General features: G+C 39.1%; 1 protein-coding gene across 1 annotated transcript; it reads left to right on the top strand.

Annotated features, from left to right (window-relative positions):
- The first annotated feature begins 28994 nt into the window (after positions 1-28994).
- On the top strand, positions 28995-121507 carry LOC131223798 (probable LRR receptor-like serine/threonine-protein kinase At1g06840). The gene is made up of 21 exons (XM_058219311.1): positions 28995-29541; positions 30352-30503; positions 58689-58839; positions 68607-68678; positions 68838-68909; positions 71917-72060; positions 72171-72242; positions 72499-72570; positions 78234-78308; positions 97832-97900; positions 98052-98120; positions 98347-98418; positions 98713-98799; positions 99041-99109; positions 101225-101736; positions 103601-103759; positions 114778-115061; positions 116498-116549; positions 118013-118263; positions 118790-118924; positions 120786-121507. The coding sequence occupies exons 2-21, from the start codon at positions 30404-30406 to the stop codon at positions 121128-121130; spliced, it is 2862 nt and encodes a 953-aa protein (XP_058075294.1). The 5' UTR covers positions 28995-29541; positions 30352-30403; the 3' UTR covers positions 121131-121507.
- The last annotated feature ends 22672 nt before the right edge of the window (positions 121508-144179 follow it).

Here is a 144179-nt window from a genome sequence, read left to right as displayed (position 1 = left end):
TATGTTCGAGAGCTTATAAGCTCTAGATGGATCCAAAACAGTAAAAGCCACCATCAGCCAGATACTAGTAGTGCAAGATTTTCCAGAGGTGTTCCAAGAAATATCAGGGTTGCCCCCTACACGAGCAGTAGATTTTTGCAATGACCTCAAGCCAAGGACCGCCCCCATATCACTGCCTCTGTTTCACATGCCTCCTTACGAGATGGAGGAGCCGAGGAGTCAGATTGATGAGTTACTAGCCCAAGGCTTCATCCGCCCCAGCGTTTCTCCCTAAGGAGCGCCAGTCCTCTTTGTGAAGAAGAAGGATGGGTCGATGCATCTCTGTATAGATTACAGAAGGTTGAATGAAGTGACGATCAAGAATGGATATCCCCTACCATGCATCGATGATCTATTCGATTAGCTTAAGGATGCCAAATATTTCTCTAAGATAGATCTGCGCTCGGGGTATCATCAGTTGAGAATCAGGGATGAGGATATCCCTAAGACGGCGTTCAAAACTCTTTATGGGCACTACTAGTTCTTGGTTATGTCATTCAGCCTCACCAATGCCCCAGCCGTATTTATAAACCTGATGAACTGGGTATTCATGCCATATCTGGACCGGTTCATGATTGGTTCATCGACGATATCCTGTTTTACTCAAAGAGTCGAAAGGAACACGAACAGCACCAGCGCACGGTCTTAAATACCCTGAAGGAGAATCAGTTGTACGCCAAGTTGAGCAAGTGCGAGTTCTGGGAAGAGGAAGTGAAATTTCTTGGACATGTAATGATAGCAGAAGGAATAGCGGTCGACCCAGCCAAAGTGGAAGCAATATTTATGTGCGAGCAGCCCACCACAGTCACTGAGGTTTGGAGTTCTGTTGAGGGTCAAATATTACATATTAGACCCCAATTATTACTTGATTTTACAGAGATGATACTATTTAATGCCCTATTTAAATCATGTTTGTGTTGCAAGTTGAATTTAGGAGCCTGGATTGAAAAAGGGTACTAAAAGCTTGGATTTAACGCTCCAAAGTTAAACTAACTTACTTTTTAAGTTTAGGTTTAGAACTTTCCTAATTATTTTTAAAAACTTTCTATTTTTTGTTCTAGAAATTTTTCCTTTTTAGAAACTAGTTTACTTTCTATTTCTATTTTAGGAACTTTCTAACTTTAGAATTTCTATTTTTAGAAACTAATTTCTTTTGTTTTCTTTTGTATGATCTTAACATAAGAACTTCTAATTTGGTAACTTCCCTCTAACTTCTTCTCCTCTTACTTTCCATACTACTGTAGGATCTTTTCTTTTATTTTCTTTTAGGATTAGATTTAGAGTTAAGGTTTCACCGTGGAAGAGTGGGTACGTCAATATGCTGCAATGGATAAGAGACATTAGAGAGGAATGTATAATGATTATAATGGAATTCAACCTCTCTCTCAAGATTTTTCTAAAACCATCATCGAGAACTAAGTAGAATATTATGCTCCATCGGTTAAGAAGTCCTTAAGCAATCATAATTATGAGAGTGCAGACTATTATCAACCATCATATTCTCCCACATATGATCCATATGACTATAACCAGTGGAAACATCAAAATTGGAAAAATGAATCAACAACATATTATAATGATTATTCTCTTGGATTCCCTACCTTTGAGATCCAACCAGAAACGATCCAAGAGGATTCATTTCAGCGTAACATGGACTATCTTGTGGAAATTAGAAAAGCATTAGAATTGCTTAATTTATGCATCGATAAGATAGTGGAGGCTCGTTCATCCCAACCACAACCCAATCCAGAAACACAATGCGAGGAAAGTGATCCTAACTAACTTATGGAGAACTCTGGAATTTGGAATAAGGAGTTGGAATCCATTAATAAGCATATGGCTCAATTTCCCTATGAGTCGATCTCGATAACGGTCTAAAGGAATAATCAAGAGACATTGTTGGTTTTCAAATATAATGATATCGACACACTTCACTCACATGACACACTTGATTTTAATGATGAGGAAAAGGTTAGTTTATTCAAACCTCAACCTAATCTAGGAACATAATGTGAGGAAAGCGATCCCATTCCAAGTGTGTACTACACTGAAGTGGAAGATGATGCGTATTGGGATTCAATCTCAAGTTTGGCCCATATCAATGATCAAGAGGTTCAGGAAGATGTCGACCATAGTGATCTACTCCACCTATCTGACATGGATAATTTAAATGTGGAGGATAAACCACTTTCACATAAACCTTCCAACCTTTGTGATGCATGTTTGGACCACTCCCCTGAATTGAATGATGATATAATTCAAAAGAGGGACGAGTTGCTCGATATGACTTTGAAATTTGAAACCACTTAGTTGAGGCCACCATCTAAGTGATACACTTTTGACGATTCAATGCCTCAACTGAGTAGCTTCAATGAATAAAGTGTTCACATCAATGCTTCCCCTACTAATTTTCAATCTGTCTGTGCAGGGCAAGAGCAGGATAGCATGTGTCCATTCACTTCCAGAGACGATGGATTCCTTGGGCAGATCATCCCAAGCTTCAATGTGAAAAATGAGTCACTCTCAACTGAATTTCTCAACTCTTTGGATGATTACTTGGCACACTTTACAGATTTAGACGATCCTATGATAAAAGAAATAGTGAATGCCTTGCAAATCAATACCTCGATAGTTATCACTGACCGAGAGAACCCTTATTCTGAAGTTCCTCCTTCCTCAGATATTGAATGTCTATCATTAAAGGAGGAGCTGAAAATTGAACCGAAGTTTGAAACTTCAGAGTGTGTTGAGACTAAATCATCTGCTGAGAATTCTTCTGAATTTTATTTACCTGTAGTCTCTGATTCACCATAGAGTACTAATGTTGAAACTTTTTTCGTCACAGGTGAATCACATATATACCTCAAGCGATTCAATGACAGTTTTTTGATGAGGTTCATAAATTTCTCTAGAAATTCATGCTCCAGGGCATCCAAGCCTTTTTCAAAAATGGCTTTTGGATGATCTTGTTGAGAAACCTACTGAGAAATTTATCAAGATATTGGCAAGAAGAGGAACCTTGTGGCATGACTAAGTAGCTTTTCCCCTACTTTTATAGGACTAGGGTAGTCTGCTTTTTATCGTTCTAAGATAGTCGACTTTATGCCATTACGATAGTTTGCTTTCTAGTCGTTCTAGGATAGTTTGCTTTTGTTAATTTCACTCTTGTGCTGACCCACTCTCATGCTAAGATCTCTTTGGAAAAAGCCTCTTAATTCCTTCATCAGGTACAATCTTTCCATCACTTCCCCTTCAATGTCGTTGCCTCATGTGCATGGCATGCTTATATCTTTTACATTGAGGATAATGTATATTTTAGGTTGGGGATGGAAGATTAGGTTACCTAATCAGTGTTTTCTTGGTCTTGCGCAAAAATTGTGAATTTTTTTAAAAAAAATTTCTAGATATTCTTATGAAGTCGAAGTGATTTTGAAGGTAATCTTTGATTTAGAAGTATAAAATATGTAATGTTGGTACTTTATGACTCTTGGAATCCAAAATCTATTAGATTTCACAGTCTAGTTCAAGTCATTAATCCATGATTAAAAGTTCTAAATATTGATTGAGTCATGATTTCACATGTCACATCTCACTTACACATTAAGGTTTCAATTTGATATTGAATTGTTAACTTGGTGATCATTAAGCATGGAAGGAACCAACGTGGGGAATTTGTCCATCTTGTTCAATAAGAAGAATTGAAGAGAGAGAGAGAGAGAGAGAGAGAGAGAGAAATAAAAGGAGAATACCCAGCTAAAAAAACAGTTGTCGTCGAAAAGGGCTACCTATTAAAGATCTTTAAAAAAAGATTGACATAGCGTGAAAGCCATCGATGGAAAAATTAAAAGCTGGAAGAATGAAAAGTTGAATTGTAAAGTAAGTTTTGGTTTAGGTTATGGTTATCCTAAATGCTTTTGTGATTATCAATATTATCATGAAAATAAAGAATTAAGCCTTCAAGTGTGATAAGTTTAGGTTTCACTATAAACCCATGGAACTCAATGTTTATAGTTGTTTTAATTGATGGATTAATACTTTGAACTTGACTATGAAGTTTACCATGCACTTGAGTTTAGGAGAAGGTAATGCCCAACATTGATTTATCTAATTCTATTGCTTTTCAAAAGCCACTCGAGTTTATAAAATTATCTTATGGTTCTCAACTTGTTTGTTCGCATACTTTGTTGGGACTAGCAAAATGTTGGTTGAGGATTGTGTTGAGGGTCAAATATTGCATATTAAACCCTAGTTATTACCTGATTTTATGAATATGATACTGTTTAATGCCCTATTTTAATCATGTTTGTGTTGCAAGGTGAATTTAGGAGCTTGGACTGAAAAAGGGTACTAAAAGCATGGATTTAACGCTTAGAAATCACCAAGGCAAGGGACGGATCCTAGGAGACGGAGATCGAAGAAATTACATACCAAAGATCTAAGAAAATTAAGTGATTGAAGTTAAAGGGGCCTGAAAGTCATCTTGAACAAGTTTTCTAAGCATGATAGGATACTATAGGCACTTTATCAAGGAACTCTCCAGGATCGCACGACCGCTCACTCAACTGATAAAGAAGAACAACCGATTTACGTGAGATGTGAACACGAAAGCGGCCTTTTAAGAGCTAAAGATGAGACTGACTTCTGCGTCAATACTCACTCTTCCACAAGAGAGAGAGAGACGTTCATGGTATACAACTATGCTTTGAAGTTGGGACTGGGATGTGTATTGTTGCAAAATGACAAAGTGATCGCTTATGCTTCGAGGCAGTTGAAGAAGCACGAAGAGAATTATCCAACGTACGATCTGGAATTGGCAGCAGTAGTCTTCGCCCTAAAGATATGGAGACACTATCTCCAGTTGTTCTGTGATCACAAGTGTTTGAAATACATATTTACACAGGACTTAAACATGCGCCAGCATCGGTAGATGGAGACGCTCAAAGACTTCCACTTCGACATATCTTACCATCCAGGTAAGGTGAACTCCGTGGCTGACACACTAAGCCGAAAGAAGAAGCACGAGTTGATAACTACCTTAATGATTAAGAAGTGGGAGATGATGGAATTCGTGCAGGACTTAGACATCCAGCTTGCCCTCGATGAGCCTGATGCTTATGTGGCTTTATTAACTATAGAGTCGACCCTGGTTCGACAGATAATCTATACCCAAGACCAGATGAGAGGCTTGTCAAGATGAAAGGAAGGTGTAGGAGCAAGGCAATGCTTGATTGGACGATTGGTGGTGACGGTGGTCTTCAGTATTAGGGGCGAGTATGCGTACCCAATAATGTTGACTTAAGGAAAGAATTTATGGTAGAAGCCCACCATTCCAAGTTAGCTATCCACCCGATGAGCACCAAGATGTATAATGATGTCAAGAGCCAATACTGGTGGGGCAACATGAAGAGAGATATAGCAGACTTCATGGAAAAGTGTATGATGTGTCAAAAGATTAAGGCCAAGCATTGCAAGCCCGCTGGTCTCCTTCAACCATTGCCGCTAGCGGAATGGAAGTGGGACAACATCTCTCATCGTTGATAGGTTGACAAAGGCTGCTCGATTCCTCCTGACTCGCACGACTGATTCTACCAATAGTTTGCAAGGTTATACATTCGGGAAGTCGTGCGATCTTACGGAGTTCTGTGGGAAATTATATCAGATCAAGCCTCCAGGTTTACTTCCGCCTTTTGGAAGAGGTTGCAGGAAGAGATGGGCATAGAGCTCAAGTTCAGCACAACATTCCATCCTCAGACAGACGGACAGACTGAGAGGGTGAATTAGATCTTGGAGGACATGTTGAGGGCATGCATTCTGGACTTTCAGGGCAACTGGGATGATCACTTGGTGCTGGAAGAATTTATGTACAACAATAGCTTCCAGTCTAGCTGTAACACCCCGGTTCCTGAAACCCAAGTACACTACTCGTGTTTCGAAAACCCGAGCGTTAACCTTTGAAAACACCCAAATTTCACGTACATTTTTTCCCCTTTTATCAGAGTTAACAATTTTATTGGAATAAGGGCAAATCGAGTATAAGAGGGAGTCCAAATATATAAAACTAAATATTTCAAGCGGCTACCCAAAAACTTATACAAACCAATGTCTTAACCTTTACAAACATAATAGTATAAATTAAATACAACTAAAATCAGGAATGGAGAGTCGCAAGATCATCTGGCTCCTCCCATTCCACATGAACACCAACATACGCATCCTCTGCGTCTCCTACACACTGAATACGGTTCGATAGAGTCAATGGCTATCCAGTGAGATATAACCCCTAAGATTTATTGTATCATCAAGATAATTAACCACAGTTATCAAAGAATATATAACAAATATTACATAATGATTATCATGGAAATCAGGTAAGGTTCATCCAATACACATTCATTAAATAAATTATAGAAGATTATCTTGTTTAAATGCATGGATGTATGCACGTGCTCACGGACCTAGGGATGCACATCCAACAAGTGAAAAAAATCATCCAAGGAGAGCTAGCCACCTGAAAAAATACTCAAAGGTACGCCCAAGGAGAACTAGCCACCCAGAAATGACTATACAACAGGTCAAAAAAATACTCAAAGGTACACCCAAGGAGAACTAGCTACCCGAAAAAAACCATATAATATAGATCGCCCAAAGATAATTAGTCACCCGAAAAAGTACACAAAGGCAAGGCCAAGAGAATAACCACCAGGAAAAGACCAAATAATATAGATCACCCAAGGAGAATTAGTCACCTGAAAAAGTACACAAAGGTACGCCCAAGGGAACTAACTACTCGAAAAAGATCAAATAATATAGATCACCTAAGGAGAATTAGTCACCTAGAAAAGTACACAAAGGTACGCCCAAGGAGAACTTTAAAATGCGGTAATGACTGCTTTAGTTGAAGTAGGAATATGCCAATATGTCCTAAAGGGGGGTGAATGGGACTTTTTGAAATGTTATGATTATTTAAAGTCGTATCAATCTAATCCTAAGAAAATATGCATGTATCAGGATATCTTCAGAGTAACTCTAATGGCTTCCAAGCCAAATAGAGGATCCAATCATGAAACTAATTGAAAGATAGACAAGATATAGATCATAGTTTATGATGAAGTGACTGTATGTGAGGTGTGATCTCAGATAATCAAATATGAAAGCATTTGGGGAAATCACACAAGTAATGGAAGACAATAGCTATCTCAAACACACTCATTTTTATAGTGGTTTGACTACTTGTCTAGTCCACTCCCGGCAGACGCACTCAACCCTTGAGTGTGCTGAATTTCACTAAGGAAGTTTCACAACAGGTTCACCTCAAACCGGAGGTTTTAAATCAGGTTCACCTCTAACCAGTGCAACCTACACCTAGGCTGATATACCATGTCCACATGACACAGTTTATGCTCCCACGAGCAAGGGTCAACACATAGCACCGAATTTTAGGCACACTGGCCAAGGATCCACTCAAGGAACCTCATAAGCTTATACTCCCATGAGCAAGGGTCAACACAGAGTACCCAACTTTTAGACCACTCTAGTTAAGGGCCTACTACAAGGACCTAAGAGTTTATGCTCTCCACAGAGCAAGAGTCAACACAAAGCACCCACCGCATACACTCCCGCTGGAGGCCTCCTACAAGGGCTTGCAAGGGGTGAGAAACACCTTAGACCCAATCCTACAGAAGGAATGATCATAAGGGTCCTCTAACCTCTAATGACTTATAGAAAAGTAGATGAGCCCTATTCAGCGCGTTGACGAAGATCTCCTCCTATGTTGATGAAGAATCTTCTGCTTCCTTAAACCACAATTCAGAAGATGTACCAATACATGGCAATGGGTTGGGTCAAGGTTATGATGGAATCCTACTCTTTTAAAAGTTTTCATATAAGTGATATAGAGTGATTCCAATCATCTATGCATTCAAGGCATCCCAGCTTAATGATTTTCCATTAAGATAGTAGCTGCAAGATCCTTAAATGCGGAAGTTCATTCCCCAATCCACTCTATTGAATGTTAATGATAAGGGTGGATTGGAGGATGAACTTCCATGAGAGAAAGGGCTTTGGGTATATGATCTAAGGTTAAACACTCAAAAGCACTCTCTTCTTTCTCTACCAGCAACTAAGGACAAGCTCTCTATAAATAGGCAAAAAGTTCCAACGAATATAAAACGGTCACATTTATTACAGAGTTCGATATCATCGAGCATATACTCTCGATAGCATCGACTGGCCGCTCGATGACACAAACTCAAATGTCAAACGCTTTTGAAATCTTTTGCCAGCTGGTCGAGGAAATCAAACATGCATCGATGTCATCAGATTTCGAACTCCGATTTCATCGACACGAGGTTTGATTCCTTAACATTTGAAAATGAGAGAGACTTACCTTTAAAATATTTCAGTTAAAAGAATGATCGAGGCACACTCGATATCATCGAAATTTGAATGTCAATGATATCGATAGACATGTCGATGCATCGATAAATCAAAAGGATTTTCCAGTTAAGCTTGCTGGACAGTTTATGTCCATTCTCGATGCAATCGACCCAGCCTCGATATATTTAAATATCGATTCTATCGAGTGACCCTCGATCCAAGATAAAATAACCTGAAATTATTGCTAGAAAATAGAGTGTCCAATCCAATATCATCGAAGGGCTTCCGAGGTTTGAATTCTGAGGATATCGAGGAGTAGTTTGATATATCAAAGATTTCATGATTTGCCTTAATAGAATATTGGAAACAACATATATGATGTCAATTTTATCGAGTCAACTTCGATAGCCTCGAGATTCAAATTTTAATGATATCGATATGGATATCGATACATCGATAATTCCGTCTAGAGGTATATGCAGTTGCTGGACATCTTATGTCCTCATTTCGATATTATCGAGTGAGTTCTGAGGACATCGACAGCATTGATCAATTACATTGATCAGTATATCGATAAATCGACAAAGGTAGAAAACTTAGAGATTTTTCTGAAGTTTGAAAAAGTTTTCTAACCCAAAAACCCTATGATATTCTAATCAATTTTAAGGGTTTTAATCACCTAGTGTTTTGAGACATGGGATGTGAGGCTAAGATTTACCTATGGTGAGTTTGGGCCTACATCCAGTTGAGGCAGACACTTGATCGATCTTCCTATGGAACTCCTCTGTCTAGCTGACTCAACAATCACGCTAATTGACAAACCAGGGCACTTTCAATCTCCCCCTTTGTTAATTACGTGACAAAATACCAAAACACCCTAGAACAACTTCTATACTGACACCCTAAATTGTGTGTACATGAACTTTTGTCACTACAAAATATAACAATACAGGGTGCTAGATCTACATGTAGCATTTACACTTCTGACTAGTCTCACCTATCTTCCCCCGCAGCAACTTAATCTCACTATGCACCTTCAGCATGCACGGGAAGAGCTGTCAAGATAAAGAAAAATTAGGTGAAGCTGAATGATCAAAAAGAAAGATGAACTACTTATGAAGATGTGCTTACCCCAAGGAGGCTCGTTATCCCAAATGCGAGGGTCGAGTCCGCGAAAGAATCGAACAACTTGAGAAATTCCACCTTCGGCATGTGTCGATCTGCCCAAGAAAGGATCTCCTCAATGGCTCAATGGAGGCCCCGACCTTCCTCCCCCTGAGCTCCTAAAGGACTAGCTGAAGGACGGTCGATCTCTTCCACTCCTATAAAACGAGCTTTCACAAGAAGCTCGAAAACTCCTCGCACCCCAGCAAAAGAAGCCCCTTCCCAAATGGTTGTCCCAACCGTTGCAGCAGCAACATCAAGGACGGGCTCCGCCTCCACTAACTCTCCTTTAACCTCCATCTCCATAAGGAAAGAAGGGCAGACCTTCCCCTTACTCGTGGAGGAATTCTTTTACCTCTTCCTTTTCGACACCGATGTCTCTTCTAGGGAAGGCGCATGAAGCTTATAAGCGGGCCTTAGTAGAGGATGAGCTTCAAGCATTTCTGCACCAAAACATAAAGGAACTCAGTTATAGAAATCCATGAAAATTTCTAAGTTCTAAAGCTCGGCCAAAATTCTTACCGAAGCTCTTATCGGTGAGAGTGAGGTCTAAGCCCAACTTGAGAAGTAGCTCAGGTTGGAGAAGTACCCTCCAAGATATTTCCTCCTCCTTTAGTGCTTTCGCCCCTCTGATCCAACCAAGAGATCCACTATCCAGCAGGGGAGAATGCTTGAGGATAACTATGACAAAAGACATGTGTGAATAAGTCAAGAAAATTTGAAAACCGACCAACCAAGAACGAGCCAGAGAATAACTACATCCGAAGTATACTGACCTAGGTCGAAGAATGCTGTGGGGACCAAGTGTTGATCCAAGACTAGGTCGGCCACTTCCCAACATCCAGAAGCCCAGAACCACTTATCCCTCGAATTCTTGTTGGATGATCGAGGGTCAGTAATGAGGCTCCCTCCAGCCCCCCGCCAAGCGGAGAGATAATACCAACCAGTGTGAAACTTGTTCAACTTTAACTGGTAAAGATGGAGGAACTCCTCAAAGGTAAGTTCGGGTTGCTCTAGCTTAGACCATAAGACCACACAACTGATCATAACCCTTCATCCATTGGGGATCATCTGTCCCGGAGTGAAGTTCAGGCAAGCAAGTACCCGCCTTACCAGACCTTGTAGAGGGAGCCTAAGCAGTATTGAAGGGCGACCTAGAAAATAGCAACTGCCCCCTCTGAAGGCCGATCAGGGAGATCGTTTAGCGAGAGAAGTCAGAGTATTACAGACTTAGGGACATGATACCCCAGTCTGATCTAAGCTAACTCTGCCTTAGTAAGGGTTGAGGGCATAGGGCCTCTCAGACCCTCCTCACGAAAGGACTCTTCCGGATCTTCTTCACTAGAATGACCATACTCTACCCTAACCAGCCTCTCTGCCGGGGACTCTTCCATTGCCCGCGATGCCTGGAAATTAGTATAGGCCATCGTTACCAACAGCGATGGTGGGTTCGACATCACCCGGAGGCTACTCGCCCCACTGTCGCCGCCGGAGGCCCCCTCCAATGAACTCAAAGAGTTTGACATGGCGGCTTTTTATAGATGTTGAGAGTTGCTCTTAAAAGGGAAAAAGAAAGGAGGGGACAAGTGAAATTTGAAGCTCACCGGAGAAGAAACAAGTACCTGAGTATTGGTGAAGACAGTCACCGAAAATCGCCTATGTGCACTAAGGAAGACGATTGAATGAGAAGAGGCGAAAATGCAGACGAAAATGACTAAGGGTTAAGGCTTCCCTTATATAGGGAAGCCACGTGGCAACGCTTGAGTACACCCATCAATACTGGGCATGTACGGCATCCCCTCGGCTACTCCCTCCTGACACATGGCGTAACCCCATGCGCTACTTGACCCTAATATCGAGAATTGGCCACATGTCACGCTCTCTTTGGTCTGTCACCGAAACGGTGGCCTGACAGATCACGAGACCTCGGACCATGAAACGCATGCCATGTTTGATTCCTGACATGCCTCGATTACCGTGCTGGCTACCATACCTGGCATTTATGACAACATAACTAGACCTAAGCTATATTTAGCTTACTTCCCGAGCCTCCGTAGATTGGCTCAAAAAGTAAAGGGGGCTTATTATTGGGAGAAAAATAGATGATTCGATAGGTCGACTTATGGAATGAACCAACTCTACAAACCAGCATGGACCCAATGGGATTTGAGCTTTAAGGGGCATCTACTGCCGAAGACAGGTCAACCCTCAAGGAGATTGATGCAACTCTAAGACCACTCAAAGAGGATACTACTGTAAGGACACTCAAAGATGATGCAACTGTAAGTCCACTCGAATGGCCAATTGCCGACCTAACCCATAGGTCAGCCACAGGACGGCTATAAGTTGGTCATAGCTTGACCATAGCTTGGCCATAACTCGACCATAGCTCAAACATAGATCGGCTATAGCTTGGCTATAGATAGGTATAACCTCCAACACAAGGTAAATACCGATCTGACGGAAAGCTCAATATTACTTGCGCCTACTATATCTGACACCTCTATCACCCAACCTTTTCCTGGACCAAGAGTCTAGGAATCTCTCCAATGGCCCGAAAATCTCTCCCAAGATCTTCAAGGGATCAAATTAGATCCCGAGAACCTCGGATGATGGTAATCTCGAGAGGATCTTGGACGAATCTGGATACCTATGCGGAAGGGTCTCCGACATATCAGGAGAAGACTCCTGACGGCGTGGTCTTCCTTCTATAAATAAAGGTATCCCCAACGAATGTAAGGTACACATACACATTCTAATACTCGACTAGTGATTCTTTTCCTTAAGATCCTATCCTACAAAAGACCCACGGTCCTGACTTAGGCATCGGAGGGTCCCCTGTACAAGTCAAGGTCTCCTTTGTCTATTACTTCCTCTGTGTAGGTCCTGAAGAGCTAACTAAGGAGCGTTTACTAAAAAACTGCATCAACACCTATATATATATGCCCCTCCTGCAAAGAAAGGTACGCACAATTCTAAACTTAAAATCCTATTCTCAACTAAACCCAAATTCCTTAACTTGACTTTGACAGCAGAGGGTCCCCTGCTCTAGTCAGGGTTTCCTTTGTCTGATCCTTATGCATGCATTCAAAGTCCAAGAAGGCTAACCAGTTTTTTGCATCAACATATATATAGAGGTGGGCATCAAGCCGAGTCGAGTCGAGGTGGGCCAAGCTCGGTTCGGCTTGTCCATGGTGTACTCGAGTTCAAGCTCGGCCTCGAGCTTAACATTGAAGCTTGGCTTGTTTGCCAAAGTTGTCGAGTCGAGTTCAAGTCGAGTCGAGTTTACCTCGAGTCGAGCTCGAGCTTGTTCACATCATCATATGTTATATTATTAAAATTTTGGCTAAAAAATACAAATTAAATATCTCAATGCTAATGCCACATTACTAACTACTAAGACATAAATGAAAAACCTCTAGATACTATCAATATCATACCATAAACCATATTTTGTCCTCAACAATCAACATCAATATCAATTCGAAAGAGTTAAAATATATCAAAAATTATAAAACCATTCATGAAAATTTTTAAAGTTTTCCTTCCTTCAAGCATTCTGACCAACGTTTTCAATTTCATTGTCCTCTTCATACTCTTCAGCATTGAAACTGTTACCGCCCCAAACTGGATGCAACCAATCTTGTGTACATATCAGTGCTTCAACTTTCTTTGAGGCAAGCGAGTTTCGATATTTGCTAACTACCCTGCTGCCAATGCTAAAAGCTGATTCTGCCACGGTCGAAATTCGAATTGATAAAATGTCTTGTGAAATCAACGAAAGTCTTGGTTATTCACAAGCTCGAGACTTCTACCATTGCAAAACATCGAAATCATTATCTTTTAGCCTTATGACCTGCTCATTTAGATACTTCTCCACTTCGGATTCAGTTTTCTATATATCTGTTTCTTCTTCATCTAAGAAAGACATAAAGTCATGAAGTCGCTCGCCCTCAGCATTAGTAGAAGAACTACCCTCAATTTGAGAAGTACCTATTGCACTTGATGTTTCGGCCGAATTATCAACATATGAAGCAAACAACTCTTCAATCGCAACATTAATAATGGCAATCTCCCTCGAAACTCTTTCAGAACTGGAATAAAGCAATCTAAAAATATTTTTGACCATTGTCATCTTTTATCGTGGATCCAGGACAACTACAATGGCCATTAACAAGTGGCATTCAGCCCAATACTTATCAAATTTTAACTACATTTCTATAGCCATCGCTTTTAAAAATTTCGGCCCATCACTAACACACTTTTTTAACCCGTTTATAATGAAAATAATTTCAGGAAGAAATTGATTTGTCGTGGGATACTTATTTCCTAAAAAAATCTTTGTGCAGTCGTAAAAAACTTTAAGAAACCGATGAATATCTTCAGCTTTCTTCCAGTCTTCATCACTTGACACATATGTGTACATTTTATCATGCGCCGCAAGTTCAGGGAATGCAACTTTAAATTATAAAGTCGTATCCAACATTTCATAAGTAGAATTTCAGCGAGTGCAGACATCTAACTTCAACTGCTATTTAGATTTCAAATCTAAACGTTGGACTATATCATTCCACGTACTCAGTCTTGAAAGTGACCCCCTTATGTATTTAACGATATCTCATATATTTGCAATCATTGAATTAATTGCTTTCAGCCCTTCTTGCACAATCAAGTTGAGTATGTGAGCACAACATCTAACTTGGAATATTTTACTTTCGAAGAAAAAAATTTCAGCAGCTTTGGAATAGATTAAGCCAAAACACAGATATGATTCAGGGATAATTGAATAAAGCAAGCGGAAGACTTATAGAAAAATATGTGTACAAGTGTAAATCCATGAAGTACCGGATCGTGTAAAAGTGTTATTTAACAAAATTATAAGTATCAAGTTACATCATTTCGATTCCCAAAAATAATCCCAGAGATCCGGCGCATCAGAACCAGGCTCGCTAGAACCCGTCTGCTGCATATAGGAGAAGGCGGCCTCAAGTCCGCTCTGCCTCGATCGCATCCACATAGAGCCTAAGACGAGGTGGGAGTGAGTTCATCGGTGGAACAATAAAACATGTAATTGATAAAGCGAGAACAATTAAATAAATCCTAAGTACTCTTGTTAATGAAAGGATGTATGCATGATGCGTGCCCTCACGCGTACACCCTGGCGTCTTCATCTTACGTTACGCATGACATCGCCTCAAAGTGCGCCACATCAACAAAGCCATGCATGGATATGATTACCAAATTGTTATTAGTCCATTTCACATAGCCGGATTGGGAAGCTAAGATACCTTCCTCATATCACCATCCAAACAGTGATCCATACTAGACACTCATACGATCATATAGTTTAGGTCGTAGCAAAGGGCTCGTCACCAATCAATGCACGCCTTTCATGCCTTTACTACCACAATTTGGCTCGTCACCTCCTTGCGGTATCGAGGTATGCTCGAGGGCCGACAACACAGTTATAGTGTCCCATACCACCATAATCGGCTCACGAGTTTGATTGCTTACTGGTCACTAGTGGCCCAGCGCAGGCCGACGGCTCGACCACGGTGTCCCATACCACCATGTCCGACTCATGAGTCAATCAAGTACCATAGTTAATAGGATTTCACGGGTTGGTAAGTTCGGTACCTAGATTCAAGCATGGCGTCAATACATGGTGAACCTACATCTGACAATCGGGTTACTTGACTAACTCGACTAGCACGGCGCACGTTGGGTTTGACGACATAGAGTGCGCAAACACTCCGCGTGGCCAAACCACTGTCGACAACTCTAATACGGCTCGGGTTTGTCTAATACGTCCTACGTGGTGAAAGCAATCTCAGCCACGAATATAGGGTCAATTACCGATTTCCTGGACTAAGGCATAGTCCCAAACACATTACACTACTACAGGTACTCATATGGATTGTAAAACAGTAATGGAACAACAACTCAAATCATGGTACATAAGCACTTGAGGAATATCAACTTAACATAAATGTAAGCATAGGAGATGCTTGAATTTAAATAACTTGGAATGTAACTTGCATAAAGGAAATCATGCACATCAAAAGGAGTATTGAGAATCACTTCTCAACGCCCGCAATTAGTGTAATAAGTTACAGTTTAAATCATTCATGCATTTCTACAAACACTTAGCATACATGGAACAACATACATGACGTATGTTGAAATGCATGCATTTAGACAATTCCTTTTTCCAAGGAGTTGTCATACATGCATCTAGCATACATACATGACAAATAATCATGGCAAACATAAGTGCATATTTTATACGTATACGGTACTTTATACATACACATAGAATACACAAATCTCAATATAACACATGCATAACAGGAAAGCAACGTAAACACAACATTTGGCATGCAGAATCTCATCCATAACAAGAATAAATCATTCACTGGCGTTGAAAGCCTTGAAAACCATAACCTATACACTTAAAGTCCGCACCTTAAGCAAGGAAAGAAACACCGAACTGATTTAGACGAATTGTCTTCGTCAACGGCGATAGGATACCCTAAAACAAGGATAGAAATGAGATACAACAACACCAAGACTAATCTAAGCTTTAACACAGGTTAGGGTTAAATTAACTTACCCCAAAATCGTCAGAAGAACGATTCAAAGTGAAGGTTCAAAGATGAAGAAGAACAAGGAAGAATCCAAGATGATTCACCAACTTATCTCTCTCACTTTCTCTCTCTTTTCCACTCTCTTTCCAAGCTAGGGTTAGAGAAAATTCGTATGGAAAAGAGAGCTAGGGTTTAAGGACTATAAATAGGCCTCAGAATGATGGAAATAACCCCAGGGACAAGGTATACTTAGGTTATAACCAAAGTAAGCCTCTCTCGATCCAACGAAGCACTTATAACCATGAAAGGTCGGACTTAAGCTCCTTGACCATGGATCTAGGTCAAGCGAGTTTTCATACCAACCAGATCAACTCGATCAAGTCCACAAGCACTCTTGTCATTTCCCCCTGCTAGGTTTAAGAAATCTCTGAATCCATCAATTTCATAAAAACCTATTAAATATCCAACCGTTCTCACACTCTTCACTCCGAGCTCAATCAAATCGAATCACATGGACTTGATTTTCGAGGTGATGGTCAAGCCCAACTTGGTGACATCGCCATCGGACTTTCGAGCGCGGTCTGAACAGCTGGATTTAGCGATGGATCCCGGTTCTGAGTAACGTAGCGCTAACTAATCTACAAGTTTAAAGCCATGCAGATACAATTTAAAGTGATTGATGCGAATTTCACAAGCAATCGAGTATAGCGCTAATTACCCCAAAAACAACTACTTAAGGAAATATTAGCACAAAATTTCCAAGGTCGTTACAACATCTAACTTGGAATATTTTACTTTCGAAGAAAAAAATTTCAGCAGCTTTGAGCTGAGTACGTAAGAAAGAAACCAAAGTATCGTTAGACGAGGTATTATCTAAAGTAATTGAAGAAATTTTATTTTCAATGCCTCGCTCAACAAGATAGATATAAATGCAATCGGACATGACCACACCGGTATGAGGAGGAGGAACGTGGAGAAAGTTTAAAATCATCTTTTGTAGTTTCCAATTCGCATCAACAAAGTGTGTGGTCAATGACATATATCCTTTCTCTAATTTGACGTCGTCCACATATCTGAAGTCAAACTTAATCTGGATATGGATGCCAGGAGAGCTTTCAAGTTAGCTTTCTCAACAGCATACATCTTCATGCACTCTCTTTTCACAGTACTACGACATCTTAGATTTAGAAATTTATAAAATTCTATGAAAATCTTGCTTTCTACCATTCTGAATGGCTTCTTATTGACTACCACTAATCTCGCAAACCACTTATTCAATTTATCTGGATCATACTTATATGTTGAAAGTGTAGCTTTAGGTCATCATCTTCAGAAACGGTAAATGAAAGCAGTTGCTAAACTCCACCCTTCAATTTTCTTGGTCTCTTCACACATTTATCAAGATGCCTCTGATAGTGAGTTGTAGAAGAACCAGAATGCTTGCCATAAAGAGTTTTACAATACTTGCATCTAATCTTGACTGAACCATCCGGTTGTGTGATCTCATCAAAAGATTCTCATATCGCCGATCTTTTTTTCCCTTTCACAATACCTGAAGCTGTTTCAACTTTATTATCTAATTTTTCTTCATCCACCACAGCTAAAGGAGAATTGATTGACGCACCAGGGCTAAGAGTACTTGGATTTCCTTCAGTAGTTATCTAAAAATCAAAAGATAACAAGGGTAGGGTAAGATTAGGGTTTTTATAGGTTGAAAGAATCAGTCAATGGCATTTATACGTATATTAAATATATAATACAATAATATTGGGTCCCTCCATAAACTGCAAGACACAAGTGTCTCAAATAGTCCCCTAATAAATAAATCTACCGAGATACATACATATACATAACTATAAATTGTCCATAATTGTTTCAATTTTTGTTTCCTAATTGTTTCTAAATATCTTATTCCTATTGGTCTCTATCTAAAGGTGCTAATTGTCTCTATCCCATTCGGTAACATACCATGTATTATCCCCATACAATTTACATGTGAGCCAAAATTTCAGTAGCGCCTCTCTATATTCTCCAAATATATGTAAAATTCAATATTAATTAGTTGTTACACCCACATATAATCCAATACACATGTAGTGGAAAACAACTAGTAAAGAACCACAAATTCAGAGAAAAGATAGGGAAACACTACTGAAATTCCAACCACATGTAAATTGAATGATGACAACCTAAGTACATGGTATGGTACCGAACTGTCCAAAATGAGACAATTTAGGAATCCATAAAGAACAAGTATTTTCAGTGGAATGATTGTACCTGTTCAATATAAATTCCTAAATGGGGAGTATATTGCTAAACCACTAGGTGGCCTAAATATTAATTAACAACATCAGATGACAAATAATCATAAGCATCAACATCAATATAACAATATGTAAAGAACAATTATCAAAATATATAAGAAACAGTTTATCCATACAATTACAACTCTACAAGAAATTTTTTTTTAAGAAGAAATAAGAAGATAATGCATATGATCATTAACATACAATATTTTAGCTAACTTACAACATTCTAGTAGGAAAGTTAACTCCATACAAGTACAACTACAACTCTACAAGTTTATAAGATTACAACTAAAAAACTTAATACATCAAAGTTAATTTTTCTACTCTAGATCAAATCCATAATTTTCGTCATCCAAGCTTGGGCCAGTGGTACTATCCTCTTCAATATGATCATTAACCTCCCCTGAATCAGAAGGTGGAGAGACTATTTCACCATGCTCTTGTATAGATTCAACTAATTTTTTCAAACTATGTTTATGAGCTGATCTATACGGAATACCTAAGTTCTTGTAGAATGAGGCGAGTTTGGAAATAAACTTTGATGGCTTCTTGCTTGTCAAGTTCGGTCCTGCTTCCATATCATGTTGTTGAGGAGTACATCGTTGATATCTTGATGCATCTGCATCTTCCTTACTCAACTTCAAGGCTAATTGTAATTGCTCTTCTTCCAGTCTTCTTAATCTAGTTACATTCTCTTCTTCCTTTTCCCTACTTATTCTCTTCACCCTCTCTATTTTAGAATCTTCATTGATTAGAACGGGTCTGTTATTGTACATCCTATATCTAGTTGTATTCGGTATGGGGGAGGGAGTAGAAGGCTTCTCGTTGGAGTGTACAAGAGCCTAGTATAAAAATCGTATCTCCTCTGATGCTTTGGGACATTGTTTTGCATCTCCCCCCCTTGCCCCCCGACCTGATAAGTATAGTCTAAGCCGATTTGTTTTATTAACAAATCTGGCCCACACAATTTACATTAGATTTTCATTTTTCCAGAAGTTGGGGGGTACACTTGGTGTCACGCCCCAAACTCGGAAACCGGGCTCACAAAATTCCCGATCGTTGAATCCGGCGCCGACAGCCTCCATAGAACCTCATTCTCGACTCCCGGCACGCATTTACCAAGTTCTGATCCTAGGATCTTATAAGGAAGATTTTCAACATGAGTTTGATTCATAATAAGCATAACCAAATGCATAACCAGCAAACAACATCCAAAAACTCCATCATATTTCTACTATGATCAAAAATTTGTAAGTATAGTGCGCATAAAGGGAAATACAATGATGATAGACAAAAGCTCAAAGATGATCTGTTATGCGCTCCTGCCTCAGTGCTGCTGCGATCCAACGTCAACTGCATGCAACGGTCGTGCATAAGCTTATAGAAAGCTTAGAGGGTGGTGAAAGTGTGTGCGCGAGGTAGTAATACAATTATACAATATCAGATAATGCGGAATATACTAGTGAATCCATGAATACTATCAGCTGTATCGAGGTTATGCGATGCAAGGTATAAATGATGTCGGCCATACTAAGGCCATGCGATGTGAGATGCAACTCAAGCACACCAATCCTCATTTAAGTCTACATATCAATACAACTCAACTCTAGAATATCACCGGGGTCTAGTACACTCTAAACCAGATTGCCACCCCATCGCGCTCAACGAGTGAAAGAGACCTCACTATCTACTTGCCAATATCGGACCTGGCTCGCCGATAGCGGACCAATTCCTCGAGCTGGTCAAACTCAGCCTAGCTTTGCCCCCTCCTCTCGGGCCGGTAAGGCCGCACCCCCTTCCAACCGACCACAACACAATGAAAAGCGCGGCCTCCTGGCATTCGGTACTCGGTGCTCATGCATCCACTCAGTTTAGATATTGGAGCAGTGTAATGTCTCGAAAAAATCCGTACAAAGACCCAAGTATCACCTCAGGCAGAAATCACTCAGGACCAAATCCTTTAGAAATTAGACGAGAATTAGCTAGTGCTACGCTAGAGTACTTGTAAAATTAGCACTACCCACTTTATATATGATCTGCAAGACTCAAGACGTGCAGAATCATTAGCGCTGCATTACCCTGAAATCTAGGATCAATCTCTAAACTCGGTTGCTCTCGGGAGCACCTTGAGACTCCGTATCAGACCTGGACCGCGCGTTGAAAGTCTGATTACTGCGAAATCATTCGGTTAGGACTGCATTCCTGGACTTGACAACCATCTCAGAAATCAAGTCCTAACAGCACTCAAAAATGTACAACTTGAGCCCGGAGCGAAGTGTGTGAGAAACGCGAATACCTTTAAAAAGTGAACTGAAACTTAAATGAATTGAATCATTCGCTTATAGGACAAATCTAAGGATTCAGACCATCGGAATCTGACCTAATTAGACTCTCGGATTAGGAAAAATTTCCAACACATATCAGTACACTTGTGGCCCTGATCGAGTATCGGTGACCATTGAACTGAAACTGGTCCGCCACGGTCGATTTGTATATCCGATCGGACTGAAAATTTAACTCGACCTAGATCCAATATCAGGGAGCTTAAGTCCGACCGCATGCAGAAAAGGGGCCTCCAGAAGTGCTCCGTTGGTTCGGAACAGATGGGTTTTGGCTATAACCTAAGTATACCATAGCCCTGGGGCCATTGAGCTCATATTTAAGCCTATATAAGGGTCTTAAACCCTCTCTCTCTCATTCCATACGAATTTGGAAGACCCTAAGAGAGAGGAGAGAAAAGAGAAGGAAAGAGAGAGAAAGTGAGAGAGAGAGTCAGCGTTTCTTCTTGGGATTCAATCCCGCCGCTCCACGTGCTTAACCACCATTCCTGTATCGTTATTCCGGCGATTCTGATTCCGTTCTTAGGTAAGTAAACCTAACCCCAATCTGTTTTAGGGTTTTCAATAGTGTAAGTGATGAAATAGCTAACTTATTTCATGTTATAGGTTGTTGTGGTGTCATAGACAAAGACTTAGCTTTTAAACTGAGTTCGTTACGAGTCTACCGGTGAAAGGTGCAGACTATAAATGTTTAGGTTATGGTTTTCAAGGCTTTCAATGTCAGTTAATAATTTATGACTGACTTGAATGTTGTCATATGCTTAGATACGATGTTTTTCGCACTTCACACATATATATGAACTATGTTGAATATAGTGAAATCCATGAGTTTGTTGATATGTTCGAATGAATATGAAATTATGATTCATGTTTGCTATGATTATTGATTGTAAATGCGTGATCGTTATATACAGGACATCTCCTTTGTGAAAGGATTTGCTATAATATGTATTTTAACTAAGTTATTACATGTATGTAATATGTGTAGTCTAAGTGTTTGATAAAATGCCTCAATGAGGAAATACTTGTTGAAATGCATGTAATGAGGGTGTTGAGATAGGATTCTCAATGCCCTTAACTACGGCTATAGTTTCCTTTATGTGACCTATATCGCTACTACGTGCTTTATAGTTGAAATGTCTATATATGCTAACATGTACCCTATGTGTTTGTTGAAATGCCCATGTGAGATCTGTATTTGATTTCAGTTACCACATACTGTTTTGGCTTATTATATGTGAATGTTATTGTTTGGAATGTGATTGGGGCTACGAGGTAGTTCAGGCAATCAGTAATGGTTTATGATAGGTGGCCGTACCACTTAGCCACGACAGACACGTCCGATGAATTCGAGTCGTACGCTGCTAGTCGACAGTGGTTAGGCCACGCGGAGTGCTTATGCTCTCCATGTCGATCGGCTCGACGTATGATCATACCAGTCAAGCTTGTCAAGCAACCCGATTGACCCGATGTATGCTCACCATGTATGGATGCCACTACTTGAACCTAAGGTACTAAACTTACAAGTGGAAACCCCGTTAACCTTGGTACCTCGATCCACTAAGACTCATGAGTCGGACATGGTGGTATGGGACACCATGGTCGAGCTGTCAGCCTATGCTGGGGTGACGAGCCTCTCTGTAGTGACCAGTGAGCAACACCGCCTCGTGAGCTAAATACGGTGGTATGGGACACTGTATTCGAGTTGTCGTCTTACACTGATCAGGTGACGAGCCCTTTGTAGTGACACGAACATACTCTGAGACTGCGTTGAGGCGATGAGTCTTTCCGTAGCAACTAAAGTATAAACTAGGCCTACACTGATCAAGTGACGAGCCCTTTGTAGTGACCTAGAACTGCAACTTCGTATGAGATTTACTAGGACTGATGACTCTAGAATGGATCATTGTTTGGGAATTGATATAAGGGAGATACCTTAGCTTCCCAATCCTATTGTATGAATAGGTCTAATAAGAACTCAGTAATTATGTTCATGCATTGCATTGCATGTGCCTTTGGCGTTAGAGTTGAGCACTGTGGAAGGGATGCATGCCGCGACAGTGAGATGAAGTTCGCAGAGGGAGTGCAGGCGAGGGCATACATCATTAATACATAACATCCTTGCACTAACCAGAGTACTTGGGAATGCTTGTTGTATTGTTTTATCATTACTGCTTGACTGAATTGATAATATGTTAACCTTTGCTTTATAGCTCCAATGAGTTGATCACTCACTCCCACGTTCTGGGATGGTGTTGTGCACACCAACCAGACTCTGTCTTAACTGTAGGTGGTGGCGATGCCTGCGAGGCAGAGCCAAACTTCGAGGATGACGAGGAGGCATTCTCCTACATGCAGTTATCTGGCGGGTTCATGTGAGCCGTGTCCTGATCGTCGGGGCTTCAGGGACACTGACTAAATGCCCTTATACTGTTATTCTATATTTTGGAGCATACATGTATATTCATTTTGTACATTTTAGGAGTATACATGTATATATTTAACCTGGTAACATGATCACACTTCGAAGATCTACTACAGTTCATATATCTTATACATGTATTACAGTCTTCCGCTTGCAAAACTCACTTGTCTTTGGAGTATGATATGTTGTTTTGGATAATCTCATTCATGTTTAATGCACTAATACAGACAACATTTAATCATTATTATTTATATTGCATAAGTGATGCGTTGGAACTCGAGAGTTGGGCCTATGCTCGACCCCCGATTTTCAGGGAGTTACAAGCAACCTCTTGGTACCATAAGGGTTTAGAAAATTTCACATAGGGACATCTATAGCACCCCATGTAGAACAAGATTTTCGGTGTCCAATCCTGCCAACCACGATACTCCTGTGGAGACTACGGCCCTGATGTCACTAGGGCGTACAGTAGTCATGTCACACAATACGAGATGCATGAATCACGCTATCCAGTCATACAACAATCATGTGCGTATCGGGCACTCATGTGGGCAACTCCCCTCATCAGGGAGTCCCATAACAATCTGCCCAATGACATGTGCTATGATCAATCATTCTTCATATCAAGCATACATATGATGTGTATGGGCATGAATCATGGGGCTATACTAAGCATGTTACATGATGACGATGCGCCCCCCTCTTATATCAAGGTTGGCCTAAGTGGCCTACCCAAAGCCTAAGGATTCGGAAAGGGTTCCTTCACCATATTATTGCATGGCCCGCTAGATGCCCTAGGGGGCCCAAATGAGTCCTAGATGGACTCCGAAATAAAAGAAGTAATCCTCCTAACAACCAATGGGGGCCCAATATCTTGAGGTAACCCAATGGAATAGACGGATCATACAAATGGGGCGCAATGACTAGGGTCAACCCACTTAGAGAATGATGCGAATGAGTCTAATAAGGCCTAAGGGGAGGTCACAATGAGTACTTTCAACCATCATTGCCCATCATTATGGTCATTTAATCAACATTGCTCCTAAGGAGTGGTCCACATAGAGCTATACATATAGTGGGCCCATGGCCTCACATAAGGGCCTAATATACATCACCATGGGCCTCACTCATGTGCCATATATGCATCACATTGGCCATGCCCATGGGCCTCGCCCATGGGCCTTGAATACATCACAATGGGCCTCGCCCATGGGCCTTAAATACATCATATTAGGCCTCGCCCATGGGCCTCATCATTGGGCCTCATATGTCAAGTGGGCCGCATTATATGGGCTGCACCAATGGGCTCATATATATCAAATGGGCCACACCAGTGGGCCTAATACACATCACAAAAGGGGGGCCTAACAAACATCAAGTGTCGCACCATCTACACCATTCATCTATTCTTATGGATCATTTTAGAGCATTTCAAATAAATCATATAGAAAGATTATCTGGACCGTATGTCGAAAAAAGTGGTGATAATGATTTCCACCATTAAAACTCCAGTGGGCCCACCATAGTGTTTATTTCCCATCCAGTCTGTTCATAAGGTCACAAAGTCTTGAACCAAGGGCAAGAAAAACAAATTTTTTTTTTTTATTGGTCCAAAACTTTTGTGACCCAAAAGGGGTTTTAATGCTGGACATTCAATCCCTACTGTTTATGGCAGTGTGATCCACTTGATAACTAGATCTGTCTTGTTTTCAGTCCCAAGCCTTAAAATGAGCTTTCTAAAAAGGATGGATGGTTTGGATGGAACACGTCCATTAGGGGTGGGGTCCACATATGTGGCCCACCAGACATTTGGATCTGCCCCATTTTTATCTCAAGCCTTAGATCAGGCTCACTAAATGAATGGACGGTTTAGATGGAACACGTCCATCAGGGTAGATAATAAAAAATTGGGTGGACGGCATTGATACAACACATGCATCATGGTTGGGACCCACCGTCCATGGGCTGGATGGTGGATGCAGCGCATCATCAAGGTGGTCTCACCGTCAGGACAGATGGACGGTGTGGGTGCAACACGCACCATGGTGGGGCCATACATGGCATCGTCCAGATGGACGGTGCAAATGAAACACATACATCTATGGTGGGTCCCACTAGGTAGATAGATGGACGGTGTGGGTGTGACCCGCACGTCAAGTGGGTCCCCACCGTCTAGCCATCTGGACGATGCGTGGACACCAGCCAATCTGTTATCAAGCAGGTGGGTCCCACGTGGGGCCTACCACATGTAATGTAATAATAATATTATTATTATATGCATAATATATATATATATATATATATATATATATATTGAAGCATGCAGCAACGTCCAGCGTCCAGATGGACGGCTGGACAAAATACATACATCCAGTGGCCCGCTGTCCCACCCTTGTTGGATGGATGACTGAATATAAGGCTCATACATCTGATGGGCCTCACCCTCACACATGTCACACGTGTGGGGTGGGTCCCACCGAAATAGATGGACGACTAGACAAAACACATTTCTCATGGTAGGGCCCACAACTTGGATGGTGCCAATACAGCAGCCATCTTGCTGCTGTAAGATGGATGGACGACGTGGATGATATCATGCATCAAGGTGGGCTACAAGCCATCACACACAAGACAGAGAGAGAGAGAGAGGGGGGGGGGGGGGGAAGGGAATGTGTAGGGGAGGGACCCTGCCACTATTGGGCCCTCCCTTGAACAATACATCCATCAAGTGGGTCCCACAACAAGTGGGCCCTTAAATCACAAAAAAATAGAAATGTGGGTCCAAGATCACTCACCGTCTGCTTCTTCTTAGCTCTTAGGAACGGTAGTCTCCTTGGCTTTGATCTTAACAGAAGATGATGAAGTTTTGATGGTTGAGATAGGAGATGAGAGGGTGGGAAGTGGGCCAAACTAGAGCTTCTCCATGAGAGCTTGGGAAGTTCATACGTTGGAGCTTGGGTTGCTTGGAAGAGAAGGGAGAAATAAGAGAGAGGAGATGGGATGGAGTGATGGATGGGAGAGAGGGATGGGTTGTGTAAGAAATTTGTTGACTTTTGGGGTTGTTGTGTAAGAGAGGCATGGGTTGTGATGGGTTGAGTGATGTGTTAAGTGATGGTTGTACTTGACTTGTACTTGACCCTTGATGAGATTGATGTAACATTTGGGTAGAAATTTTCTTGGATTTTGCAACGCGCGGCGTTTTCCTCGAAATGAATGCGGGCCCACATCTCTTGGCCTAGGTATCGCTTTGGCGCACGAAATGCGGCATCGGAACCGCGGCGACGGGACGGTCGCTAGGGTACAAGTCTCGGGTTGAGTCGACTCGAGTTGACAGCATGTGACTTAGGGTCGCGCATAAATGTTGGTTACAGGTCGTGGGTCGCCGGAATTCGACAGAGAGGATCACAGGAATCTACGAAACAGTACGGACTAGGATACGAGCCTTACACTTAGGATCCATAATCCCAAATATCAGTAAATGGATCATCTAAAGACATTGCTTGCTGCACACCATTTAGAAACAAAGCATATTTCAGAGCTACAGAAGTTTTAAATAAGGATACTCATTTAATATGGGCTATATTAAAGCATGGATTGAAATCTATGACAAGTGTTAAGTGAAAAATGGATGGACTAGAGTCAAGGACTTCATGGACAGTGTGGGCCTTGGTATGTTTGTTAAGCAAGTAAAACTCCAAAAAATTTTACACTCGATCCATGTGATCAATGGGTGAGGTAAACCTGACCCATTAAATCAATGGGTTGGCTATTTTGACTTGGACCTACTCCAATTCTAATGAGTTGGGTCTAGGTCCAAAATTTTGATCCAATTCTTAAATGGGTCAACTTCAAGCCTCCCCTCGACTTAACCTAACCCATTTACACCCTTACATGGGAGTTTAAGTACTAAAGAGCTAGCTGCAATAACATTTCTATATAAAGTATTTAGGTCATCTTCAAAAATTTCTAGGTATAAAAATTGTTAGGTCTAACAAAAAGTATTACATATCTTAAAGGAAATAAGTTAAGGATCTTCTATGATAAATTGGACTCCTTGGAACTAAACCCATTTCTGTACAGTACTTTTGAGCTTTTGAATTGTCTTGAACTTTTGATATTTTGATTTCTTGTGCTAGTTTTGGTTGCTCATCTAACTTCAATATGCTAATTATCAATGACATAAAGCATATTTACCGGTAACTTATATGAAGCATGATATGTCCTCTTTATTCTACAACTAGGCCTGTTCTTGGACTTGAGGATCTGAACTTGACCATAATCTCAGTTTTTTATTTTTTATTTTTATTTTTAATATCTTTAACGTAACCACACCCACACACAACACAATGGGTATAAAAACCCATGACTTGTGTTGAAACTCTTGTGAGTCTACCACACACACCACTATAATCTCAGTTGAGTATTGAGTTTTTAGATTAAAAATACTGCACATTGGGTTTCTAAACTGCCATATGATTAGATTTTTGAGGCCTTTAATTCGTAGTTATTTTTCTTGTTAGAATAGCTTGTGTATACATTAACAGATCAATTAGCAGGTCTTTTAGGCCTCATGACTATTCTTTTGTTGGACTACTGTGGAACTGAGTTCGACTCCAAAGTCGAGCAATTACTGAGTGTTTTTTTTTCCATCATCTATATTTTGTTATAGATTGACCTTCTTAACAGTGGAAAATCCCATTTTTTGTTGTAAATAATCTGTTACGGTGGGTCCTAACCAATACACAGGTTCGATATCCTACATGTCCAGTTGGCACATTACAGCATGTAAAGGGTGCTCATGAAGGGGGCTGGTGCTTGCAATCCTCTACTCTGTGGATGACCTGGAACGTACTCGTATGCTAACGTCCACATTGATGTAGAGACGTTAGCATTTCTAGCATTACCAATGAGGTCTCAATTGCAATCGGTTGGACCTTAAGGGTGCGTCTGGGAAATAAGCAGTACATATCCATCATATCCATCAAGGAACGGCTGAGCTGATTAGCATATTCAATGGATGAGATTTCATGTGGGCCCCACCATTAGGATGACTGCAAAGAAATAGGCCTGTCTACACGATCTCACCCATACCCTAAAATATGCCGTTAAAATTGGCAAGATCGGGTGGATCTCTAACAGAATCAAGAAAGAGGAAAAGAAGAAGAAGAAAAAGAAGAAGAAGAAGAAGATGCACTCACCTTGTCAGGATTATGCGAGATCGGGTAGACATTTGGGTAGCGTTCGGGCAGTCATATAGTGGTGGCCCACCTCTAATCGATGTTGCTTGTCGAGCGGGCGTGTGGCGGTCAACGGGCTAGGTGGGGTAGAGAAGGAGAAGAAAGGGAAAGGGAGAAAGGGAAAGCTGCGGCCGAGTTGGGTAGCCGGGTAAGGTTTTTAGAAAAGTAAAAACGTTTTACTTTTTCTTAATATATATATATATATATAAAATATTATATTATATTATTATATTTATATATAATATATAAATTATATATAATATAACCTATTTCTAATCGAGGCGAGTCAAGCTTGAGTTCGAGTTTCAAGGCGAGTCGAGTTGAGTTAAAACGGCCCATAGTCGAACTCGGCTCGAACTCAACTCCAGTTTCCATATTTCAGCTTGACTCGAACCGACTTAGCCATTTAAGCCGAGTCAATCTAGTTGACTCGAGCCGAGTCAAGCGAGTTAATCGAGCTAGCTCGACTCATGAACAGCTCTACCTATATATATAAGAAAGACATTTAAATTTTAAATTTATATATCTATATAGTAAATTCGTTAATGTTTTTATTCCATTTAATATGGCAAAAAAAAAAAAAAAAAGCGATATTTCAAAATCTGCCGATATGTTAAAATATCACGATAATATCGCGATTGCGGACTCCACACCGGCGCAAGCTAGCACTTCGCGCCACGGAAAGTATATAAATTACTCGCCCGTTTGAAAATCGACGAGGACTATTTAATTCCCACACAGCGAAAGCTCGGATCCTTCTATTTTATTTTTATTTTTATTTATTTTTCCGTCTCTCTATCTCACCTACCGAGACTCTCTCTCTCTCTCTCTAGAAATCAAACCACGCGCTGTGAAAATGTCCCTTTCCGATCTCAGCGTGCGTCATTTCGACCTGGTCAGATCGAGAACGCTTCTACTACTTCTTCTGCTGATGATATCTCAATACCTCATATACTTCCATTCCTGCCGCAATTTGTCCAGACGGATTGGCAGAAACCGCTCTGGAATCTCTCCAATTCACTCCGCAATTTGAGTTCTCCGAAGCAAACTCTCACTTTCCCCCTGGTAATCGGCTGATTATCGCTTTCTGAAGTTGCTCTGTACTTTTTCTGCTTCGTACTTCAGCGATTTGCTGAAATTTGTTTGATTTCTAGGGTTTTGAGTTGTTTGGAGCTGAATCTCGCGATGTTTCTTGAAATTAGGGGAAATTGTGTTGGAATTCTCTGTTGTCAGGTTCTTGAGATTTCTGGAGCGAGTTGTAGGGATTTTGAAATTCTTTTTATTCTTCTACACCATCTCATTCTGAAATTTTTTCTCTAATTCATTTGATTTCTCAGCTTTCAAGCTCTTTATATCAAGTTCTAGAGAATTTTCTTCATCTCCGATGTGAAATAAATGGATTCATTCTTTCTGAAGTTCTCTTTAATGTATTTCTGCAGCATCTTATTCCAGAGAAATTCTCTGTGATTTGTTTGATTCTAGTGTGTCAAGCTCTCCGGGATTGAGTTTGATGATTTTCCAGACAGTGTATGGATGATTTGTCTCTGGAGTAGTTTCTAGTCTATACTTATACAGTACCATATTTGTGGAATCACGTTGGAATGCGTTTGATTTTTAGGCTTCGAAGCTACCTGGAGCAAAGGTCTCACGATACCTAGATGATGTAGGGATTTTCTAGTTTTGTACAAAGCTATAGAATTCATCCAATGGAAATGTTTGGTAGTGATGTCTAGAGCAGAATTTTCTTTCTTTCTTTCTTTCTTCTTCTTCTTTTTGTGATCTTTTTACTTTTATTGGTACTGAAGAATTTCCTGCACCGTCCTATGAAATGCTCTTGAATTCCCTGGGTGTGGGTTTTTTCTTTTCCCTGGACAGATATACAGATTGAGAGATTCTCTAGAATTCTTCTTACTTCAAGGATCTGAAGATGCCTGGAGTGGGAGTTAGTGTCTTGGTAGCCTTTCTGGTTGTTTCGTTATGTTGTTCTTCGCTACTTGTTGGTGCACAGATCACCGATCCATCTGAAGGTGAGCATGCTTGAATTTTAAAGTTTAAATGTTTTTCAAACACAAAAGGATTGTAAAATGTTTCGTTCAACCTTGTCCTTGATGCATGCCTTTAGTGTCTTATGGATCCCTGCAAATGACTTCTGTGATAGTCTTGCCCTTTGTTGTTGCTTCATGTAACTTTCCACATGTTTAGTTAGATTTCTGCTGAAAGCATCTTTCTGCCTCAATTGTACATTTCTGGTTCTCTTCGAATTCTTTTAGACAAATTATACATGTAGATGGTTCTGGAAGCATGCGCCAAGCAAGAGCTAGGAGGCAGGCTTAGTAATTCATAGTATTGTGTCAAAGGCAACGTAATAAATTACATGATTCAATCCTGGGTAACGGATAGAAAGAGCTTGCAATCTCTGTAAGTACTTTGCTCTTGCTTGTTTTGAAACAAGTTGGAACTTTGATCAAGCATCTATAGAGCTTTATCTATTGTCACCTTGTATGTAGTGTTCGGAATATCAGTATCACGTTACGTATTGCATCCTTGTGATACAAATACGTATCGGTTATCGCATGGGATATATCGTCTGTATCGGGTAATTTATCGTACTTTTGGGGAAGCATGGAGAAACATTGGGAAAATGGTTGAATTTTTCAATGAAACTTCAGGGATTGTTAAAAAAGACCTTAATACACACTTTTAAATAATAACATATAAAAAAAGAAGTGCACATGATAGGTTTCCTTTGTATAGGGTCCTAAGCTATGCGTTGTCTAATTGAACTAATGCGACTATATTCAAATTGAATGCATAAGATTTAGAGTATATGTGATGATCATTTCATCAAGCACTCCTAAATACTTCGAAATTAGTCTCAGTTGACAGCTGGTTGAAGGGGATTTTTTTTTTAAATTGATATTTTAATAATTTTTAATTAAAATAATTTTTAATTTCTGAAAATTGATAAGGACTTAACAAATCAGTAGACCACCCCTCACACATGCTTGATTTTAGGTTTGGAATGCAACATTGCAAGCAATTTGGGAGAAATTCGGGAAAATTTTGAATTTTCCCTAATTTTCCCCAAATCATGCCACCTACACTCAAATTTTGAAATTAGAGTGTATGTGATGTTCATTTCATCAAATACCCTAAATATTTCGAAATTAGTCTCAATTGATAGCTGGTTGAAGGAAAATTTCGAAAAAAACATGGAGAACATGAAGAACCAGTGGGTATCAAAATCAAAGCTCCAACTCCATAATTTTTCATGCAAAACTTGAAGAACCAATGGATTTCTTACAATTTGATACTGATTTAACATAATTTCAACAAAAAAAGGGATCAGAAATTGAAAATGCTCACTGGATCGAACATGTAGAATATATTGGCACTACCTGTGCATTTCGTATCGCAAAGGTGGGATATACGATATATCGTGGGATATATCGGCCAATTCGTCGATATTTAAAACATTGCTTGTATGTAATCTACACATTATTGATTGTCTTGAAAGGACCTGAAGGAGTTACAACATTACATATATGGGTTAGTTTATCTTGAAAGGGCAGATATGTACCCATTTAAGGGAAATTAATTTACCCATTTTAAGGAAATTAACAGGATTAGTGACACAAAATCTGTTAATAAGCTATATATATGTATGCATGTATGTGTATTTGCATTGTTGCTATTTGCGGAAGATTTGGTGGAGCTTTCTCGGCCTATTCAAGGCTGTCTGGATGATTCGATTGGGGATCTTTTCATGAAGTGGCCTTTTGAGTGTGCCAACAAAATTTTCCATGATGGGTTGAGTTCTTCATAACAGGTCTTTCTAAAGGCAACAGGATGAATGTTTACTCTAATGCTAGTATGAATTGCATGATGGTTGTTTCTATCTGGGTAAATTACTTCAAACGAACAGCCTTCCCTTATGCTCCCAGGCCACCTTGTTGACTCGGCCTCTCCAATTTTTGATGCTCCCTAGATGAGTTGATTTAACGTGCTTGGTTGCTCCTAGGTTATTGTAGTTATATATAAGGTCATAACTTGTCCAAGCTGACTCGCCTTTAAATCTTCCTTAATAGGCTGATTCAAGTGGGCCTCTGATGCAGGACAATTAATCACTTGCTCTAAAAGCTCGAACTGTTAGAGTATGGCGAATTAATCCCGTTATCTCATAGCCCAGGCCCCACATCACATGGGTTAGGACCTCGGCCGAACCCTCTTTGTGGGCCACAAATCACATGGGCTGGGCACCCCAAGCGTGTCCCCACATCCCACGGGCTACCCCACTCAAGCCTGGTGTGAAATGCGCATTAATCACCCTTGGTGAGGAGTCTCGAACATGAGATCTCCCCCGTGGGCCCTAAATCACATCGGGCACCCACCCCGAGTGTGCCCCTGCATCTCACAGGCGACCCCACTCGAGCCCAGTGTGAAAATGCCTCTGCATTAATCACCCCCGGTGAGGAGTCTCGAACACGAGACCACTCGCTCTGATACCAATTTGATGCAGGACAGTTAACCACTTGCTCTAAAAGCTCGGACTGTTAGAGTATGACGAATTAATCCATTTATCTCATAGCCCAGGCCCCACATCGCATGGGTTAGGACCTCGGCTGAACCTCCTTTGTGGGCCCTAAATCATATGGGCCGCCCACCTCGAGCGTGTCCTCGCATCCCACGGGCTACCCCACTCGAGCCCGGTGTGAAATGCGCATTAATCACCCCTGATGAGGAGTCTCGGACACGAGATCTCCCCCGCGGGCCCCAAATCGCATGGGTCACTCACCTCGAGTGTGCCCCTACATCCCACAGGAGACCCTAGTGTGAAAATGCCCCTTCATTAATCACTCCCGGTGAGGAGTCTCGAACACAAGACTACCCGTTCTGATACCAATTTGATGCAGGACAATTAACCACTTGCTCTAAAAGCTCGAATTGTTAGAGTATGGCGAATTAATCCATTTATCTCATAGCCCAGGCCCCACTTCGCATGGGTTAGGACCTCGGCCGAACCCCCTTCATGGGCCCCAAATCATATGGGCCACCCACCCCAAGTGCGTTCGCACATCCCACGGGCTACCCCACTCGGGCCTGGTGTGAAATGCCCATTAATCATCCCTGGTGAGGAGTCTCGAACATGAGACCTCCTCCATGGGCCGCACCCACCCCGAGTGTGCCCCTGCATCCCACAAGCGACCCCACTCGAGCTCGGTGTGAAAATGACCCTGCATTAGCCTCAAGTGCGAACATAACCACTATTTTTGTTTCTCCCGTAGTTCTACACATCTATTTTGGTTAGTTAGCGAATGGACTCCCCAAATTGCATAGTTGGCTTGGTATATAGTTGCACTAAGTGTGGGCGAGGTAGGTGCAGATTTAAGTGTTAGAGTGGAGCATTTGTTTCAAAATAGTAGCAAGTCTAAAAGCCTAGTAAGCTGGGGCATGAATCCAAGTGTGAATCTGAAGCAAAAACGACAAGCTGGGGTAGAGGAATCTTGCAACTAAGGGCTACCATGCCTTCTAAACCAGTTGGTAGTCAAATCCTTATATTCTTATGTAGTGAATTGAAATGTTGCTTTGCACATGAAGATTCTTAGGTACACGTACACCCACCCATAGCATGTACTTAGTTGGAATTCTATTTGCAAAGGACATTCATAATCCTAATTCCTATGCTTCTTGTTAAACAAACTAAACAAAGAGAAAACAGAACAGATTTATTTGAAAATAAAGGCTTGGGCACTTTCACTAGATTAGAGCATCTTGTTGCACCAAGTTGTTCCATAATGGTAATAGTGGCTGTAACAGCCACTGCCGTTATTGTTATGATACAGGCTGTAACGGCTTTTATGGCCTTTTTTTGTTTTGTTTTTTGTTTTTTGTTTTTTGTTTTTATTTTTTTATTTTATTTTTATTTTTTTGAAAAAACCTGTTTCCGAACATTATGGGTCGGTTATAGCTCATTTTTTCTATAATGGTTGTTACGGCTGTTTCGGCCACGAAGCACGTAATTGTTACAACTGCTACTATTACGTAACAGCCATTATGTAACTGTTTTGGCATACCATGAGTTGCACAAGGAACTATATTGCTTACACTCTCAATCCTAGAGTACTAGGTAACTTGAGCCCCTTTATATAGATGGGAGTTACAACCCATTTTACCACAAGTATCCTATACTAAACTCACAAGACAATAAACACAAAACAACAAAATAAAGGGTCGAGTTTGTAATCTCAACACTCTCTTGCAACTCAACATGGTGGGATTAGAATTGAATCTTGACTTTATAATGATATTTTGATGCCCTTTGAGTCTTCTCTTGATCTAGTAGGGCGTAGCTGAACTCAACAACCATCAACCCATCAAATTATCATTTAGATGCAAAACCCTTTTGAAAGACGAATGGAATACTACATGGTAGGTGAACGAACTACACATAACGGTTGAGAGGGGGATTAAACCCACAACAGTAACTGAAAACACAAGTGAAATACCGCAAAATAGGTGAGTTAATTACAGCCATAACAGATAACAAATACTAATAAAGAAAGATGATCAATGTAAAAGAAACGCTTTAGTGCTGGTTGAAATCTTCCATGTCAGGTTGGGTTGATCATTCCATAGTTTGTGTGCGTCCAACAAAAACAAGTATTTTGGGGACGTTAGGCTAAATTAGGATAGTAACCCATGGCCTGATCCGCCTCTCTTCCAACCTCAACATGCAACATTTGGACCACATCTAAATTGACTTAAAAGCCCAAAAGAAGTGCTTGAAGTCCACAATGACACTACGCATGCATACCATTGGCGAATGTTGGCATTGAATAAGAGAGACATGGCCAAAATATGTATAAAAGGTGGTGGACAACCACTTGGACAATGATTCACCACAAATACACACATCCAACAACGACGTGGACCATGCTTACAACAATGACAGGCTTCTTGCTGGTAGCAGTGACTTGAAGGTTGACTGGGACGAGAATGAAGTGTGCAACAAAGGCAAAATTGAGGGCACTGAGAAGTAGTTGATGGTGGAGATAATTCTAGTGGGATAATGTGGCAAATCCCTTACAGTTGCTTAGAACAATAGATTATTTACTGAAAGTTAAGAGGTATAGATATTTGGAGTTGTTCCAATCTTCATATTTTTTGATGCCTTCTTGGGAAAGTTTGCTTCAGTTAATTTCAAATGGATACTGGTGACATAATGTACTTGCATGGACAGATTTTCTAGTTTTCAACTTTCGTTCTCTTATTCTCCTTAATTCTGATTTTATTTTAAAAAATTTGAAGTTTGCCACATAAATTTTATATTTTCATTCTCATTCTTTTGCACTTTGCCTTTGTCCTCCTTATGTTCTGCTCAAGCATTTCAATTTTGACAAGATCGGTGAATCAAAGATTGTTTTTTTGTTTTACAATGAAAGCTTTGAGTCACTATATCCGAACAATTTGAAACAATGAAAACTGGGACAACTCATGATTCATTTAGGTGCACTGATGGAATTTTGGTCTTGAAGGATGTAAGCTGGCTGATCTTTGGTTTGTTATTAATCATTCAACAGAAATGCCATTGTGGCTAGTGCAGGAGACCCATCTCTCGGCCTCAATTTCTTCTTCCATTGTCTCTATCACATGTCATTTAAGAATAGAATAATTGACTTAGGTGCCGTTTGGTAAACTGAAAATAAGGTCTGAAAATTAATTTTAGTGCTGAATTTTAGTACTCATTTGGTAATTTGTTTGAAAAAAGTCCTAATATATGAAAATGAACACTTTTTTTTTTTTTCACAAAAACTTGTTTGGTAAACACAAATTACAAATGTCTGAAATTTGGCAAGTTGTCATATTTTTCTATATTATCCCAATTTCTATCTTTTGTAGAGTATGAGATGAAACATGTTATTGCCATGTGATGTAGGACATGAAATTAAATATGACATGAAAGAGTTCAAGCTTTAGATTATACCAATTTTAAACAATCACAAAATTTTACATCCTACATACGATCAACTATTCAAAAAGGGGAATCTATGGGGGTCCAAGCCTACACAAGTTTAGGGCTGGATTAAATAAAATTATAAACCAAACAAGCCCAAAGGAGTGTAAAATTCATCCATTCTTGCAAAGAATTGTTCCCCAATTCAAGAGATTCACCATGTTTCAATTTGGGGGAAAATCTAGGTTTGCAAAATTGGGGATAATTGGGATTTGGGATTCTTTAGGGTTAAGGACCTGGATTTAAGGCTAAAGAGGAGGAAAATAGAAGAAACATTGAACCTGAGATGAGCCACATGTGTGGACAACAGCTGGCCTTGAGCACACGTGCGTGACCACTCGTCCGCGCGTGTGTGGGGTCCACAAAGGCGGAAAGCGACTCCTAGGCTAGGATCGGCCAGGGTAGGACTGCCTCCATGCCAAATTTTGTGTCGATCCGATGCACGGTTTATGCGTGGTGCTCCGTCGAAGTTTCAGCCACTTTGATGGGTCAGAATTTGAAAATCTGTTGTAGAAGAGAACTCGGGTACAAGAAGGGGTGAATCTGAAGATGGGAGGGATGTAGAAGATTATGGATGTGGGTTGTAAAGAAGTAGGGATGATTTGGGATGGTTGTGGCTTCGCACCACGGTAGTTAGCCTTTCGAGGAAGGGAGGGTTTCGCACCCAATTCGATTCTTCAACCTAAAGAGATGGAGAAGAAAAAAAAAAACAGAATTTTTATTCATAAACTTCATTGAAAATACCTACAAGGGGTTGCTTATTTATAAGAAAACCCTACACCCCAAAAGACAAATTTACCCTTGCGCTATGTCACACACTAGTACTTAAAGCTGAAGTTAATAAAATAATAACTAATCTACGTAATCAAAGCCGTTAATGATGTTTCTAATAACGAGAATAGTCAAAACTCAAAATCCTAGATCATCTAAGGGAGTGGGCCATGATCATGAGATCCAATGGTAGAATCTATATGATGATCAGGTCCACTCCAATGCTCCATAGCACAACCCCTAATTGTGAGGCCCTCCAAAAATGTCGTTGTCGATCGAGATTGAAAGTGGGGCACTCCTTGAATACCTTTCCATGTTGTGCAATGGATCTATCGAAATAATCTTCATCAACATATTTTTTTTCTAGGCGTGCGTAAGGTGGGGGGCGTGCGCATGATGTCCCCATCAACTCTCCCCGACGGCGAAGGTTTCGCTACTGGTGAAACAAAACTTCTGAATCGCTCTAAGATGTCTGGATCAAGTCTCTGAAGCTCCTCCTCAGTGAGCCACGTATTATCTGAAGCTAAGCGTAACTTCCACTTGACAAGGAACTTTTGAAAGCCGCCGTCCAATGTTGATACCATCTGATGGTCTAAAATATCCTTTATCTCTTCTCTGGGTGTGGGAAGGGTAGGTATGGGAGGTAAAGGCTGGGAAAATGGGTTGGGAAGGGGCCATGGATCAAGGGAAAGGTCTGGGGAATCAGGATGGTTAGGTGCAAGGCTGGACAATGTGTCAGTGGTCCCCTGAAATGCAACTAGATCATCCACATTGAATGTGGAACTAATTCTCATGGAAGGTGGAAGATCTACCACGTACGCATTAGGACCGTTTCGTTTTATAATTTTGAATGGTCCAGCGCTAGGCGTGTTTAATTTCCAAACGGCTCCTTGAGGGTACCGCTTTGGCTTGATGCGGACCATCACAGAGTCCCCTACATTGAATTCCTTGAATCATTTATGTTGGTCTGCAGAAATTTTGTAATGTTCATTACTAGTATTGATCTTTCGCTTGATTTCTTGATGCAATGAAGGAATATGATGTGCAAAGGACTCTGCAGACTCTAATGGCCAATGTGACAGGGACATAGGGACAATGTCAATAGGCTTTCTAGGTTTATAACCAGTAATGAGTACAAAAGGACTTAAACCTGTGGATCCATTGACAGAACTATTGTATGCAAACTCGGCGATAGGTAATGCAGTGTCCCACGTCCTGGTATGCTCCCCCACTAAACACCTGAGCAAATTTCCTAGGCTCCTATTGATCACCTCAGTTTGACCATCGGTCTGAGGATGGTAGGCAGAAGAAAATTGGAGCCTAGAACTCATCATATGCCAGTGTCTTCCAAAAATAACTCATGAATCGCAAGTCACAGTCAGACAATATGGTTTTGGGTAACCTATGAAGCTTGATAACCTCACTAAAGAACAACTTGGCAACGTGAGATGCGTCAGAGGTCTTCGAACAAGGGATGGAGTGGGCCATTTTAGAAAAACGGTCCATGACAACAAATATGGAATTGTGTTTCCGAATAGTTTTGGGGAGCCCAAGCATGAAGTCCGTACTGATGTCCTGCCAAGGGGCAAATGGAACTAGCAAAAGTGTGTATTCTGCTTTGCCAGTTGACAAGTACGACACTGCCCTATAATTTTGGCCACGTCTCGCTTGAGGCTTGGCTAATAGAATCTATCATCCACTAGGGCAATGGTCTTGTTTCGACCAAAATGACCCGCGACCCCTCCTGAATGTAACTCTCAGACAAGAAAATCGCGGAAGGAGGTGCGAGGTATGCACAAACGGTCACTCTTAAATAAATATCCGTCCAATATCAAATACTCATTACTAGCTCTTGACGGACTTTCTAACAACGATGCGTACACAACTCCAAAATCTGGGCACTCAGAATAATCCTCTCTGACATACTTGAGCCTTGTGACTTCGACACTCATGGAGTTGAGTAACGCGACTCGACGACTCAACACGTCGGCAGACTTGTTCTTTACACCGGCCATGTGCTTAAGCATAAAAGTATACTCTTGAAGGAACTAGACCCACTTTGCGTGCAGAGGGTTTAATTTCTTCTGAGAGTTCAGGTATCAAGGCCTCGTGATCTGAGAACAAGACGAATTCTTGCGGCAATAGATAATGACGCCAGTGGCGCAACAATTGCACTACCGCATAAAATTCTTTGCCATAGGTGGAGTATTTTTACTTCGCTTCATTCAGTTTCTTACTAAAGAAGGTGACAGGGTGCCCTTCCTGACTAAGTACTCCTATACCAACTCCTCATACGTTGCATGCGACCTCAAAAACTTTCGAAAAATCTGGAAGTTGCGTGACTGGAGCCTTTGTCATCTTAGCCTTCATCTCGTTGAAGGCCTTCGAGGTTGCCTTCGTCCATTGAAACTCTCCTTTTTTTATGCAATCGGTGACGGGAGCCATAATGGAACTGAAGCCTCAAATGAACTGCCTATAGAAGGTGGCCAAGCCATGAAAGCTGCGCACTTCATGAATACTGCGAGGTTCAGGCCAATTGATAATGGATTTGACCTTTTCGGGATCTGCCAACACACCCTCAGCTAACACAATAAAACCTAAGAAGATAACACTGTTAGACATAAATGTACACTTCTTTAGGTTGGCATACAATTTTTCGGCTCTAAGGATCCCACAAACCTGCCTCAAATGGTTGAGGTGTTGTTCCTTGGTCATGCTATAAATCAGGATATCATCAAAGTAGACGACCAGGAACTTCCCTATAAAGGGCCTCAACACTTGGGTCATCATGCGCATGAAGGTACTTGGGGCATTAGTCAGCCCAAAAGGCATGACTAGCCACTCATATAGCCCATCCTTCGTCTTGAAGGCTGTCTTCCACTTGTTACCAGGGCGTACACGGATTTGGTGATAACTACTTTTGAGGTCAATTTTCAAGAAGATAGTAGCGTTGGCCATCATATCCAACATGTCATGATGCAAGACATGAAAATTAAATATGATATGCAAGATTTCAGACTTTAGATCATACTAATTTAGAAACAATTACAAAAATTTCACATCCAACATAAAGTCAAACATTTAACAAGGGGGATCTACAAGGGTCGGAGCCTACACATGCTAGGGCTGGATCAATTAAAATTATAAACCTAACAATGATTAAAGGAGAGTAGATTCATCCACACATGCAAAAGGATTATTTTCTCAATCCAAGGGATTCACATATTTCAATTTGGTAAACCTTAGGGTTGTAAAGGGGGAATAAAACTTGGGATTTAGGATAATCTAGGGTTAGGGTTAGGGAAATAGGGTGAGAAAGGAGTGAAATAAAGGAAATAGACGAACCTGAGGTGATCCACATGTGTGGACAGCGGCAGGGCCTAGACGCACGTGCGTGGGATCCTGGCCGCACTTGTGTGGGGCCCACGAATCTGAAATCGGCCAACTTGGGTCTGGTCGGCCAAGGGAGGTCCACCTTCACGCCAAATTTCGGGACGATCGGATGTTCGGTTTGTGCACGGTGCTTCGCCGAAGTTTCAACCCTCCTGCAGGGCCTGATTCTGCAAATCTGCTGTAGAGGAAGGATTAGCTGCAAAAAGAGATGAATTTAGAGATGGGATAACTGTGGGAGATGATGAATATTGAGGGTAGGAGGTGGGGGCGATTTTAGATGGATGTGGCTTCGCACCATGGTAGTTAGCCCTTCGAAGAAGGGAGGGTTTCGCATCCAATTGGATTTCCACAACTCAGAGAATTAGAGAAGCAAGAAAACGTAGAATTTTATTCGTAATCTTCAATGAAAAAAACTTACAAGGGGTTACCCATTTCTAAGAAAAACATATACCTCAAAAGTCGCACCATGTGCGCAACCCATTACTTAGAGACAGTAACAAAAATAACAACTAATCAAAGCAATTTAAACCGTCCATGATATTCCTAATAACAATAATAAGCAAAACTCAAAGTACTAGATCATCTAGAGTAGTGGGCTACGATCATGAGATCCAATGGTGGGATCCACATGACGATCGGGTCCACTCCAAGGAACCAAAACACAGTCCTTTAACTAAGAGGCCCTCCTTGAACGTCGTCATCGATCCAGATCGATGGTGGGGCCCTCCTTGCGTACGTGCGTAGAGGGGGCGTGCGTGTACGCGAGATGTTCCCATCATGTCATCAAGACGCGGTATGGGAAACCGATACTTGATTGTGATTTTATTGATGACTCTACTATCAACACACATTCTCCATGTTCCATCCTTCTTAGGTGTAAGAAGGACAGGCACGACACACGAGCTCATGCTCTCTCGAATGAAACCCTTTTCCAAGAAGCTCATTTACCCGCCTCTTCAACTCTGCATGTTCATTTGGGTTCATTTTGTAATGAGGGAGGTTTGGTAGAGTTGTCCCAGGGAATAAATTAATGGCGTGCTATATATTCCTCATAGGGGGAAGCTCATCCGGTAGATCATTAGGAAAGACATCACGAAACTCATCCACTACCGGAATAGCCTCAGTGGGTAACTCTACACTAGCCTCTGGTGCACTCTCCCTAGCCACAAGGGCGTACACCATCGAGTCCGACTCAGTCTCTCGTCCAAAGTCTTTGGCATTTAGAATATGGAGAGGCTTAGACTTGGATTTCGATTCCTTCAATTCCTTTGAGCCTCTCACACCACTGTTTGTGGTGGACTCCTTTCCAGTCGTGTTCTTGGTTGGGAGAGGATTTAGCTTAACTTTCTTGCCCTCAAATCAGAATGTACACGCATTCGAACGACTAAATATGGTGACGTCCCTGTCATAGAGCCAGAGCCTACCCAAAATGATGTGGCCAACATCCATGAGAACAACATCACACCACAGTGTCTTTATATGATTCAAACTGAATAGGAACAAGACAATGGTGCGAGACTGGAATGAAATTCTCATCAACCCAAGACACTCTATAGGTTTGAGAATGAGCTTCAAGCTTCAAGCCCAAACGACTCACAATGCCAGTTGAGGCCACATTGACACAATCACCACTATTCACAATCATCTTGCAACTCTTATCACCACATTTTGTATAGGTATAGAAGATCGTGTTGCGGCGCCAATCGTCGGTATTCTTTGGTTGGGCAAAGGCGCAACACACAACTGCAAGGGTCGCAGACTCTTACACTCCTGCTTCCTCATCGCTAGGGTTTCTGCTGGCTCATATTCTTCTTCCTCACCGTCACTTTCTGGGGGGCACTACTTCTACTTGCCCATTAATAAGGAACACCTTGGTGTCCTCTTTCGTGCCACACTGGTGGGCAAAGTGACCAAACCTAATGCGGGGGCATTTTCACACTAGGCTTTAGTGGGGTCGCCTGTGGGATGCAGGGGCACACTCGGGGTGAGTGACCCATGTGATTTGGGGCCCACGGGGGAGGCCTTTTGTTCGAGACTTCTCACCAGGGGTGATTAATGCGCATTTCACACCGGGCTCGAGTGGGGTAGCCCGTGGGATGCGGGGACACACTCGGGGTGGGCGGCCCATGTGATTTGGGGCCCACGAAGGGGGTTTGGCCGAGGTCCTAAACCCATGAGATGTGGGGCCTGGGCTATGAGATAAAGGGATTAATTCGCCATACTCTAACAGTTCGAGCTTTTAAAGCAAGTGGTTAATTGTCCTGCATCAAAACCCCTGACATCTAAAACATCTAGTCGCATCGCTTTTGCTCGAGCTAGACTCAACAACTCCTTTACCCTTGTCATCCTTGGGCCTAGACTGAGCACTACTGGAAGGCTTGTATTGATATCCAGTGCTAGGCTTAGCCCCAGAAGGGTTGGCCTTAGCACCAGAATCACGACACTCAAACCGCCTTTCTACAGATGCTTTGAGGTATTGCTCGACCTCCAACACCACTTGATACATCTGTTCAAGAGTGTCTATGTCCTTGGCGAGCAACTCTTTCCTAATGTCAGAACGGAGGCCTGTTTTAAATCAAGCAAGAGTGAGTATGGCATCTTCAACTTCACACCGGGTCAAGTACTCTTCGAACTTCTCAATGTATTCAGCTACACTCATGGAACCTTGTTGAAGAGACTGTCAATCTTCAACCAACCTCAAGTGATAAGAGAAAGGGAAGTACTTCTTTAGAATTTATTTCATTTCTCCCCAATGAATTATTGGGGGCTCCTTCAACCTTTTTTTCTCTCTCCATAGTAACCCAAAACCTCTTTACTTGGCCCACAAGCTTCATCTTGGCAAATTGGTCTCGACGAGCATTCGACATGTCGTACCACTCAAAATAGTGGTCCATGTCTGCCAACCAATCTAGAAAAGCTTTAGGGTCCAAGTGGCCATTAAACGTAGGGGCCTCTATTTAACTCCCTTAAGGAGTTGTGCATTTGGGTCATAATGATTATGATGCCCCTCGTGGCCCATGACCATTTCCTTGGCTACCCACATTCCCTTGTCTATCCTCCTGACCACCTGCCTGAGATTGGGCATCTTCCCCAATGGTGGGGTTTGCCCGGATGGAGGTCTCTAGTTGGGTAATGCGCACATTAAGCTGATCCAAGCGTTGGTCAATACGTTGTTCCAAGCGCCTACCCAAAGAATCAAACTGCCAGGTTATGTTGTTCATGGACTCTTGCAATTGTTCCATGTTTAGTGCAGGGTGCAAACCAAAACCACGACCAGTACGTGTGGGCATACAGCCACTCACTCAACTCAAAGACCCTCTAATGCAACTATATGCGTCTAAATGGGACTAAATGATCCTATAAGACTCTATATGAAGGAAATTATACAACGTTACTAAAATTCCAGCAATATAACTGCCCAAATAATTTGTTAACAGAAAATTCAGCCATGAAATTTGTGGATTTTTTGACAACAGAAAATTCAGTAGCCCATATTGTGAATTATGGGTCCTAAACAATCCTATATAAGAAGACTTGATGCATAATGGACTTAAATAAACTGAACCCTAAACATGCGATGCATTCCCCTATAAAAACCTAAGCTCTGATACCAAATTTGATGCAAGACATGAAATTAAAAATGACATGCAAGAGTTTAAGCTTTAGATTATACCAATTTTAAACAATCACAAAATTCCACATCCTACATACAATCAAATATTTAGAAAGGGGAATCTATTTGGGTCCAAGCCTACACAAGTTTAGGGTTGGATCAAATAAAATTATAAACCAAACAAGCCCAAAGTAGTATAAGATTCATCCATTCTTGCAAAGAATTGTTTGCCAATTCAAGAGATTTACCATGTTTCAATTCGGGGGAAAATCTAGGGTTTGCAAAATTGGGGATAATTGGGATTTGGGATTCTTTAGAGTTAAGGACATGAATTTAAGGCTAAAGAGGAGGAAAATAGATGAAAAATAGAACTTGAGATGAGCCACGTGTGTGGATAGTAGCTGGCCCTGAGCGCACGTGTGTGACCACTCGTCCACACGTGTGTGGGGCCCACAAAGTCGGAAAGCAACTCCTAGGCTAGGATCAGCCAGGGTAGGACTGCCTCTATGCCAAATTTCGTGTCGATCCGATGCACAGTTTGTGCGTGGTGCTCCACCGAAGTTTCAGCCCCTCTGACGGGCCAGAATTTGAAAATCTGTTGTAGAAGAGAACTTGGGTACAAGAAAGGGTGAATCTGAAGATGGGGGGGATGTAGAAGATGATGGATGTGGGGTGTAAAGAAGTGGAGATGATTTGGGATGGTTGTTGTTCGCACCACGGTAGTTAGCCCTTCGAGGAAGGGAGGGTTTCGCACCCAATTTGATTCTTCAACCCAAAGAGATAGAGAAGAAGAAAAAACACAGAATTTTTATTCATAAACTTCATTGAAAATATTTACATGGGATTGCTTATTTATAAAAAAACCCTACACCCCAAAAGACAATTTTACCCTCGCGCCATGTGCACACACTTATACTTAAAGCTGAAGTTAATAAAATAATAACTAATCTACGTAATCAAAGCCGTTAATGATGTTTCTAATAACGAGAATAGTCAAAACTCAAAATTCTAGATCATCTATGGTAGTGGGCCACGATCATGAGATTCGATGGTAGAATCTATATGATGATTGGGTCCACTTCAATGCTCCATAGCACAACCCCTAACTGTGAGGCCCTCCAAAAATGTCGTTGTTGATCGAGATCGAAAGTGGGGCCCTCCTCCTTCAATATGTGCATAGGGTGGGGTTGTGCACATGATGTCCCCATCACCATGCCTCCAAATTTTATACACCAATGCCCGATCTAATGAAATTTTGATACTTTCCCTAAATAAAGCTGACTAGATAAATAGTCTGGATCTTTCATGTTTGCCATGTGCAGTGACATGAATTGATTGTGTAATGAGGCAAGTAGGTGATAATATAGGTGTCACCTTTAGTTTTGTGATCAAAGTGCATTGGTGAGATGGGCTACACCATGGATCATGCACTATATTCTTCTTAATAGAATAATCATAACCCTACGATTGGTGTCCTTAAAGGACAAGCACACCAAGTGGGTGATACGAAGCATTGGTTGGTCTGCTGTGGATCCCACCATGTTGTCTGTGTTTTATCCAATACGTCTATCCATTTCGCAAGATCATATTCCTGCATGATCCAAAAAATGAGTTACATCCAAATTTTATGTGGACCACACCATAGGAAACAATGGTGATTAAACGCCCATCATTAAAAACTTCCTAGGGCCCACTGTAAGTTGATTTTCCATACAACTTGTTGAATAGGTCACACAGACCTGGATGAAGTGAAAACACAAATGCCACCTTGATCTAAAACTTTTGTGCCCCTAAGAAGTTTTTAATGGTGGGCCTTCAATCACCATTGTTTCTTGTGGTGTTGTCCATTTGAGATTTGAATCTGCCTCATTTTTAGGCTCATGCCTTATAATGATATGAAAAAACGGATTAATGGCATGAATAAAACACATACATCATGGGTGGGCCCAGAGAGCTTTTCCAACATTAATTGGAGGGGTTATTATGGAATCTGAGTCTCCAGTTTTGGTGGAGTGGGGCAACACCTTAGCGGATGCTACACTGATGGTGGGGCCCACCTTGATATATATATATATATATATATATATAGTGTATCCAAGCCACCCATTAGTTTTCCCAACTCATTTAAGGGCATGGTCCTAAAAATGAAGTAGATCCAAATCTTAAGTGGACCATACCCCAAAAAAACAACAGTCATTGAATGTCCACTAGTAACAAGGTGTTCAATAATAGTAATGGTGGCCGTAACGGCCACCGTCGTTACCGTTACAATATGTGTTGTAACGCCTGTTACGACATTTTTTATTTTTTATTTGAAAAAACATGTTTCCAGACTATTACGAGTCCGTTATAGGACCATTACGGGGCCGTTACAAGCTATTTTTTCTGTAACGGCTGTTTTGGCCCTGTAATGTGTAACGGTTATGGCCGTTACCATTTCATAACCTTTTTGTATACCTTGACTAGTAAACACTTCCTAAGGCTCACCTTAATGTTTATTTTCCATTCAACCTTTTGATAAGGCCACAAAGATTAGATGAAGGGAAAACACAAATATCAGTTTGATCCAAAACTTTTGTGGCCCTTAAGAAGTTTTTAATGGTGGCATTCAATCCCCACCATGTGGTCCATTGGAGATTTAGATATGCTTCATTTTTAGGACCACACCCTAAAATGAATGAGCTAGAAAAACTTATGGACGCGTGGATATACAACATATACATCAAGGTGAGCCCCACAATCTAGGTAACACCCACTAACGTGTTACGCGGATAACACCTAATCCGCTCCCTTTCAAAGTAGACTTAGATACGACACTTAGTGCCGTCTTGTCGTGGCAAAGTTCCGTGTGTGCCACCATGATGTATGTGTTATACCCACATTGTCCATCCATTTGTTTACATCATTTTAGGGCATGAGCCAAAAAATGAGGCAGATCCAAAGCTCAAGCGGATCACACCATAGAAAACAGTGGGGATTGAACGCCTACTATTGAAAACTTCTTGGGGCCACAAAAGTTTTGGATCAAGCTTATATTTGTGTTTTCCCTTCATCCAGGTCTTAATGACCTTATGAACATGTTGGATGGCAAATAAACATCATGGTGGCCCTTAGGAAGGTTTAAACGGTGGATGTCATTGTCTTCATTGCTTTTTGTGGTGTGGTCGAGTTGAGTTTTGGATCTGCCTCATTTTTTGGGCTCATGCCCTAAAATGATATGGCAAAATGGATGGATGGTGTGGATATAACACGTACATTATGATGGGGCCCACAAAATGTTGCCAAGTGTTTTGCAATCGAAGTCCTTTCAAAGCTTCCACGGAAGTCATTTGCAAAAGGTTAAAGTTGTAATTTATAAAAAAATTGATATTTTGGTTAGAAGTGACCAAAGATTTTAAGCAAAATCACTAACCGCATTCCATGTCAAGTCTTAAGTCAAGAGTGGGAAGCTTAAAAAAGCTACTTTTTTTTTATAGTGAAAATCCAAATTAAGCTCTTAATTTCTTGGATTTTCCAAACGGTTTGAATGAGGAAAATCACTGAAAATCGCCTATTTCGGTGATAGGTGCTGAAAATAAGTTTTACCAAACAAGCCTTTAGTCATTCAACTATTTGTGTAACATTTAGTTTGCTATAATTGACCAAACCATATAATTATCCAACCTTAGTAATTCTAACAATCTTCATTTCCCAGCTTAAGAATTCCCGCTACTTTAATCATTTACCAAAGTTCATGGTTTCTTGAAGTAATGATATGATAGTTTGTGTCAAGTCTTAAGACAATCTCGTCAAATGAATGGACGGTTTAGATATAACACATTCATCATGCGTGGGGCCCAAAAAATTTTGACATGTGTGCTACACTTCACAATCCAAGTCTCACCTAATTTGAGGCCATAAAAAATTGTACCAAAGACATATTAACTTAAAATTTACTGATTAAATTATAAACTGCAATTGCTAACTCACAATGCCAAAATCAAATTATTTGAATAGTTTTTAATTGTTATTCGGTATTCTTATTTTTTAAAATAGGGCCTTTTGGTTTTTTTCATGATTCACTATCCAATAAATGTCCACTAATACATAAGTGGGATAATGACAATAAATTGCATGAATTTGAGGCTAATTTGGGGCATAGATTGGTCCTCCAAGTCAGCCCGAAATTGGCAACGCCATCTACCTAAATTTAATTTCATTTTTTTAAAGAACTACTAGGAGAAAGATATTAAATTGTTAAGTATATAAATTAGATATTTAGAAAATTAAATATATACATTTTGTAGTCAAATTCAGGTTACTTAGTTCAAAAATTAATCAGACAGTCCGATACAGCTTCTCACCAAAGAGTGGACCGTTACACCACCATAAACATGTTCCAATTTATAAATGAATGCATATTTGGAATGCTTAGAATATTCCGGATTTAATACATATTTTTTTATATTTTTTTGGCAAAAAAAAAAATTTTACGCCGTTACGCCCCCGTATCGCCGTTACGACCCCGTATCCGTATCGGTTTTGGAGGTCACCGTTATGCCAACCGATACCGATACGGGACACGTTGCAAACAAGCCTTTAGTCATTCAACTATTTGTGTAACATTTAGTTTGCTATAATTGACCAAACCATATAATTATCCAACCTTAGTAATTCTAACAATCTTCATTTCCCAGCTCAAGAATTCCCTCTACTTTAATCATTTACCAAAGTTCATGGTTTCTTGAAGTAATGATATGATAGTTTCATTTATAACTTGATTTGAATCTTTGTTGTCGTCCTAAATACATGGTTTTAAGACTCGGTCGAACTATCCAGTTCACCATCACTTGGACAAGTGACCCTTGACTTGGTTGAGTTGGGCTGATTCGTCCTCGATTCAGACTAGTTACTACCCAACTCAAGACTAGACAAGTCGATTTGAGTCGCCAACTATTTTAACCATGCTAAAAAACCTTTGGTGTAGTACATCTTGACTATTTTCTCTCACTGGCATTGTTACTAATTGTAGGTAGTATGACAATTTGTATAAACTAGGGGTGGTAATGGGCTAGGTAGTCAGACCCTATAGGGCTAGGGCTTGGGCCCTCAAACTTAGCACGAGCATGGCCTTGAAATCTAGGCCCGGTGTTTGGATTGGGTCTGGCCTGGTCCATGATGAATTGCTCGGCTCTTTGGCCTAGTCCAATCATCGAGTGGGCCATCGTTGTATAAAAAGAATGGGTGGCCTAAAGATATTTGTCAATAGTTCCCTTTTGTCGTACATTTGTAGTTTAAAAACAAATTTGGATCTGATTATGTTTCACGGATCAAAAAAAATTATATGATGGGACCAGTGTTCGAAGTATCGGCATCGCTACAAGTTTCGCTAGCTAGGGATACGGAAACAATATCTATATTGCCGATAATATCGTTGATAACCGGAAATGCAGGGAAACATGGGAAAAATGGTGGAATTTTCAGCGAAACTTTAGGAAATGTTAAAATGTACATATTTGCCTATTTAGAAATATTAAAAAAAAAAAAATTGCAAAAAGAATGCATACATAACAAGTTCTCATTTAATGGGGCCTTAAAAGCATGTGTTGTTGTAAAAAATCAGTCTAACCATCCCATCTGTCCTATTTAACCATCCAACATTCCATCCAAACATTCATTGATATTTTAAAATATCAACAACACATGATATTTCACCAAGAAATCATCAACAATTGTAAAGGAAATGAAAGATTGTGGTCTCAATATCGCGTATATTGCGTTATCGATAATATCGAGATAGTATCAATATTATCAATGACAAATTGAACACTACATATAACCATGTGCCCATGAAAAAATTTTAAAATAATTTTTTTTTCTAATAAACAAAATTTTGATGATATTAATACGTTGGCGATACTATTGAAATATTGTCAATACACTTATGATACAAGCATTACCTAAAATAAAGGTTTGGATCCACTAGAAATGTTGATGCATTGGTAATACAAGTGACACCTAAAATGTACATAGTTGAAAATATTGGTGATTACATTAGCAATATTGATACATTGACGATATTTAGCGATACATTGCTAATACCTGAAATTTCTGATACTACCAGTGTTATCGGTTTCGCTACCAGTGTTATCGGTATCGCTGAGCTAGAGATAAAGATAATATCGGAGATATTTCAATGATATCGGAGATAATTTGAACACTGGATGGGACTTGTTGAGGATAACCTAAAAGATTTCTTAGATTGCACCATTTTAAGCCTTTGATAATTTCACTTTTTTCATTATAGGGCTGGCCTGGCCTGGACTTGCCCTTTAGGGCTAGGGAAAACCCCAACCCAACCCATTGCCTCCTGTGATATAGATTTGTATTCTTTCCATATTTGTTAAATTGCTTGGGATTGACATGCTATTGAATGGGCACACCAGATGCACGGTTTATATTCTTGTAATAATATTTGCACATGTGTAACTTAAGGGGGCTACACTACATGAGTTAGAGGTTTTAGGCGTGAGCTCCTGGCCTAGCATGAGTGCGTGTGATGGGGACATCTCGTGCACATGCACGCCCCCCCTACGCACGTATGCAAGGAGGAGGGCCCCACCATCGATCTGGATCGATGACGACGATCAGGGAGGGCCTCCTAGTTAGAGGGATGCGTTTTGGTTCGTTAGAGTGGACCTGATAGTCATGTGAATCCCACCATGGGTTCTCATGATCGTGGCCCACTATTCTAACTTATCTAGTACTTTGGGTTTTGCTTATTATTGTTATTAGGAATATCATAGATGGTTTAAATTACTTTGATTAGTTGTTATTTTTGATTATTTTGTCTCCAAGTAACAGGTTGCGCACATGGCGCAAGTTTTTGGGTATAGGGTTTTATTATAAATAGGCACCCCTTGTAGTTTTTTTTTTTCTCATTTAAGATTAATAAATTTTTTGCGTTTTTCTGCTCTAAATTCCTAAGTTGTGAAGATTCAATTGAGTGTGAAACCCTCCCTTCCCCAAATGGCTGACTACTGTGGTGCGAAGCCACACCTATCCTGATTCTCCCCCACCTTCTTCCATCCATATTTCTCCTCCTACAATCATTTACGCTTTAAATCTATCCTCTATTGCAACCGTTTTTCTCTCTACAACAGATTTCCAGAATCCGGCCCTGCAGGAGGGCTGAAACTTTGGCGGAGCACCACGCACAAACCGTGTATCGGATTGAGCTGAAATTTGGGTGTTTTGGAGTCCACCCCTGGCCGACCAGGGCCAAGTTGGCCTTTTTCTAAATAGTGGGCCCCACACATGTGCGGCCGGGATCACACACACGTGGGTCTGGGCCATTACTGCTGTCCACACGTGCGGTACTTCTCTAGTTCGTCTCTCTCCTATCTTTCACTCCTCTTTCATCCAAAATCCCTAAATTATTCAAATCCCCAATTTTATGCCCTTTCTTCAACTTTAGGGTTTCCCGAATTGAAAATTTTGAATCCCTTGGATTGGGGAAATTATTTCTGTGCATGTGTGGATAAATTTACCCTCCTTTGATTCTTGTTTGGTTTATAATTTTGATCGATCCGGCCCTAGCATGTGTAGGCCTGGATTCACATAAGATTCCCCTAGAGTGAGTGTTTGAACTTCTGTGTGGGATGTGGAATTTTGTGTAATTGTTTCTAAACTAGTGTGATCTAAATCCTGAAAATCTTGCACATCATATTTGAGTTTCATGTCCTGTATCAGGGTGCACCAGATGCATGGTTTATATTTGACACACATATCACGGTGGACACATATAACTCGAATGTATGGTAATACCATGCAATCAATACTATTGGATATTCCCCTACATACAATAGTATATAGACATATATACAGATATATACATGATTTGGAAAAGTTGTGTGGTGACATTAGATGAAAAATGCAATGAAAAATTGGACCTCCCAAAAATTAGCTAGATATAAAACTCAGGTGGCCCACAACATAGGGAACAATGCTAAATCATGCCTAATACTCTAAGAAACTGTTTGGAATTGGGCAAAGTTGTGTGTGACAAGCAATCAGAGCAATTGTGCATGTCCATGGTTTGTCAACCACCTTTTGCATGGGAACGAATGCACTTTTGGACTAGCCATGGATATGTGACTGTTAAATCATGGACTGGGTGTCTTTGGCGGAGAGGTGTAACTATTTGTTAATGATGCTTTATGGGTTCAGTGCATGTGAGGATGACACTTATCCATGCACATGCATGACATGTTCCAATGTGCCACCTGTGCGATCCTCCAAGTTCAAGCATCTCACATGTGCATATGTGTTGCCATCAATCTTCAAGCACTAAAAGTGGCATATATTCCAATGTGTGTACATGTGTAAATGTGCGACCAACAAATCTTCGAGTTCCTCACATGTGCCACATGTACCACAATCTATCTTGTCCATGTTCCTGGGTGTTTGACAAACAAGGGAATGAACAACTAGTCAGCAATAGTCTGTCCATGATTAGCTAGCCTTGGCAACATGTCATGGATTGCAAGTCATGACATAACTCTACCCAAATCCAAATAGGCCTTAAAATCACCCAAAGAAGCTCACCTGAGTTTTGGGATGGCCTGATTTTGGTCTATCCCTTCTTTTTTCTTTTTTATTTGAAGGTTTTGTTTGTCCCTTCACCCAAGTGGTATGCATGCAATGAAAGGCCGAATGCATCATCATCATCCCCCCCCCCCCCCCAATGATGACATCCCCTCTCCATTATTTCCTTTGGTGTGGCCCACTTGAGTAAACAGGTGGGGTGGAATTTTGATCCCTAGGCCTAACATCATGGGGCATATTTGATGGACAATTGGATGTTTGAGACACACCATGATAGGGCCCACCTTGCTCTACACCATGGGGAAGCTCCCATAGTGTCTACCATGTGTGAACATCTCTCTCTCTCTCTCTCTCTCTCTCTCTCTCTCTCTCTCTCTCTCTCTCTCTCTCTCTCTCTCTCTCTCTCTTCTCTCTCTCTCATGCGTGCGCGCACATCCAATAGGTTGACCGATAATTATTGTCCAATTGACAATAACTTATAAAATCCAATTGACAATAACTTATAAAATGTCACGTGTATATGACATCCAATCCATCCAATAGGTTGAGCCGATCATACACCCTAATCCATTAGCTCAAGTGGTAGACTGAGTGAAAGATACCTCGTTTCAACACTGAGGTCTTGGTATCGATTCCCTAGTGGGGGTGGCTAACAGTGAAGTGTGAGCTGACAGTGAGGTGTACTAACGAGCTAACAAAAAAAAAAGGTTGAGCCGATCATGAGGTTCACATAATATAGAAATCATGCGGATTCACTCATTAGGTCGGTCACAATATAGAAAAAAATGGATATTCAATAGTATCATACACAATGGATAGTCATATATAGGAAATGCTAATGTCCCCACCTTCATGGGGAAGTTAGCATCATCCCCAAAGCTTTTACCTGAGATATGGCGTGTAGCAACTTCCCCGAAGCTTTTATGTGAGACATGGCATGACCCATCATTGTCCAAACCATCCATCCAATAAAATACCATTGGGGTGGTGCAAAAATTATGCCTATTAGATGATCCTGACTCTTTGAATGTGGCCGGAGACGGTGTTCGAATTATCTCTGATATTATCGAAATATCTTCAATATTATCTTTATCTCCAACTCAGCGATACTGATAACACTGGTAGCAATACCGATAACGTTGGTAGTATCAGAAATTCCAGGTATTAGCAATGTATCGCTAAGTATCTCCAACGTATCAATATCACTAATGTAATCGTCAATATTTTCAACTATGTAAATTTTAGGTGCCGCTTGTCTTGCCAATGCATCAATATCGCTAATGTATCGCCAGTATTTTCAACTATGTAAATTCTAGATAATGCTTGTATCATAAGTGTATTGACAATTTTTCAATAATATCACCAACATATTGATATCATCAAAATTTTGTTTATTAGAAAAAAAAAAAAATTATTTCATATTTTTTTCATGGGCACATGGTTGTATATAGTGTTCAATTTCTCATTGATAATATTGATAATATCTCGATATTATCGATATCGCAACATGCACGATATTGAGACCACAATCTTTCGTTTTCTTTCCAATTGTTGATGATTTTTTGATGACATATCATATGTTGTTGATATTTTGCAATATTGATGGATGCTTGGATGGAAGGTTGGATGCTTAAATATGCTGGATGGGATAGTTGGACTGATTTCTTACAACAACAAATGCTTTAAGGCCCCATTAAATGAAAACTTGTTATGTATGCATTCTTTTTGCAATTATTATTATTATTATTATTATTATTAAATTTCTAAATATGCAAATATGTACATTTTAACATCTCTTGAAGTTTCGCTGAAATTTCACCCTTTTCCCATGTTTCCCCGCATTTTTGGTTATTAGTGATATTATCGACGATATCGATATTGTTTTTGTCTCCCTGGCCAATGATACTTGTAGCGATACCGATACTTCGAACATTGGCCGGAGATTGGCATATGTGCCACTTTTAGTGTTTGAAGATTGATGGTGGCACATATGCACATGTGGGACACTTGAACATGGATGTTCGTACAAGTGGCACCTTGGAACATATCACACATGTGCATGGATAAGTGTGATCCTCACGTGCACCGAAATGTAAAAGTGTCATTAACAAGTAATTCTCACTCTCCTTCAGAGACGCCCAATCCATGGTCTAACAATCACATATCCATTACCAATCTGAAAGTGCATTGGTTCCCGTGCACAATGTGGTTGACAAACCATGGACACGCATGGTTGCTCAGATTGCTTGTTGTAACCACACAGCTCTGCCCAAATATAAACAGTTCCTTATGGCCTGTTTGGTTTCCCAATTAAAATGGTAAAAGGCTGTAAATGGGTAATGATTATTTACTCTTGTAATTGTGTGGTGACATCACTTACATTTGACTGCAATGATGATTTTGCTAGTGTTTATTTCACCCGTAAATCACTGTAAAAATGACAGTTTTATAATGTGAAATGTAATGATTATAATTTACTTTACCTACTTTACTGGTGTATTTGACTGTCGATTTACAAGTCATAATTCCTATTTAAACAAACACCTCAAATGATAATGATGGCTCATTTAGTTTGCATTTCATAGGAAATTGGAAAACAAACAGGCCCGTAGAGTATTAGGCATGATTTGGCACTGTTCCCTGTGGCATGGGCCACCTGAGTTTTGTATCCGGCTGATTTTTTTTGGGGGTCCATTGATTATGCATCACGTAGACACAATATCCATGCCCAATCCATGTTCTAACAGTCACATATCCACGAATAGTCTGAAAGTGCATTGCTTTCCATGCACAAGGTGGTTGATAGACCATTAATATGCATGGTTGCTCCGACTGCTTGTCACCACAAAACATTGCCCAAATCCAAACAACTCCTTAGAGTATTAGGCATGATTTAGCATTGTTCCCTGTGGTGTGGGTCACCTGAGTTCTGTATCCGGCTGATTCGTTTTTGGCAGTCCATTGATTTTGCATCACATAGACACACTATGCAACCATTTGGAATGATCATTTGTTTGCTCCTTAAATGGTCAATCTTGAGAACCTTTATCTTACCTTATAACCATTCAAAAGCAAAAATTTGCAGCGGGCTAAGTACTTCCATATATGATGAAGGGATCCAGGACTCTAGAAGAGGACTCCTCCGAAATAACTGAATGAAAGGATTTGATAGGGAAGCGGCCCCATATATGTGTTCCACACCAATCTATCCCTTTTCCCCAAAGATACTATTTGACCTTGTGAAAGCTCCATTAGATCAATGAATTGTTAGAATTCCTGATTAGAGAGATTTCTTTAGAAAATAGGGGGCCCAAACCTCCTGCTCACCAACGAAGGAGACAAACTGAGAGATGCATTCTTCTGCCTTTGGTGTCACCCAGTGTATTAAATATCAACGATATCAGCTGATATATCCCACGATATATCTTGTATCCCACTAGTGCGATACGAAACGCACAAGTAGTGCGATATATCCCACATGTTCGATCTGGTGAGCATTTTCGAATTTCAGTCCTTTTATTTTTTGTAAATCATGTTAAATTAGTGTCAAATTGTTATATATCCATGAATTTTACATGAAAAATCATGAATTGGGTGCTTCAATTTCGAGATTTGGAGGAGATGGGCAGAGTTGCGGAAAATTGAAAAAAAAAAATCAAAATTTCCTAATTTCTTGCAAATCGTTTGCAATATTTGTGTCCAAACATCAAATCAAACATGTATGTAACCTAATCTAGTGATTCTTCTTTTGCTTTTAAGCGTATTGCTTGTGTTTCCACACGTCTTTTTTACATTTATTAATTATATGAATAGACATTGAATATACTTGCATCAATTCAATAAGACAATGCATAGATTAGGACCCCAATACAAAGAAAACCTATTATGTATACTTTTTTTTTGTAATGTTTTAATTTATAAATGTGTATTGATGTCTTTTTTAACAATCACTGAAGTTTCATTGAAAAATTCGACCAATTTCCAATGATTCCACATGTTTCCAACAACAACGATACATTCCACGATACAACCGATATATCCCATGCGATAACCGATACGTATCCGTATCCCAAGAATGTGATACGTAACGCGATACCGATATTTCGAACACTGGTGTCACCATCTTTGTCCCAAAATCTTGCTTCCCAGAATTGGATGCAATTATCATACTCAAGACAAAGGAAATCTCCCTTCTAAATAGGTTTTCAACCATGATCACTGCTTTCTACAACCCAGAGGCCACATATTGAGTAGATTGCTTAGTTGACAAAACTCTACCATCCACTAGAGGCTATCCTCTTCCACTCCAAACTCCACAGCCATTTACCTACAAGAGCAGAATTCGTAAGTTTTAGACCATGAATCCCAGGACTTCTGAACTCCTTGGTTGTTAAACCTCACCCAACATGGTGAAACTTTCTTTGTTTTCAGCCCCTTGCCAAAGAAATTCCCTCTGGATTCTTTCCAACATGTTAAGCTAGCTGGGCATTGAAATTGGACAAACAATAGAACAGCATATTAACTAACACAGACTTAATCAAACTGACATGACCTCCAAAACTTAAGCAGCAGATCTGTTTTCGGTGTCATTTCTTAAAAAAAAAAAAAAAACTTAACTGATGGCCAGAGATGAGTCTTCACTGCAATTTATGGCCCAAATGATCTGAGTTATTGTCCTAAGTTTTAAGCTCAACTGGATGGAATACAGAGTATTTGAAACAAGGCCTGATGCATTGGTGGAGAAGTATGATCTTATTAATCTTCCGCTGATCAATGCCAAATTCACGTAGTCAAATCATCAAGAAAGACGAGCAATGTCAATGATTCATTGGCCTTTAATTTCAGTTGAGTGGGACGCGTCTTTTCCTAGTATCAATCAATATGGTTTGCCACGTCCTATATCTGATCACTGCCTGATTCTGTTGGAGTCATGGGGTCTCGAACTGTTCCGGTTTGAACTGTCGTGGCTTGAAGACAATGAGTTTATCTTTGACATGAAAGAATGGTGGTCTTCTTTTAGATTTGAGGGTTGGGCTGGATGTAGACTAATGATGAAACTTTAGCTACTTAAAAAGGCAAGATCAAGTAGCGGAAAAAAGATTGTTTCAGCTTGGTGGAGGAAGCCAAGGCTTATTTGTTGGATGTATTTCAAGCTATTGATAGGAAAGGGAAAGGTAGACACCATGTTGAATATAAAAGGAATGAGCGCCAACAGTTAAATCTGGATCTTGAAATGAAAATGAAAGACTAAGAAATTAAGTGGCGGCAAAGGTATAGAGCAATGTGGTTAAAAGAATGGGACAAAAATGTAACATTTACTTGGCATTTCCAATTAGAGGCAAAGTTGTAATTGAATCCATAGCCTTTTCGTAAATGAAGAGAGAGTTGAGGAGAAAGTTACTAATACGTGAGGTGATTGTGAAATTCTACTTTACCTTCTTACGGAAGAAGGTTGGCATTATCCAAGGCTAGAAAGTTTAGTCATTGATCAACAGTGGAGGATGAGGCAGCTTGGGCAGAAATGTCCTCTGTGGTCTAGAAGCAGTTAAGATCTTGGAAGGGGCAAAGCTCCATACACTGTTTATATATTTCTAATGTATTCTGGTCATTTGATACATATTTTCTCTTTCATATTCATTTATTAGGTAAAATATACACAACAAACATTTTGTGTGCGTGTGTGTGTGTTGGGGTTTTCAAGATCCCATGGTGTCAGCTTTTCTACCCATCTGATATTGATACTATGTATGAGTTACATATTATTGACACTGTTTTGTTTATACTATCATTGGGGTTGGTTGTGAAATACTGATGATTAATTGTATTAATTTGCAGTTGCTGCATTGAGGGCTATCAAAAGCCGTTTGAACGATCCTCAGAAGAATCTTAGAAATTGGAATAACGGAGATCCATGTACATCAAATTGGACAGGGGTTTTGTGCTTCAATACGACACGCAATGATGGATATCTGCATGTTCAAGAATTGTAGGCTTTCGATACTTACTGTTTACCTTTTCAGTTTTACTAGATTTGTTTCACATTTTCTTTGCTTGTGGATTGCCTATGATAGTGAGGCACAGGCATGGATTTACTGGTTGAGACTAGTTTTATGGGTGCCAATCCAGTCAAAACTCATTTGGAATCAATCAAACTATACTGATAATCATGTTGCTTCACATGTTACCGGCAATTTAGTTTTTCTTTTTAAGGGACGAAGCACATCGAAGTTGATTATCACTTCATCAGATAGAGTTGCTACTAATGAAATTTGCATGCTTGTAAGATCTCACTATCAATTGGCCGATAAGTTTACCAAAACTCTTGCGTGGACTCATTTGGAGAGCGAGTGTTTAGGGCAACTTATATTTTGTTAGTTAACTAAAACCCTTTCGTTAATAGGAGATAGAAAATGGTAGATTGCATGACTACAAGAAATTACACACACACACCTATATCTTCCTACACTTCCCCTCAAGCTACAACTTGTATATCTTTGTGACCATGACTTGTACTTCAAGCATTTTGTCCATATACTCGTCAACAAAACAAAGTTGTGAAACAGAAAAATTGCCATCCACTGCTGGTAACTAGATTTGTATTAATTGGTTTGATGTTCCAAAGATATATTAGAGTGAAGCATATCTTAGTACTACCTATGTAATCAATAGGATGCCATCTCATCTCCTTCAAAATTAGTAAAACCCGATTCGCAACTGTTCTCTGTACCCCCAATGACATTTGATGTGTATATTTTGTTCAGATTTTAGGGTTGTCTTGAGATAAACATAGCCCTCAGTTAGTTACGTCTTCTTGAGATATCTAAATAATAAAAAAAGGTTAGAAGTGCAATTGTGTGGTTACTCAAAAAATGTACATTTCCAAGGATATCATATTCTTTGAGAATGTCCTTATGTCTCAACACAGACAACTCCAAGTGAGGTATTGGAACCTGCGGACAACCTGTTATTGGTGTATACTTCGAGGAGATGCAAGGACCAGCCCCCGGAGATTCTTGACAGCCTCTTATCATCCGACTTGTAAAATACATCTTGTCAGCTTTATCTACATTGTCGACCACTTATCAATCTAGAATTAATAAGCGTATTGCTTCTTTTGACTTAGTCCATTATGATGTATGGGGTTTGGCCTCAATTGTTTATGCTTTCAGTTATAAGTATTTTATTTCTTGTGTGGATGATTATTTTAGATTTTACTAGATATATGATGAGGATGTGGATAATCAAATGTTGATGGAATGGGTTGATGTACTTGCTTAGGTGTTTTGGGATGGATTAGAGCATGGAAAGGGGCTTAAATTCTTCCATAATGGGGCAAATCCGTATACTTATCAATTGACTATGCATTGTAGCACCTGTGGTATACTATTGGATCCACAAAAGGGTCTTTTGGTGGCATTTACCTTTAGTTCCCAATTTTATCTTATTTTTGGACAAATTTTTGTTTTTTGTTTTTTTGCTTATGTCTCACTTAAATAGATAGGGTTATTTTAGTCATTTTCCTTTAAAATAAGATTGTAGGGTTAAGAATAGAACATCCAACCCATAGCTTATGCTTGATGTAAGGCCCAGATTCTAGTGCTTCTCTTTTGTTACCCTTCATATAAAAACTTAATAAACAGAAAATGTCCAACAATTTTTGGGATATTTCTTTTCTCTACAAGCCTTGGGCATGTTTTCACAAGTGGGGCGTATGCTTTAGGCCATCAAAACTAGTGAGAGCTTTAGTTATTTGCTTGTTATTGTATTATTTTTCCTTTCTTTTCAAGTTGAAGAATATCCTTTCTTGGATTGGGTGTGTTTGGTTCTGATTTGGTTCTAAGGTTTGATATAGTTACGTGCGGTTGATGATTCTCATTCGTTAGCTATACAAGATTTGGTATCAGAGTCTCTGCTTCTTCTATTGTTTCATTCTTGCATGAACTTCTTATTCTACGATTATGGCGCGTAGAGGTAAATGCCGTGGTGCACAAAGAATAGACGGCAAAGACGTAGATCCAACAAAAGAGAGATTTACCGTGTTAGAAAGGCAAATGCAGACCATCTCCCTACAACTCGTTACGCTATTAGCGAGGAATGAGCCACTGACTTAGGAAAATGTTGACAATCAGTCGTGTGGGAGTGACATTAACCCGTTCCATTGTAAAGCTCCATTTGTTGAAATATGGCGAGTAAGAAGAAGGGATTATTATGACCGAAGTAGGGGGTTGGAAGTGAAGGTAGAAGTCCCTAAATACCATGGTAGTATGTGCAGGGACCATTTTCTCGAATGGATCGATGTAATGGAAATGATATTTGATTACAAAGATGTGGATGAAGAAAAAAGGTGAAAATAATCACCATGAAGTTGAAAGGTAGAGCTTCAGTGTGGTGGGAATAGGTTAAGGCCACCCGAGAAAGGCGCTGAAAGTCCAAGGTGAAAAGATGGGAGAATATGAAGTCTCTCATGAAGGATGCCTTTTTAGTTTTTGCCCATTGACTACATGTAGTTTCTTTTCCAGCAATTACTGCATATCTGACAAGTGGATATGACCACAGAAGAGTATGCAGAAGAGTTCCATCATCTGGTGGCTTGGAATAATTTATCCAAGACCAAAGAGTAGCTGGTTACTTATTTCATGAATGGGTTGTGGCCTACTATTGCAGAATAGCTGGGGACTCGGCCAGTGTTCACTGTTGCGGAAGCATATAGGCAAGCCACCTTGGTTGAGAAGAGGAGCAAAGGTAGGTATGGTTGCATGGAAGATGCTAATTGATCCACTGATATTTGTGAAAGTAGTAGTAAGTCTGCATGGGATTTGAGTCAGTCCAAAAATGTTACTGCAGCATTTGGGTCGCGAGTTCTAAACGACAAGGAGGATGAATAGGTCAGAATAACATTTGGTGCTACAAATGTAAAGGAATTGGGCATGTTTCCTCCGAATGTAGGAAACAACAAACTTGGCCAGTAGCTCCGAAGCAGTTGTGGAGGAACAATCAGTTGATGATGAGGGCGAGACCACAAAGAGGACACATGGTGCAGATTATGATATTGATGGTTGAGTCAATAGAATATATGGTGATGGTCTAGAAACGTTGGTGATCCAAAAGGCTCTTCTTGAGTCGCCTAAGGAAGATGATTGGTTGCGGACTAATATCTTACACGAGCTGCACAGTGAATGGTGAAGTCTATGGGGTGATCGTCGACGGTGATAGCTAAGAAAATGTCATTTCTAAAGAGGTGGTAGAAAAGCTCTAGCTGAAGACTGAGAGACATCCAGTTCCATATAGACTTGCTTGGCTTAAAGAAGGTAGTAAGGTAAAGGTTTCCCATTGTTTAGTTTTATTCACAATTGGTAAACCTATAATAACAATGTTTGGTGTGACATAGCCTAAGGGATGGACGTGTGCCACATATTATTGGGTCAACCATGGCAGTATGACCGGTGGACGATTCACAATGGTTGGAAAAATACATACACCTTCATGAAAGATAATTAGAAAATAGTATTGAATTATGGGAGAGAGGCTCCTGGCGAAACTCGCAACCACGGGGGACGTAAGCGTTCTATCTCATGCAAGTTTTGCAATAGATAGACGACGTTGGAAGGTGGTTTTAAAAGAGAGATCTAGTGTTGGTCTATATGCGAAAAGAAAGGTTTGTGGTGGGTGCTTACAAGTTGAAGCAGAAAATGATTTGCCGGTGATTTGGAAGCGGACTAATGACAACACTTATCATATTGAGCTGCCACCTGGAGTGAACACTTCTAATGTGTTCAATGTTATTGATCTTACACCATGCAGGGCAGCAGGCAATGGATCTGACTCGAGATTGAGTCCTTCCCAACTTGGGGAGGATGATGAGAGTCCCAATCTGGGTTCCCAGATCTCTTTATTAAATAATACTTTTCGAATCCATATTTTACTGGGTTTCCATCTTTGTGGACAACCAAATTTTGATGGATCAGCTAATGTACTTGACGAGGAGTTTTGAGATAGATTAGAGGGTGGAGAGGGGCCTAAATATCTTCCATAATGGGCCAAGTCCGTAGACCCATCAATGGACCATGCGTCGTGGCACTATTGGTACACTTTTGGGTCCACAAAAGGATCTTTTGGCGGCGTTTACCTTTAGTTCTGAAATTCATCTTATTTTTGGACGAATTTTTGTTTATTTTTGCTCTGCTTATGTCTCACTTAAGTAGATAGGGGTATTTTAGTCATATTCCTTTAAAAAAAGATTGTAGCGCTGAGATTATAACATCCAACCCATAGCTTATGCTTGATGTAAGGCCCAAATTAGTGTTAGGGCTTCTCTTTTGTTTTCCTTTATATAAAAACTCAATCAACAGAAAATGTCCAGCAACTTTTGGACATTTCTCTTTTCTACAAACCTTGGGTGTCAACCCTTCTCTATGGTTTGTGTAAGTGCATGTTTTCACAAGTGGGGCATATGATCTAGGCCATCAAAACTAGTGAGAGCTTTGATTATTTGCTAATTATTGCATTGTTTTTCCTTTCTTTTCAAGTGGAAGAATTTCTTTTCTTGGATTAGGTGTGTTTGGTTATGATTTGGTTCTTGGGTTTGATATAGTTTTGTGCGGCTGACGATTCTCATTCGTTAGCTGCACCAATAAATTTGATGAAAATTAGAAGCGAAGTGCCTTTTACTTTTAAAATAATTTCATAAAGTGGCCCATACTCATTTTAATGCTCAAGTGAAAGCTTTTGGGTCAGATAATGCAAAGGGATATCAAAGCCATAATCTACGAAGCTGCTTGTTTGATCATGGTGTAGAATTTCAAACTTCTTGTCCATATACACTGACAACATGAGGTTGTTGATCGAAAGAATTGGCCCCTTGAAGTAACTAGATCTATGTTAAACGGATAGTGGTTCCTAAATCTTCTTGGGTGAAGCAATTCTTATTGTGGCCTACATGATCAATAAGATGCCAAACCTTGTTCTTGGAAATAGTTGCCCCCTTAAACTCTTAAAGCTCAATTTACCATTGTTCAACATTCCTCCTCAAGTGTTTGCTTTGTTCACATTTTAGGGTCTTCTAGAGATATATTAGGTCATATGTCCACCAGTGGTGTCTTTTTGGGATTCACAGACACAAAAGGGATATAAGTGTAAATATATTGTGATTTAGAAAAGGTATGCCTCTAGTCATGTCACATTCTTTGAGATCGTTCTTTATTTTAGTCTCAAGACAGCCAACCCTGTTTCATCTAATGATGATGCTCTCCCACTTCTAGTCATTGAGGATTTCTCCAATCCTTGTCAGGGTCCAAGTCTGTAGAAAAGCCTTTAAAGGTATACACTCACAGGTAGAACAGTTAACTACATGAGATGGGTGTCCGCTACTTATCCTCTGACTTGGCTCCCACATTAGCATCCTTGTTGTTTTCTCTTGATGTGCCAATTGTCATTTTCAAAGCTAAGCGGCTCCATGGAACACAATATCAATGTCGAATCAGCCGACACGAGCATATCATATTCATATCAGCTTGATACGATACATGATACTGGGCCGAATTGACCCCAACTTGAAATTTTAGGCCTTAGTGCCGATACGACAATCGTGTACCAGTATCGGCCGATACACATAAAAGGCCCATTTTTTGTTTCTTTTTCATCTCTCTTTTCTCTCTCATTTTTTTAACAATTGGAGGCTTGTCGAGGGTTTCTAAAACATTTTCGATCACTTCTTGCTCATCTTCGAAGATCCAAAAATAAAAAAATAAAAAATCATGTATTTGAAGAATTGAAGCTTTGGTGCCCATTTTGGAGAAAATCCAAAAAAAGGTGCAGATCCTTCTCTTTTGATTTTTCTTGCTGATTTCATGTCCTTTCAATGTAATGTGACCAAATCATGCTTAATTTGTGTTTGATTTCGGCATATTTGCTTCATTTTTTTCGATTATTTCCAATTTTCACCTAGTTTTTGCATAGTTTTTAGGTAGTTTCTTTTTCTTTTTTGTTTTTTCAAGTGTTTTTTTAAAATGAGTCATGAATGGCATGTGTAATGTATACCTCTATAGGTTCATGTGCGCAATCAGTTGGTTTGTACTTCTTAAATTTATTTTTTTGGGTATTTCTAGCATTTTCTAGCCCTTTTTTTTTTTTTCAAAATTTCATCAAATTAGTTTGGGGAATTGTCGCTTTAGGTATGTTGAACATATATCTAGCACAAATGTCGTTAATTCCAAAAGTTTTCGCATTTTTGAGCCATTGTTTGGGGATGAATCGTAATTCGATTATTATTCATTTATTTTCATCTTTTTCTTTAAATTTCTTTGAGGATCAAGTTGTTTTAAGCAATTTGGGCATACATTCATGCATGAGATCAATCCCATTATTTGTGCACATTTTTTCTTTTCTTTCTTTTCTTACCATTCTCTAAATGTTTTTTCCTTGTTTTATTTTTAAAATGATTATATGCTCTTTTTTTTATTTTTTATTTTTAGTTTTTGTTTTTTTTTTAAATTATTTTATTTTATTTACTTTCTATCTTAAAAATGATAATCATTTTCCTTTCATTTTTTTATTTTTTTATTTTATAATAATAATTATTATTATTATATGTACAAATTTTTATACGTACATTTTCCTTTAATTGTTCATCGACTATGCTTTCATTGCTTGGTGTTTATGGATTATGCTTTTAATGTTTGGTGTATAATGTATTTATTATATTCCCTTCTCAAGCATCCGTTTTGTCTCAACAAGGTAAAGCACTTGGACGCGTCTTGGTTAACTAAGTAATTATTTTGTGAATGCATATTTACATTATATATGTTTTTCGATAATGTGAACCGTGGTAATGTAGTTCCCTTTCATATAATCTATTTCTTTGCCTATGTAATATATACACTGCACTTTATAAATCATGATTCATGAACAACGAAGATGATAGTAGAGTAGTTAATAGAATCATATATCATATCAATTAATGACATGCATTAAAACTTTACAGCTCGAAGACTCGATAACATAGCTTACAATTGGTCAACTTGACATGCAACATTCTAACCAAAGAATGGTCTGATACTCCATTACATACATGTTAATAAAAAAAGATAGATTTTTGAATATCTTATTTTATTCCTCCCCTTCTGATTTTTTTTTTTCCTGTGTTTTTTTGGCTTAAAAAATCTTGAAACATGTGGGGTTGATACTGAATACCCGATGCCTGTAACATATCATTTTTAGCTAGGCCGATATGCCTGCTGATACCGATATTCAGAACCATGAGCTGGTGGGTACTTGGCTCACATATTAGCTTCCTTGACATCCTTTACTGAGTTGCCAATTGCCCTTTGCAAAGTCAAACAGTTTTGTACTTCATATCTAATTAATAATTTTGTTACTTGTTGCAACATCTTTCTAGGCCCTTTCTTTCTTCTACATCCTCTGGCCTATCCTTTATTTAGTTGCAGATGCTCTGCCTCATCCTTGTTGGAAAGTAATTATGATTGAGAAGACTGCTTGAGAAGCAAGGGACTTAGGATCTGGTGGACTTGCCGGATGGTAAACATGTGGTGGATGTAAATGTTTGCACACACTAAAGTATAACCTAGATGGATCGATTGCCAAACATGAAGCTCATTTGGTGGTGAAGGGGTTCACCTAGATATTCTGAGTGGATGATCATGAGATGTTCTCTCCACTCGCGAAGCTGAACTCAGTTCGTGCTCTTCTCGCCATTGTTGCTTGTTGTAGCTAGCTCTTCTTCAGTTAGATGTGAGGAATGCATTTTTCCACAGTGACCTTCACTAAGAGGTAAACATGTCCCTTTCTCCTGGTTCCATTAACCTCGATCAAAAAGGAAGGTATGCAAGTTAAATAAGGCTTTATATGGCTTAAGCAATCCCATTGGGCATGGTTTGAAAAATTCAACAAAGCTATCTCTCATATTGGGTTTTGGTCCCAACTCATGTGATCATTTAATGTTTATCAAATGGTTTGGTTCCTCTACTATCCTTGCATTTTCGTAGATGACAATGAATCTGAGATAGCTGATACGGGGACTTTTCTTGCAATAACTTTTGAAATCAAGTATTTGAGCATACCAAAGTATTTTCTTGGAATTAAAGTTGCTTGGTCCAAGAAAGAAATATTTGTTTCTTAGCAAAAATATGTTCTTGACCTCTAAGGCATGTTTGATTTTTCAGGGCTTGTGTAAATACCTTTGAAATGGGTAATTATTACCATTTCACCTGTTTGAAAATCGTTTGAAATCCATTGTACTTGCTACATTGGAAACCGGTTCAAAAGAGCTCTTTTATATTTGTGGACCCCAAGGTGATGTATATAATATATACATTCCGTCCAGCCGTTTTAACACAATATTTTAAGGCATGAGTCGAAAAATGAGGCACATCGAACACTCAAATGGCCCACACCACAAGAAACAGTGGCCCTAAGAGGTTTTTAATGGTAAGTATTCGATTCCCTTTTTCCCGTGGCGTGGTCCACTTGAGCTTTGGATATGCCTCATTTTCTGGCTCATGCCATAAATGCATTAGGCATAATAGATGAATGGTGTGGATAAGCGATATACATCACAGTGGGACCCACAAATATGTTGTGGTGTTCTCGATTTTTGAGTCAAAAAAGCATGTGGTCAAATCAAACGTTGGAAAGAGTGAGGTAAATACAGGGGAAATAAGCATTAGATATTTACATGGTATTTTCGGTGAATTGAAAAATCAAACACGCCCTCAGGGAAACCAATAGGCTGGGTGCTTGATGTGTTGATACTCTGATAGCACCATGAGTTTAATGTGTCTCAAAGATCCAGACATGTATCTTCATTTGGTAGGAAAGCTGAGTTATCTGACAGTCACTCGACCAATATAGCCTATGCCTAAGTTAGTTTATGCATGCCCCATGTTCCTACCATCTCAACGCTATATATCGCATTCTTTGTTATGCCAGGTTTAGTCCTAGAAAGGGGCTTCTTTATGCTGATCACAGTCATCTTCATATCAGTGCATGCTGTGATGCGGACTGGGCTGGATCTTCTAATGCCCGTAGTTACACTATGGGTTACTGTACGCCTGTACCTTTGTGGGAGCCTGGGAGGCAATCATGTCTCTTGGAAGAGCAAGAAGCAAATTGTTGTTGGTCGTTCATTTGTCAAAGTAGGATACTGGTCCATGGGTCATGCTGTGTGTGAAGGCTAAAGTCTCTACTTCAGGATTTGGGCATAGCAGCTCCTACTCCCACCCCATTATATTGTAACAATCAAGCTGCTATCCATGTTCCTTCCGATCCTGTTTTTCATGACAGTTCAAAGCACATTGAAGTGGATTGTCATTTTGTATGCGAGAATTCTACTCATCTTCATGATATTGTGTGCATTGATGTGGGTAAATTTGCGCTTATGCAATGTATGATATTTATTTCAGTTGGCTGTGTGTTCATGTATTGGTGCTAATGACACCATTCTTTTTTATGTTTTGTTAAAAGATGGTTGGGGGGAGATCACTCTCTCTCTCTCTCTCTCTCTCTCTCTCTCTCTCTCTCTCTCTCATCTTCTTTAATACCAATAGCTGTATAGTCTAAAAGCAAATGTATTTTGTACCATATGACGGCGATGTCCCCTCTCTTAATCACAATGAAGCCATTCTCTTCAAATGTTTCCAGTATTCTCCTCTTTGCTTGTTTCTCCTCATCCATATACCCTATCCTCTTCTTATAATATAAATCAACTTTTAATAATTGGTGCTGTGCTTTCTTTTGCAGGCAGTTGCTGAATAAGAATCTCTCTGGAAGTTTAGCCCCTGAGCTTGGTCAACTATCTTATCTGGAAATATTGTGAGTCATACGTACATTGTATTAACACAATGACAAAAACAATGTCATGGACTAATTGCCAACATCGAGTTTGTAGATGTCGAATTTGTTTTAGAATGTCATTCTCCTGATTGAGTGTAAGATTCACTACATCTGATGCTTTGTTCTTTGTTCTGTAAGGGATTTTATGTGGAACAAGATGAGCGGCAGTATACCCAAGGAGATAGGCAATATTAAGTCTTTGCAACTCCTGTAAGTTGAATTGAGACTATATTGGATTCAATAACTGTTCGTTTTTGTTGAAATAATTCAGACAATCGCAAATGTATCTGCATAATATATGCATTTATGATTATATAAGTGTGCCAATATCTGGGTTTTGAACCTCCAACTAGATACTCTGTGGATGAATATATACCTTTGTGTGCCAATATATAGTTCCTCTCACCTGAACCTTGAAACAATTTGGACACTCAAATTTAGATTCATAATCATGCATGGGTAGTTGTATCTCTGTGTGTGCCAATAGATGGGCATATACTTGCATAATACATGCATATATATCCATGTGCCAATAGCAAATATTATGCCAACGTAGTGAAGAACGTACAAGGAAACCCTCTGAATTCATGTCAACGGAATGTCTTGCTTAATAAGTTTTGTTGCATCGTCTTAATCACACTTCAAGCATATAGGTCTGAACTGTTGAAACTTGAAATAGTATCATCTCTTTGATACCATTGCTTCCAGAAGATAGTGACTGAAACTAAAATCACTACAAATTAGCTCTCCGTTTTCCTTTTGACATCTCCGACAATAAACATAATTGGTTAAAAAGGAGCCCCCACTTCTAAAACAAGACAGGAACCAACTCGTCAGTGGAGAAGAGAAAAAGAACAAGGTCTCTATAGGAAGGCCAGCAGGTGCAGTAGAGGGAACTTATCAAATAGATTAAAAGGAGAGACCGAGATTTCTCAACAACGAACTTCTAAAAAGGGGGGAAAAAAAACTCAATGAAATAACTTGGCAAAAGAATTTGGTTTAAAAGTAACTGCTGATACTTCTGTCCATACTGCCTTATCCTTCACCTCCCTTATGATGGGTAAGTCAAATGATTCAAACAAGATCTTCTCCCAATTCAGGGATCACCACAACACTATATCCCGATATACCATCAATGAGGAAGGTCTGCAAAAGGTTTGGAATCGTGGCAACAAATGTTCAGCCAAAATGAGTCTGTCGGTTTGTCTGCAGTGAGCCAGTGATACAAGGCATCCATCCTGAGAATGTTAAATTTCCTGCAAGGGCATTGCTGTTTTATGTACAACTGTTTCTTTCTTTGACCATTTTTCCAATTGTCTCTTTAAAGTAGAGCAACTAAAAAAACCAATTTTTCTCCCTCGATAAAAACATATCTTACTGTTTTATTGAAATTTCTTGACCACCTAAATGGATGATTTCTCCACATCTTAATTTTTTTGTTGAATCTGAATCCCACGACTAAGAACCTTCTCCTTCAATGGAAGCTGAAGAATGTAGCAAAAAGGGGAGAGCTTTCGGGATGATGGCTTTTTGTTTTAGACCTAAATTTGTTTGTAACTCTTATTGGGTATAGAACTCACAAATCAAATATACAACTTAGAAAACGCATGTGATTGGGAAAACTTCACTGAATGATTTCCCTTATAATAAATAAAGGCTAAAGCAACAACAACTACACTATACAACCTAACATAGTTAGTGCTGGGTTAGGAGCAAAATTTTCCTTTGTTATTTTAGTTTTATTCAAAAGGGTGGGAAGATTGATGAAGATGCTTCTTCTAATAAGATTGGACCTAAGAGATGGGTGGATGAAGTGGAGATGTGCCTCTGGAGTGTTGTGTGATCGCTGCATGCCTGTGAAAATTCAGTGTAAGAAACTTGATGGGTTAGGCTTTTGGGATGGAGATTGGGCTTTTGCTTTCAAGTTATGGCAATTTATTAATATAAAACAGAGATACTATCCACTAAAACAGTGGATGAGTTTTTCTAGCATACAAATCTTATCTCTCAACTTCTTTGGCTAAATAATCAGCCAGGGAGTAAACCTCTCTAGGCATTAAGATAAAATATATTTAAAAAGGTGAAATCAGCCTCTTGATATCATTAATGCTAAAGCACGGCTTAGTCTTCAACAAAAAATAAAATAAAATGCTCAAGCATTGCTTGCAAAGAGTTAACTTTGGCTCAGAAGCCCATGCTAGAGAGCTCTTCAAGTCCCCTTCAATAATAAGCCAACCTAAGGAGCTGGGGGTAGTTTTCTTTAGATGCAACCCAATCTTTATCGCTTTCAATTCCACATGGTTGGAGTCCCAAATGCCCGGGGGTCCTTAAAATGCTAACTTGCCCCACCCTTTGTCATCTTTGATGATTCCCCCAACACTAGGGTTCCCCATTGAGTGACCATCTACATTGGGCTTGCACCAACCCATTAGCAATGGGGCTAGAATGGTAGTCTTCTTCAGAGGTTTTCTATAATCATTAACCTTGTCACTCTAGGTCCTATCCAGAACAGTGGTTTAAACACTCTTGGGGCCTTTGCACGACCACAAATTCATGAGAAGTTAAGTTTCTCCTTAAGGCTATTAATTGGTGAAGGTGTATTCTTGAAAATTATTTTATTTTGTTCTTTCCAGATGGTCCAAAGTATTACATAAGGAAGTATTTTGCAAAGGGTTCTACCTCTATCCTTAAAAGGAAGTAAAGCAGCATGAGCAGAGATTTTGTGTTGCAAAAATGTGGATGTTGAGAAGGATATGTGGGAAGACTCAGAAAGACAGAGATATTCAAATTAGTTTAGGACAGTCCCAATAAGAGAAAATGATGGAGAGCTGATTGAGATGGTTTGGTCATGTGCAAGGAAGAACAGTGTTGGCTCAAATGAGGGGAACATTAGGATTGAAGTGGTGAGAAGGGATATGAAGGCTTGTTCACTTTTCAGGACATGGTTTGCTTGATGAAACGCGATTTGTAAAGCTGACTCAAGTAGCTGTTGTAAGGCTATGGTAATGACTATATTGATAAAACTATAAGCCTAATGTAATAATGTTTATGTAGTGGCAGAAATATTGTTTGACACTTCCTCTGAAACTGAAGAGAAGTTACTATCAATGATACTTCCATTATCAGTTTATTTATTATTCTTCAGTTAGTTATCTTGTTACTAAAACTTTTCCAATTTCTTGAATGCTGACATAGTTGTACTATTCTTTATATGCAGGCTTTTGAATGGAAACCAACTAACGGGTTCTTTGCCTGATGAGATTGGTTTTCTCCCTAACTTGGACAGAATTCAAATCGACCAGAACCAAATATCAGGACCATTACCAAAATCATTTGCAAACTTGAACAAAACAAAACACTTGTGAGTGGTGGTTTTGGTTTGTGCTGTTTGTTTTAGTTGGCAACAAAGTTTCACTATTTTGCACTTAAATTATTTTCTAATTGCTTGTTAAAAATCTCTCTTTTTGGCAGCCACATGAATAATAATTCAATTAGTGGGCAAATTCCACGTGAGCTTTCCAGATTACCAAGTCTTGTTCACTTGTAAGTTGAGACTGCTAACATGGAGTGTGTGTACTGACATGGGTGTGTACTAACAAGCTAACCCAAAAAAAAAAAAAAAAAGAAAAGAAAAAAGGAAAAAGTTGAGACTGCTCCCATTTATATTTACATTATGGTGTGCTATTAGCTCCGAGTTTAAGGTGTGGCATGCCTTCAGATGGTTGATTGTCGGTTATTAAGTGTATGCGGGTTTCTTTGAGTTCACGCTTTTGTTATTAACAAAGTGAATTGTTTGCAGCCTACTGGACAATAACAACTTATCTGGGATTCTTCCTCCAGAGTTTTCTCAGTTGCCAAACTTGCTCATCTTGTATGTTCTCTCCTTGTAGTAATTTTCTATTGTGGGTAACTCTTAATTTAATTTCCTGACTTTCATCCCTGCACTGATGCTTGTTTCCTCATTTTGGATTATAAAGTGTGATCTTTCTTACCTTGATGTTAGAAAACGTGGAGTGATGTTTTTTCTTTGAAGGCTACATAGGAATAAATCATTACTTTTAAAGTTCCCTAATCAATGGACTTCAGATGTTACATTGTTGAAAGAACTATGTGAGGAATGGTTCTTAGCTCATTTTAGAAAGCCCCAAAACTGTAACACTACATGATGTTTTCAAGTTCAATGTAAATGCTTCACTTCTTCCTTTTGACATTAAAAAAGACATTATGTTTCTTTATTTCTTTCTCTTCTTCTGGTATGGGTTTCACTAATTTTGTGACCGAGACCTTTTAAAAGAATAATAATAATCATCATAGGTATCTATTAAATTTTGTCCATGCGATGATGCTGTAAGAATCTTACAGATATGTGGTGTAGGTTTCCTAGTCTTGTTCCTTACGGATAAGATAATCTTGTGCTGATCTTAGTCGATCCTTTGTAGATCTGCATCCTGCCCTGAAATCGCCTGTACATTTACCTTCTATTGCTTGTCAATATTGCTGTTCATTGTACAATCAATAAATAATTGTCTCACTATAAGATATAATCAATTTAATGTATCAGGTCCTGGTTTGGGCCTTGCTTAGTTGTCCATGTTTGATAAATCTAACATGCTAAAGGCCAAAAACCAATAGTTTGTTGAATAAATAAATAAATAACATGGTTGAATTGTTCAATCAGTATCTATGCTTTGGCATCACAATTTGAACTGAGGGGATAGAAACGAAAGATGCCAATGGAGATATGTAGACTGGAATGAGGTAGGCTGAAAGGGTTGACAAAGTTGAGGAAACAAGTGGAAGTAGAAAGACTAAAAACTTGTCAAAATCAGTTGCACAAAAAAAAAAAAAAAAAAAAAAAAAAAAAAAAAAAAAAAAGAAAGAAAAAAGAAAAAAGAAAAAAGAAGAAGAAGAAGAGTAGAAGTGTGTGTGTGTGTGTGTGTGTGTGTATCTGAAAGGCAGCTTTATAACAACCTTACTTTGTTGAAAAGAGTTGATAACATTTTCCTGTCATATGTAAAAGGAGTACACTTTATATAAATAGAGACACATAACATACCGAACAGCGACAAAAGGTATTTCAGTAATGAGTAATGACCCAGTGAGCCTTGTCATTAAAGCCCTAGTTATGCCTGCCCAAATCTCAGCAGGTAAATACACACCAAATTTGCACAAATTCCCCCCTTTAAGGTTTTTGTTATGTGTGGTGACAATGTACATTCGTGACCATGACATATCACAAGAAATTAGCTGCATCACATTGGAGAAAATCATTTATTAAAAAGGGAAAATCAAATGTTCGATTGCCATACACTATGTGACAGCAGTGTTTTCCATATTGTTATCATTGAATGTATCGCACCCTTTGGATATGGAAACATATCAGGAAACATAGGGAAATATCACATGCATCGGGGAATGTATCATAGTGTGAGGGAAACATTAGGATCAATGTTGTTAAATTGCATAAGCGATCGCATACCAGCATAAGTGATCACCCAGGCCTCTGGCCCCCTTTTTTCTTTTGAGGAAAAAAAAAACAGAAAAATGGGGAAAAATCGAAGAATATTCTAAAAAATTAGGAAAAAACTATGCCTAATTACCACAAGTGATTTGATTGGGTTCTTTTTATCTATTTCATTGTAGTATGACTATGACACCATCTATAAATTAAGTCATATAGTATATACTTAATTACTTATATTATATATAATAAAACTATCAACAAGTTACACAAGACTAAGAGAGAATTAATGATTAAAAACTTCAAACATAGAATTTTATTGATAACTTGAATCTTGAATCATTGATGTATACAACTTACAAGTTACAACTTAATGCATATGCAATTTATAATTTACAAATGACGAGCACAACTTACATATTTAAAAGTTATAACTTATGGACTCATAAATTTAAAATCTAAAAAATAAACATAGGCTATGATACACATTAATCTAGTTGCCATAGTGGCACCTGATCACCACTATCATCATTATCAGAGTCGTCTCCTTCTTTGTTGTATACTTCATCTTTTTTTGTTTCTTCATCATCGGTTCACACCGGTACTTCATCCACATCTAATGGTTGATCTTGATCATCATCTTCTTCTTCTGTTTCCTAAATCTTATCTACTTCTTGGCCTTGACTGCTATTGGGCCTGCTACTACTCACCCATCTTCTTTGCCTTCGAGTGGAAGAACAACCTCCAGGTGCTGATCCAAATGCGGCATCTTCGACTTGGGCCTATGTTAGGTCCTATGTCTCTACAAGCCACTCACTATCTACCCATGTTAGGTCCTCTTTCTCTTAGCTTGGAATCGTTCTCCCAACTTTTGGTTGTATTGGACGAAGACTAAGTCAAAAAGCTTTTGTTTTTGTTTAACATGATTCCTTTTTTTAGTGTGAATCTGCATAACATTCCAATTGAAAGTGAATTAGCGATGGTCGTTTACTTTTTAAGTTTTAACCCCCTAAGTCTAAAATCTAAATTCAACATTTAAAGAGTGAATTACATAACTTACCGACTCAAACTGACGTAGGACATGAAATTCAAATATGATGTGCAAGATTGTCAGGCTTTAGATCACGTTAGCTCAAAAACAATTGCACAAAATTCCATATCCCACACAAAAGTTGAAGCATTCAATCAAGGGGAATCTATGTAGGTTCAGGCCTACACAAGGTAGGGCTGGATTAATCAAAATTATAGACCAAACAATAATCAGAGGAGGGTAAATTCATCCACACATGCACAAAAATAATTCTCAATCCAAGAGATTCACATATTTCAATTCGGGGAACCCTAAGGTTGAAGAAATGGGCATAAAATTGAGGATTTGAGTAATTTAGGGTTAGGGTTAGGGGTTTGGGGTAAAAGAGGGGTGAAAGAGAGGAGAGAGACGAACCAGAGACGCGTCACAGGTGTGGACAAAGGTGAAGGCCTAGATGCACGTGCGCTGGAGGTGGCCCGCACGTGTGTGGGGCCCACAAATCAAAAAAATGGCCAGCTTGGCCTTGGTCGACCAGGGGTGGGCCACAAAACCTCCAAATTTCAACCTGATCCGATGCACGGTCTGTGCGTGGTGCTCCGACGAAGTTTCAGCCCTCCTATAGGGCCAGATTCTGGAAATCTGTTGTAGAGAGAAACGACTGCAATAGAGGATGAATTTGAAGCGTAAGTGATCATAGGAGGAGAAATATAGATGGTAGAAGTTGGTGGCGAATCGAGATAGGTGTGGCTTTGCACCACGGTAGTCAGCCATTCGAGGAAGGGAGGGTTTCGCACCCAATTGAATCTCCACAACTCGGAAATTTAGAGGAGCAGAAAAATGCAACAATTTTATTAATCTTCATTTAATAAAAAAGACTACTAGGGGTGCCTATTTATAATAAAACCCTATACCTCGAAACTCGCGCCATGTGCACAACCTATTACTTGGCGACGAAGTAATAAAAAATAACAACTAATCAAAGCAATCTAAACCGTCCATGATACTCCTAATAACAATAATAAGCAAAACCTAAAGTACTAAATTAATTGGAATAGTGGGCCACGATCATGAGAACCCATGGTGAGATTCACATGACTATCGGATCCACTCCAATGAACCAAAATGCAGTCCTCTAACTGGGAGGCCCTCCTTGGACGTCGTCATCGATCCAGATCGAAGGTGGGGCCCTCCTCCTTGTGTACGTGCGTGGGGAGGCGTGCGTGTGCGCATGATGTCCCCATCACAAACGTACTTCAGTTGTGGTTGCAACCGCTAGCAGAACATGTAAGGTCAAGAATCTCCATGGCTAGCTTCTCCGGTGCTGGATCTTTCCTGTTTGGATCCACTCCATAGATAGCTCACTAGTTAGTTGTGAAAATAACAGTTTAAGTTGGTTAGACTTTGTACATTGTAAGAAACTATTTCTAAGCTAGACCAACTTGCTAAGAGGTTCATATTTACTTGGTAATTTTATAGTCCTATGCCTGGTAACTATTTCTCTTCAGAAAATCCCCGCACTCTACGTAGAAGTCTAGTAGAGCAGAAATCCTATCATGTTCTTTACCTAGAACCATTCTCTCGAAGACGTCAAGAAAGTCTTCCATATGCATCGTTTCTGCCTTAGTCCAATCGGCGAAAGCAAAGACTACGACAAAATTAAGGATATAGATAGTCGAATACAATAGAGATGACATTTGGTTGCCCTGTCTCTTATCTATAATTTCTAAGATAGGCCTATAATCATGGTCTTTATAGGTAAAGTAATCCATGATTTTATTTTTAGACCTCTCCATCCCATCATAGATGTAGCCCATTGGTGGCTTCTCATCTCCGTTAAGGGTTTCGATAATTTTAGTGCCTTTAGCACTTGTGTCCAAAACGATTGTGGGAGGATGGTTTGTTGGACCAACTTCCCTTTGCTCTTCTTTGATCAAGGCCTATTATTCCAATTGGTCGACACGACAAAGCTTCCAAGTTCGGCTTTCTTTTAATACAACCTTTGTAGTGTTAAGAAGATTATTGCGAATTGGATGACAGCTGGACGAAGTAAGTTACACCCAATGTGTTTACTCATGAGATGGAGAAGAAGAACATGTTTGTACATAAAGACCGTGACTTCTATCCCTAACAATCACTTTAATACACAACTTACCTATATCTTCTAACATTAAATATATACAATATACCACACAAGAGGTCCAAAATAAATAGTGCTTCTTCTTTATAAGAAGGTGACTGGAGGCTATATCAGAGGTTACGTTGTTTGTGAAAATTTAGATGACATATTCCCCTTTTACTTCCTCAACTACATTATCTAACAATTTACATTTTCCAACATACAAAGGTACAAGACCAGTGTTTCTTCTGCGGGGAATATAAACCAAATGTAAGTTCCTAAAAGGAGTGTTGGATCTTTATCAACTATATTCAGATGGAGGTTGCTCTATTTGAGTTAACTATGTGCTGTTTTCCTATATATGATGCCATGTGATTTTAGAGATTTTAGAATCATGTGGAGGTCTTGGTCTAAGAAACCATCTACCCAAGGTGCTGTTGTCATTGCCACTGGCTTGGTGCTTACACTTGCTAACATTTTGAATAGATGGTGCTGCTCTCTTGGACCTGAATAAGCTCCCACTTTTACACATGCTTTGTCTAATTAAGATCATGATTCTAGTTACTTGTTAATCTTGATCTTTTCTATTTTCATTTCTCTTCACCTTTCACCCACTTGACTATCTGTCTAAAAATTGTCTGACCTATTTTTAAGTTTTATTTAATATATATAGTTTTCAGTGTTCTGTTAATATAAGAGGTCCATGTTCATGTTGCATCATGCACTATATCTACTATATCTGACATTCATCGTTAGAGGTTCTGATGGCTCCTAATACTTTATTCATCATCTTCTTATGTATTTGCAAGACATCATTGAGTAATTTGATTTTCAGGACTTGTAAAATGAGTAATCTTGTCTAGGTTTTACTATTTTTCTTGTATGTTTCTTTATTTATTATTATTATTATTTTATTTTTTTTTGCAGTCAAGTTGATAACAACCACTTTGATGGGAGTGAAATTCCACTTTCTTTTGGCAACATGTCAAAACTATTGAAACTGTAAGTGCATTTCTTAAACCCTGTAACTTTTTCGTTGCTTTTGGTTAAATGATGAGGATTTGGAACAAGCCTAGATTCTTCTTATTGATTCCCACTAGGGTCTTCTGTGAGAATTTTGGAGACAAGTTCAGTGTATTTATTTCTTTTAAAAAACCATAGTTAACTTAGACTTTTCAAAGTCCTTATATGACACAGTAGCAAAGGTATGTACAGCGTTTGGTTAGTGTTGGAGTCTCATGTAGTCTACGTTCATACTAATGTATTAGGAGTTGGAATCTTTGAGTTTTGGGTCTTTATATATACGTGTTATGGTCATATCCAGTGGATGATAATACACATGACGTGAACTTCCAAGGTGGGATATATATTTGATTTGTTTCATTTATTTTCTCCATTGTTGCTACTTTGTCAATTTAGCATGATTTTGTATTCATGCATTGGGTGCATCAAGTGGTATCGGAGATCAGGTGAGGAAGTTTGTTTGTTGGTTCTTTTGATTTTATCAATTCAAGAAGCATTATGTTGACATGAATCATAGTCATGAACAAGATGTTTCAATGAGAACTCATAAGGTTTTCTGGTGCAAGCTATGATCACTAGAGCATTCAAATGAAAGTTCTCTTCTGATCCCAAAAGTTATGGGATTTGGTGGAGAGTGTTTACATTGATGTAGCTGACTTGCAAGCGTTTGAAGCCCTTCCACAACCAAGAAAAGAAGCATTTCTTGACACCCGAAAGATGGACCCAAAGATACTCTATTTCATCTTCTAGACAGTAGATGGGATGTTATTCAATAAATCTCAGGAACTATAATGGAAAAAACAGGCATGAGAGCTTTTGGAGAAAAGTTATGAAGGTGTGGATCGAGTGAAAAAGGTATGACTCTAAACACAAAAGGTGAATTTGAAGTATTAAAGATGATAGAAATGGTCAAGAGTGCCGATTATTTCGGCAAAGTGACTTTTGTTTGAAATCAGTTATGTGCAAATGGAAAAGAAATTGATGATGTAGAAGTCACCGAGAAGATTCTATGAACACTCACACAAATTTGAGCACGTGATGTGCTATCAAGGAAGCGAAAGACATTTCTTCCATGTCCATCGAAGAACTCGTGGGTTCGTTGGAAGCCCATGAACACCAACTCAATCAAGGAGCCTCTCCATCACTCGAGCTTGCACTCAAAACTCAATTGGTGACGTCAAGGGGGAGAGGCAGATATGGTCGTGCCCATGGTCATGATCATGGTAAAGGATCATCTGATAACGAAGGAGAAGGAAATCAAAGCTCCAACTCATCGAGAGGTAGTGGAAGAGGTTATGTCCAAAGTAACTCAAAGGTATGACAAATCTAATATGCAATGTTATAATTATGGTAAATCTAGTCATTTACTAATCCGAACATATGGATGTAAAAGTTGAAGACATTAATTTTGTGGAAAAAGATGAAGATTTTGGCACTCCTTTGTTGTTATTGTGCAATGTTGCAGAGGAAGGTGAAAGTAGCATCTAGTACTTGAATATGGTAATCATATGTGGAAAGAAGGGGATATTTGTAGAGTTGAATGAATCAATAGGTTCCATGGCCAAGTTTAGGGATAACATGAAGATACTAGTAAAAGGAAAGTGTAAGATTCTAATTTGTGCAATGAATAATGATCATTGTTATATCTCTTATATACTTTGCATCCCTAGATTATTATGCAATTTATTAAGTATTGGTCAGTTGCAAGAAAAGGGATGTGTTGTGCATATTAAAAATGGTGTGCATTACCTTAAAGATGCTCAAAATCAGTTGATTGCTAGAGTGCATATGACGAAAAGTAGCATGCTCCCCTAAAGATTCAGAATGATAATGTGCCATGTTTAAAACAATTGCATGTGATAATTTCTGGCTTTGGCATTTTCATTTTGATCACTTGAGTTTTGATGGTTTGAAAAGGCCGGCTAGCAAGATCATGGTGACAGGGCTACCTCTCATAAATCACCCAAATCAGATTTGTGAGGGTTGCATATGTGGAAAGTAGCATACAGATCCATCCTAGTTGAAAAGTTGCAATGTTATGTTGCCACCAATGTTTTAAATATCGACGATATTGGCTAATATATCCCACGATGTATCTTGTATCCCACCTGTGCGATATATCTCACATGTTTGATTCGGTGAGCATTTTCGATTTTCGATCATTTTTTTTTTCTTCAGTAAATCATGTTAAATTAGCGTCAAATTGTTACAAATACATGGATTGGCAGCTTCAATTTTGAGATTTGGAGATGGGCCGTGTTGCGGAAAGTTGAAAAAATAAAAATTTCCCACTTGGTCGCAAATCGGTTGCAATCCTTATGTTCAAACATAATATCAAACATGTATGTAACCTAATCTAGTGATTCTTCTTTTGCTTTTGAATGTATTGGTTGTGTTTACACACTTCTTATATTTATAAATTAAATGAATGAACTTTGAATATACTTGCATCGATTCAGTTAGACAACGCATAGATTAGGACCCCATACAAAGAAACCCTATTATGTGCACATATATTTTGTAATCTTTTGATTTATAAGTGTGTGTTGATGTGTTTTTTAACAATCACTGAAGTTTCATTGAAAAAATCGACCAATTTCCCCATGTTTCCAATAACAATGATACATTACGCGAGACAACCGATATATCCCATGGGATAACTGATACGTATCTGTATCCCAAAGGTGCGATACATAACGCGATACCGATATTTCGAACACTGGTTGCCACTTCAGCTAGTACATTCAAATTTGTGTGAGATGAGTTGTTGCTTGAATGGGAACAACATGTATTTCACCACTTTCATTGTTGATGTCAGTAGGAAGACATGGGTTTATTTTTTAGAAAAAAAATCGAACTTTGAGTGCTTTTCAAGAGTTCAAATTGTCCGTGTAGAAACAAAGTGGCTACTCTTTGAAAGTTATCAGAATGGAGGTTGTGAATACACCTCAAACGCTTTTGAAAACTTTTTCAAGGGGAATGGAATTGAACATCAAACTACTATGAGCTACACACTTCAACAAAATTTAACATTCCAGTCTCTTTCAACAAGTCTAACACATACTTTGGCTGAGATAAATTGATTTTTCATGTTGATTGAGCCATTTCGATTCCGAGGAAGTAACGGAGAGGGCCAAGGTCCTTTTTATGAGGACATCCGAGCACCATACCAGATGAGGAGGGTTGAGCCAGTCTCCTTATGGCTAGATGACAATTACATGGGGCCCACTTGGCCCAATCCACATTCCTAGCCATGTTGAAGAACCCACGTGCATATTCATGCATCTTTGAAGACCCCACACTGGGAAGATGCACGTGGATTTCATATAGGAGCTTGATGGACACATCGGACCGTTGGATCGAGTGGACACGATAATTGGACCGTTGGATCATCATCATCGTACATCTTGATTGTGGACCCCTTGGGCCACAAAATAGTTTAGTTGTTTAGACTGTTACATGATTCGTTATTTTTTATATGCCTTATATTTGTGTTGAGATTAGAGAGTTAGGAACAACTTTTAATTTATTAAGCATCTTTATCTTGAGAATCTTATATGAGAGTGTCTTTTCGTAAAATGTCTTTTCTAAGACAATAAAAGAGAAATATGGGTGTGTGAAGCCCTAATGCCATTGTTTTGGGAAAGAAAAAAAAAAAAAAAAAAAACAAAACAAAAGCTTTGTGTTTTCTCTTTTTCATGTGATTTGAAGAATACTCCATGTGATTCAGAGCTCGGGTGTGGTGTGATTCCATTCCCTATTCAACGAAGGTGCGAGGCTTCCATCTATCATCTTCCTTATCTCTTCCTTTCTATCTAAAAGATGTATTTTTTCAAAAACTTCATCTCTCTTATTCCCTTCCTAACCAAGACCATCTAAATCATCTTTTTCTTCAACCTTTCATCATCCAACTTTAACCCCAACTGAAATCAACCATTGAGGACACCAAAACCCTAGCCAACAACCCATAAGTGTGAGTCCCTAGGCTGACCGTATGGACAACCGCTCAATCCGTTGATTTTCCTTTGCTTCCCCCATTAAAACCCATTGATTCCACATCCATAATCCTACCCTAAACCCTATATCCCCAATTTTCTAATTTTCCTGATTTCTAAAAACCCTAATTCCAAAATCCCCAATTCCCACGAAGCTTAATTTTCCAAAATTTCCCTAATTTTTCCTAAACCCTAATTTCACCCTAGATAGGCTTTACCCTTTGCTACTTGGATGTCCCTACATCCATTAGATCGTAGTTTCCCTTATTTAATTGCCTTGTAGGATGATGCTTGTTAACCTAGGCTAGAATCATGTATGATCTTCACTTGAGATTTCGATATTTGTGATGATGATAGCAAGTTTTATGTTTTTTTTTTAATAATTAAGTTAATTTTGCTAATTGTTCTCACACAATATTTGAGTTCATGCATCGGTCCTACATCAAATTTGGTATCAGAGACATAGGTTTAGCATAGGATTTGTGTTGCACTTAGGTTAGAGTCACATCTAGGGTAGAACTTACATCTAGTGTTATTAGAGCATACATTGCATATATAATTTAGGATCATATTGCAGATTTTTATTTCTAGTTTGGAGTGTTCCATTGCTGAATTTTCAGCCAGCGTTTTCCACTTATACCATTGCCGAATTTTCTGCGTTCTTAAGTTGTCAACTTGCTGAATTTTCAGTTCGTAATTTTCAAATTACACTCTTGCTGAATTTTCAACTTGGTACTCTCAGATTACCATTCTGTTGAATTTTCAGGGTAGTATTTTGGGTTAACAGCTTGCTGAATTTTCAGATTAGTGTCTCTAGTGTGTCCAATTTGATCTCAAGGTTGGTTTTGTCTTTGTCATAACATTTCCCTAGGATCTAGGTTTTCCCCTAAGAGTAACCTTGTGTATGCCCGCTTGTTCTAGACGTGGTTTTGGCCTACATCCCACTATGAATCTAGAACAAATTTCTGAGGCCCCTAACACTATTAGCAACTGTCTGACAGCTATTGAAGTGCGGAATAGGACCACCGGAATTCAATTACTACATGGACTCTTTCATAATCTCCACATTGCATGCTAGCATTAAATCATGTGTCCTGCATCACCTTTGTTTGGAATCGTGTTTAGATATGGACCTTGGTTTCTGATATGCCAATAGGATCATTCCCTTTGATGATGATATCATCCATGAAAACCACAATGGCGACCATTCCTCTGTCACTATGCTTTACAAATACCGAGTGATCCACACAACATCAGTAAAATTTAAAATGGATTAGTACCTTGTTAAAAATTTTGAACCAGGCCCTAGGAGATTGTTTTCGACCATAAATCGCCTTATGAAGTTTACACACTATCACATTCTCCCCCCCAGCAACAAACCCGGGAGGTTGCTCCATGTAAACTTCTTCAGTCATCTCACCATTCAAAAAAGCATTTTTGATGTCCAGTTGGTATAATGGCCAACACCTATTTGCTGCCACATAAATCAACATGCATATAGAGTTCAACTTAGCAATAGGAGAAAATGTTTATTCATAGTCCAAACCCGGGATTTAAATATATCCTTTCGCCACCAATCGTGCATTCAAAAGTTCAATTGAGCCATCAGGTAGGCATTTGATGGGGAAAACCCAACTACAGTCGATTAAACGTTTACCATGTAGTAAAAAGACCAGTTTCCAAGTACCATTTAGTGCATAGCGGCAATTTCTTCTTCCATAGCTCTTCGCCACCCAAGGTGAGCTAATGCCTCATAATGAGATGTCGAAACAATCACCTGTAATAGGGACATGTTAAAGGTATGAGCAGATGGAATGTAACAAAATTAGAGATCGGGTGAAGAATGCAAGAGGGAGTACCTTTCTGAAGAGCAATCGGGATGTCGAGTTCTGAATGTGGTGATGATGCTATAGGGGCTCCTTCCAAAGGAGATGGGTGATTGGTTTGAACTGGGGATTGTAGGAGTGGTCCTGGCGGGTGACATTGGCTCATCTAGAGGATGTTTGATGGCTTGCGTTGGAGGAATAAATGGACGATGAATGGGACAGAGATCTCCCTGAGTATGGATTCTCTACCTGACTGGGAGTAGGTGATAAGAATGGCGTGTCTTTAAAGAAGGTCGCTTTTGTACTAATTAGTAGCCGATTGCGTGAGGGGTCAAAACACTTGCACCATTTTGTAGTCTGGGATCATAAAAAAACACATTTAATAGCTCGCAAGAAGGGGAAGAAGAACGATTAAGAATAGAAACCCGCGACACCTCCTAATCCTAAGAAGGGGAAAGAAAAGAAGCAGAAAAAAGTCTTAACTTGATCTGATTTGCCTGCAGAAACTCCGGCCACTATGCTTGACAATGCGTCAATAAAAAGATGGCAATGAATCACACAATACTTTGTTTGCAGGCATTTGTTCTGAAATCCTTCCCATTGATACTCTATGTAACAAATGGATTTTGAATTCAAGTGCAACAAAGCACGTGATGTGAGATTGTCGAGGACTCAAGGAATTCCGGCCTATAGCCACAGGCAGTTACAAGGTGTATATGGGGAATAACATCCTTGAAGACGTACTAGGGACCGATGTCTACCGTCTTCATATGTGCATAAGGCATACGATAATCCTCTGTGATACTCTTTACATATCAGGCATACGTCGAAGTTTAAGTTCTAATTCTCAGTTGTTATCAGATGGTTTTATTATTCATTTTTCTGGAACTCGAGTCTCATTAAGACTGAATAACCTTATCTTTGCATAGGGCAGTTTGGTTTCATATTTATTTATTCTTGATGTAGAATGTGACGATGCACCTCTTGCTTTATTTGTTTTATCAAATGAATCTGTTGCATCTAAATCTATAAAATAGCTCAAGAGGTTAGGTCACATTAGAAAAGGATCGAATGACAAGACTAGCTCGTTCTGGTTTGTTATGTTCTTTATTCGAAGTCAATCTGCCATTTTATGAACACAGTGTCTAGAAAACCCCCTAGGAAACCATTTCCCAAAGTGGCTGGGTCCAAGGGTTTGCTAGAGATAATCCATTCAGATATCTATGAACTCTTAAATGTATGTGATAAAAATGGGTGCCAATACTTCGCTATGGATATGTGTATCTTATCTCACTTAAATCTAAGGCTTGTAACTTTTTCTTAAATACAAAGTTGAAGTAAGGAATCAGCTTGAGAAGAAAGTTAAAATCCTTAGATCTTATAGAGGTGAGTATACATCTAAAACGTTTAAATCATACTGTGAAATTGTTGACATCCTCAGGCAGTACACAACGGCTTATTCTCTAAAGCAAAATAGAGTTGCAGAGAGAAGGGACAATACACTATCGAACATGGTTAGATCGATGATGGCGCATGCCGATCTCTCTACCATATTCTGGGGTGATGTGTTGCTTATAGCAGTCTATGTCCTTAATAGAGTTCCTTCTAAATCTATTCCTAAGACCTATATGAGATGCGGATTGGGAAGATTCCTTCTCTAGCCGACCTATGCCCTGGGGATATTTGGAATATGTTTTATTGTTCGCTCCTCATAGAGGTAAACTTGATAGTAAAACCATTGAATGTGTATTTATAAAGTACCACATGCACTCATAGGGATACGTTCTAGTTTATGAGGACCGTGGAGCATGAACTGAGATAAAATCTCAGGACGAGACTTTCGTCGAAGACAGATACCGCAACCAAAAGAAGCAGAAAGTTGAGATAGAACTTTTCGAAATCCTTGATGTATCTCAGGAGAGTGTGGGCTCCATTTCTCACAATAAAGATGCTCCTATAGTTCGTCAGGATGGCGGGAGTACATCTCAATAGGCTCTTAAATTAAATTAAAGTGAAAGAGGATTGATTCTCTAAAGATACTTTTATTATGAGGGTATGTCTTACTCTTGGGTTGCGATTGATGGTAATAAACTTGATCATTATCAAGATGCGTTTTTGTCTCCAAATTTAGCTGATTTGGTAACTGGTATGGACGAAGAGATCACCTTCATGTAGAAGAATAAAGTCTGGAAACTTGTAGATTTTCATTCCAATCGCAAAGCGATAGGTAACAAGTGAGTACTCTATATCAAAAGAAAGGCATACGGTACAGTGGACAAGTACAAAGCACGGTTAGTTGCTAAGGTTTCATACAAAAAGGTGTTGGTTACGAGGTGACTTTCACTGGTTGTAGAATTCTCTGCATGATCTTATCCATTGTAGCAAGTTTATACTAAGAGTTATTTAAGATGAATGTAAATATTGCATTCTTAAATGGCGATCTAGATGGAGAGATATACATGTAACAACTCGTGGGATATATGGACAAAAAGAACCTAAAGAAAGTTTGCAAACTGTTGAAATCTATCTATAGGCTTGAGCAATTTTCAAGGTAGTGGTACATGATGTTCCACTTAACTATCACCACTTTTCACAATGAGTCAAGAATAACATTGTGTATATATGAAGTGGTTTGGAAGATCTTTTCTGATACTATCTCTATATGTAGACGATATCCTGCTAGCTCATAATGATATGCAACTGTTGATGATGACTAAAGATTGCCTTTTCTTAAACTTTGATATGAAAGATCTTGGTGAAGCCAACTTTATTCTTGGGGTAAAGATCACTAGAGACTACCCTAAGAGATTTTTAGGCTTGTTGAAACATATAGAAGCTCCTAAAGCGGTTTAGGATGGAAAATACAAAAGCTGTTGAAACCCCTATGGAGAAAACTACCAAGCTAAATAGGAAATTATGTCCCCAGGCTGAAGTTAAGAAATCGGTTATGTCCTCAGTACCTTATGTAAGCACAATAGGCAACTTAATGTATGTCATGCTTCGCTCCAGACTAAATATTAGTTATGCAATTAGCATAGCCAGCCATTACTAGAGTAACCTGGGATAGTCTCATTGGCAAGCCGCCAAACACATATTCCTTTATTTTAGAGGAAACAAGGACCTGATATTGTGTTATGAAGGCACAAATCTCGATCTTAAAGGATATTCTGATGCCGCATGGGATAATGACACTGATGAGGGAAAGTCTACTTGAGGATATGTTTTCTTGCTTGAAGGGAGACTTTATCTCATGGTCGAGCAAGAAACAAACTTCTACAACTCTTTTATCTTGTTGTTTCAGAGTCTGTATAGGTTTTCAGATTCTTAAAATTCTCTCTCGAAGTACCTTGATGGGGACATCATGCGCATGCGCACGCCCCCTACCCTATGCACGTACTCAAGGAGGAGGAAAGCCCCACTATCGATCTGGATCGACGGCGACATCTATGGAGGACCTCTTAGTTAAGGGGCCGTGCTATGGAGCATTGGAGTGGACTCGATTATCATAAGGATTCCACCATTGAATCTCATGATCGTGGCCCACTACCCTAAATGATCTAGGATTTTGAGTTTTGGTTATTATTGTTATTAGAAACATCATGAACGGTTTTGATTGCATTGATTAGTTGTTATTTTTGTTATTTCATCTCTAAGTAATAGTGTACGCACATGGCACGGCTTTTGGGGTTTAGGGTTTTCTTATAAATAGGCAACCCTATGTAGGTTTTTTTCATTGAAGTTTATGAATAAAATTCTGCGTTTTTTCTTCTCTATTCCTCGGAGTTGAAGAAGCTAATTGGGTGTGAAACCCTCCATTCTTCGAAGGGCTAACTACCGTGGTGCGAAGCCACAACCATCTCAAATCGTCCCCACCTCCTACACCCCACATCCATCATCTCCCACAGCCTTCCTATCTTCAGATTTATCTCTTCTTTGCACCCAAATTCTCCTCTACAGCAGATTTTCAGATTCTGGCCTATCAGGGTACCAAAACTTTGGCGGAGCACCGCGCACACACCGGATCGCGGATCGACGTGAAACTTGGCGTGAGGGTGGACCTCCCTTGGTCGACCAACCCCTAGCTAGCCGTTTCCAATTTCGTGGACCCCACACACGTGCGGATAGGAACCCACGCACGTGCGTTTGGGCTGGGCTGCTATCCACACGTGTGGCTGTCTCAGGTTATGCTTTCTCCCTTATTTCACTCCTCTCTCGCCTTAAATCCCTAACCCTAACCCTAGATAATCCCAAATTCCAAGTTTTTTTTTCCAACTTTTGCAAACCCTAGACTTTCTCCGAATTGAAACATGGTGAATCTCTTGAATTGGAGAACAATCCTTTGCAAGAGTGGATGAATCTTACACTCCTTTGGGCATTGTTTGGTTTATAATTTTATTTGATCTAGCCCTAAACGTGTGTAGGCATTCCCGGAGATTCCCCTTTTTGAATGTTTGATCGTATGTGGGACGTGGAATTTTTTGATTGTTTAAAATGGGTATGATCTAAAGCTTGAAATCTTGCATGTCATATTTAATTTCATGTCCTGCATCATGCCCCTTTATCCCGCAATAGAAACATCTATCCTTTGCCTTCAATTTCAATCTAGACTTTTTCTTCCTGTTAGATTGAGTTTGCTCCACGGATTGCCCATGTCTCTGACTCCCTTTCGCGACTAGCCCTTCTGCCTGAGAGTCCTCATCACTTGGCTTCTCCCTCATCTCATTAAAAAAAGAGCTACGGTGATCTCTTCTAGCCTCATTGTATTCTTCTCATACAATAGAGTAGTAACGAGATGATCATATGATGTGGGAAGCGATGCTAGAAGTAACACCACTTCATCTTCTTCATCGATCGTCATTCCGAGCCTTAACAAATTGCTACATAACTTTATAAACATGTTCATATGCTCTAAGAGATCTGATCCTTCCTTTATTGCAGCCCAAAAAGTTGTTTCTTCACAAACAACTTGTTTGTTAGGGACTTCAACATGTATAGGCTTTTTAGTTTATTCCACATCTCCCATGGAGATTCCTCATCCAGGACATTGTACACGTCCTCATCTGATAGACATAAACAGATGGTGCTCATAGCTTTCTCCCTGAGAATGCTGCAGTCATCATCTGACATCTTCTACGGTATAGTTTCCAACAACGCCTTGCTCAACCCTGTGATATTAGAATGTCTTTGACCTTCCGTTACCACAAACTAAAATTATTCTTCCCATCGAATTTCTGTATATCGAATTTCGATCATGACATCTTTGTTAAATTCCTGAACGTCCTTAAACCTGACGCTCTGATACCACTTTGTTGGGATTTAGACCCCCCCAACTAACCCAGATCAACCCTAGGAATTAGAAATTTAGATCTAACACCATTGTCAATTTGTGCACTTTTCGGAGGCACGTACAATGAAGATAAAATAATAAAATAAAATAGAATAGCCAATAAACCAATCACATGCAGAACACCACCGTCAATTTATGCGCTTTGTGGAAAACCCTTGTGGGAAAAAAACTATGGCACAAAGCGACAAAGATCTACTATAATCAAAACCTTAGAGTTGTACACCACTCACCTTCTTCAATTACAGATGTACCCAATCTCCCCTTGCGATGTGCAACCCTTGAAAAACTCTTCCCAAGCCCTTATAAGTATTGAAAACCCCTCTCACCTCATGAAAACCCTCACCCTTAGAGAGAACACTCGTAATTGTGATTATACAAGCCCTAATCGCGGATTAGGCTTTAAATAGCCCGATTTGCGCAACTCTGCATAACAAGTCCGGTCGAACCGAACATAACCTTTAGTCAGACTGAATCAAACCGACTGGATTTTCGGTCGGACAAAAAGTGATCAAAACATCACAACGAGCAACTTGAGAATTCTCCAATTTTCGGTCAAATCGAAAATGGCTTCGGTCGAACCGAACTTGAACTTCTCTGTACACCAGATTGGCAGAATTCAAGGCATCTTGCACAATACCTTACATACCACCTACATCAAGCATACATCACATGCTACCTACATCATACATACATCACATGCCCTTACGGGCTTATTACATTATTGCCCATGGTTAAAATGTAACAATGTATCAACATGTATCAGAGATGTAATATATCAAAGAAATTAATAATCTTCAACAGAAAAAAAGACATTCATGACATCTTACTTGAAACTTTTCACGGACCAAATGAATGGCATCCGTCTCTAGTTCTTCACTGGTGGGTTCCAAGGTAAGGATTACTTCAATTTGCACAAGAACTTGTTTCATGTTCATGTACAGAACGTATATGTTAAAACAAGCGACCAAATATCTTGAAATAAATTGGCTTACATCTTCACTCTCGAATATTTGGTATATTGTGTTGTACCTCCTACCCTTCCAGTCTCGATATTGAATGAAGCGTGGAATTTGGGAGGGAACATATGAAATCACACATTTTTTAAGGGCCGACGCTCTCTCTACAGCCCATATTTGTTACAATGAAATTGCATAAGGTTAAAAAACTCTTGTTTAATACAAACTCTAGTTATGTAGAATAATGAAAGAGTCCTTACTTATAAAGGAAAGACGCAACCGTAGACATTGTAGCGAATTCTATGTTATGCCTTCACTGCACCTTCAACCCCTTCAGCCATTGTCTGGAAGGCCAAACTATAACGCGCTAAAAATCGGGGGTCGAGCAGGAGCCCAACTCCCGAGTTCCAATGCATCACTTATGCAACATAGATAATGATGATTTAATGTTGTCTATATTAACACATTAAACATGAATGAGATTGCACTAAATCAGCATATCATGCTCCAGGGACAATTAAATTTCGCAAGCGGAAGACTGTGATAAGTATATAGAGCATATAAGTGGAAAATCCCTAGAGTATCAACATGTCGCCAGGTTAAATAAATTACATGTATAGTTCCAAAATATACAAAAGAATGAAGTGTAATGTCATTTATCCATATCCCTGTAGCCCCGATGTGCAACTCCAGGTCTACATAGACTTGCCAGAGAGTTGCATGTAGGAGAACACCTCGTCATCATAGAAGACAGGCTCCATCTCGTAAGCCTCGTCATCACCTGAAATTACAACAGAGTCTGGTTGGTGTTTTAAAACACCATCCCAGAGTGGTAGTGAGTGATCAACTTAGTGGAGCTATAAGGCAAAGGTTAACATGTTATCAATTCAGTCAAGCGGTAATGATAAAGCAATTCAACAAGCATTCCTAGGTACTCTGGTTAATGCAAGGATGATATGTGTTAATGATGCATGCCCTCGCCTACACTCCCTCTGCGACATCATCTCACAATCGCAGCATGCACCCCTTCCACTGTGCTCAACTCCTACGTCAAAGGCACATGCAATGCGGTGCATGATCGTGTTAGCCAAGTTCTTAATTAGTCTTATTCATACAACAAGTTGGGAAGCTAAGGCACCTCCCTTTATATCATTGACCCAAACAATGATCCATCTAAGGTCGTCAATCCTAGTTAATCTCATACGATAGCAGTTCTAGGTCGCTACGGAGAGGCTCATCACCATCATCGCAGTCCTAGTTTATACTCGAAGTCACTACAGAAAGGCTCATCACCTTAGCGTAGTCCTAGTGTATACTCGAGGTCACTATGAGAGGCTCGTCACCTAATCGTAGGCCGACAGTTCGAATACAGTGTCCCATACCACCGTATTCGGTTCACGAGTTTGGTTCGCTCACTGGACACTACGGGGAGGCTCGTCGCCCCAGCGTAGGCCGACAACTCGACCACGGTGTCCCATACCACCATGCCCGGCTCACGAGTCTTAGCAGATCGAGGTACCAAGCTTAAACGGGCTTTTCACTGGTAAGTTGGTACCTTAGATTCAAGCAGTAGTGTCCATACAGGGTGAACATACATTTGGTCAATTGGGTTACTTGACAAGCTTAACTGATACGAGCGCACATCAAATTAATCGACATGGAGCGCATACGCACTCCTTGCGGCCTAACCATTGTCGATAATCTCTGTACGACTCGGATTCATCGAACGCGTCCGTCGTGGCTAAAATAGTTTGGTCACCGATAGTAAACCATTACCGATTGCCTGGACTATACGATAGTCCCAATCATACTCAAACACAATAGGCATTCATGTTTGATAGTCAAAATAGCATGTAGCAACCAATTCAAATATACGTCTCATATAAGCAATTTAATGAACTCATAGAGTGCATGTTAACATACGTAGGCATTCATCCATAAAGCACGTAGTAGTAAGATAGGTTACATGAAGGAAACTATAAATATAGATAAGGGAATTGAGAATCCTATGTCAACACCCTCATTAAATACATTTCAACAAGCATTTTCTCATTCAGGCATTTTATCAAACACTTAGACTACACATATCAACATACATGTAATATAGTAGTTATAACAGGTATTATAGCAAATCCTTTCACAAGGGAGTTGCCACATGTACAACAATCATGTATCCTCAAACATCAATCATAACAAGCACAAATCATAATTCCATATTCAATCAAACATTTCAACAAACACATAGAATGCATTAAAATCAACATAGTACACACACACACACATATATATATATATGTAATATACGGAAAACATCGTATCTAAGCACATGTGATAGCAATCAAGTCAGTCATAAATCATTAACTGACATTGAAAGCCTTGAAAACCGTAACCTAAATGTTTATAGTCCGCACCTTTCGCCGGTAAACCCGTACTGAGCTCAGTTTGAACACTTGTCTACGGCACAACGGCTACCTGAATCGCGAAATAGGTTAGCCATTTCCCCAAATCCTCTATTTGATTAGGGTTAGTATTTCTTACCCAAAAACGAAGTTGAAAGTGACGGTGTAGCGACACAGAAGAGACGATTCGATATGTGGGGCGGTGGGAACGAATCCCGGCTACTAACTCCGGATTTCTCTCACTTCTCCTCACTTTCTCCTCCTCTTTTCTCTCTTCTCTCTTCTAGGGTTAGGAAAATCATATGGAATGAGAGAGGGGTGGGTTAAGGGTCTTATATAGGCCCAGAACTGGTTCAAATGGCCCTAGGGCCATGGTATACTTAGGTTATAGCCAAAGAGTGGTTGTTTTGGTCCAACAGAGCTCATCTGGAGGTCCATTGTCTGCATATGGTCTCGGGAAAGTTCCCTGAGATTGGATCTAGGCCAGGTTAAGATTTCGGTCCGATCAGATCAATGGATCGACCGTGGAGGGCCAGTTTCAGTTCAACGGCTATCGTCACTCGATCAGGGCCACAAGTACACTGACCTGTGTAGGGAAATTTCCCTGATCCGAGCGTGTAGTTGGGTCAGAATCTAACGGTCTGAAACCTTAAATTTGGCCCGCAAGCGAAAGGCCCAAATCACTTAAACCTGAGTTTATTTTCTAAAGATATTCGCGTTTCTCATATACTTTGCTCTAGCCTCAAGTTGTGCGTTTCGGGATACTATTTGGACTTGCTTTCCGAGATAGTTGTCAAGCCCAGTAAGGTAGTCATAACCATATAGTTTCGCGTCAATCGGACTTTCGACGCGCGGTCCAGGTCCGATCAGAGTTTCAATGTGCTCCTGAGAGCAACTGGGTTTTGAGATTGCTCACAGGTTTTTAAGTAATGTTGAAGTAACGATTTTAATGGTTTTGGGTCTTCTAGTTTGTATAGAAAGTGGTTCAAGCCAAATCCATCGATTGTTTAGTTTAGTACTTAACCAAATTCCGCCCTAATTACGACAGAATAAGGTCCTAGGGCAGTTCTATGCCCATTTTTGGCACTTTTAGTTAGTATATTATTTTAATTATTTTTCTAGTAGTTCGTCATTAAGTTCTCTTCATCTCTACAAAATTTCATTAGATTTCGTGTTGTAGAAAAAATTCTAAAAATTCTAGAAGCAGCAGCTGTCCAAACTAATAATTTTTGGACAGTTGTCACAACAACCTATATTTAACTATATTAAAAATTTTATTGTATTTTTCACTTATTTTTATATGAAACTAGACTTATCAAGCTTCAATCTGACTTTTGAATCACATAAAGCAGAGTTATAACGAGGGAGATATGACTTTTTGAAGTTGTTCGAAAACTGCAGAATTTTGCAACGAGGGTCCACCGATTTTTGGTGCACCGGCGGTGTGCCGCGGTGGCACCGCGGTCAGCTGGTCAGCCGGGTGCGGTGCGCCGCGGTCGGCGTGGTGGCGCCACGGTCGGCTGGAGTGCCGATGTTTTTGAAACGTGCGTATTTTGCAAACCGGAATGAGTTATTCGACGTGCAATATATGATTTTGGGGTAGGAGAAGCTGATCTATCCAAATAACCTATTTATTTTGTGAGATTACATAAGATTAATAGTCAAAAACCCATTTTATTTATATATTTACTATTTATAGTAAATTTTAGTTTAAGAATTGTTCTTCATCATTTAAACTTTATGATTAGTGTCTAATATGAAAGTACTTAGAAAAATTTGAAGAATGAGGTGGTGAAAGGTGAGATTTTTTAAGGAAATGGATTTAAAAGGGATTTGAGACTTTGGAATTGGGTTTTTGAGAAGTCAGTAAGGTATTATGATCGACCCATTGCCTAAGGACGTCTAACTCCAAGTTGGCAAAAATCCGGGGTGTTACACAAACTATCCCAATGATAGCTATTAAAGTCTTCTAAAGAGTTAACTAGATCAATATACTCCAAGTTACACATAATTTTGGTGTCAATTCCCTTAATAAACCACTCTACACATTATTAGGGCAACCTTCACGACATCTTTATGCTTATTGATGTCAACTACTTTATCAAACACATCTCCTAGATGTTTATTTAAGATGGGATATTGTTTTAAGTACTTATCTCTTATTGACTTCTTAGTAGACTGAATTTTGTGTATACAAAGGTCTCCAGTCTTAAGCCCTATTATAAGGACGAAGTCCATCTCTGTGAATTTCAAAGGTTTCCCCCGTATATCAAATACAAGATCACCTTTATATCTTACAAAAAGTACGAGAAATAAGGCTCCTATAAATCTAAATGATGGAATGTCTAGCAAGAAAGAAAATGGGGACTGCCTAAATAGATTTAACCTACTCTCATTCTTCTATAAACCACTCTTCACAGTATCAAACCACCATGTTAATGAACATTTGGAGGACAGATTTAGGATCCCAAAATCAATTCCCTTCTGTGGAGACTCATTATCTATGAGGACGAATTACAAAATATATCACAAATAAAGTTCAATAGTTCATCAAGCATAGTGTGAAAATTCACAAATAATTCAATAGTTCAAATTGTCCAAGTATAAGGTGAAAATTCATCAAGTATAGTGTGAGTTGACAGATTTCTCGGCCAATTTCAACGAGTTTTCGGTCAATTTCAGCAACTTCCCAGTCAATTTGAACGAGTACTTGGTCAATTTGCAAGAGTTCTCGGTCAATTTCACAAAGTTCTCAGTTAATTTGCCCAAGTTCTCGGTGAATTTCAACGAGTTCTTGATCAATTTCAGCGAGTTCTCGGTGAATTTCACCGAGTTCTTGGTAAATTTCAACGAGTTCTCGGTCAATTTGAACGAGTTCTCGGTCATTTTTAGTGAGGTCTCGGTTAATTTGCCCAAATTCTCGGTGAATTTTAGCAAGTTCTCATTGAATTTCAACGAGTTCTCGGTCAATTTCAGCAACAATCGATCAATTTCAGCGAGTTCTCAGTCAATTTGCTCGAGGTCTTAATCAATTTCACAGAGTTCTCGGTCAATTTCAGCGACTTCTTAGTCAATTTCAGCGACTTCTCAGTTAATTTCAGCAACTTCTCAATCAATTTGTACGAGTACTTGGTCAATTTCACCGAGTTCTCGGTCAATTTTAACGAGTTCTCGATCAATTTGCCCGAGTTCTCGATCAATTTGCCCGAGTTCTCGATCAATTTCAGCGAGTTCTCGGTCAATTTGCCCAAGTTCCCATTGAAATTGCCTGAGTTCTCGGTCAATTTCAGCAAGTTCTCGGTCAATTTGCTCGAGTTCATGGTGAATTTCAGCGAGTTCACTGTGAATTTCAGCGAGTTCTCGGTGAAATTGCCCGAGTTCTCGGTCAATTTCAGTGACTTCTCGGTCAATTTAAGAGAAAATGCCATAACGCTTGCATGAACGAAGGCCGACTCTTCTAGATATAAGAACATTCCGCATGCTCCATATAATGTACACACTACACTTTTTTTAACACGCACACCCACGCACTCACACCACAGTGTGATTTCACCACAATGGGTACTTGAACCCACGACCTCATGTTGAAACTCTTGTGAGTCTACCACTGAGGCATGAGTAAGGACCCACTATGGTGTGAGTGCGTGGGTGTTCTTAAAAAATGAGAGTATTGCTTATCACGAACACAACATTCACCCTCCCGAACGCGGACGATTATCAAGGCCCGACACACTAAAAAATTAAAAATAAAATAAAATAAAATAAAATAAAAAAAGAGACCCTAGGTTTCTTAAAGAACCTCCAGCACGAGGGTATGAAGAGCAAAGAGAAAAAGGAAAAACAAATAAATTATGAGATGGAAGAGAGAGGAGAATAATAGTGAAATTCATTCTAATACCATGTAGAATTATCTAGAAGTGAAAGAAAATAGAAACAAGAAAGAAAAGAAGATGAAGAAAGGTAATAGAGAGAGTGAATTAGAGCTAAAAACCCCTCATCTCTTCGTTTATATATTAAGTCAAAGAAGCAAATATCCTAAAAATACCCCTCACTTATAATATGACGTGTATATTAAGTGCACTTAATACACAAAAAAAAAAGGTGCACCTAATACACTAAATAAAGGGACAAACAAAACTCAAGATTAGGTGGGCCGTACAGTTGTACAACTGTATGGCCCCTTGATACATTCATCCAGGTGGGTCATACGGTCATACGTCCCACATCCACAGTCATTTGTGGAAATAAATATTACATGAATGGATCGATTAAGATATGCTTTCTGTCACTGACAAAATTTTATGGATTTTTCTCTGTTTTATCATTCAACCTTGTGTTTTATTTGTTCTTTCGTTTTACCCAATAATTGATTTTCTTCTTCACGCGTTCCTAATCTTATAAATTAGTTCCAGTGCTAAAGGAAATGGCTGCCAAGTTCATTTGATGACAATCTGATGAGTATGCCAATCTAGGTGGTGTTTGCCTTTGCAAGCCATATGCCTTCTGGCGGATTCAGACCATGTGCATATTATAAATGAATTTAAGAGGATTTGAATATAAATATTGAATGCCCGTTGGATGGCAAATTTGTACAGATTATTATTCTCCTTTAATTATTGACCTTTAGTCATGTTTATTCCAGTCCAATTTAATGCTTGTCAGAATTTATTTTTAGGGCTGTATAGTTGAACAACATCCTCGTGCTGATGTTACAATCTGCAGCTTAGCAAAACATATTCCTCAGGCTTTTTTTATATTTTTATTTTTTATTTTTTTATGGCTCATAGGTCATACTTGAAATGGAATCTATGAACTTCTGTTGCTGTCATCATTTATAAAGTGAAAATGTTAATGTGGTACTTGCATGTTCTTTGAAGCTTTAAATGCTTTAGAGACGGCGAAAAAAATGTTTGGCATATGTTTCCAGAATTATGCTTGTGTAGAGTGGTTACATTCCCATTCTATTCATCTGACTGCAGGAGTCTTAGGAACTGCAGCTTGCAAGGACCTATTCCCGATCTAAGCAGTATACCTAACCTTGGCTATTTGTAAGTTCATGGGTACTTGTAGAGAATCTTGGGTGCAATTCTTTGCCTTCGGGGCAAACTCTCTCACTGTTTTCATTATATTTTTGCAATCATATTCATTAAATGCTCAATGATAACTCTATCTAACTGGGTGGCTGTATTCATATTTCAGGGATCTCAGTCATAACCAGCTTAATGAATCCATACCATCAAATAAATTATCCGATAACATCACTACAATGTGCGTAAATTGCCTTTTTGGATATGCTAAAGCATTAATCCAACTACATCCTTTCCCCCATTCTGGCTTGAATCTTTTTTACTTCAGTAACCTCTATTAGTCACTTCACTCTCAGGACAGTGACACATTAAACCATTGTTTGAAGGAATATCAATTAAATTATAGTATCATTAATTTCTTGACTTTATTGTGATGAAGGAATTGATTATGCTAAGCAATTTTGCAGTGACCTATCATACAACAATCTTATTGGACCTATTCCAGCTAACTTCTCGGGTCTTCCTCTTCTTCAGAGATTGTGAGAATGCTTTCCCCATTATCCTTTATAACTGTTCATTGTAGTGTGTATGATGGATTGTCAATGAAGTAAAAGATGATGATAGAAATTGTATTCGTGCATGTGGCAGTGCCTTTTAGACTGCTTCAAGTTAGCCGCAATTCAAGCGGGATTGATCTATATTTAGTGCTTTTTATTTTGGAACTTCTATGTGCTGGATAACTTTTCTGCTCTCAGAGAACATTGTATATTAATTCACAATTCAAGTAGCGTTATGCACATTAGTTGAGTTTTCTCTGCTTGTTTTCCACTCAGGTCTCTTCAGAACAATTTGTTGAATGGTTCTGTTCCATCCACCATTTGGCAGAACATGACGTTCAATGCAACTAAAAAACTTATCTTGTAAGACTCCTAACTGTTTATCCACAAATTTTTTATTTTTTATTTTTTTTTTGGGTCTTTCTTTCACCATACTTCCACCCATACTAAGCAACACTATATAAGGTTCCATAGTTTTGATTGTGCTGTTGTCTTGGGATCAAATTTTCTTCAGTATAATCAATGATAGTGTTTGCCTAGCTCCATTTCAAGTTGATTAACATGAATTTCTTGCTAAATATTTTCTCTGTGCTTGGTTTTGTAGGGATTTCGAGAATAATTCGCTTTCAAGTATTTCGGGCCCTCTTAATCCTCCTGTAAACGTCACCATCATGTATGCTTCTATTCACATATGCACTAGCACCATTGTATAGTCTGTTTTTTTTTCTTGGCGTAGATCATCCTCGCAATTAATCTGCAAAATATTTAATTAGTATAAATAAAAAACCTGCGAAGTACATGTAAATTGGAAAATATTGTTTATGTTTTAATATTGATACCCACAATGTTTACATTTAGCTTTTCATTTGCATCATAATTTGCCTTTAAGACCCAGAACAACTCCTGCTCTCACTTTATGCAACTGAGAGCATCCTTTGTGCATGATTGATGCAATGTCTTCACCATATTGGGGTTATTTTAGTCAAATAACTCTTCTTCCTCAACATCTCTATCGTATTCGTTGTGAAGACAAATCGAAAGAAATTGTTATAACTTTGAGTAGTGTATTTTCTGTGATGTGTCAACCTTAAATGTCTCTAAAGTGTGCGTTCGATTCCTGTGGTGGGGGAATCATCTGAATCTACATATCATGAGGTGTGTAACTTCGTGAGCTAATCATCATGCTTGAAGCTCACAGCTTTGAGCCCATAATCACTACTGGTGGAGCTACTGCATAGATCCATCATATCATTAATTCCTGCTTTGTTCAAAATAAGTTCGCTGTGAGCATAGATTCCTTGGTGTCTCCTTTTCTAATCGTATCACTTTTTCCCTTCAGATCCTGTATGCATCTAAAGCATTTAAGTTACTGTGATTTAAAGGAAAAAGTCTCTGATATTTTTGGAGTTCTTTTTTTTTTTTTTTAAGTCAAACTTGACAAAGACCCAACTTACAGAAGAAATACCCTTTTGAAACCACAAAATTCGAAATATGTTTCGGTCATGTCACATCGAAGTGAGTTTTTGATGCCAAATAATTTCAAGGTCCTTCATCCTCGATGTTTCAAAGTCAAATTCTTCTAAAAAATTCACCACAATGTCATTTCCACTGTATCCAGCATGAACCCATGTTCAAATTTCAACACAATCTGATTTATATTTTGCGATCCCCTGAATGTACATGTTCTATTGTGTTTATTTTAATATCTGAGACATAATTGGAAACTCTGCCTGGAAGCGATGTGATAAGTTTAGATAAAGCACGGGGTTGATGTCAGGCAATCAGCCAGTCATAGAGCTTTTTTCAAGCAACCATGAGAGTTCTTGTTTCAAATATGATTGGCAAAATAGGATTCATAAAGCAGATGCCAAAATAGCTTGGGCAAGGCTACATATTATCTAGGTTTCTCCTGTAGTGTCAGATGCATTTACACACACCTGCACGTGAGCACTCATACACAAACAAATAATGCTTAAGGTGTGCATTAGCTGCAGCCTGTATGGATTTTCAGTTTTTGCTATTGAGAACTGTGCTAAGCTGAATAAAAGAATTGACCATTGCTTGAAGTAACCAGACTCTGCAATTTTATGCATGCCAGCATTCAACCATTTGCAGGATGATGATTTGCACCACTTGCCTCCTGCTGATTTTTTAGGATCAATGCCTGCAAAATTTTGACAAAGTTTTGTGTCAATTGCTTCTAGAAATTTCAATTGTGGAGCAATTGAATATGACCATAACACCATTGTGAGCATATCCCAATTATGGCATTTTAGAATTACTTGTTTTCCCACTATGTAATGGTGTAATTGTATTGAGGGAGCCATCGCTGTGTGAGATAACCATACTGAAAGTAATGTAGAAACTTTGACTTGACATAGATCATCTCATCTGTAAACGATGCAGTGGTTAAGAGACCCCTGCTATAGGGTATGGTGCTTGCTCCTTCCAGGTTGCAAACCATACCCTTATATTAGAAAACATGTAGTTAATAAAAAAAGCTTAAAACATGAATTGCTTAATTTATTCTATTTCCTCAAGAACTTATTCTAAGTGCTTATCATTTATCCATCTCATCATTATAAGGGAATCCCTATTCTCTTTCACATTTTAGGGGCAGTTATGAATACCAAAACATATGACGTGCACTCTGTGATTGAAATCATCTTATTACTTTGATTATGTTTATTTGAGTAGAGACAAAAATCCAATGAATTATATTTCAGTTATGAAATATTGTACTTGGTTGCCATGGTGATTCAAGTGATTTGTTTGACATGATGTTCAGGCTTCAAGGGAATCCTGTATGTACTAATGTAAATGATGTCAGCATAATCCAGTTCTGTGGGTCTCAGAATGGAAATGGAGTGACACCTGGAGGCTCAACAAACACCACATCCGTTTGTCCCACTCAAGCATGCCCTACAGATTTCAATTTTGAATATGTCTCAGAAGCTCCTGTTCCATGTTTCTGCGCCGCACCTCTTAGAGTAGGATATCGGTTGAAAAGTCCTGGATTCTCAGATTTTCCTCCATACGAGGATCCTTTTGAGGTGTACTTAACCACTGGTCTTAAGTTGGATCTTTATCAACTATCCATTGAATCATTTTTTTGGGAAGAAGGACCTAGGCTAAGGATGTATTTGAAGCTTTTCCCTCAGTTTGGTTCTAATCAAACATTTAATGGAAGTGAGATTCGACGAATCAGAAGCATGTTCACAGGATGGACAATCCCAGATAGCGATATCTTCGGACCTTATGAACTGCTCGACTTTACTCTCTTGGGGCCTTATAAAAATGGTATGCTTCCTGGACCATATCTGTAAAGTTCAGATTGTGAAAGTACCTCTGGTTTATATGAAAGATTAATTATATTAGTTCTGGTTTTGAAACTGACCTGCCTGTCTTGTTACTCTTCATGAATAAAAATTGCTAATGGATTGAAATATGAGGTAATTTGACCTTGGAACATTAGCCAGGATTGCAGTATCTTGCAAGAATGCTGGAAACAGAAGTTTTTTTTTTTTTTTTTAGTACATTAAAGTGCAATGGAATAGATCTAAGTTCCACATTAGACTTAGGAGAAAGTATGCATATTCCTTGCAGGGCATTAGACAATTCCATTTTGGGGATTATCATCTAGAATTTTTATAAACATTTGAGAAGCGATGGCCATTACCAATCAATAGGTTGATGGCATTAAATCACTTTTTCTAAAACGGAGTATTTAGGCCATAACTTCATTTCCATGCCATTTTCATAAATCTGAGCTGTACACGAGTCGAGTTAACTCGGTCAGCTCGCTTGACCCGACTTGGAAAAGCTCGACTCGCCTCAGCTCGAAATTGGATTCGGACAGAGTCAAGCTGGTTTTTGGAGCTCGAAAAAATTTCAAGCCCAGGTCGAGCTTGTCCGAGCTTGACTCGACTCGGATTGAACCTCAACTCAAATTGACTTGGATTGAATCAGCTCGGTGACTCGGTTATTTTGACATTGATGCTGCTCGCCGAATGCTTGATGAAATGACTCAATGAAGTGTTGTTTCGGGTGCATACATTCTCAGCGGGATCAGCTGGTGGCGAGGAAGGAATGGATACGAAACAAATCACTAGTAAAAAAAAAAACTTTTCATTATAAAACTACCCTCATATGTTGATTTTGATGCTGCCAACCGAGTTTTTGATGAAATACCTGGAAACTGCTGTTATTATTTTGCTTTCTGTGAGAAATCGAAGATGCACTCTGTGTTTGAGAAAACACCGCACAGGCTCAGACTGGCCCGAGCTGCTGACCGAACTAAGCCGAGCTGGCCAGTCAGGCTCGTACAGTTCAATCCATCATCAAGGAACTTGAGTAGGACTGTCAATGGGCTGGGCTGGCCTGTGGATCACGGCCCACTTTGGCCTGGCTTGGACCAGCGCATCAGGCCCAAGTGTTTGGCCCGGGTGTAAAATTCAAGCCCATCTATTCTATTAGGCTCAGCCTGTGTTAAAAGCCTTTCAGCCTGGCCCTTTCAGGATTTCAAAGGCATTTTCATAATTCACAAACACACCTATCATATACTGCATGCATTTGTTGCTTGGTAAATGCGTAGGCCAACAGATGATCGGAATGGCTTGATTTGGGCCACAGTACATGCATGATAGGGCTGACCTAGTGAACAACCTGGATCACGCACAGAAGTAGATGTACAGGCCGGTTTGTTTTGGCTTGTCACAGGTCTTGGGCCTGCTTTCTACTTAGTTGGCTGGGCTTGGACAAACTTTGGCTCATTGCTGGCCCAGCCTGTTGACAGCCCTAAACTTGGGTCATAAATTCAAAGCAACGTACATTTTTCTCTTAATACCAAGTAAATGGGTTCTCATATCCTGACTAGCTAGGACATGGCTATGATTATGATGTCCAAACAAAGGGTTCCTCTCCAAAAGAGGAGCTACTAGAAGATTAGCAAGGTTCATGTTCTTTATTAAGACCAGTGGCATTTTGTCATTTTTTTCTTTGACATGGGAGTTCCATATCAAAAAGATAACTTCAAGCTCAAGATCATAAAAATCGGGTTGCTTTCTGTTTTGTGGAAGGTGTGCCTATCTGATTCACAAGCATTTTATGCAAAAACTGAAATGATTAACTATTATCTTGTTCATATTTCTTTTTCACTTCACAGAAATTGAAGGGTCTTCAAAGTCAGGAATAAGCAAGGGTGCTTTGGCTGGGATTGTATTGGGGGCAGTTGCTGTTGCAATTACGATATCTGCAATCATTTCAGTTATTATCATGAGAAGACATACAAAATACTACCATGCAGTTTCAAGAAAACGTCTATGTAAGTTCCTCAGATATCACCAAAGCATGATATGTAAGATCACTGTCAATTATTCACCAGTCTAGCTATTGTTAAAGAAATCATTACATGCTGGAACTATGGAAAGGCACTTGCGCATGTATCTGACCAAGATATGCTGATGCTGGTCCACCTTTTTCTAGAAAGATTTGATGATGTACATGAGCTGAAGTCCTGATTAAGAATAAAGTACAATGTGAATGGTATTTCTTTCCTTTCTTCTATTCCTCTAGCATACCTACCTGTTTTCCCCCCTTCTCCCTTTTCCCTCAACTCCTTTTCTTTTAACCAAAGGGGCTTCAAAATATTTCCTAGGAAGACCTAAGAAGGAGATGTCAGAGGATATTTCCAGTCCTAGCCATATGTGAATCCTAACAAACCATGTTCCCATATATTTACTTCCATTGCTAAGGTCATAGGCTCATAGCACCTTATGGAAAGGTAAACTTCTCCAGCTTTGTTTGTACAGCTTCTCGTAAACCAAAAATTGTTAGTGATTTAGAGCTCCATCATGAGTGTATGACTTTAAAGGACCCTATATTCTTTCTCATTTGTGATATCCTATGGTATGTTAATGAATTGGTCCACCACAGAAACATGACTTCATAAGTTCAGGGACTCGAGAGCAAAAAAAAAGACAGGGAAACTCAATCGTCTCCTGAAAAGAGATGCAACAACGTTGAAGAGACAATTATCTCACTTGCAAACACATCTGGGTGGGATCAAATATATGACGGGGTTACCTAATATTGTTATTATCATTGATCAACAAGAAGAATATACTACGGCTCTTTGAGAATGTCTCACTTTAGGAATTCCAACGATTTGTTTAATCAATACAAATTGTGACTTGGATCTTGCTGATATTTCGATTCCAGCCAACGATAATGCTATAGCCTCAATCCGATTGATTCTTAACAAATTAGTATTCACAATTTGTGAGGGTCATTCTAGCTTTATAAAATATCATTGATTGATAATGAGATAAGTCAATAACTTTGGGAACTCCATAAATGGATTGAATCAGTTATTATTCTTGAATCTCAAATAAGAGAAAATCATTGGGAATATTATCCGATTACTCTGATAACCCATGACCTCCTAAATTGTATTCTAGTCGTTCTTATACCACGATTACCCCTAGGAAATGGGTAAGGATATTCTCATGTTGTTCATGCATTATTCTTCTACTAATTGACCACTTGGATTCAATCTAAATGTCTCTCCATTGCTTATGAATGACTCAAAATAATAACAACAATAACAATAGTACTAGTAGCAATAGCAGCAGGAGTAGAAGTGGGGGTGGTGGTGGCAGTAATCGTTGTCGTCATAGTAATAATGATAAATAAATAAATAATTGTTAGAGAGAAAGATCTTAGGGAAAGAAAGACAGGGTTTGGGTTGGATTTTGACCCTTTTTTTCTTTTTATATTAACGTGATTGCCAAATTATATAAAGTTCCCTTAGCTTAAAGGGTAAAAAAGGAAAAGAAAAGGAAATAAAAGAATAAGAGACTCATAGTCCCATACAATATATGTCTACGCTCACCTACATGTTGAGGTATGGATATCAATTATGTCCAGCTTACCAAGAATACGTCGTTCAACAACTGTAAGAACCTTAGTGAAGATATCAGGAAGTTGTGCAATAAATGAAACAAATGGAGTAGAAATAATGCCAGTCACAACCTTAAACCAATAGAGAATGGTTTGATGATTATAGTGTGGAGAAAAGAGGAGAAGAGAGAGAGAGAGGAAGAAGAAAGTAGAGAGTTTGGGGAAAGATGTTGTGTTAAGCTAACATGCCCTAACACAATATTTTATTATAATAGAGCATATAATACACTGCAGGAGAAGAGGAAAGTGTGCATATGCACTTACATTAAAAAACATACACTATACACTAACATTCTCTATACTCTCCTCAAGTTGGAGCATAGATGTTGATTATGCTCAACTTGTCACAAACACAATGAAGAGCATCTCGACTCAAGGACTTTGTAAGAACATCAGCAAGTTGATCCCCGGATTGAACAAAAGGAGTGATGATTTCCTTAGAAGCAACTTTCTCCCGAATAAAGTGACAGTCGACCTCAATATGCTTGGTTCGCTTGTGGAAAACCGGGTTACGAGCAATATGGATGGCCGCTTGGTTGTCACAATGAAGAAGAACATGATCCGAAGGAGGATAGTTAAGTTCTTCAAGAAGGTTGCAAAGCCATACAAGCTCACACGTCGCATGAGCCATAACATGATATTTTGCTTCAGCAGAGGACTGAGCAACAACTGGTTGCTTCTTACTCTTCGATGTTATAAGATTGCCGCCTAGGAAAGTACAGAAGCCGGATGTAAAGCGACGATCTTAAGTACTACCCGCACAATCAGCATGGGAATAGCTAGAAAGATGAAGATGACCATGCAACCGAAAGCGAAGGGCAAGACCCGAGGCTGATTTTAAATACCGAAGTAAGCGGTAGACAACCAGGAGATGGGAAGTATGGGGAGCTTGTATGAATTGGTTAACAATGCCCACCACAAATGAGAGATCTGGGCGAGTAATAGTCAAGTAAATAAGCTGGCCTACAAGTCGTCGATACATCTCAGGATCAGTAAGGAGAGCACCATCTAATCGAAGCTTCCGCGAAGTATCCATGAAAGTGGTAGCGGGCTTGCACCCTAACATGCCGGTCTTCATGAGAAGATCGAGCGCATATTTTTGTTGTGACAAGACCAATCCGGATGAGGAGCGACCCACTTCAATTCCGAGGAAGTAGTGAAGAGGACCAAGATCCTTGATTTCAAAATCGGTCTTCAAAAATTCTTTGACCCCCCACATTCCAACAAAATCACTACTGAACAGAACAATATCATCCACATAGACAATGAGAACCATAATACCCATTGATTGATGACATATAAAGAGAGAATGATCGGCATGACTACGAACAAAGCCGAACTCCAAGAGAGCCTGACTAAAATTTTCAAACCATGCACGCAAGGATTGTTTGAGTCCATAAAGAGCCTTCTTCAACCGACATGCAAGCGCAGGGTTGTGGGAAGCAACAAAGTCAGGAGGTTGATACATGTACACTTTCTCTACAAAGTCCCCATAGAAAAATGCATTCTTAACATCAAGTTGAAATAAGGTCCATGATAAATTAATGGCTAAGGAGATCACAACGTGAATCGAATTAAGCTTAGCCACCGGAGAGAATGTCTCGAAGTAATCTACACTATGAGTCTGTGTGTAACCTTTAGCAACAAGACGGGCTTTATACCGATCAATGGAGCCATCTAGAAGAAACTTGATTGTATAAACCCATCGACATCCAAAATAACATGAAACACTGTAAAAAACGGCCCAACCGAGTGAAAAACGGCCCAACCACACGTCCATTTGAGGTTAAAACCCTCTCAAACATGGGTCTTAGGTAAAAAAAAAAAAAAATCCTCCATGAGTAGCTTGGGAGGAAGATTTCGATCCATCTTGAGCAAAGAAACTAGAGAAAATGTTACCGATTTGAGGTAGATCGAAGAAAAATGGAAGATGGGCCCGATTTTTGAATTTCTCTATTTCGCCCAAAACACCATGAAAGGTCCAAAAAATTCTGAAAAAATCATGACAAATCTTCTAAAATCAAGATTTATCAAACCCCTAAACTTTTAGATCAAATGAAGTCCATTCGTTCGTACAACGCCAACGTCAGCTATACAACTGCTGACATCATCAAAGTGACGTATCACCTCTCAACTTGTTGGATGCGGAATGCCTGGATCTATGCTCTGATACCAAGTAAAGAATGGTTTGATGATTATAGTGTGGAGAAAAGAGGATAAGAGTGAGAGAAGAAGAAAGGAGAGAGTTTGGGGAAAGATGTTGTGTTAAGCTAACATGCCCTAACACAATATTTTATTATAATAGAGCATACTATATTGCAGGAGAAGAGGAAAGTGTGCACATGCACTTACATTAAAAAACATACACTATACACTAACATTCTCTATAAAACCTTCTCACGAATAAAATGACAATTGGCTTTAATATGTTTGTTCCTTCATGTAAGACAGGATTAGAAGCTATATGAATTATATCCTGATTGTCACAAAATATGGGAATAAAAGTTTGCGGTTGAAATCCTAACTTAGCAATAAAGCTCTTCAACCACAAAATTTCACACGCTATATTTGCCATAGCACAATACTTAGCTTTAACACTGGATTACGCAACATCTTCTTTAATAATTTGTGTCATCTAGTTTCACTATTGTAATTGTAAGACTAGGGTTGTCCATTTGTCTAGGTGGAATATGGGTGTGTTTATCATCTCCCGTTTTAGAGAAGAACAATAAAATGACTTTTAGAGATGATAGTGTGTACCAAAGCAATATCTAAATGTCAGATCTAACTGAAGTAGAGGTCTAGGAGATATATCAAGTGTCCATTGAGTGTGTACACATCAGATCTAGTCATGTTAAATGGTCTAGAGAGCAAATCTAACAAAAAAAAAAAATGCTACTTCAGGTGGTCCAAGTGGCACTTTCAATGATTGTAAGGGCTGTAGAGCTTCGAATATGATGTCTAATGATCACTTCTAAGTGGTCCAAGTGATCCACATGACATTTTCAGGTGGGGTAGGTAATCTAGATGGCACTATCAATGACCGTGAGGGATGTAAGGTTTGAATTTGTCATCGGAAATGGTTCTGAAGCAAAAATCGGCGACTTTGTAAGATTTCTAGTGCAAATCCGATGTTGGAGAAGGGTTCTGTTGGAGATGGAAAGGTTTTCGACATAGATCTGGAAATGTGGGAAGATTTCCATGCATATTCGGTGATGTTGGATTCTGACCCAGATCCAGTGATATTGAGAGTTTTCGATGTAGATCCGGTAATGCCAAGAGTTCCCTGTGCAAATTCGATACTAGAAAACTAGTCGGAACTCAATTTTGATGTTGTTCGGAGATCGTAGGAGCTTCTTCAGTGGGATTCGCAAACTAAGATGTTGTGATTTCCTCTTTCAAAGAGAACAATCAGTGGCCAGATCTCTTCTCTATGAAATAGAGATGTATTATAGTCACATCTATAGGGTGGTGTAAGGCCCGTCCCCACAACACATGATATTGTCCACTTTACCGAAGCTCATGGATTTAAAACGTGTCATGCCTGTTAAGGAAGGAACCCAACTTATAGCCACCACAACTTCGGATGATGCTTCCGATGTGGGACAAAGTTCCAACTTCACTGTGTGCACAATAGCCTGCCAGCACAGTAGCCTGCTAGCCACCTTGGGGCCCGCCCACATGTGACCACAATGACGGGACGTCACAGGTGGTGATGGAGAAAACTCTTTTTCACCATCTTACAAGATGAATACAAAAAAGGTAGACCTTCAAAATCGAATATGTAGAAGTATCTCTATAGTTAAAGAGGATTGGAAGGGGGAAAGGAGAAAGGGGATCATGATTAGTCAAGCTCTAATACTAAGAAAGAAGAGAGAGAAACATATGGAAGAAAGCACAATTTTTGTTATCTTCCTTCTCCCCTTTTTGTGTTTATTTAAAGAGAAAATATTTAGAAAAGATAAGGCTCATTAGTTGTCCCCTAATCATGATTATACAAACCAAATAAAAAACATGAATGGTGCATTGCAGGTGCACCTAAGCCTATGTACACTATCTGGTATGATATACCACGTGTGTTGGGCATATGCGGATAGCTTAATGCATTATATCACTATCATCATCATCATCATCATTAAACATGGAACCCAGTGGCCCACTCAAATCAACCACATATAAGAAGACGAACCAATTCACCTTTCCAATTCGATGACAAAGATGGTAATGTCGATGACATGGTCCTGGTCAAATGTAGGTGGACGGACCCTAGATTACATGTCCCATCTCTTTGTTCTCTCTCACCTCTTAGTGAAACAGGGGTAAGCGAGTAATCCTCCAAATAGAGACACAAGCATGCAATTTGCTGGACGATGGTGCGAGTCTGTAGTCTGCTAGACAGGGTGGGAGTACATGACTCAAAGTGGGGGCGCGTAGCCCGAGTGGAGCGAGTGTTGCGCAGTCCAAGGATGGTTGTGAGGCCCTAGGTGGAGGCGCTATGTTGGTCCAAGCGTTGTTAAGTGCAAAAAGAGGAGAGTGTAGTGAGAGCGAGACTAAGAAAGTGAGTGGAGAGAGTTTAAATAGGGGGAGGGAGAGGCGGTGCATGACCAACCTCTCCCTCTCCTCAATCCATGTGTAGAGGGAGAGGGGGTAGCTGGGCCCTTTGTGCTGTCACATGGTGGGTGAGCCCCACTAGGAGTTGCCACCCCTAACCGGATGTCTTACAAGGTGTAATCAAATCTATGTACACTAACAGTTATAAACTCAATAGCATGAATTGACTTGATGGTAATTTTTTAACTTGGTTACTATAAATATCAACACTATATGCTCACGTGGTGTTCAAATCTATGTCTATGGGGTTGCATTTTTATAGTATTTTTTACAAAAGTATTTATTGTTGCATCCTTCCCGACAATCACCTGCCTGTAGAATTGTGCATTATATTGGTTCCATCACAAGACTCGGGATATAGTCATGAGGAGTACAATTCCATTTTATTTTATTTTTTTAAATAAGAGGTTGCAATAGAATCCTATATTTCTTTTGCAATATCACAATACATGAATATCTTGCATATTTCAGGCTCCATTAAATAAAGTAACCATTACATAACTATCATCTCGTCTAGTTCCCAGTTTACATGTGATGGGTCGTTTGCTTTCAGATCCACAAGGTCGCGATCCAAGTATCCTAGTTTCTTCCTTTTCCCTGATAAGCATCCTTATAATCTTAGAATATTCTTGATCAAAATTTACATTAGGAATATGCAACATGGGTGTTCAAGTACCTAGATATTATGGTTTTGACTATGGTAAGGTACGCCCAGTGTTCGAAGTATCGGTATCGCTACAAGTTTTGTTGGCCAGGGATACAGAAACAATATCGATATCGCCGATAATATCGCTGATAACCGGAAATGTGGGGAAACATGGGAAAAACGGTGGAATTTTCAGCGAAACTTCAGGAGATATTAAAATGTACGTACTTGCATATTTAGAAATATAAAAAATTGCAAAAAGGGCCTTAAAAGCATGTGTTGTTGTAAGAAATCAGTCCAACCATCCCATCCAACCTTCCATTCAAACATCCATTGATATTGTAAAATATCAACAACACATGATGTTTCACTAAGAAATCATCAACAATTGGAAAGGAAATGAAAGATTGCGGTCTTAATACCGTGCATGTTATGATATTGATAATATCAAGATATTATCAATATTGTCAATGACAAATTGAATACTACAATACTACATACAACCATGTGCCCATGAAAAAATTGAAATAATTTTTTTTTTCTAATAAATAAAATTTTGATGATATCAATACGTTGGAGATATTATTGAAATATCGTCGATACACTTATGATACAAGCATTACCTAGAATTTACATAGTCGAAAATATTGGCGATACATTGACGATATTGATGCATTGGCAATATAAGCGACAGTTAGAATTTACATAGTTGAAAATATTGACGATTACATTGGCGATACTTAGCGATACATTGCTAATACTTGGAATTTCTAATACTACCAGCGTTATCGGTATCGCTACTAGTGTTATCGGTATCGTTGAGCTGGAGATAAAGATAATATCGGAGATAATTCAAATACTGGATATACCTCATTTTTGGGATCATGCCATAAATAACCTGGAAACATGGATGGACGGAGCAGATGAAACAAATACATCATGGTGAAGGCCACAGAACACCAACCAGTAGCCATTGGCCAGTTGCAGGGTCACTAGCCAATGTGCCTCTCCGATCCAGGGAAGCCGATTTGTTGCAACCTTGGATTCACTGAGGTGGGTGGGACCCCTTACTGTGGGTTGTACTGTGATATATGTGACTACATCCACACCGTCCATCTGTATTAAAAGTTTATTTTAGGGCATGATCCAAAAAATAAAGCAGCTCCAAATTCCATATGGACCATAGTATAGGAAACAATGGTGGTGTTGACCATTTAAAAATTCTGTGAGGCACAAAAGCTTTGGATCCGAATGATATTTGTGTCATCTCTTCATCTAGCTGTTTGTGACCTTATCAATGGGTTGGATGATGAATAAACACTTCAGTGAAATCCATGAAGTTTTTAAGGGTACGGATTCGATCACAATTGTTTCATATGGGTAAATGTGTCAAATTAATATATTTCAAACATTTCAGACGTTAGTTAACAAACAAGTTGTTCTAGATTCACTACTAGTTTTCCAACTTCAGATTTAAACTTTAGATTCGGATTTCAAATTCAAACTTTCGATATCAGATTTAACAAACAGGCCCTTAGCCTAATGAGATTAAGGGCCTGTTTGTTAACGCTGAATTTTTGCACTTAATGTGGAATTTGGAAAATGTTCTAGTGGTGTTTGTTAACGCGAAAGAAGGAAAGTGCTCCACGATTTTATGCCGAAATTTTTCCATGATAGGAGTCTAGCTTAATGGGGAATCAAGAATGCGCTCCGTGATTATTTTTTTTGAAGTCCAAAATTGTCCTTTGCGACAAAGATTTTCTCCCTTGCATTATACACATCCTAACTTTTAACGTGGGGCACTTCTTTGAGCCCACCATGATTTATGTGTTAGATCCACACCATCTATCAACTTTTCTATATCATTCTAAAGCATGATCTGAAAAAAGATGCACATCCAAAGCTCAAGTCAACCACACCACATAAAGTAGTGGGACAGGAACAACTACCATTAAAACCTTCCTGATGTCCATCGTGAAGCTTATTTGTCATCAAATCTCTTTATAAGGTCACACAGACTTGGACGAAGGAAAAACACAAAAATCATCTTGATTAAAGCCTTATGTGGCCCTAAGAAGTTTTCAATGATTGGCACCCAATTCCGACAGTTTCTTGTAGTGTGGCCCACTTAAGCCTTAGATTTGCCTTGTTTTTTGTCTTAATTTCTAAAATAATATGAAAAAATGAATGGACGGTATGGATAAAACATATATATCATGGTAGGCCCCACAAAGCCCTTAATTGTCCATATTTAGGTAGATCTTGGTGGGGTAGTACGCAATCCTCTCCCAGATTTGGGGTGCGAATTATGTACAAATGCCTCTCACAGGAAGTTCCTGCGCTGGAATCTTAGGTGAAGCCGACCGTTATGTTGTGATAAATCTAATATGTCCGTCAATACCGTTCATACTGTCATTCCTAGTGAGATGAACTCAGATCACAAATATTAGCATGATTGAAAACTTCTGTGGCCCCACGAATATTTTAATTATGAGCGTCCAATCCTCACATTTTTGGCCCATTTGAGTATTGGATACGACTCATTTTTAGCACTATGTCCTAAAATGATCTCACAAAACGGATGAATGGGGTGGCTTTCACACAAACATCACGGTGGGCCCCACCTAGATTTCCAGCGGTGGACTTCCTGGGAAAGGCTTTCCCATGAAATTCGACTCACACCTAGGAACATGGTTTGGCCAGTGACAGTACCATTAGTCGGGTGGCTAGTGGTTAGTGTTCTGTGGGCCCACCATAATGTATGTGTGTCATCTACACCGTTCATCCATTTTTCCAGATCATTTAATAGATCATTGATACAAAAAAATGAGGCATATATAAATCTCAGGTGGACCACAACAAAGGAAAACAATAATGATTAGTAATTAAGCGCCCACCATAAAAAATCTCTTAGCTACCACTGTAATGTTTATTTGACCTCAAACCTGTTGATTAGGTCATACAGACCTGGATTGAAGGGAAAAACAAATATCATGTTGATATTTGTGTCATCTCTTCATCTGGCTATTTGTGACCTTTTCAATAGGTTGGATGACAAATAAACATTTCAGTGAAATTCATGGAGTTTTTAAAGGTAGGGATTCAATCACAATTTTTTTCATATGGGTAAATGTGTGAAATTAATATATTTCAAACAATTCAGACGTTAGTTAACAAACAAGTTATTCTAGATTCACTATTAGTTTTCCGAATTTTCAGATTCAGACTTCAGATTTCAGATTTAACAAACAGGCCCGAACACTCTTTCATAAACAATAAGGAAGTTCAATGTGGTACTCTGAAGGACTACACAAATACAGGGTACCTGAAATAAAAAGAGAAATGGAATTGTACTCTACATTGAGTACATGTCCCTACAATATAAGGGTGCTGTAACTATTTTAAAGTCTTCAAAGAAGGTAGGTTTGTTATATTTATGCCATTGTTCTTCTGTAGCAGTATACTTGTGTATATGATAGGAGCAAAGAAATTGAGTTTTCCTGTCCATTCATTTAGCCAGGCTACTCAGGATATCTATCTCAATTGAACCTGTTCTTTGTGAAGTTCTGGTGGAACCCCTCTTTTTTCTCTTCCAAAACTTAAGTCATTGGTCTCCTTTTCTGCTTGAAAATACCTCGATCTTATCTGGTTACAGCCAGTTTGGACTTGGGGACTTTTCCAAATCTTGTAATGATAAAAGGGGCAAAAGGAAATAACCAGTTCTACTCGTTAAGTTACATTGCAAGATGTTTCATTTATGAAAATCTTGTTGCATACTCCTTCCTAATCTGTAATAAAAAATTCTCTTAAATTTGTGTAACTCTGTGCCACTCAAACTGAATCTGACTGAAATTTGTTGTTACATATATTAGTTTAGTTTTCTGCCAAACCCACATGCATGGACGTTTAAGAAGCCATGCATGGGTTAGTGATGGAACCCATATATCTGAGCATGGAGGCCCTTTTTCCCATCTATTGAACCACTCAAATTGAGTGTGAGCTACTTTATTAGCAACACACCTGAGAGCAAAGTAGAGGTCTTGAAATACCAGGCGAGATATCTTATCAACTTATGAGTATTTACAAACCTCTGGTATAACAGTTAGGTTCCTTTTCTTCTGCAGTGTCAAGAATCCCAATCAAAATTGATGGTGTGAAAGACTTCACTTTTGGAGAAATGGCATTGGCTACAAACAATTTCAGCAACTCTACTCAAGTTGGCCAAGGAGGCTATGGTAAGGTCTATAGAGGTGTTCTAGCTGATGGTACTGTGGTTGCCATTAAGCGTGCACAAGAAGGATCCTTACAGGGTCAAAAGGAGTTCTTCACGGAGATAGAACTTCTGTCACGAGTGCATCATCGAAATCTGGTCTCTTTGTTAGGATATTGTAACGAAGAGGGTGAACAGGTATCGCTCTCGTCTCTCTGGGCCTTTAAGTCCTAATTATTGTCTGGTAGATTTAGTTACTATTCAGTCAAACAGTTGGCTCTCTAAGGATCTTATGGATTTGGGGTTATCATGGATTATTTCAATAATGAACTTTGCTAAGCCCGCACATGTACAAGAAAGCTGATGCACATATCACACATCTGCAAGTGTGGCCTGTTGGTTTGAGATCCAATCTGTTCATTTGAGCCGTCCCACTTTCTAAATGCTCTTTGCCAAGAATAAAGTTAGTCCGCTTGTTAGGTGTCCACTGTTTATGGGAAAAAAATATATATATACAGCTGAAAAACTTGGGTGAAGTCTCCTTTTAAAAAAAAAAAAACTGTCCAACTGATTCTAAAATCAGGGCCCACCTGCTGAATGGAAGAGATTTACTTCCATGTAGGATCATCTACACAGTCAAACCCACCAAATTGATGGCTCAGATATTGCACCTGTACACGATGCTGGGACACATGGTAGCATGTGCATTAGCTGTCTTGTACATGTGTGTGGTCTCAGCAAAGCTCTTCAATAATTGTGTTGTATAGTCATAGACACCAGACATGGAATTTTGAAAAACCATGATACATAGACATGGTAAGGATAAAAGTATCCTTATAGCATTTGTAGTTGTTTTGAATGACAAATAGAATAAATTGATGGGAAGTAAAACATATGAAAAAGATGGACAGATATGAACTGGTGTGTAAGTTCTCGTTGTGTGTTGAAACTTAGCACTTCAGCCAAAATCATGTGTTGGACAGATATAGCTGCGATCTAATTTGTAAACTTGTATGTATTGCTCTTTCTACATAATTGAATGTATATCATTCATGAAACCTGCAAAATACACAAACTGAGTGGTGTGCCCCCATTTCCAAGAACTTGTGCGATGCCACTATACATTGAGAAATGGAGTTTTGGACTCTGAGGTTTATGGGGCTATAAAGTTTGATAACACAGAAGGATCGACTGCTTCTATATTCATTAACTACGTATTTCTAACACTTCAACTGTTTTTCATATCCGTCCCACTACTTCACTATTATGTTCGAATTGCAAAAATGTAGGTGATAAACTGATCATCAAAGGCATTTTCAGATTCAGAATTATAAGGTGCTAAGCCTCGGGCTTTAGCTTCAATTTTTTGATAATCATGTTCTTTTCCTCTAGCTGAAATAAGGTCACTTCGCTATTCTTGTGAATACCACAGCTTTGTAGATTTGCCTGCTTTTAGAGATGAATTAGGATAAATGATTTTTTTTTTTTCTCTCAAAGAGAATCTGTGGCATCCAATTACCTACAGGGCAAGATGATTTTCTTAATTTTCTCCACTCTGCTATCGTTTATGGACATTTCTAATTTAACAGGGAAATTTTAACTTCTGATCTTGTTGCTGGTACGTGTGTGTGCAGATGTTGGTTTATGAATTCGTGCCAAATGGCACGCTGCGGGATCACCTTTCTGGTATACCCTTCTATATTTGGTTGTGTTGTGTCATTATATTTGATTTAACCTCAGGCACTATAACTCTTTGCTTGATTAGTTCCCATCATCATCAGCTAAGCCTTGCATCTTTCAAAATAATAATAATAGTCTGAGTGTTATACCAATTAATCAGGGTCGACTACATGAATCCTTTTCTGCCATTCCACTCTATCAAGGACCCTAGCCACAGTTAAACCATAGGTCATAAAATCTTTTCTTACTCCCTCCACCTATGTCCTTTTGGTCTTCCCCCTTTGCCCTTTTGGAGCCTTTAAGTTGAACCAGCTCACTCGTAACCAGGGCAAAAAAAAAAAAAAAACGATTTTTGGCAATTATAGTTGTAAGACTTGTACAAATTTACGACCTTTAAAATAGAAGATGATTGGAAAATTATGTGAAAGACAAAGTACTACCTGTTTTGTTAACATTTAATACTGGATAATCTTACATCTGTAGCTGCATGGATGCATGCCTATGTATCTATATGCACTTAGATATCTGCACATGCATATATCTTATATCTGTACATTCCATTGCAGCAATACTTATCTGCATGGCTACAAGTCTTGTTGCCTAGTTCTAACAGCTACACATTTTGATTTATTAAAATTCCATCCAGACATCATCAATAGCTCAGCATTTTAATTTTGGAATGTTAATAATTCATGAAAGTGGCTGGAAGAAAAGCATGTACAGCTTATTATTCTCGATAATATATCTTCTGATATACCAAGACTTGTCTCCAAGTATCAAACATAAACATGTGATATCTGTCTGATGAGATACTTGGATTGAAATTATTATCTTCTCAGATTTCCAATATGTTGCCATTTCTTACATACCTCGTTCACTATCATGTCTTCATAGATGCTGTTTTTTTGTACACGTGTTTTGCCATATATTGTTTTCTATGGTTTTTTTTTTTTTTTTTCCCAGTAAAAGTGAACGGTGAAGTGTGAACATGACTCACCCATTTGGACTTGCTAAAGGAACCTGCGATTACATGGCCACATGTACCTACATGGTATGTAGGTGCAAGATCTGAGGGTGGGTCCCACATTCAGATGCCCTGGACCACAAATCAGTGCAGTCCACTCTTCTTTTGTGCCATACATCTACATTGAATGTGGACCTTTGGTCAAATTTTTGAACAGCCCATTTATTTTTTGGACACATGGCCCATCTTCCAATGAGCAAACCAGAATGACTTTAAGGTGGCAACTGTGCAGTGGCTCACCTGATAAGAGGCTTGAATGTGGAACATGAACTAAATCCCTTGGTAGTCCAAGCATGTGAATCCTGTTTGCTGACCTCTTGTTTTAGGCGTTGTCTAAATTTCACTGTTTGCAAATTGATGCTGGTTCTTTTGCCTTGATGACACTGCATAGTTTTTCTTTCTTTTTTCCTGAGCTCTAACTCTGACAGTGTCCATGGTATGGCAGCCAAAGCAAAAGAACCTTTGAGTTTTGCTATGAGGTTGCGAATTGCGTTGGCTTCGGCCAAGGGCATCCTCTACCTACATACAGAAGCAGATCCTCCTATCTTCCACCGAGATATCAAAGCCAGCAACATATTATTGGACTCCAAAATGACTGCCAAAGTTGCCGATTTTGGACTCTCAAAGCTTGCGCCAGTTCCAGATGTTGAAGGGATTGTCCCTGATCATGTATCTACCGTTGTGAAGGGCACCCCAGTAAGTGTGATTATATAACCTAAATGCAATAGCTGCTTGCACTAGTAAGATTATCAGTCTTAAATCTTGCCAAGTTCAGGATATGGGTTGTTCATTATGTGGGCACCAATAATGTTTCTGCTGTGGCTCAAAAATCAGGCTGGTCTGGTCATCAGGTAGGTCAAATGGGTGGGGAGAGGTAAGTGGTACTCGAGTTCAATGTACATTTGTGTGGCCCACTTGACAATTGGACTTGCCTGATCCATGGCACTTGCATGATGGGCATGCCTGATGATGGGACAGGATCTGGAACACATCCCGCTTTCAAGAGTAGGAGGATTTGAGAATCGAGATCCTACCAACACGTGTAGCCCTAGAAGGGCTCTGTTGCTAATACATTTGCCAAGCAATCATGGGGATTCCTATTTCAAAATATGATTGGTAAAGCCAACCCCCAGGCCCCAAGTAGCTAGGAGAAGCCTATGATGATGGATGTTTCAGCTTATAACAATGATTTTTAACTTATAGATGTGTGTTTTCCTCACAGGGCTACCTTGACCCGGAGTACTTCCTAACCCATAAACTGACAGATAAAAGCGATGTTTATAGCCTTGGAGTCGTATTTCTAGAGCTCTTGACGGGGATGCATCCAATTTCCCATGGAAAAAACATCGTCCGAGAGGTACTTATTTCCTCCTTTCAGTTGAAATATTGTCCTTACCAGAAGCCTTCACTGTTTATATCTTCTTTCTTAGAGCACATATCATGTTCTTCATAACCCATGCAAGGTGGATGGGTACTTTGTAAGGGTGCAACGAGCCAGGCCAAAGCTTGTCTAAGCCCAGCCCAGGATTTAAGATGCCCAGGCCCATGCCCAGCTCAACCCAGTAAATAAGTATCTAGGTCAATGCCCAACCCAGCACAGCGTGCTAGCCAAGTATCCATTTGGGTAGCATTTAATAACTTGGTCGCATTGTGCTTATGTTCGGCCCTATGTGTATCCAATTCTAAGCGTGGCCCTATTAGATATCGAGCCTCAAAATTCATGCCTAATACCAATCTTCAGGCCTTTAACATCAGCCCAAAGTGGGCTGGACACAGGCTGCAGCTGCCATTTTCACCCATAGGCGCTTGCTTCACAATGGAACATGCCTGTGAAACCCAACATGTTGACATACCTATACAGTTAAAAATATTATAAAAAGGAAGAATTATGGGGTACTGATGCACATCAGAAAGTGAAGTATCCCAATGGACCCATCCCATATGAATGGGCCCCATGGTTTGGTGATCCAATTAGATGATCTTGTGGGACCCATGCAGGTGGGAGATGACCCAAAACTCTTCGCAATTGGAATATCCTACACATCCAAACTTTCGACTTTTCTGGCTGTATTTTTCTCTCCGCCATCGCTTCGTAGGCTACCCATCGAAGGGCTAGTAACCTCTGATCTATGTGATTTTTTGGGAAATTCCTCATTCATGAGTCGTGACAGGGTCCAAGTAACCAACCCCTTTTGGTACTGACTGGTACATCAGGATGCTATTCAAGTTCTGATGCATTGGGAGACTAATTCCTCGTCTTAAAAGATATGGAGCAAACTGCTACACATCATTTGCACCATGTTCAGTGTACATTCCATGTTTTGGATACACTGAAACTCCAATCAGGACTGCGCATTTAGTAGACCTCACTTGGACCTAATTGCCTAAAATCATATTGATTGGATACCAGGCAGTTCAACGTCCACCTATACACCGCTCAGACATGAGTTGCCTGACTGGGCATGGTTTCTCCAGCATGGCCCATCACAGTGTGGCGTACTGAAGTGAACAGTCTTGATGGATGAATGGACTATCAAAGTCTCCCATAAATGGGATGGACACATTAACATGATGATTGTAACATGTACTGGATCAAAGATGTCATTGCAATTTACATAAATATTTACTCATATGGAGTTGTTATTTGCACCACGAGCAAACATGTGATCCATCATGGAATTTTACAAAGGGTCTATTGTAAAAACACCCTGCTGCAATCTTGTAATCTCTCTGATTCCACATACACCACATCATCCTAACCTGATGTTGGCCCAACAAAAAGACACATTGGATGACAGTAGTTTTGAGATTGCTAGAGTTGTGTTTTTACAAGAGAGTGATTATAGAATCCTAGACAGGTGATTTGGTAATCCAGACCATTGCCATGTTGCATCCAACCACAGGTGGACCTTGCATCAAGAATCTCCAATAGGACAATCCCTTGCATGATCAACTGAAAAAGGTTCCAAGTCTCAGAAGAGTCTCATGTGACTTGTCCAAATCAACTTGAATTTGGTTGAACCCAATCCGATTTGATACCCAAGCAATCCCCAACTCGGGGAAGTCACAACTCAACTGGAGAACCAATGAGTCAATCGGAGTTGCTGAGTCATTTAACCATGTTCTGTGCTACGTATGATGTTAGTTTTTTTGTGTTTTAACTTTTAAGCACTTTGATTCAAACTAGTGGCCGTTATTTCATATTCCTTCAATTCCAGGTGAACATGTCCTATCAATCTGGCATGATGTTCTCGGTAATAGACAGCCAAATGGGTTCCTATCCTTCGGAATGCGTCGAGCAGTTCGTGTCATTAGCTCTCAGATGTTGCCAGGATGAGACAGATGGACGACCGTCAATGGCAGAGGTGGTCAGGGAGCTAGAGAACATATGGCGCCTGACGCCAGAGGCTGACACTGTGCCATCCGAGTCCATGTCGATTGATACTGGAAAGGCGTCCACACCAGCCCCATCATCCTCGACAAGCGCCAATCCCTACGTGTCATCAGATGTCTCAGGGAGTGACCTTCTTAGCGGTGTTGTCCCCACCATTACACCTCGCTGATGTGATTGTGGGAATTTCTTGTATATTGTCCCAGCAGGGAATGTTATTTCCGCGTCTCCCAAAATTGATATTTCCACCCCTACAGGTGTAAATTGGTCATGGGCGTGCCTTTAAAGTTCTGTGTAGTGACCAAATTATCCTTGAAGGTGGAAATAACAAATGCAGGAATGGAAATATCCAAGATAATTTGCATGTGTTTTGGAAGTACAAACAGGTTTTTTTTTTTTTTTTCCTTTTTAATTTTTTGGTGGCATGTTTATAACAAATAATACTCTCTCTCTCTTTCTTTTTCTTTTTTGTATGTATAATACTACAGTAATATTCGTAATTTAGAATATTGTTAATCAGACAATAGGATGCAGATCGCAGTTGCCTCAGTTATTTGAGGCTTGTAGTTTAGAGGTATTATACCATCACGTCTTCCCTGAGACGGGGCATTTTTCCTCGAGGGCCCAGTCCTTTCAAGTGGGCCTGATGGTGGGGTGACCCAGACCCTTGATTTTGATGTGGCACCTTGTGGATGAGGATGCATTGGAATATCATTAATCTGCAGTTTTTCTGTACTGTATGTGGAGTGATGCTGTTTTCCTTTTCTTTTCTTCTTTTTTTCTTCCATCTTTTCTTTTCTTCTGATTTTTAATGTCGTTTGTTGTACTGGTTGAAATGCTAGGATCAGCCCATTAGTGAAAATATGGGCATCCATATCCACATTGCCGCTCACACGGTGGGACCCCCTTGTAGTTTGTTTTGGAAGGCAGGCGCCCCAGCCCACATAAGGTCTCCATTGGCCTCGGATCACCATATCACACTATTACTTAATGGGAATTTATTTGATACTTAGGTAGAGTGTAATGGATGATACTCAGGCACTCAATGAGTGTACGTGGCATAAATCAAGTCCATCAATTAACTCAAAATAAACCGTCAGAATTATGTGTAATTCAAAGGATAGGTTACCATCTGACACTCAGATTCATTGAAGGATGCTACCTCTCAAGTGATGGGTATCTGTTGGCTGAAAGTAGGACCATTGGATGCTTTTCATTTTTATTGTCCACCAACAAACCATTTAGGATATTAAATTGGTTTAACTTCATTTGATCGATCCATCTAAATTGGAGCCGACGATTTAGACGGTTCATTTAACTTACCCACATGCCACCTATGCATTTTTGTAGCACCTACATATTAACCAGTAGAGGTGTAATTCCGACCAGATGGGTCAGCCCAATCTGAAGAGGACCCAACCTGCAATCTAACCCCTAACTTGACGGACCTGAGTTCCAACACGAAGTTCTCTTTACTCGACCCAACATGACCAGATCTGACCCAAGCTGACCCAAATACATGTGATTATTCCAACCGGAGGACATTGACAACTCAACCTGAACTCGGTTGAGTCAGACAGGGGCTGACCCAAACCCAATTTGTAGCCCTATTATCCAGAGTATGAGAATTTCTCCCATACTAATGATGTAAACGGAGATCGGTCAAGGCCTTTTTTGCCCATGAATCTCCATTGGATTTATCAGTTGGTGTAATGTGAACGGAACCAATTATCAATTTAGAGGTGTACACGAGTCGAGCCGAGCCGAGCTTTGCCCAGCTTGTGCTTGACTCGGACAGCTTGAGTCTCAGCTCATGCTCGGCTCGGCCTTCGAGCTTGAAACAGCAGCTCGTGCTCAGCTCGGCCAGCGGCTTGGTCCAGTTCAAGCTGAGTTTTCGAGTTGAGTTCAAGTTCGAGTCTTCAGGCCGGTTTCGAGTTTGAGTTTTTTTGCCGAGTTTTGAATTCCAAGTTCGAGTTCGAGTTATATATTGAGTTTGATTTGAATTTGAACTCGAAATCGATTATCAAATTAGAGTTTGAAGTTGAACAAAATAATAAAATATATAAAATGCATAATTTACGATTAAAAAACTTCGATAACTACATTATTCAAAATTACATTTACAACTAATAACCTCCATAGGAGTGCCTTCCTGTATTGTCATCTGATCCATCCGAACTACTATCTAATTTTTCATATACATAGTGGTTTACCTCCTCTGAGTCAGAAAGTGAAGAGATGTTTCCTTCGTGCTCTTTTATATTTTGAACTAGATTTTTCAAACTTTCTTTATGTAAAGATTTGTACATAGTAATCAATGCCTTATAAAATTCACCGACACGGGTGAAGAATTTTAATTTGTTACTCTTTTTATTTTTCTTACTTGTCGTACTCGATCCTTCTTCAACATCATGTTGTCTTTGAGGATATCGATGAAGTTTAAAAACATTTTCAATACTGCGTTTTAAGGCGAGTTGAAATTGTTCTTCCTCCAATGCTTTTAATGTGTCTTCCTCCTCTGCATCTTCCGTAGAAGTCATTCGTTTACTAGATTCAGAACCAGGATGTTTGGATGGAGTGGAAGGTTTTCTATTCGAACCTAAAAGGGCATGAAAGAAACTTTGGACATCCTTAGAGGCATTGGGGCATGGTTTTGCATTACCACCTCAACTTACAAGTGTAACCGAAACCAATTAGTCTTGTTCACAAGCTTTGTGCCACACAAACCACACACAATCTTTATTCTTCCAGACCTTAGTGATGATTCAACTAGGGAAGCGTAGTCCCAAATGTTTGTCGATGGGTCAGATGACAACATATCTACACTCAATTTTTAATTTAAAAAAAATTAGAATGTTAATAAGTAATTTGAACTTGATATAAGAACAAAATAAAAGCAATATAAATATATCAAAAATAAAAGCAAATGAATAGTAGTGAGTAAATAAATATCGAAGTCTTACAGACCACATTCCACCACTTTCATGTTTCAAGTTAAACAATATTATAGATCATTCAAGTTTCATCCAAAAAGAAAATAATTGAAAAACGCGTTCATGTATTTGTTGCTGCAGGTAGAGACTCGTCATGAATCTCAATCTCTTCTTCTTCCTCATCACTAATATCATCTCCTCCCCATATCGGGCGCAACCAATCTTTCGTATAAATTAATGCTTTAATTGTATTTGATGAAAGTGAACTTCGATACTTGCTCACAACCTTGCTCCCTATGCTGAATGCGGATTCTAATGCTACTATTGAAATTGGTATTGATAATATGTTATGTTCCATCACAGATAATGTACGGTATTTTGATTCACTGACCCTAATCTTCCACCATTCTAACACATCAAAGTCGGATCGCATTATGATTGGCTTATTGAGGTACAATTCTAGCTCTGATTCCTTAGTCTAAACTCCTATTCGTTCATGTGTCAAGTAAGACATGTATTCATTTAGTACATCCTCATTATCAGGTATAGAAACATCCGTATCTCTACTTTCTTCAATACCTGCTGCAAGTAAAGTAGTAGCATACGAATTCTATAAATCTTCGAGGGCTTAACGAATCTTGAACGTCTTCATTGCCGCTCTTTCAAGAGAATAAATCTTCATGAAAATAAACTTGACTAAGCCCATATTACAACGAAGATCAAGAGCAACTGCTAAGGACATCAACAAATAACATTCATCTCAGTATTTTTCAACTTCATCTTCATACCAACTGTCATCTGGTGTATGAAATCTAGACCCGCACTGACGTTTTTCTGTAAAGTATCCTTAATCTTCCAAAGAGACAGAAGAAACAAATTCACGGTTGGATACTTATTCTCGGAAAAAATCTTTGTGCAATCGTAAAAAACTTTGAGAAAGGTGTGAACTTGTTTTGCTTTGGTCCAATCATCTGTGCTCGGCAACCATGAATACGTTCTGTCACGCGCCGCATATTCAGAAAATGCAAGCTGTAATTCCATTGTCATATCTAACATTTCATAAGTCGAGTTCCAACGTGTACACACATCCAACTTCAACGTTTTTTTAGATGGCACATTTAAATGTTGAATGATGTCATTCCATACACTCAGTCTTGATGGCGACCCACTTATATGTTTCACACTTTCTCTTATGTTCTCTATAGTATGGTCAATTGCTTTCAGAATTTCTATGTCTCCAAGAACACTCTGTATTTATGTCTAACAACATAGAAATCCTCAAATGGGTAACTGATTGTCTATCCTTTTTCCTTACAATCTAATAATAATATATAAAAAATAACTTAACTAATTAAAAAATTAGCATTTACATTTATCTAAAAAAATAATATCACAGATTCACAATTATCACAATTTAACAAATTAAAGACAATTTAACTAAAAAATAACTTAACAAATATCAATTAACAATTTAACACTTAACAAACATAACTTAACTAATAAACAAAAAAAATATCACAATTAGAGGTATACATTTTTAACAATTTATAAATAATTTAACTAAAAAACAACCTAGTAATTAAATTATAAATTAACACTTACATCTAACCATCACATCATCCAAACCAAATCATCCATATATCCATAAATTCATCCCATACATCCATAAATCCATAAATCCAACCATTCTCCCATACATCCATCATCATTCATCCATACATCCATCGTCCATAATCCATTCATCAATAATATATATAAGTAATTTATCAACTAATCAAATAATTCATTTATCAACTAAGTAAATAATTCATCCATCAACTAAGCAATTTAATTTAATTAAATCAATAATATATATATATATATATAATATTATAAACAGTGGGTCACAGCCCACAGCCACCGGGCCAGTGGCTTCCGACTTTACCAGAGACACCATTCAACTGTACCAGAAGTTCGTCCAGCCAGTGGTCGCTAGTCGGATGGGTTCCGCTATTCAGACGGACACTACTTGCCAAAAAAAATGTAGAGAGGGGAGGAGAGGACTCACTTTGGGATAGGAGGTCATCCGGACAAACGCTGGAAGGAGGGTATTCGCCTGGCGGTGAAGAATGACGAGAGTATTGGGAAAACGGACGGCCAATTTGGGCAAAAGGGTAGGAGAAATGGGTTAGGGTCGAGCGATTTGGGCATTGGACGCTGGGTTAGGGTTGGGAAAAATGGGTTAGGGTTGAGCGAATAAGGGTTTTTTTTTCTAAAAGCCCTATATATGTGTACTTAAAACTCCATCTGAGTCGAATCCAAGCTGAGTCAAGTCGAGTCGAGCTCAATACCGAGTCGATCTAGGTCTAGCTCGGACTCAACTCAAAATGTTCCGAGCTCCCAAAAAATGGCACGATTCGGTTCGAACATAGTTTCGATCCGAGTCAAGTCGAGCTTTTTCGTGTCGATCCGAGCGAGCTAACGAGCTAACTTGACTCGTGTACAGTTTTAATTATCATGCAAGCTCCACCAACTGCATCTTAAGAATTGCACCAATAGGTTGTGATTGAGCAGTGGCCTACTTTTGACCAGACATTAATGGGCTTTTTGATATGCTAGATATTAAGGGGGTGTTTGGATCCTAAGTTACTTAAGATAAGCTACTTATGCCTTACGTAGCTTATCTTGATTTCTATTTATTCAACTGAAGTGATTAAATAACTTTTAAGTGTATATATATACACACGTAAGTGGTATATTGTACAAAGCATACCTTTGTTTGATAAATTTCGTTTAGAAAAAAACAGCTTAAGAAGTGGTCCGTCTTATGTGGATCAAGATAGAAAGTCCGAGTCAAGATGGAAAGTTCAAGTCAAGTTGGAAAGTTCAAGTCAAGTAGTGGATCTAGATGGAAAGTTCAATAAGTTCAAGATGATTGAGTTCAAATTCTATTAAAGATTTAGTAGAAGATCAAGCTTCATTTTCAACTACAAGCTCTATTGAAGAATCAAGTAGAAGAACAAGTTCCATGAAGTTCAAGCATATCATCTACTTCAAAGTTCAGTCTTTTCAAGTATAACAGACCTTAGAAAGACCATAGGCTTAAGTTCTTTCAAAACATAAACTTAAATGGGTTTTTATACTTATGTTAGGCTAAAGTTTAACTAGTCTAGACTAAGGTTCCACTAGTATAAGTTGTGGCTCGACCAGTCTAAGGTATCTTTGACCAGTCCAAGTTTAAATTGTAGAAAAATGGATTTTTTCATTACTTCTTTGACCAGTCGAGCAGACTGCTCAACCAGTCGAAGAGGGGCCTTCGACCAGTCGAGGGTTACTCGACTCGAAGTCCAGCGACTGAATCAGTTCGGATTTTTGGCACCCTCAACCAATCGAAGACCATGCTTGACCGGTCGAACAGGTCCCTCGACCAGTCAAAGTTCTATTTTATCCGATCGCGCTCAAATTTGAAAATTTGTTGGAACGGAATCCGGTTCTTAGAAGAGTCGAAGCAACAACTTTTCTACCTATAAATAGAGGCCTTCTCTCAATCCGAAAATACAATTCAAGTACATTAAATCCATCATCAAGAGAGATAGAAGGCCTATTATACTCAAGCTATTATACGACATTTATAAATTTATAAATAGCTTATTTGTTTTAATTCCTAGATCTCTTATTCTTTGAATTTATTTTTATAAAGAGAGTAGATACTCTTCTTTGAGATCTTGAGGAATTCAAACAAATAGCCTTTGGTTTGAATTTATTTAAAATCAATCTAGAACCTTAAACCCTTGTCTATATGACTAAACATTGAACAATCTACAACAAGAAAAGTGATTCTATGGCTACATCGACTAATACATCTTCAAACGTGAAGATAAGTATATTTTGTCTTTCATCAAGAGAGATAGAAGGCTTATTATACTCAAGCTATTAGACGATATTTATAAATTTATAAATAGCTTATTTATTTTAATTCCTAGATCTCTTATTCTTTGAATTTCTTTTTATAAAAAGAGTAGATACTCTTCTTTGAGATCTTGAGGAATTCAAACAAGTAGCCTTTAGTTTGAATTCATTTAAAATCAATCTAGAACCTTAAATCCTTGTTAATGTGACTAAACATTGAACAATCTACGATAAGAAAAGCGGTTCTACGGCTACATCGACTGATACATCTTCAAACGTGAAGATAAGTATATTCTATCTTTTGTATTTTGGTTTTATTAAGATAGTTAAAAAATCTCATTTGTTAGTTTGTCTGATATAGCTAGAAAATTCTCAGAGAGGGTTTTCATTTTATTATTGTTTTTATTTTTGTGATAGCCCTTTAAAATCACAACTGTATCAAGTTTTAAGGTGACCATGAAAAAATCTTGTTTATAGTGAAAGCCAATATCACGTGGATAGTGATTATTGTGAGTGGACTAGGTATGGTTGTTTGAGAACACTTGTTGTACACACCAAACCACTATAATTCTTGGTGTTGTAGTGAATGTTTACTTTTTGCATTTGCGGAGAATGTTTGTAATTTCGTTTATGCAAAAGTGGTGAATGTTTGTAATAGATAGCTTTATTTTCTTTTACTTGGTTTGAGATTTTAATTCTTACAAACGTTTGTGAAATAAGGTTATCCTACCTAAACTTTGTTTTCGGTATAGATTGTCCTATGAACTAGTTTGAATCAATTTTTCAATACTAGTGTGATTGAGATTTCTGCTTTATTTATTATTTCAGCACTTTAATTTTTATTTGGCATAGTCCTATTCACCCCCCTCTAGGACTTCTTAAGCTCGCCTTTTCAAGTGGTATCAGAGCCAGGTTGCTCTTTTTTTTGTATTAATTTCCTTGAGTTAAAAAGATCTAGAGATTTTATAATGTAAAATTTTGATAGCTTGTCTATTACCAGGTCACCATCTTTTGATGGCTCTAATTATGCATACTGGAAAGCCAGAATGAAAAAAAATAATAATAATAATTCTTAGATGAAAGCGTGTGGTAAGCCATTGTAACCAAATGGAAACCTCCTATGTCTAAAATATTAGGCAGTGATGAAACTCAATCTATGAGAGAAACTGCATTCTATTTATGGACTGTAGCTCAGAAAAGCGAAAGTAGTGCTAATGCTAAGGCCTTAAATGTCATAACTTGTGCTCTATCACCTGATGAATTCAAGAGAATTATTTCATGTGATACAGCCAAACAAGCTTGGGATATCTTAAAATGACACATGAAGGAACTACTATAGTCAAGAAATCAAAAGTTCAAATCCTCACTACTTGATTTGAGAAAATTCGTATGGAAGAAAATGAAACTTTCATGGACTTCTATACGAAACTAAATGATATAGTAAATTCCATGTGGGGTGTAGGAGATGGAATCCCATAAAGCAAGGTCTGCGTAAAAATACTATGATCTCTTCCTGATAGATTCAACTCTAAGGTTACTACCATTCAGGAATTAAGAGATACTGATTATATGAAGGTTGAGGAGTTAGTTGGCTCTCATTAAACATATGAGTTAAATTTTAAAGCTCTTAAATGTAAGTCCACTGCTCTTAAATCGTCTAAATTTGTTTCAAAAAAAAATTGTATTAATTCTAATTTTTAAGATACAAAAGATGATATGACATTACTTGCTAAGAAATTTTACAGAATTTTTAAAAACAAGAAAAGATCAGATTTTCAAAAACCATCTGACAAAAGAAAAGGAAAATCTAAATCTTGGAAATTTGTAAAAGACAGTCAATGTTTCAATTGTCATGAATACGGGCACTTGACGAATAAATGTCCTAAAAGGGATAAGTAAAAAAGAAAAGGCATGATAGCTACTTGGGATGAATCATCTAGCTCTGAAAGTTCTTTTGAGTCTGATGAATCAGAACAAGAAAATACAAATGATGTAAAAGCCCTAATGACTATAGCCAGAGTCACCTCCTCAGATAGCTGTAACATATCTGATTATGAAAGTCTCATGAGTGACCTTGAAAATGAAAATGAGGACGATCTTCAAGACGCTTACAATCCCCTATACAGGGAAAGTTGCAAAACTGTTATCAAACTAAAAATCCAAAGAGAAAAATATGTTAAACTAAAAGAAGTACTTGAAAACAATGTTTTAGAAAAATCTTATCTTTCAGATTGTTTTGAAAAAAAAAAAAAACTAGACTTAAATTTCAAAACCACAAAGTTAGAAAAACTCAGAACTAAAAATGAGAAATTAAACATGAAGTTTCTTCCCTTTTGAGTTCTAAGGATACTTGGAGATATGCCTACGGAGGCCTAAAACTGGAAAAATTGTTAACCTCATCTAGAAAATGTGGTGACAAATCAGGTCTGGGCTATATAAAAAATGATTCTAAAAAAAACAATAATTCATCTCTTATATTTGTGAAAAGAGAATCCTCAAACTCTAAAGGTAAGAATTTGAGAAATTTTGATCGAAATATTTTTAAAAACTCAAAACCCCTTAAAGTTCCTAAAATTAACTCTAATGTCTTCAGCTATAACAATCAAAGATATAATAAATCACCTTTAGCCGAAAAAATCGTGGACTTACTTAAAGTGCTTTTAAAATCCAACTTTAGATAGAATCGGAGTTAAAAGAATGCGGAGAAATTTTAACTCCCAAAAACAAAGAAAATCCAATGGAACTCCTAAACCTAGAACCATAATGAAATGGGTTCTAAAGGTTACATGTCTTATTGCCCACACAGCCTTCAAAGCCATTAGCCATTCAAAATGGTACCTGGATAGTGGATGTTCAAGACATATGACAGGTGACAAAACGATATTCACCAACTTCATTGAAGTAAACGACGGATCAGTTACTTTTGGAGATGGAAGCAACTGCAGAATCATAGGCCAAGGCAACTCTCTAATTTTCCTCCCTTTGAAAATGTCCTGTATGTTGAAGGTCTGAAACATAACCTCCTAAGCATATCTCAAATCTACGATAACAAACATAGTGTAAAATTTACAAATCATGGATGTGAGATAAAAATGAGAAGGGAAGTGTGATATTAAATGGTTGTAGGACCTCTGAAAATTACTACATTATTAACGACTCATGCTAATCTAACTTTTCATTTTACATGGTTCAGACAGATGAAATAGAACTATGGCATAAACGTCTTGGACATGTTAACTTTAGAGATCTTTATAGATTGAACAAGAGAGATCATATTCATGGCTTACCAAAATTAAAAAAAAGGTAGAAAAAATTTATGGTGCATGTCAGATTGGCAAGCAAATTAGGAGTAGTCATAAGAAAGTGAACTCCTTAGTCATAGCCAAACCTCTTGAACTACTCCATATGGACTTGGTGGGACCAACGAGAAAAGAGAGTAGAGGTGGAAAGAAGTATTTTCTAGTTATTGTTGATGATTTTATCAGATATACTTGGGTAGCCTTCTTAAGAGAGAAATCAGATACTCTCGATGAAGTAAGAAGAATTCTAAAACAAATTCAGACTGAAAAAGAAGTACCTGTGATCAAAATTAGAAGTGATCATGGTACTGAGTTTGAAAATAGTAATTTTGAGAAGTATTGTACTAACCATGGTATATCACATGAGTTCTCTGCTCCTAAGACACCTCAACAGAATGAAGTTGTTGAAAGAAAGAATAGAGTACTACAGGAGATGGCCAATGTAATGCTAAATAGCATGAACTTACCAAAAAACTTATGCGCTGAAGCTGTTAATACTGCTTGCTACATTATAAATCGTGTGTATGTTAGAAAAGTCAAAGATAAAATAGCATATGAGTTATGGTTTAATAAGAAACCAACTGTCAAATACTTTCAAACTTTTGGAAGTAAATGTTTCATTTTATGAGACCGGGAAAATTTGGGAATGTTCGAAGCTAAGAGTGATGAGAGAATATTCTTGGGTTATGTTCTAAATAGTTGATCATAGCATATTCTTAACTAAAAAACATGAGTGATTCAAGAATCTATTAACTTTATAATTGATGATTACCTGATCACACTCACACCAAGTCAAGATGATGATGAAGTTAACATTATAGATAAACCTGACTCTTCATCTAAATCAGATGATACTGAGTTAAGATTAATCAAAGACCATTCGACTGATCAAATATTGGGCAACCCTCATACTGGTGTTTAGACAAGAAGACACTTAAAAACTATCTGTAACTACGTCTGCTTCACTTCTCAAATTGAACAGGCAAATGTAAAAGAAGCACTTGCTGATGAAAGTTAGATATTGGCTATGCAAGAAGAGTTAAATCAATTCGACAGAAATGATGTTTGGTACTTGGTTCCTAGACCTTCTGATAAACATATAATCAGAACCAAATGGATTTTTAAGAACAAATCTGATTAAATGAGAAATATCATTAGAAACAAGGCATGACTGGTTGTACAAGGCTACACTTAGATAGAAGGAATTGACTATGATGAAACCTTTGCACTAGTTGCGCGCCTTGAATCCATAATTTATTTCAATTGCTTGCTATAAGAAATTCAAAATATATCAAATGGATATTAAAAGTGCCTTTCTAAACGGTGATCTATATGAAGAAGTATATGTTGAACAACCTAAGAATTTTGAAGACCCTAAACTTTCAGATCATGTGTACCATCTTAAAAAGGCACTTTATGGTTTGAAATAAGCTCCCAGATCATGGTACGAAAAGTTGACTAAATTCTTACTTAGTCACAACTTTATCATGGGAAGCGTTGATAGAATATTATTCGTCAAAAAATATAATGAACATATGTTGATAGTACAGATTTATGTTGACGATATTATTTACGGATCTACATGCACTAACTTGTCTATTGAGTTTGCAGATCTGATGAAATCCAAGTTTTAAATGAGTATGGTTGGAGAATTGAATTACTTTCTTGGATTACAAGTAAAACAACATGAAGTTGGAATATTCATCTCACAAACCAAGTATAACTTGAATCTTGTAAAGAAATTTGTGTTTGAGAATGAGAAAAAGTTTGATACTCGTATGAATACAACTCTCAAACTCTCTTAGGAAGAATCAGGTAAAAGTATAGACTCTCGTTTATATCGAAGTATGATTTTGTAGTCTTCTATACTTAACTGCTAGTAGACCTGATATTGCTTTTAGCATTGGAATATATGCTAGATATCAATCTGATCCTAAGGAATCACATGTAATCGTTGTTAAATGGATAATTAGACAAGTACTTCTAACTTAGGTCTATGGTATCCATATGATACAACTGTACAACTTGCCGGATATACCGATGCAGATTGGGTAGGAAACATCGACGATAGAAAATCTACCAGTGATGGATGTTTCTACGTAGGGAATTGTTTAGTTTCCTGGCTCAGCAAGAAACAAAATTCTATATCACTCTCAACAGCTAAAGTTGAATATATTGTAATTAGCAATGCTAGCACCCAGCTGATATAGATGAAGAGGATGTTAGTTGATTATGGGATTGCGCAAGATACAATGATATTATATTGTGATAACTCAAGCGCAATTAACATTTCAAAGAATCTTATTCAACATTCTCGTACAAAACATATCGACATTCGATATCATTATATTCAAGAATTAGTTAAGGACAAGAGTTTTTCATTAGAATATATTCAGACTGAAAAGCAGCTTGCAGACATTATGACTAAACCGCTTGACAGGAATAGATATTCCAAATTAAAACATGATATTGGTTTGTGTACTTTTAATTAATTAAATCATATTGTTTATGCATTTTTATTTATTATATGTTTATAATTTTAAATGCAAAACATATAAATAAATTTAAAATTTTAAAATATAATTTTTTTATCTGCTTGATAGGTCAAGGACATCCTCGACCAGTCGACTTTCGACGAGATAGCATATTAAAAAGGGGAAAACCACTTTTTTATTTCATTTTTCTTCTTCTTCCTCAACTAACCGGTGCTTCCTTCGATGAACCCATCTCCAAATCTTCATTGTAAGTGGTTTATTTCTATTTTCCTTCTAGATGTGGGTTCCTCTTTACTAGTTAATCTTACATTTGTGGTTTATTTGTGATTTACAACCTTTCTTTAGTGGGTTTTTGAGCAAAAATTTAATCTAAGCTTAACCCTGTTATCTATTTTAATATTCCCTTTTGCAATCTCTAAATGGAGCATCGTACTAAGAGGAAGGCTACTCGCAAGGGCCCTAGCGGCTTCTCCTCCAGGGCGACTCCAATTAGGGTGAAAACCCTAAGATCTCCGGAAGAAGATTCAAAGCATGTTAGGGATTTTCATACTAGAGAAATTATCATTGAATGGACTGTGAATGTAGACCACATTGCACCATTCCATCTTTTGTCTATCCTTACTGCTATAGGTTGGGAAAATATTCTCGGTTGGGGCGAAACGGCTTACCATTCCATAGTGTAAGGCATGTATGCTTCTATAGGTGACTTGTCCCTTGAAAATCTAACATTTTCTATTATTTTTCGAGAAGGGATAGTCCCTATTGATCGCCACCTCATTTCAGGTTTACTTGACATAAACGTCAATGATGACGTATTCCCATTGCCACTCTCGCTGAGAAAATGACACATATTGAGTGACGGGCGATCACTTACTAATTATGTCTCTTTGATGTTGAATGGAATTCTAACAATGCCCTCCGTGCTAACCAGATGCTTCTTAAATATAAAGTCTTACATCACATTTTCACGTCCAATGTCTATCCACGATTTATGAATAAGTCTGTACTTATTCCCTTCATGACTCATGTCCTTTACTCTGTTGTGTTTGGTATTCCTATTTGTCTTCACTCTTTTGACCATGCAAAGGTCTTTCAAGAATTTGGCAATGAGGGTATTTGTTTAATGGCATCCAAAAGAGGAATCTTGACCTTCAACTATTTTTGTAACGCCCCGGAATTTCGAGGGTCGAGCAAGCCTCTACTCCTGAAATCCAGCACATCACTTATACAACATGGATAATGATGTTTAAATGTCATCCATATCAATGCATTAAACATGAGTGAGATTATACTAAAACAACGTCTCATACTCCAGAGATAATGTAATTAAGAAAACGAAAGTCTGAAGTATATGTATTAAAATAAGTAAGCAGTTCACAACTTCTAGAGTATGATGATGTAACAGGGTTTAATATATACAAGGTTTGTTTCAAAATAAACAAAATGGGGAAATGTAAGATGTCCAACTAGACAAGTATCCCAGTATCCCGATGAATCAGCTCAAGGTCTACGTAGACCCGCCCGAAAGTTAACAGTAGGAGAACTCCTCGTCCATGAAATCCTGCTCTGCCATATAGACCTCATCATCTCCGCATCTAAACCAATGTCTGGTTGGTATTTTAAAACACTGTCCTAGAGTGGGAGTGAATGATCAACTTAGTGGTACTATAAGGCAAAGGTTAAGATGTTATCAAGTCAATCAAGCAGTAATGATAAAGCAGCGTAACAATCACTTCCTAACTACTCTTATTAATGTAGGAATGGAGTGCAAGTAATGATGCATGCCCTCACAACAAAAGCTCCCTCAACAAGCGATGCTGACACCATATCGCATATGACAACACTACCTCTTGTGTGACTTCCACGCCTTTAAAGCACGTCCTAACTAATGCAGTGCTATGCATGGTCATGTTAGCCTAGTAATTAATTACGTTTATTCATACAGTATTTTTGAGAAGTTAGGGTACCTCCTTTTATATCATGGACCCGAACAGAAGGATCCATCTAAGGTCGTCATTCCTAGTCAAGAACATACGATTGGCAAGTTGTGGGGTTATCACTTCCGATTGAAAGTAGTGGATAAGAAAGTTCATAATTTTGTGCTCGCGGACACTACGGGGTGGCTAATCACCTCGGCGTAGGGCAACAACTCGAACACGGTGTCCCATACCACCATGCTCGGCTCACAAGTCTGAGTTTGCTCATTAGACACTATGGGGTGGCTGATCACCTCAGTGTAGGCCAACAGTTTGAACACGGTGTCCCATACCACCATGCTCAGATCATATGTCTTGGTGGATCGTAGTACCATAGTTAAGGCGTTCCTTTATATCGGAGGGGGTACCTTAAATTCAGGCAGTGGTGTCTGTACATGGTAAATACACATTAGGCCAATCAGTTTATTAGACAAGTTCGATTGGTACGAGCACACGCCGACTTAATCGACATGGAGTGCATAAGCACCCCTCGTGGCCTAACCACGGTTGATAATCATCATGCGACCTGGATTTATCGAATATATCTGAGGTAGCGAAATTAATTCGACCACCTGAATGGGGACCATTACCGATTGCCTGGACTACATCATTGCCCCAATCCTACTCAGATGTAACAAGTAAACACATGTGATAATAATTCTTGCATTTGGCAATCAGTCCAAACAAATCTCTCATTTGAGCATTTCGTCAAACACATTGAACATGTCACCAACACTTGCATTTTATCCATAAGTTGCATAGCGGCAATATGATTATATGGAAGAAACCATACATATGATTAAGGTAATTGAGAATCCTCGGGGCTGTGAGTACCTACAAAAGTAGGAGGACGGAAGCGCTGAAAGCGCTCAAATAAGCCAGATGTATTCATTGTTCCAGTGGGCTGCAAAGGTGGCATAGGCGGGATTACATTCATGTTTTGGACAATAGCCCCAGCAATCGTAACCAAAACTTGTTGCTGTGCTGTATTAGGAGCATCATCTGCTCCAACCTATCAAGAGGTGAAGTCACCTGAGGCACGTGTGGTGTCGATGCAAATGCACGGTTCTGTCCCAGAGCCGGTGGTGCACTAGGTGTTGGCCCATTGGTGGTCCAGTGTCTGATTGTAAATCCAGCATTGTCTCAATATTCGAGCCCAAACTGGGATTTGTATGGCTATCGCTCAGGGGAGGTGCCCTGTCAATCGATCCGCCAAGTGGGAGACGTACTGTATTTTGAGTGGTTTTAATAGGCATTCCCTATATGCAACATAGGGTGCAACGTGTGTAAGATTAGGATAACACCACCCACTTTTTCCAACCATTCTATACATTTCAAACCAAAAGAAGCTGTATGCATTTTATTTAACCAAAATTTATCATAATACATGAGATGTAGTATTACATGTATTATGACAGAGAATGCGTGTGAGCTAATTTAACAACAAGTTTTAACACTAACTACTCTAACATCCAACTAAGCCAACCAAGGCTATTACAAATAAAAACAAGAAACAAAGAAAATAAGAAGACAATGACAACACATGACTAGTCCTATGACTCTGGCGAAGGTGGAGGCGCACCCTTATCCTGCATATAGCATAGGAGGGCCTTCAAGGTGCTAGACATTCTCTTGAATTTCTGTTTCAGATAGGCCTGATTCTCTTCAACCTTTTACTTCAACTAAGCCTGGTTTTCTTCAATCTTAGCCATGCAGGCTTCTAGGGCGGCCTGATCATGGTGATCTCCATGTGTAGTAAGAGGTCCCCCATCTGAGTCCTGGGCCTCCTCTTCTTCTCCCTGCTCTTCCTCCTCACTGCCTTCTTTTTCACTGCCTTCTTCCCCTCCACTTCCTTCCTCATCTTCTCTACCTTCTTCCTCTTCACTCTCTTCTTCTATTTCATCCCTGTACTCATCGAGTCGGGCTTGGCATTGCCTAGGGCCAATCCCCATATTATTGAGTGTAGTCTCATTGATGAAGTGGATCGGTGCAAGATTATCCATATGAAGTCTGAAACCAAAGTTACAGGCAATCTTACAGATAAGTTGGCCGAATGGGAGGGATGCGTCCCCCTGAGTAGATCGTGCGGTCCTAATTATTTATGACAAGGTGAAAGTAAGCAGGCACAACTTGTCTCCCTATCCAGCTCTATACAGGAAGTCCACCATCAAACGAGTGCATTCTGTATGGTTACTCTACCTAGGATACACGTTATACGTGCATATGTGGTGGAGTAGGTGGAAGTCTGTCATCATGCGTGACAATGCGAGGCTATTGTCTCACCTCCAATGAGCCAGTCAACCGTAAAGGAAACGTGTGCGGCGATCTTTCTCTCATCGACTAGCAAGATGAGTTGCACTAGCATGTACTACACCATGTTTTATTCCCATAATATGGGCTATGACATCCACATCAACTATGGCTTCCTGCCTCCCCAAAGGGATAGTAAACTGAAGAGGCTCCAGTAGTAGGTTCTATATGTGGCATAGAAGGCTCATACGGTGCCTTCACTAGCATGAGTCGTCCCTTCAAACATGGGACCCCACCCGGTCTCCAAGAGGAGGTCAATCACTAGATACAACCCGAATAATTTCTCATCAACATGAGCTTCAAATACGACTTTGCGATCACGGAACTTACCAAGTTCGGCACTCGCCGGTAGCGATCTTTCCAACAAAATTCAAGGATCGAGGTCCCATTTTGATCTTCGCTCTCACTCGGCACTCGCTCTAGTCTCAGCATTCGTCCTCTTCCTAGAGTGGCTTGGACGGCTAGGCCTGGCCTCATCTGGGGCTGCTCTCTTCTTTCCTATAAGAGAAAGGAGCGTTGAGATAGAGAAAATGGCGGCAACTAATTCAAAGAGTGCCATGGAGTTGGAAAAACTTGAGAATAGAGTGGATTTGAGGATACGGGAAGTATGAGACACAAAAAGAGGATTTTTGTGCTCAAATAGGTAGAAATAAGGAAGATGGAGAGTTGTAAAAGGTAGTTTTAGGGTAATGGTGGTGGATGGGTGTAAGATGTGGAAGAAAATGGAAGCTTTGAGTATATGGGAAAGGAAATTTGAGAGGGAAAGAGGATTTGTAGAGGTTTGGGGGTGTTGGAGGGTTAGAAGTAGATTGAATGAGCAAAGGGCACCTTTAGGGGATTAAAAGGGGTTAGCAAAGGGGTCCCACATGATTGGCCGGCCGGCGGCACGCCGCCACCCGCGAGATGTCGCCGCGCCCCGCTGTGGAGGCGGGCGGTGACGCCGCATCCCCCTAGGGTATCCGGCGGTGGCCACCCCCTCTCAGGGTGCCGAATACATGCGGGGGACCCCTGGGTCCCATGGAATTTTACGGTTTGGGCCCCTATGCCGGTAAAAGGCACTTTCTTGGTATAACACACACGTATTCGCGCCTTTTAGCTTGTTTCAAGTTTGGGATTCGCTAAATTATAGTTCAAACTCGTCGATTGATGGCCTAAAAGGGACTGAGATCAGTTCACATGATCTTGAACGCATACGGGCTACGCTAAAGAAGTTAATCTCGCCCATCGGTAAAACTTTGGGATCCTACGATTGTTTCTAAATTTCATCGCGCCCTTCCTAAGTCAGAGTGCGTTTAGAGTGCGTCGTGTTACCTATCACCCTGGTCCAGTTTAATCCAAATCATGTTCTGATACCAACTTGTAACGCCCTGAAATTTCGAGGGTCGAGTAAGGCTCTACTCCCGAAATCCAGCACATCAGTTATGCAACATGGATAATAATGTTTAAATGTCGTCCATATCAATGCATTAAACATAAGTGGGATTATACTAAAACAGCGTCTCATACTCCAGAGATAATGTAATTAAGAAAATGAAAGTCTGAAGTATATGTATTAAAACAAGTAAGCAGTTCACAACTTCCATAGTACGATGATGTAACAAGGTTTAATATATACAAGGTTTCTTTTAAAATAAACAAAATGGGAAAATGTAAGATGTCCAACTAGACAAGTATCCTAGTATCCCGACGAATCAGCTCAAGGTCTACGTGGACGCACCAGAAAGTTGACAGTAGGAAAACTCCTCCTTGTCCATGAAATCCTGCTCTACCGCATAGGCCACATCATCATCTTCATCTAAACCAGTGTCTGGTTGGTGTTTTAAAACATCATCCCAGAGTGGGAGTGAGTGATCAACTCAGTGGTACTATAAAGCAAAGGTTAACATGTTATTAAGTCAATCAAGTAGTAATGATAAAGCAGTGTAACAATCACTTCCTAACTACTCTTATTAATGCAGGAATGGAGTGCAAGTAATGATGCATGCCCTCACATCAAAATCTCCCTCAAAAAGTGATGCCGACACCATATCACATATGACAACACTACCTCTTGTGCGACTTCTATGCCTTTAAAGCACGTCCTAACTAATGCAGTGCTATGGATGGTCATGTTAGCCCAGTAATTAATTAAGTTTATTCATACAACAGTTTTGAGAAGCTAGGGTACCTCCCTTTATATCATTGACCTAAACAGAAGGATCCATCTAAGTTCGTCACTCCTAGTCAAGCATACGATAGGCAAGTTGTGGGGTCGTCACTCCTGATTGAAAGCAGTGGATAGGAAAGTTCATAATTTTGTGCTCGCGGACACTACAGGGTGGCTAATCACCTCAGCGTAGGCCGACAGCTTGAATACAGTGTCCCATACCACCATGCTCGGCTCACGAGACTGAGTTTGCTCCCTGATCACTATGGGGTGGCTGATCACCTCGGCGTAGGCTGACAGCTCGAACATAGTGTCTCATACCACCATGCTCGATTCATGAGTCTTGGTGGATCGTAAGACCATAGTTAAGGCAGGCCTTTACATCGGAGGGGGTACCTTAGATTCAGGGAGTGGTGTCCATACATGGTAAACACACATTAGGTCAATCGGTTTATTAGACAAGTTCGATTGGTACGAGCACACGCCGACTTAATCGACATGGAGTGCATAAACACCCCTCGTGGCCTAACCATTGTTAATAATCATAGTACGACTCGGATTCGTCGAATATATCTGAGGTGTCAAAATTAATTCGACCACCTAAATGGGGACCATTACCAATTGCCTGGACTACACCGTAGCCCTAATCCTACTCAGATGTAACAAGTAAACACATGTGACAATAATTCCTGCATTTGGCAATCAGTCCAAACAAATCTCTCATTTAAGTATTTCATCAAACACATTGAACATGTTACCAACACTTGCATTTTATCCATAAGTTGTATAGCGGCAAATATGATTACATGGAAGAAACTATACATATGATTAAGGTAATTAAGAATCCTATCTTAATACACTGAATAAATACACTTCATCAACATTTTCTCATTCGGACGTTTTATCAAACACCTAAGTTACACTTCACCAAATACATAAACTAGATTAGTTACGACGTATATTATGGCAATTCCTTACACAAGGAGATCATCATGCATACGACAAACATGAATCCTAGATTAATAGTCATAGTAAGCATAAATCACAATTGCATGTTCATTCAAACATTTCAACAAATACTTGGGATGCATCATGTATTCAACATAGTTTACACATGTATAATATATCAAAAACGTCGTTTCTATCACAATCTGGTAGCAATCAACTCAGACATAAATCATTAGCTAACATTGAAAGCATTGAAAACCATAACCTAAATGTTTATAGTTAGCACCTTCCGTCGGAATACTCAATTCAGACTCAGTTCAAACACTACGTTCTCGAAAACAGAACAACGGGTACCTAAACCCTGAAATAGGTTAGCTAGTTTATCAATTACTCAATCCAGATTTATAAATCAAGATTAAGGTTAGGATTTCTTACCCAAATCATAACCGGAAATGATTGTGTAGTGAAGTGGGGAGGTGATCCATACGTGGAGTAGTGGGAGAGAACCACTTCAGAAATCTCCAAAGATTTCCCCTCTCTCCTTACTCTTTTATCTTCTTTTCTCTCTTCTCTCTCCTAGGGTTAGAGAAATTCGTATGGAATAGAAATGGGGTGGTTTAAGGGCTTTATATAGGCACAAAACTGATGTAAATGGCCCCATGGCCATGGTATACTTAATTTATAACCAAAGGGTGCTTATTTCTGATGAACGGGGCTCATCGGGAGGTCCCTTACTCACCTACACCATAGGGTAAGTTCCCTGACGATGGATCTATGCCAGGATGTGATTTTGTCGTGATTGGATAGGCCGACAAGCTGGGGAGGACCCGTGTCAGATCAGGGGTCATGCTTACTCAATTGGGGCCATGAGTATACAGATTCATTCAGCGAAATTACCCTTATCCATGAGTGAAGTTTAGTTAGAAACTGACGGTGTGAAATCCTCAATTTCGTTCGTAAGAAAATGGTCCAATTCACTTAAGTTTTAGTACATTTTTTAAAGATATTTGTGTTTCTTACATACTTTGTTCAGGGCTCTAGTTATGCGTTTCTGGACATGGTCTGGGCTCAATTCCCGCGATGGTTGTAAAGCCCAGTAGGACGGATATAATCCTATAGTTTCGCGGTCATCGGACTTTCAACGTGTGGTCCAGGTCCGATACGAAGTTTCAATGTATTCCCGAGAGCGACATGCTCATGGGATTTCTCCTAGGTTTTCAAGTAGTGTTGAGTTAGCGATTTTGATGGTTTTAGGTCTTGCCATTTGTGTAAATAGTGGTTCAAGCTAAATCCACTGATTAATTTAGTTTAGTACTTAATTAATTTTCGCCTAAATTTCTACAAAATACAGTCCTTAGGGATTTGTGCCTGAGGTAGTACTCGAGTCTTTATATGGATTTTTTCGAGACATTACAATCTACCCCCTTAAAGAAAAATTATCCCCGAAAATAGTACCTTTTCGTATTCCTCGAGGATCTGAGTGTAGTTCTTACGGACTTCGACTTCCATTTCCTAAGTAGCCTCTTCCTCAGTGTGGTGAGTCCACAATACCTTCACGAGCGGGATTACTTTGCTGTGTAGCACTTGTTCCTTCCTATTAAGAACACGTGTTGGTCGCAATACATAGATAGCATCTTCACTTAACTATACTTGTTCCCATTTGATAATGTGAGTAGGGTTAGGAATATATTTTTTCAACATCGATATGTGAAATACGTTGTGCACGCCTACGAGTGGTGTGGGCAAAGCAAGGTAGTATGCTACCACACCCACTTAGTCTAGTATCTGGAATGGACCAATAAATCACGGTGTAAGTTTCCCTTTCTTGCTAAAATGGACTCCCTTCATTGGGAAAACCTTATGGAATACATGATCCTCGACTTCAAATTCCAGTTGTCGCCGTCTTGTATCGACGTAACGCTTCTGTCTACTCTAGGCTGTAAGAAGTCGACGCTCAATAATATCGATCTTCACTGAGGTCACCTGTACCAAATCTGGGCCAACCAGACTCTTCTCGCCAACTTCTACCCAACAATGTGGAACTCGACATGGGCGCCCATACAAAGCTTCGTAGGGAGCCATGTCAATGCTCACTTGGAAGCTGTTGTTATAAGCAAAGTCAACGTAGGGGAGACAGTCATCCTAACTGTCCTTGAAGTCAAGCACGCATGCTTGCAATATATGATTCACTCGTTCCATCTGCCCATCAGTCTGTGGGTGGAACATGGTACTGAACTTCAGTTTCACTCCCATTGCTTCTTGGACTCAAGTCCAGAAAATAGACGTGAATCGTGTGTCTCGGTCCGACACAATCTCCATAAGAATTCCATGCAATTGCACTATCTCTTTAATATACAGCTTGGCCAGGTCGTCAGCCAGATTAGAAGCTCTAATCGGGAGGAAATGGGCCAATTTCGTCAATCGGTCCAGAATCACCTAAATGGAGTCGTGCCCCTTTCTATTCTTGGGTAACCCGGAAATAAAATTCATGGAAATGAAATCCCATTTCCATTCATCTATGGGCATGGGCTGAAGTAAACAAGGGGGTCGGCAATGTTTGGCCTTAACTTATGGGCACGTGAGACAATGGGATACATAATCTGCTATCTGGGCCTTCATGTTATCCCACTAATACGAATGCTTCATATCTTGATACATCTTCATACTGCCCGGATGCATCGCCATCTTGGAATTGTGAGTGGCTTCTAAGACTTCTTTTCTCAAGTTATGGAGATTCAAAATGTAAAAGTGGCCATGGTATCGTAAACCTCCATCCGAGCCAACTCTCCATTCAGATTCTTCACTATCACCTGCTCGCTCTCTCATTTTCACCAATAGTTCATCTTCTTTCTGTGCCATAATGATTCGGTCATCAATAAGAGGTTGTACATGGATGTGTGCAACGCTCTCGAATGGCTCCTCTACTGTAAGCTTCTGTTCGAAGTCTCGCATGAACTCCACCATATTCCACTCTTCTATCATCAGCAGAGTTACAAATTCTATTGTTTTATTATGGCTCAATGCATCGACCACAAGTTTGGCCTTGCCAGGATGGTAGGAGATCTCAAACTTAAAGTCTTTCAAGGTCTCCATCCAACGTCGTTGCCTCATATTACTCCTCTCTGTAGAGGTAATGTCTCTAGAGCTTTAATGCGAAGATGACTGTTGCTAATTCTAGGTCATGTGTAGGATAGTTTTCTTCATGTTTCCTCAACTGTCGCGAGGC

Source organism: Magnolia sinica, chromosome 13, assembly GCF_029962835.1.
Source record: "Magnolia sinica isolate HGM2019 chromosome 13, MsV1, whole genome shotgun sequence".
In the NCBI taxonomy this organism is placed as follows: domain Eukaryota; kingdom Viridiplantae; phylum Streptophyta; class Magnoliopsida; order Magnoliales; family Magnoliaceae; genus Magnolia; species Magnolia sinica.
Note: the sequence above shows the minus strand (reverse complement) of the source record. Positions and strands in the feature narration are given on the sequence as shown.

Excerpts from the sequence above, each read along its gene's own strand:
- LOC131223798 (XM_058219311.1), top strand. The coding sequence starts at position 30,404 with ATGCCTGGAGTGGGAGTTAGTGTCTTGGTAGCCTTTCTGGTTGTTTCG. Across the intron at positions 30,504-58,688 it reads GATCACCGATCCATCTGAAG|TTGCTGCATTGAGGGCTATC; the intron begins GTGAGCATGCTT and ends ATTAATTTGCAG. Across the intron at positions 101,737-103,600 it reads CTTGGGGCCTTATAAAAATG|AAATTGAAGGGTCTTCAAAG; the intron begins GTATGCTTCCTG and ends TTCACTTCACAG.